The following is a 138747-nucleotide window of genomic DNA, read 5'->3' as shown; positions in this document are numbered from 1 at the left end:
AGTTTTGAATACTCGAAATTTTTGGTACTTAGATATCCTCTAAGTTTTCTATTTTTACAGCGTTACGAATTATGTGATTCGGCCTCGCTTTAAGTGTTATTTAATGCACAATGTATGTACCTAATATAAGTAATAATACGTATTAGTTTTATATAATATACTCTTACAGAAGGCTCTAAGTATTTCGTATAGGTACCAAATTATACTAAAAATTAATGTTTTCACGTCTTTGGGACTATATATTAAATGTTATATTTTAACGTTGACTAGATGTACCTTCATAAGGCATGTTCATCTTTTTGTAAATTAGAATGTTCAATAAAATAATATCTGACTATATTTTGTTTTTTTTCTTAACTTCTCAATTTCAATACACTGTCTGTTATCTATTCAATCTTTTCAATTGTAATTCATTCTATAAAAATAAAATTAGGCGCTTAAGATATACAAGTATTAAGTAATCATATAACATTCTTATTATGTAACTATCATAGAATATAGAAAGAATCGAAAATCTCTGGTGTTTTTAAAGTTTTGATCAAAACTCGATTCATATTATAGTTTTTAACCGAAGTCGTACCACTCGCATCAGCGCGTCCCCTTCTAAATATGCAAGGATGGGATAAAAAAATGAAATGAAACATCAATGTATTTGAATAATTTCTATTCTTTATAATTAATATTGGACAACAGTTTTAACACCTCTTTTTAGGAGGCATATAAGGTGTAAAAGCTGTTTATTTTACTTACAATACTAAAGATCGAATTAATGTCAACGGATATTAAAGTAAAAAAAAAACAATACTTTTGAATTTTGGCACGTTATCATTCATTTTCAGTCAGAAATAAACTTTTTGGGTACATTCGTCGTGTGCGTTTTTAGCACCTTTAATCCAAATCCGATTTAAAGTCAGAATTTCAAACGATAAATATGTAAATAAATACCACCATCACGCTAATTCACTCTACTCACGAAGCATCTGGTATCACAGCACTCAACTTTCTTCCCCTTACAAGCTATCAGTATAACAAAACAATTTACTTAAAATCTTCACTTAAAACTAATTGAAACGTTATATAAAATTCTACTAAACAACTCTGAGTCACCTCGGATTTAAAAAAAGGTGATTGAAATTAGGATAAGTCAAGTAAATAATTGATAAAAAATCTTCAATTCAATACAATTAGGGCGGACTAATCTCTGAATTTAATTCATAAATAAGTACATTTTATAATATAAAGCAGGTGGACCTACTCTCTCATTCCATACATTTAAAAAGTAATATTAAAAAATAATACAGACATTAGAATGGGATACTCGTTGCCACACTTTAGAAAATAATAAAATATATTACCTGCAAATCGAGTAAAATTGATATCATTCCGAATTATAAAATAAATCTTCATTTTTAAAAATCTTTTCTGTTAAAAATATAAATAGCTTCTATGTACATACATTTGAACTATTAATGCAAGTGTTTTATTTATAATAGATTTCTATCACACTGCTGAGTTTCTAAAATAAGCCTTCGTATATTAACGAGGTAGCTAATGAAAGTGATCGTAGTTGTTTAAATAAATAAAATCAGTTTCGGATTAAGAGCCTTTGTATTCGACATCCGTCCTATAAACTATCTTCTATCTTAGATTATAAACACCCTGTTACTATTCATGCGCGCACTCTTGTGGCGAGACGTTGACGTATCAGAAAGGAATATTTTCATTTTTCATTACGATATATTATTAACGTTTAGTTTAATTTGTTATTAAATAACACATTTCATTTGAGAGCACATAAATCTTATTCACTAAACAAATAATTGTGATATGAGATGTTAATGTTTGCAAGATACTTGCAGGTAGGTACAGGTTACTTTCCAAAGAAAATTAAAGCAGAGTCAATGACAAACAAAATATTTACAATAAAATTACAGGTGTGTCAAAAACGTCGTAATTAAAACTAATTATGTATTTACAATTGATATTTTATTGTCACCATATTATCCTGGTGAATTAATACTAAGATTTATACGGCCCCTTTCATTCAGTGCTTTTTAACTTTCCACTTGAGCACACAACGAATTAAAAAATAATAACATTCTAAAGAAAACTTATCACTAATAGGAGACGAAGCGCTGTTTTTGACGAGTTTAAAGCTAAAAATTAACTCATTTCCTTCTCTATACACGCCTCTTAATATAAGACAACTAGATACAACTTCTGGAAAGTATATTTTTACAGTAACTAGATACTTAAAACAAATATAGCGCCGAATGAAAAAGGCCCTAATTAACAATAGTTATGAAAACAAATTCTTTGAATTGTTTTATGTTTACAGCCAATACCTCTTGAGATCGGGACATTAAGGTGAAATAAATAGTCATCCCAAATTCCCAACAACGTCTGTATACCAGATAAAAATAATAACACTAGGTACAAATCTAACAATAAAGTTCGTCGTTCGCTCCCCGTGAGCCTCGGAGAGTCGAATGACAAGCAATTGTACAAAAATAATACGAATAATCTGATCATACCTTATCAACAAATATACTAATTTGATTAGTGACTCTCGATATCGCGACTTCAAAACTTCACCTCACTGAAGGTACGACTTGTGCGCAAAATTCACAAAGTTCTCAGTCGCATATCGCAGTCCGAATTAGGCTTAACGACAATGTCTAACATACGCTTTCTATGAAACGTTGATAACGGGATCTCTGTTAGCCTCTATTTACATAGTCATTATACTCTTCTATACTCTAATAATGATTGGCATAGTTAAAACTCGAGGTGCGAGCCTCGACGAGTGCAGATGTTTCTCGAACTTTCCGAGTGCACAAATATTAACAAGTAATAGTCCGTCGAATTACGTCATGTCTATACAGTTTTGCTAAACTTGTAAGTCGTTGGCTAGATCTAGTCGCAGTGGCGGATTTACCCGTTTCCCAAGTGTAGGCTGTTCACATTTGCCGCCTTCCTACATTTGATGCAATCTAGAATAGCAAAATCATTAGGGTAGTTTCTACAAGGCGGTTGGTTTCCCGAGTTTTTCATGCCGCTCTAGGCCTTAGCTCTCAATAAATCCGCCACTGTGGTGTGGCGTTTAGGTGAAGGAGTGTAAGGTGACGGGCTCGAAGTCGTCGTGTGTGGGCGGCCGCAGCGGCAGGCGGTGCGGCGGCGGCGGGGGCGGGGGCAGGAGACTGGTGCCCTCCGGTACGTATACGTTTGTGACCCGTCCCTATAATATAATTGAGATGTTATTATATTTAATCTATCTATTGATCAATTCAGCGTTTTCAATAGAAAGTGACACTAACAAAATCTGTATTTTTTTTTTTGCGGTGTTTCTACATGGTTTCTACACAAATTAATCTTGAACACTGTCTTTATTTTAAACACGGCAATGACATTTGTTAATTACGACGAAGTCAATTCAATCAAATTACTCGCTTTCTATAAATCTTACCTGATTTTTGTCATATTTGAAGATGCCCTGCAACCGATAAGGTCTCCGGTCCTGTTCGTTGAGTCCAGCGGCACTTTGCTCGTAGTTAGGATTGTGGAATGATATATGGCAATTCGAATCTCGGTGGGTCTCTTTTAACTCACCGCCGCGATCCTTAAGAATTTTCACTGCAATATAAGGTTTATGTTTTTCGAAAACCATTCGCATTTTAAACTTAAATAATAAATTCAGTAATGCCATTATAACATTGAGGTCGGATGCAAAACTTTCTTTAGTTATGTTGGTCTAATGTTATGACTCAAATTATTCACATATTAAAGATTATTATTAGCGAACTTAGAATTTTGGCGAACAACTCTATGCATACGTATAATTTGTGCACTCCATATATGAAGAGAGCAATAGAAGAAGCTTGGAAGTGTTAGATCTGTATAGTCATCTCGCTCTACATTTTATAGAGCACTACAAATAAATGTTAGAACTATGTAATCATGTAGCTCTACATATAGAGCCCTAGAGCAGCGAATGTTATGAAAAACAGGCGAGAGGAAAAGTGTCAGCTCTGTCTGTAACACCACTCACCACAAACTATAGCGATGACTACAGCCGCTATAAGCACCACAGCGAGTACAGCAAGAGAGATTAGGAGCGCAGTGGAGTGCGTCGGCGGTGGAGGTGGAGGATCCGGCTCGTAGTCCATGTAGTCGTAGTTCGGCGGATAGTGGGATGGCATGCGCAGCTCTATGCGCTTGTTGGGAGCTATAATATATTTTCTTTATGTAAGTATTATTAGTTTTGCGTTTTTGTTATTTTCACATGGAAACTAAATTAATTGCCTATTAATTGCTTCTTTGTTCAATTTGATATTCCGTTAACATATGCAAGGAAATAGTTACGTAAAATGTAGCTTTTACTTCATTTACCTAATTATTTTCTTTGCTAAAATAAGAACTGTAAAACAGTTCAGACATTAAATCTTCTAAGAAAATAAATATGTAACAGTTATAAAAACATTATTTGATGTCTAAAATTAAAGTAAAATAGGTAAAACACTAACTTATAGAGCATGGTCTTTCATCAGGTGCATCAGGGCAGGCGCACACATAGTCATGCCCTCTAAAGAAGCAAAAGTGCGAGCAGCCACCGTTCTCCTCCATGCAGGGGTTCCAGCCGTGCTGGCGATGGTGTGACACAGCCTTTATCTCCATGGCCATCTCAAAGTTGGTACTAACTGCAGTAACGTTCTTTCCCGTTTCTTTGTCAGCTCGCATCACCGCTTTTTTGAACCAGTCTGTCCAGTAGATGAACTCGCAAAACTGAAATTAGTTGAAAGTTTTCATCGTGATGACATTGAACTGATTTCAATCTCTCCTTTTATGTTGACAATGAGTAATTTACTGTGTTTAAAACGGATTCTGATCAAAATACACCGTTTTCTGTCGGAATTTAAATTATATTAATTTTTAACAATTTCAGCTCAATACATATTATTCAATAATCATTATTAGTATAAAATTCATCATTAAATACCTGAGTCATTCCAAAAGGATTCTTAGCATCAGGTACCAGTTGCACTCGATGTTGGCCATTCAAGTCAGATGTATCGATTCTATCTTTAAGCGCATCTGTCCAATACAATCTCCTTTCTACATAGTCTATAGTCAGACCGTTTGGAAAGCCTAGATCGTGGTCGACGATGATCTTCCTTTGAGTTCCGTCTAATGCTGCCCTTTCTATGCTTGGGTTTTCTCCCCAGTCACTCCAGTACAAGTAGCTGTATTTGAAAAATATAATTGCAATTATTATGTTGTATGTGATTTTGAGAACCAAGTATATTTATTATATTGAAAAATAGTACATACATATAATAGTAGTAAATGATAAAACTTACCCTTTTGCTGGAAACAGTGCGACAGATCTTGGTTCGTTTAATCCAGATAGTAAGATTTTTCTACATGTTCCATCTAATTTCGCAACTTCCACAACCTATTAAAAAAATAATATTTACAGATATAGCTCCTCTAAAAATATATTATGTCGCATTTTGTATACACATACCTTATATTCATTATCAGTCCAATACAAATTGTCTGCAATCCAGTCTACTGCTAGGCCGTTAGGTGTCTCCAAACTTGTGTTTACAATCATTTTATTTTCCGTCATATTTTCCATATTCAGTGTCCTATTCGAACATTGTTACAAACATTAAATAACATGTTACAGACCAATAAACGATTACAGATATACGTATCGTTTTCAATAGGTTAACAAAATTATTCGCACATTAAATTGAAAATTTAAACATGTGTTTATAACATTCATCGATTTTACTTGATAATTTGTCACTTACCTAATTTGATTCAGCTTGACATCAGTATAGAAGATCAACTTCTTATCCCAGTGGAAATCAATCGCGATAGAACTCTCCATATGCTCAACAGGAATGTTGATATCTCTTAATTCAGGTGTGTCCAATGAAATAATCGTCATCGAAGTTTTAGTGGCAAATATGAGGAAGTTATCTGGATGCTTTTTGCATATTTTTGGCTCTGCGTCTGTGGTATTCTCGAATAACAAGCCGGTGGGACACGCGCAAGAAAATCCACGGGAATTTCGTAGGCATAAGTGGGAGCAGCCTCCGTTGTTTGCACCACATTCGTTGTCTAGTTTGTAGTCACCCTAAAATGTTATATTTAGTTTAGGGATTTTCGTAGAGTATTTTGTATATTAGTCACCATTTTTCTTTATTATTTTAGCTTAGTAATACATAATATAACGTCCAATCTACTTATTATTATTAGTTTAATTTTCACAAACAAAACCCAGATGGTGATATGATTATTTACTCCGTTTTTTTGTAAATTTAATCTTACCTGAATTGCTCTTATATCCATCAAGCCTTCAAGATTGTCTCTTATAACAAGTTGTTCCTTCACATTAGTTTTATCCGCTCTATGCAGCGCTTTGGTCTTCCAATCGGTCCAATAGATATGTTGTCCCACTATCACAATCCCATACGGATATGGGACATTACTGAGAATAGTCTTTTTATCCCACCCATTGAAATCGGAGCTTTCTATTGTTCTGGCTTTAGCGTCATTCCAGTATATTCGATTCTCTATCCGATCTACTGCAAGACCATTCGGCCATTCTACGTTTAGGCTAACAATGACGCGCCTGTAATTATTTAATTAGGGTTAGAATACAATGTACCGACTATTTTTTTAACTAAAATAAACTAAATTACAATTTAGCGTTGTTATAACATAACCTAGTAAATTAAATTTTAATTTGAGTTTCTAAGAATTTTTTTAGTAGACTATCATTTACCGATGAGTCCCATCCATATCTGCTCTCTCTATCTTGGCTTCAGTACCCCAGTCCGACCAGAACATGTAACCTCTTTCATAATGTAGTGCTATTCCTCTAGGAGAGTCTAGAAAATATTAATTTATTTTTTATTTATATCTTTGAAGCAGGCAATTTATATATAATGTTTCGATATTTTATATTTAGGTAACTAAGCGATTGAAAATCTACAATGTTGTGTTAGTGTTTTTCAATATATCACATTTTGTATGAAGTTTAGGTTTTCTTACCGAGTCCCGTCCACACGAGAACTTTTCGGTTAGACCCGTCCAATTCTGATACTTCGATACTGTTGCGGCCCCCGTCCGTCCAGTACAGCTGAAATAAACTGCTATTTAAGATCTATTCACCTTTACTTAACCTTTTTCAGTACAACACGATACACGATAACTTGCATCTTTATTTCCTTTTTTTCCATTTTTATTTATTTTAATTACTTACCCAGAAGTTGTTGATTTAACAAAAACAATTCAATAATGTGTTTTTCATTATTTATTACCTTTCTCCCAGCTGAATCGATAGCCAGCCCATCGGCAGTTTGCAATCCCCTGGTGATAATAGTTTTTCCCTGCTGCCCGTATTTGTCCGCTCGCCGAATTAAACGTTCCGCGGTATCCGACCAATATATGAGCCCTAAAGGTATAGTGTGTTTTACATTACAAAAAATACATGAAAACAAAATAAATTGTAAGTATGAAAATGTAACAGCCGTAATTAATAGCTAAATAATCTACTTGATCTTGCACTGTTATGTTAAGAGTTCAAAGCACCCAATCATTATATCCAACATACTACTTGAAAAATAACGAACAAAATATAACAGTATAAACTACAAAACTTTGACTTACCAGTATTTTGATCAACATCAACTCCTAGAGCATTCTTCAAAGATTGGAACGGATACACGACATCCACCAAGTAAGGAACGTCAAAGGAAACGAATCGGATGTCCACGCGATGTGCAAATATCAAAAAGTTTATGGGCCCGTCTGAACACGTTCTTCCGTCCTCCTATATTAAAATGTTTTATCATATTTTTTGATAAAATAGAGATTTATTCACAAAAAATAACAACTAATAAAATTAAACAAAATATGCAAATGATGATCCTTATTTCACCTGGGTTTAAATCATGTTTGTAGAGTTATAAACTTAATAGGTTTCACTTAAAATAATAGAAAGTTTTAATACTCACCGTCATTTTGATGCCAGTAGGACATGCGCAGGATCGACCTCTTGGTTTCAAAAGACACAGATGTGAACATCCACCATTATTTCTGCCACATCTAAAAGGAAATAATTATTTGTCTTAAGTTTGTAGAGCGAAGTGATATATGTATTTTAAAAGTTTATTGTTGGTTGTACTTTTTTGGATTAAATATCGAAAAGTTCTTTGAGATTTTTGTTAAATGTAAACTTACAAGTAAGTTGTTATACGATATGATTTACTTCTAGAAAATACCTAAGGTCGATTACATATTCTACGCTTTTGTTAAAATCATTATACATAATTAACATATCAATAAGAGTTCATTGTACTACTTACCGATTAACTCCCCCCTTCCGTTCCTTATGGAAGACTCTCACATCCATCAGACCTTCTACACCAGCGTCCAGTGTCCTTCGATTCTTGCCCGTAAACTTGTTTGCAGCTTGAATGGAATTCGTGTCCCAGTCCGTCCAGAATACCTCATCACCGTAGAGATCCAAGCCGAATGGATGGGTTAAGTGTTGACCTCCTGTTTGACCATAATGTGTTAGTATTGTATTATTAAAGGTCTTATGATCTGTAGATATTAATTATTTTATGCGCTAAAATTCATATATACCTATTAAGACAGTACGCCCTGTACCATCAAGGTTCGCAAACTCAATAGTACGATTGCCGCCATCAGTCCAATAGATGCGATTGTAAGTCAAGTCTAACGCCAGCCCATTGGGCCAAGTCATGTCTCCAAAGATTAGTCTCTTTCTGTTACCCCCGTCCATATCAGCCCGTTCTATACAAGGGTTTTTACCCCAGTCTGACCAGTACATTACACCACCTATGATAAAAAAGAAAATATAACTAACAGCCTTAGAATATTGACATTAATTTTTTTGTTACTATTTGTTTAAATTGAAGAAGAATGTAATAGAAATTAGATATAACAAAGAGGGTAAGAGTAATACAAATTTTGAGGTATTGTAACTACATACATAGATTCCAAACTTAGACTGAACTCACACTTTCCAGATTTGATTACAAAAAAAATATTACTAACCCTTAGGATCAACCACTATATCTCTTGGCTTGTCAATATTTTCCCACGCGAGCAGACTTCTCATAGTGCCATTTGAATTGGACACTTCGATTCTGTTGGTTCCAGCATCAGTCCAATAGAGTTTATCTGTCATCCAGTCGTATGCTAGACCAGCTGGTGATACTATAGTAAAACAAAATTACGTTAATAAACACTTTATTGTAGTATACCTACTACATTTTTTTAAACATTTAATAACATTACGTAACATTTTAAAGTACAAAAGCTCTTCAGAGCTTTTCATTTGAACACAACCATAAAAATATAAATGGAAAAGCTTTGAGTTATAAGTTGTACCTACAAAGATAAAGTCTTACTTAAATTAGTGCTGACAATAACGGTCTGATTAGATCCATTTAAAAAGGCTCTATTGATCGTGTCCTTTTCCACATCAGTCCAGAAAATTCTCTTTCTTGCATGATCCCAGTCCAAAGCAACAGCTGATTTTATACTATCCACTGGGATAACCTAAAAGTAATATAATAAATAAAAAATGTTCGTTTCTTACGTTTTCATAGCATTTCGCAAAAATGGCGTAAATATGAATAGATTTAAAATATTAGCAATATTCAAATTTCTTTAAAAACTATTTTATCTAAAATGAAATTTATTTATTTTATTTTGCAAATGATATTTTAAAACATTTTAAAATATAATTATATCAAAAAACTTACCATATCCAATCCGTCCATTTGCTTGCGTGGATTCAAAAGTTTTAACCGTATGTCTTTTCTTCGCGCGTAAAGTAATAGCTTTTCCGGTGTATCTTCACAAGTTCGGCTAAAATATTAATTTAGTTTTAATTGTTGTAAAATATAGCTCTTTGTATTTATAAGATCTTAAAACTATTAAAAAATCCCAGAGATAAAATTAATATCGCATCCAAATAACGTCTCTTTTGTAATGTATGTTCATATTTACCATCGCTTGTATCACACAATTAATTTTTTATTTGTAAATAAAGAGTAACCAGAAGGGCACCAAATATTATTTATTAATTAAATGCAAGAGTCTATAAAAAATAATTACCCATCAGATTTCAGGTTATAACCAATCGGACAGCGGCACGTATAGGCGTCACTATTCGGAAGGCAGAGGTGGGAGCAGCCGCCATTATTTTGTCCACAACGATTCTTGTATGTTGTTAATTGCCGTAAAGGGTGAAAACTGAAAAAAAACGTTGAATCTTTTTCTCAAAGGCAATACATTTATAGTTTATTCCCTTGTCTAAATTGGCAACGTATTTAAGGAACAGTTAATTGTAGAGCTTTTCAGTTAAAGGATATAAAAATAGCATATACTACTTCAACATTTCAATCTGATATTTAATAGACGATGGTATATTTACAAGAATTATAATGCTGAATTATGATAACTTACCTTTTTATATCCATAGGAACTTGCAAACTAGCGTGCACCACCTGTATGCCCATACCAGTCTTCTTATTAATAGTTGATATGCTTTTTGTGTGCCAATCTGTCCAGTAGATGGCATCCTCGAATACAGTTAGGGCAAATGGATGAGGCACGCCCTTATTTGTTATCTAAGTAGAAAAAAAATGTAGATATTGTTATGACAGAATATACTATAACTATTATAATAAAAAAATTGTATTTTGAAATTTATAAGAAAGTCCCAAGTTAAAAGTTGAAAGTCTTAGAATTTCTTGACTATTGTATTTGTATCGTTTAAGGTAAAAATAGGATTTTTTTTAAATAAATCAAAGTTATGCTTACTCGTTTTCTATCCCCTCCATCAAACGAAGCTTTCTCTATAACGTGGTGCTTCGCGTCCGCCCAGTATATCTTGGATTCCATATAATCAATAGTTAGACCATTCGGCCAAAAGATGTTGTCCATTATTACACTTTTCCGTCTATTTCCATCCATATTCGCACATTCAATTTTAGGCCGTGGACCTGCATAAGTGGAAATAACCTTTTTATTAACCATCTTAATCTTAATACTATTATAAAGGCGAAAGTTTGTAAGTATGGATGTATGGATGTATGGATGTATGGATGTTTGTTACTCTTTCACGTAAAAACTACTGAACCGATTACAATGAAATTTAGCACACATATAGAGGGTAACTTGGATTAACACATAGGATAGGTTTTATCCCGGAAATCCCACAGGAACGGGAACTGTTTTCCTTTGAAAACGCGGGCGAAGCCGCGGGCGGAAATCTAGTATAATATAATTGTAACAGTTTTGATTATTTCAATGAAATCAATATTGATGTTCGATATTCTGGAAATACTTTATTCTTACCCCAATCAGTCCAAAACACCAGAGCATCTCCTGGGTGTACAGCTACCGCCCTGGGTTTGTCTAAATCGCTGGCCGCTATTACAGCCCGTTGGAGACCATCCAAAGTCGCAACTTCTACCCTCCTTGTGCCCGAATCCGTCCAGAATAATAAATTATGTATCCAGTCCACTGCCACTCCACTGGGGGTTTCTAAACCCCATCGTATCACATCTAGAAAATCCATCATAATTATGTAATTATAGTATGCGTTACAAGAACATGCAATGTCCTATCGAAAATTCCGCTTTCTTACCAGTCATATTATTGCTATCCATAGGTGCATATCGAATAACTTTCATGTTATTTTCCGTCCAGAATATCAACTTCTTTTCATAATGATAATCTAAAGCCACAGCAGTGTGGAGGCCTTTCAATACCGTTTCGTAATTTTCACCAGTGAGCCACACCTAAAAGATTTTAAAATGTAAGTTGCATGAAAATACTAATTATATTAGCAATATAATATTATTAATATACGAACTTATACTTATACAATAGTATACGTACTTTGAGTTCGGTTTAAAATATAAATGTAAAATACCTTTCGTATTCCGATGCGATTAGAAAACAAAAGAGTTGGTGATTCTCCAGTTGCTTTGCAAGATCTTCCATCGGGCCTCAATACATAACCGGTCATACATCCACATAGAAAGCTTCCCTGAGTATTTGAACATGTCTGAGAGCAAACTGGATCTTGTTCATACATACATTCGTCGATGTCTCTACACCTATACGAAAAGAGATTTTGAAAAGAGATTTTTCTATTTCATACTTCAATAATCGCATTGTGAGAAGTTGTTACATTATTGCATTATGTTCTTTAACATAACCGCATTAAAGGAATGAATGTGAGAGAGAAGAGGATTAATTCCATTTACACATTGTGTTGCATCAGAAGCCGTTTTTATTCAAACACTAGCTTCCGCCCGCGACTCCGTCCGCGCGGAAAAATTAAGAAAAATTAAGGTTTATTTTTTTTCTACGTATTTTTCCGGGATAAAAAGTATCCTATTTTATGCCCAGGATAATAAGGTATAATTATACCAAGTTTCATCGAAATCGAACCGTGAGTTTTTACGTGATGCCTTCACATACAGACAGACAGACAGACAGACAGACAGACAGACAAAAAATTTTTTAATCACATATTTGGGTTTGGTATCGATCCAGTAACACCCCCTGCTATTTATTTTTTCAATATTTTCAATGTACAGAATTGACCCTTCTACAGATTTATTATAGATATGTATAGATAAGAGGATAACATTCAAGTATAAGGTCTTATGTGAATGCAGTCTCTAATTCGATTACAGATGTTTCATGCGTATTATGTTGAAGATTACATTACCTGTAGCCATCTTCAGCTAGTAAATATCCTAGTGGGCAGGAGCAAGCTGGTCTTTTGTCATATGTCAGTATACATAGCTTTTCACATTTATCTCTCGCAGTACATTGTCTGTTTCTTGGGCAGTTTTCTTCGTCGTCGCCTTGGGGACAGTCTTTCATTCCGTCACAAACATGTTTTCGTTTAACACAATTTCTGAAAGCACTGCTGTCTAATGACTTGCACATGTACTGATCTTCTTCGCAAAACACTTGGCAGTTTATTTCGTCTTCACCATTGGAACAGTCTCGTACTCCATCGCAAAGCCAGGTTTTCTATATAAATAATGAACGTCATTGTAATGTATGAAACACGACCATAAACTTTTTAACAGAACTACAACCACATTTCAAATGCCAATCTTACCGAAATACATCGCCTGTCTTCACACATATGTTCATCAACAGTACAATTCCTTATTCCAAGCGATTCACAGTTTAATTCATCGTCACCATCGATACAATCTTTCTCCATATTACACCGCCAGAGTTCAGGGATACATCTCCCATCGTTGCATCTATTTTAAAAGTAAGATGTTTTTCATTAGCTTATTAAAAAGTAAATTTTAATGTAATTTTATTAATTTAAGGCTTAGTCATTGTGACGAAATTAATATATTCGCAAGGAAGTTGGTAATACAATGTTGGTGTAACGTGTAAAATGTCATGATGATGAAGTTATTTAAGATCTTATTTTCTAGGCTCTAGTTATATTTTCTGCATATGTTTTGTAATTAGGTTAATTCTAACATATATGTACACTCACTTGTATTCAGCAGCATTACAGTTTCCAGGCATAAGCGGACATGAGTTTTCATCGGTCCAGTCTCCACAATCGTTGTCTCCATCACAAAGAAAGTCTTTCCTTATGCACTTATTGTTATCGCATTGTATTTCATTTTCACCACATCTCAGGAGATCAACAGCTGTGGAATTATCATGGTTTTAATAAAGATATAAACACTCTTAAAAGGCCTTAATTCCATACGTTGTTAGTATTAATGTGCAATTAGATGCAATATACATACATGTAGTTAGGTACATCTAAATAAATATGTGGTTATAGTTAAAAGTTAAAAAATATGATGTTGATGCCGCATAAACTATGTAGTTCAGTATATTTTTTGAAATATCTAATAGAGTTAAAGATCATATAAATGGAGAACTTACGACAATCAGTTTCGTCTGTATTATCGGGGCAATCAGCTTCTTTATCGCAGCGCCAATGTAGAGGTATGCAGTCACCTGACACACAAGTGAACTGGTTTTCTCTGCATCTAAATTATAGAAAAGTGAAATTTAACAGTAATATTTTTTATTTCAAAAATATTTATTTATAAAATGTTTGTTAGATTATGACGCAAAGTGGTTATAAGCTTATTATAAAATTCCTTCTTCTGTATCTTGTTTTTCTTTTTAACAATGTTGTTGCTAATAATTTGGTTCTTAAAATACTATTGGTTTTGTATTAGTTTGAAATAAATAATTTTTGTAAAGAGAACGTTTTTAAAACGTGAACCTCAGTCATATTGATATAGTTGTTGTATTTTAAAACAGTTTTTATTTAATTATTTATTAAGAAGAATACTCTTTCCAACTCTAACTCTCTCCGTTTATAACAGAATTCAGAAATATATTATTCCTCAGATTACCATATTAATCATTGTCATTTCTATCAGCTGTAGGCTGCAGCATCTATAAAAGTCAATACATGCAAACGTGAACCTACGTCTTTACTACATACTATCTAAAAAAGCAGAGATGTCAATCTGATTTCCAAGAAATCGCGTTCGAATGCGATGTCAATCTAAAATCGCCCATTCAAAGGTCGCTAAGAAGTTACGTAATTAAAAACAGTATGTTTCAATACATTGCTCGCCCACGAAAGTGGATATATCGGGTCGGGTGACGGCGCAAGGCTTGTGTGGGCGCGTTGCCATGGCTACGACACCCCCGCTCGCTTCTGCGCGCAACGCTCGCCGCCCAACGCTATCGATCTGGCCAGTGCAAGCTAGCCTCGATCCAATAAGTAGCAAATTGCTTGAGCATCGTCTTATTACGATGTAATCGATTAATGACGACTATTTAGAGATGTAATGCTTTAGCTTTGAGGAACGAATCTATTATTAAATAACCTTTCGACAAAGAATTTTTTTTTAATTTATTGATTAAAAATAATCTTATAAAATTGTTTTGTGTTTCATTAGCTAATAATACATCGCGATAATCACAAATATTATTAAAAAATTTGGATCATGTATCAAATATTGTATTAATTTCGTTATATTAAAAAAAAAAAACGTTATCAAATCTAAATATATAAATATACTTCTATAATGTTTAATCGTAATCCGTGTTCGCAAACCACGAAACATACAACCGTCGATGAGGTCACGTAATGTATGTAAAATAAATCTTTGACGTAACTCTACTACGTCAACGAGCGAAATGCCCATCAATGGGATTATTTCCATTCCAACCATTGTGCCTCTCCTAGCGATTTATAGGGACTGGTAATATATGTTATAGCATAATTTATAACTTATTATGGTTATAATATTTGCTTTATATTTGAATATCTATAATATTTATATACATATTTTATCAAGGAAGTAAAAAATCTGCAGTTAAGCCTAATTTATTAGTCCTTTATTTAGTTTATTCCATAGATGTATCGTGAAGATCCATCTATTACCTGTTTTGGGAATGAAGTACTTATTTCTATTATTATATTTATTATCTATTAAACACATTTTTTCATAAAAGATGTTATAATTAGATATATCGGGAAGTTCCTAAAGCAATTTACTCTTTACGCAATACATAATATAGTCTGGAAGAGATGACTAACAGCCGACAAGACCATTTTTAAATGTATTACTTTTACTATATGCTCTTTCTGTATTTCTTTATCTTCTGTGTGTTCAGTAAAGTATTAGAAAAACTTAAAAAAAAACCTTTTTAAATTGCTACTTGCTAGTAATCTAAGTCTGTTGTCTAAAGCATGACATAACGTGTAACCCTGTGTAACCGTAAACCAAGAGCAAAGAAAGGGATTATGCAAGGATTTTGCGTTTAAAATTATTATATGGAAAATTATCTAAAATCTATGTATGGTTAGAATTTTCTTATGTATCTTAAACTATTAATCTATTTTTGTCTTCATAGCATATTCAATCAATTACATGTTCTTGCAAATTAAACAGTCACTTACTTTCCCTTAGGGCAGGTCATCTCGTCAGAATTGTCTCTGCAGTCATTATCTCCGTCACACAACCAGTATTTGTGAATGCAAAGTCCATTTGTGCATTGGAACTGATCGTCTGTACAATTCACTTCCAAACCTGATAGAAAAGAAATATTATAAAACATTGAATATTTAAGTCTCGTCCCTGTCTACGTGTTTTAGTTTACTAAACTCTTAGCACTGTTTGTATTGTCTTTAATAATTCATTTCAAATGAAGATACAATCTATCCTATGCCTGAAGTTGGACACAATTATACACAATACAATATAACAACAATTTGCTTATAAAAAGTTTTGTACTCACAATGTGTCTCGTCCGAGAAGTCACCACAGTCGTTGTCTCCATCACAGAGCCAGTCAAACGCGATGCAGACGTTGGTCCCGTGGCACAGCGTCCGATTGTCCTGTTCATCGCAGGACTTCCTGCAACCAGCTTCGTCCTCGTTGTCGATGCAATCTTGGATGCCATCGCAACGCTTCTCCAAAGCTATGCATTTGCATGTCGTCTGTGGAATGTATTACTTAGTAACATGCACTTTTCATTGTAATTATTTACTTCATTAATGCTATAAATAGAACATAATCCATTAATACGATAACATTTAACAGAGTATTTATATTATACTTAATTATAGGGATATGATACCTGAACATTCCATTATTACTATTCAAAGAAGCAAAAGGCAAAAATAGTTCGTGCTACGAAAGTTGTCAGGTGCTACGAATATTCGTAGCATAATATTTATTGCAAGAGTTTACTTATTACTTATTCATATGTGTGCTTTAAATTGTGCTTCTTGGTATTGATACAAACTGTGCTACGAAAGTTGTCATGTTCTACTGTTCGTAGCACGAAAGACATTACAAGAGTTTCTTTGTATTACTTATTTATAGATGTGTTTATAAACTGTTAGTAACCTAATATTGATACAAAACATTTTTATACATATGTATATTATTATACTTATTCGTATTATTATTATATTACATGTTCTACATCTTCTTTTATTAATAGTTACTAACCTGGCAAAAAAAGAATTCTTTGGAACATGGTATATTGCAGCCAACATGATGATCTTCTTCAAGGTCTTCTTCTAATAATTCTTTCGGACTCATATAAATGCGTCCATTTGCTGTAAATAATACTTGTGCTTACTCTATTATGCAAAAATAACTTTATTACCCACTGTTATGTTCATACGAGGTTATCTAATTTTAGCTTTTTTATATTGTATGGTGTATTTTGTGGGTTTATAAATGGTAAACAATATCATTTCAAATAAAAATGTGTTGCGAGTTCTTATCATCTTCAGATAATTTTTCACTGCAGAATAACAGACTCTACTCCACAACCCTCTTATTACGGCTTAACTCTAAGCCCCCCTACTTTATAAGGAATAGCTTATAATTCAACATCCACGCAAGTGCAGGTAAAACTTGCATTCAGATAGAAATATTGTTTCTTACGTGCTCTACTATTATAATGAGCAATTTTTTTTAACATATTCCTTACATAATATAATTTACATTAATGATGCAATCATAAACTTTTTCAAGCTTTTCTGTGCACCATAAGCCCACAAACCGCTACATATGTTTTCATACTTATTGTTAGTTTGTACTTACGGTGCCAAGCATCAACCCTGGTATAGGGGCTGTGTGGTCTGAACCCAGGAACTTGCATGGGCCCTGGCAGGCCGATGGCGGGCGGCTGGTAGGGTGGCACGCGGCCCACCGACCGCGTGTCCGGTGGCTCTACCGACCCGTTCGCGTAGCGGGTCACTGATAACGTTACGGCGTCATCGCAGTGTCCTGTTAGATTATAGAGGGTTAGTATGATAGATTGTTAACTGTTATATTTGTAATGTGGTGTAGGTTACAAAGAAGTAGAGTAGTAGAGTCTTGCCATCTGAAGGCTTATCATCTGAACATAATATATGTAAGATCGACAACGAAAATCGATGTATCCACGTCATTTCATTTAGTTTACTGTAAATAAATACTATGAGTGTTTTCTTAGATATGTAGAAGGAATGTGGTAACACTGTAAGATTTCTCCTTGCCACAATATAAATAGACTGCCATAGCTTTCGTAATTTTGCAAGAAAATCTCCAATATAGAAGTTATAGGAATCAATATTAAGTAAGTTTAATTAACAAAATCCCACTTACCGTAACGGAAGAAAACCGCAATAAAATTGAAATATAAGACAAGTTGCTTGAGCATGGTGGCGGTTAGGCAGCGTGGTAGACGTCACCGTCTAGGTGACCTGAGCGTGGACGCCGCGCGATCTGGCCCTTGGGGGGTGGAACATGGCTTTGCGCCGGCTCCTCACCTACTGACAAGATTAAACTGTTAACCAAGTAACAAATTCATCCTTTTAAAATACAAAAGTTTGAACGTCTTATTATGTGTGTTCGTTAAACCATGAAAGTTCGTATGTAATTATGTATAAGCGTTTGTTGCAGGCTCAAAGGGGATATTTGTGATAAATCTAACTTGGTTTAGATAACACGTCACTTGGTGGAATCATTTAACTTATAAGAAAAATAAAAATATTATTCATCTGCATAAAAAGCTTTGAACGTATAAGTACAAATATATCTATAGGGCTTTTAACTTCTTTACCCAGATACTAAAAGGAGTCTATTCCATAAAGACACGTTGATAATATGATTAAAAAAAATAATGTCTTTCCTTCACACTAACCACTATCATCCGTTGAATTAAAGTGCAGCGATGAAACATACGTTTCACAAAACTACAATGTACTCATAATAAGACAGACACGATTTAAATATCATCATCGAGATACATGGAGACACTTTGAACATTCAGCCCACAACCCACTCACTGCTTATGAAAATATAAAATGAGATTTTCTATTTCTTGACAAATTAATTTAGAATACCCATTTATAAACTTATTGATATCTTGAAAATAGTGGGCTATTAACTGTTCACAAATAAATTTGTATTTTGATTGACTTTCACTAGATTACCTTACTCTGTAAAATTTCTTTAAAGATATGTTTTCATAGGAGTAAAACGAAGAAGACACTGTAAACCAAGGACCACGTAAATCTAATCAAAAAAAGTACTTAATAATACTTCCTAATATTTTAATAAAAAAATATTGGAATCGTCAACTGAAAAGTTTAAAATACAAATATTTAATGTATATATTTCATTCCTGAATATATAAACACGGGTAATAACTATATGTTAGAATGGCATGTTGAAACTACTGTTAAAACTATTATGTAAACTTTTCTTGTTTCCATGTAAATACTTTCACTCACATACTCAACAAATAACTTCGCAACTCGTTGAAACTAGGATAATGCGATTATCGAGCTAATCTTATACACTAGGAACGCAGTAATCCACAGCGTAAATAACTAAAATACCTACAGAAAAACGATACAGTTGGTTCTATAGCCATTCAATTCAGAAGATAATCTCATTATACAAATTGACTCGATATAAATTCTGTTCACCCACACAATGACGTCAGTTATAGCTATAGAAGGAGTATTTTCCCTCTAACATTCATGAATTCAGATTTCAAATACACAGTAGCTATGCTTAATATACTCGTGCGATATAAATAGAATGTTATGTAAAATGATTCATGTTGAGTTGTGGTTTAAAATATTCATTGATAACGCACGTGACAATCTTCGGCTTTATATGTATCATTCGAAACACATCTTTGTATGCTTGAAATATAGGTACTTACCTACATAAAATTATGGTATGGGTATGGTAAAGAATAGATACTCAGAATGAATCGAATATGAGACTGTGTCGTTAAGGATAGCGTATATTAAGTATAAGGATCCCTTCGTAACTAGGAAGAAATAAATTTTATTTATAGATACATTATATACTAATTATTCACTTGATATACCCAGTCTATATTCAGATGTATGATTAATTATTAACCAAAGACGATTCAAAGCAAAACTTACATAAATTTATATAAGTTATGTATGTTTAATGTTTAGTCTTATTCGGTAGTTGACTATGGATTAAGTTACTAGTTACTAGTTCGGATTATGTCCTATTATTAGATAATAATTCGAAATCAATATAATATCTATTTTATGTAAACAAAAATAATAAAAATACCTGGTTTAGAAAGAACTAAGCTTATTAATATATGTATTGTTTAGATAGTCGGTATATTGTGGTTGCTAAAAGAATATAATGTATGTAATTACGTTACAAAAGTTACATGCATCTAAATTCAAGTTATTTTAATCTACATTATCATATATTTGGCGGTCCTAGCATTTAAGAAAAAAATCATATAAATAAATTAGTATCTATTTTAGTCCTATAGTTTTCTCCAGTCATAAAAATTTAAATTGATCTTTATATAGAAGCAGCCATATTGAAAATTGTCAATTTTATTGGATTACGAAAGCGCAGGCGCGGGTTAGCGCCACGAACAACTTGTTGATCCAGTTTCCATTCACTACGCACCCTGCCGCGCATTCTACGCCGTAACTCAGAACCTCCATAAAGATTTTGTACCTTCCCTTCTTTTATCATACCAATAATATATGTTATCAATGCCTGATTCCTCCCAATCACTGTTATAAGGTACGAAACCATATTTTGCTATATAACATCATTAATTCGTAAAAAGAAACACGTAAAGAATTTCTTATTAAAATATTGTATCTTGAAATACATAACAAAGAGGTCTATTTTTTAACGTTGAAAAAATATTGAAAGCAAATTATGAAAGAAACTCTATATTTCGTTAACTATTATTTTATGTACTGAAATTTTAGGAAATGTGAGAGTAAGTAAGCGTACATACTCGGTTCTTGTTGTTAAACTGGTTTTCTTTTATATTTTATAACATTCAGTTATTATAAAAAAATCAGAGAGTAAAGTATGGCTGTAACCGATAAATGAGGAATTTAATTTTACATGCCAGTTCTTACTACAAAAAACTTTAAAATCTCCATAGCATGTAACACATGGTTAGTAATTAAGTACAGATTAAACATTTTATTTAAAAATGAAATTATAATTAAAACAAATTAGCGCCGAAGTAATTCCGTGTGCCTTGTGAGAGTACTTGAGCAGCAAAAAGATTAAGGTTAAGAAAATATTAACGAAGTAGGAGATGATCGAATTCTATTTATAGCAATGTTTTAATTCACCTTTATGCGAGATACACCTACATATATTTCAAGTACGAACTGTGGAAAATTTAAACAGTATTTCAAGGAGGGTAGATTTCTAAAACCTTATGAGTAGGTCATGGTAACCTAAGTTATTCATGTCCCTATTCTCTATCGTTTACAACAAAATTTATTTTATTTTGAGATTTTTTGTGTATTTTTTTTCTAATTTATATTTTGTATTAAGTACATAAATTATTTATAAATATTACAATTCAATATTTTTTATAACTAAGTCTTACCTCGTTTACTATATCCTTAACATATTTCCGTGAAACTGAATGCTATTCTAGATACTTTTTTTAAAATAAGTTTTGATATAGTATTTACAATTAAGCAATGAAAATTGGTCGATCAATACGGCTCGGAGGCTGCGCGTGTGAGCGTCCCTCCCTCTCCCCTCTCCCCTTGAGCCTAGCAGCCCGAATCCCGCCACCCACGGACACGACCGTGAAAATTTTCTGCGACGTCAATTTTTAGACTAATTAAATTTTAACATAATCGCTATCAACCTATTTAAATTAAGAAGAGAATATAATAAGCAAATTTTGTATGAAATATCTTCGCCCAAAAATGGATAGCAGTTGATAGATAGAGAAAAAAACGTAATGTAAAAATCTCAAACAATCCCAAAAAATCAACCATTTTTTATTTTTTTTATCAAACTGAATTCCTATAAATATGATATTTTGCTCTGCCCTATAATTCAGCCAACGTCTAAAAATATATTTTACCATACACACCTTTTATGAATCAAAAACGCACGCACATATTTCCAAGACAAAGAGCACAGCACAAAAATCCGTTCACATGAGCACTTTCAATTTATAATCACTCACAAAAGCAATAATGCTAGCTGGAAGCAACAACAATACATACAGGCTTATGACGCGGTACTCGCGCCGTAACGAGGGAGGTACTGAGTGATCCGGAGCCTTTGCTGCCCTCCCTTGCGCCCCGCGACCTGCGCTACTCGATGAATGGACCGCCCGCCCCTATCTGCCTGCTATTTTATAACATTTGTATTATATCGGCTACTGAGAATAACACTCGATGGAAGTAGACGAACTGCTTATATATAGTAGAAATGTTCGCGTGGAATCTTTTTATTTGTCTAATATTTTAAGTTTGATTAATGATATCTTGTATGTAATGCGAATGAGGATGACCGTAAGCGTTGATTTTAATGTTGAATTTTTATTTAGATACGACATCTATATATATAAAACTCAAAGGTGACTGATATAGTGATCTATCAACGCACAGCCCAAACCACTGGACGTATCGGGCTGAAATTTGGCATTCAGGTAGATGTTAGGACGTAGGCTTTCCCGAAATTCTTGCGGGAACGGGGAAAAACGGGGATGCACGTACAAAGTCGTGGGCGGAAGCTAGTTTATAGATATTACTCTAATTTATTTTTACATAGAATACCTATTTATGTAGTTTTAATGCTTTGTTAAAAGTAGTATCTATAATATGTATTTAAAAAAAACGTATAATTTAAAAAGTTGATGAATATAAAATATACTTACAGACGAACATAGAAACTCTATCTTTTGGTTTTTGGAAGTCGGATAAAAATAGCCAAATTGAATAAACAGTACCAAGACTTAAATATTTTCTTACATAAAAATATTACTTGCCAAGTGTCTAACAATTATTAGAAAAATAAATATTATGATATTGAATCTTTGTACCGAAATGTATAAACAGCGACATCTGAAGGAAAATCTTTGAAGTTCAGTGGCTGTATTTCTTGCTACGGGAAAATGTAGAGCTCCCGTTGGATTGTGCCTCCCTTAGTTGCCAGGCTTCTAGTCCGCAGTTATTTTGATATTTTCTAGATGGCATTATTGAATAGTATGTATTAAAGGAAAAGCCTTTCGTTCAAAGGTTCATGTAAAGATGTCGTTTTCTTAAATATACCCAATGGTCATATTATGTGCCTTCGTAATTGCATGTAATGCAATTGTTGTTTATTATTAACTTACATTTAATACATATATTTTTTTATAATTATCGCTGGTATCGTTCAATCACATTACAATAATTACTATTACTCATTATTTCTCATCAAAATTGTAATCTGAGATCTTAACCAAAATATATTTAATCATATAGATTGTAGATGATGTTGATGTGGTGAAGTGTGTGGATGTGGATGAAGAAGATATAAGTAGTTAATAGTTATCATTATAATATTCTTTACTATTAGACACATAGACTATCTCTCATAACTTTTCATACTTATTAATATTCATGTGTCATTGGTAAATTAAATAAAAAATCCATTATTATATAATTATTATGTTTATTTCATGGATATATCATTTATAATTTGCAACTACATAGAAACATCAAATTGGACTATTTTGCTGTTGAACAGAATCTCATTTTAGCATCAATTTACTACATTATAATTTTTTATTTTACTTATTTATTACAGAATAAAGTTGCGACCATTGATCAAGATACATTTTATTTAAAAATCTTGATGAAAATTCATAAAATGGAATAATACAGGAAGGTTTTCGATAAGTTTTTATCGTTAACCTTCCTACAAAAGTATAAGATAAGTTTTTATCCTAACATTGCTACAAAAAAGCATAAAAAATGTAATAAAACTGGACCATTAATTATTTTATTGAAAATAAATTAAAATAATACATGCCGTTGATAAAAACAAAGACAGCAAACATTCACATTTTCCAGTTTCTTCAACTAATAGCCGCAACTTTATCTCGTTGCTTTGTTTTACTTATTCTTAACAATTTTCTACAATATTTTTTCTTTTTAGATATAACAATACATTATAATCTTTAATAATTTTTATTTTTTACATATTATAATGGCTAGACTTTTTAATAAATAAAATTACAACTATTAAAATATAACGTGACATATACGTATAATTATAACCTAGTATAATTAACTTAAAATATAATATGCTTAAGTAGTATTATATGTATAATATAAATTACATTTGATATTTATGTTTGGCAGTAGTTATGTTAATTCTACTAAAGTAATAGTTTGCAGTATGCACAATGTTCGAACATCGCAGGGTTCTATACAATTAAATCAATTTATTCTTAATAAGACATAAAATAGTCCTTATGAATTACTTGTCTTTTTTAACGAAAAAATAACAAGGTTATGTTTTACAGAAACTAACAATAATTAAGATTTCTACAGTTTTAATTTATTGTTTAAAATAATCAATGCATTTAATTATTTCCATACAGTTAAACGAATAAATGTGAACAATTATTTTTAACAAAATTAAACTTACAGTATGTTAACTGCGTAAATCATGTATGGTCCCGTGACAACATAGTAATAAAAGTGGTAGAAATAAAAGTCTAAATAAATAAAAGAAGACTCTCGTTTTCACATTTTTCTTACATTATTTGACAATTATTAATTAATAGCGCACAATATATTTTAATATTGGTTCACATTAACTACGTAGCATTATATTTACATCTTGAATCCAAAAACCGTTAAGTTAACCATCATATAACGCTAAAGGATTTATTCTTAACATATCCAAAGTTCTGAACTTAGTATCTACATAATAGTTACTGGGAGCCAAAAGTGTCATTGGTTAGTCTAATCGATTACATAGAAGACCCAGTATATAGCGTTAAAGATAAGAAAACTTATGGGGAATATGACGCGTGAATACGTATCTATAACGTTGACGTCGCGGATTTTTGGCATCGAAGCTTTAATAACTGTAGCGCCTTTCCGAAGTGCGTGCATCACACGGGGTTTGGTTGCGCTGTCTGAAAATGTAGTATATTTTAGTATTTAAATTTGTCGATACACCTATTGATTATATTGACCTATTAATTGATTATCTGTGGGTAAAAATTTAATGTTATTAAGTATAGGAAAATGTTAGAACTAATTTTGAACCAAAAGGTTTTGAAGATGCTATAAAAATATAAAACTTTGTAATTATTGAACACTTTTTAATGGATTTAGTCATTATATTTTAGTAGACCAAGATGCTATATGTAGATTCGAACCGTTACATTAGGTACTTAAATTAAGTAATTGCTATTTAAATAAGTTTAAAAGTTAAATCGCTCTCAATAAATTTATATAATATATTATTCTCACTTCTAGAAGTCCTGGAGTGCGGTCGGGTCCTATAACGAAGGTTTGTATGGTCCCTCTGTAAACGTAAGGAGGGCGGAGCGCCAGTCGCCGGCGGCAGTGGCTTAGACCGCAGCCCTAATAGGGGCGAAACCCTGCCCGACGTTGGCGTACACTCGCGGAGGGCAATAATTTCTTCAGGTGATCGTGACCCTTGTCAAATAATGCGTAAAATTATTTTAGTAAGGCATCACTTTTACACGGAGGTATGATTAGATATTTTTTATCTAATTTTCACATCATTTTGAAGACGTTGAGATGAATTGCAATAATTTAAAAAAATCTTACATAATACATAATTGATTAAAAGACATATTTTTATTAAAATACTAAAAATCTCCACGAATAATATAATTTATCGAAATATGTCTCCTAAAGCTTAAAGCTCTAAGGGAGATATTTTAGATTTCGTTTTGAGCCAATGAAAATACTGTAACAACCATATTATAAATCAACAGTAAGGACAGTACAAGAATCAATTATAATAAGTATTAATCTGATCCATTTATAATCATAAAAGTAAGTAAACCAAAACAACATCTATCCAAATAGTAAACACAATACCTGTATAGTGTATACCCACCTCCAGAGCTTTTCAAATCCTTTTCCACACTAGTACTAGCAGATAAGTCTCTGTTTTTTAACTTGGCCCGTTTCCTTGCCCTAGCGCCCCAGTACGTATAATTAACAGCCGCATACTCCAGCAATGCGGCGAACACAAACACAAAACACATGACGAGGTAGATGTCGATGGCTTTCACGTATGAAATGCGCGGCAGGCTGCTTCGTACGCCCGTACTTATTGTTGTCATTGTGAGCACCGTTGTTATACCTGCCAGGATTTGTTGTGTGTAGTTATGTGATTATAGTCCGGGAATGGTGTAAATAAATTCTTATATCTAGTTTTAACTTTTTAGATGTCATTATTAGGACTATTGTTAGGTACCTATACGGGGCTATACCTGTTAGGATTTCTGTTCATCGGTAGTTATGTAGTTGGTTGTGAATTGAATTAATAAATGATAATACCTAGTTTGTAGAGTTTTTACTTCGTAGAGCTATTTATTTATGTGATGAAAATATTAGTTCTTAATTAATTATTGCAATATTATGTTACAAAAAAAGAATTGCAAATAACTGAGTAAACTGAAGTAACTTGTTGTTGAATGCAATTAAGGAGATCCATCAAAACGTATTATACATAAACATAAATAAATTTCATTATAAACAACAAATTGGTGTAAAAATTTAAAATTGCAGGACTTTCCCCGCAGCGGGTCTAAATGACAAACTTTTGATGAATTTTAATGGAAACCCCAAATTTCCTTAACCGCTACAACGTCCCCATACTAATTGCATAAAATTTATTATAAAAACCAGAAAAGTAAAATTTCTTTTTGATAAAGTACAATAGATACTTATTTCTTCCGAATACCTTTTTGGTAGGTATTTATCTCTATATACCATTAATAAATTAAGCCATATTAATTTTTGTATATTAAAGACATTATTATGTTAGTAAACTTGATTCACTCAACGAAAATGTTATTTTAATAAAAAAAATCATGTAAGTACATAGAAAATACTTCATTTAAGAACGTTTTATTTACCTAAAGCAACTCTCGCAGACGTTGCTTCGTGATTAATCCAGAACGACACCCAGGACAGCATCACAATTAAGATGCTCGGCAGATAAGTTTGGAACACGAAGTAACCAATGTTCCTTCGCAACTTGAAGCTCAGTGACAAACGCTGATAGATGCCTGTCGCCAACTTCTCCTAGAATGTTAATAGCTTCTAATAGACACGTGCCGTGGTTGCTTGTAATTGAATCATTTGTAAGAGACGGAGTTTAGGATGTGCGGTGATTATATTTGTAGGTAAATAGTATGTAGAATTGAGTAGATGTTTATGTGTGGAATTTTCAGTATTAACGCTCATATAATGAAAATTATTGTTAGTTAGTTAGTTTTAGTTTACAGTAAAAATACATCGTAGATGAAACATCTGGATATTTAAAGGAAGTATCCATAAAAAAATTTAGGGACGGTAAAGGGCATGTTGATTTCCTTAGAAAATTTCCTAATCAATATGCATTATTTTTATTAAAAGCCAGATATAATTATAGTTACCAATAACAAAGAGAGTTAAAATTAACACTATTATGTTAATCATAGTGTTAATTTTTCGGTAACTAAGTCATATTCGATGTTATAACTTTCATACCTTCCTATCATTAGTTTCATATCCAAGTATCGTGAACTGTGGCAGCTCTGCATCTTCCACACCTCGTACTGGAGTATCCTTCCAGTACATCACCACGTCAGACACGGTGTAACCATCTACAGATTATAAATATCATCTGTTAGAATAGTCAGCTTTTAAGTTATTTGAAATATATTTACAAAGAGTAATACGTTTCAGATCTCGTTTTCAAAACAGTGGGATTGTTATTTCGCATTAGCCATGTTATTTAATTAAGAATTAACAAATGTTTCGATTTCGAGTTTTTTATAGATTATTCAAAAAATTTTTTTCATGTTCAAAATACTTTAATGCAAGCGTAATTGCAATATGTGCATTATGTGCGAATGTGCAATTGTGCTCAATCAAAATCATAAGAATACAAAAGGTGCCGGATTCATAGAACATGGCAGCGTGTTAGCAAAGCAGAAGCTTAGCTGATTATATCAAAGTTATGGAGTCACACAGCTTTCAATCTCGACGGTGCAGTTCTGACTGTCCAAGGGGTAGTAGTGCAGGTCCATCATGCAGGCCAGCGTGGCCGTGAAGCGCATCCCGTAGGTTATGCTCCCGTCGCCTCCTAAACGAACCAGCTTGTTCCTCTCTGTGACGTCGTGGAGGAAACTGCAATAAAACGAGCTTTTAATTTAATCCCTATGTTTAAGTTCGTAACAAAGGCAATATAAACATAAACGAAACATAGCAGAAATGTCCTATCGATTTATCGTTGTATAACAAATCATCTTAAAAATATTAAGCGAAATGAGGCAGATCAGTTATTAAAGTCCATTCGGCTGTCACCATAAAAAGCCCGAGAGATTGATTTCCACGGGTTACAAGAGTAATTTGTAAATACATATAGTAAATATGTATGTCTTTAAATATTGTCCTGTATGTCGTGCATGACTTTAAAATTTGTAAAAAGTGTATAAGAAAAAATAAAAACACGTAACAATTTATTAGTCAACAGATCGAAAACTATATCTATTTGGAATTGCACTGACCTATTCTTATCATTCGCGAAGAAAGTATCAGGAACCCAAATCTTATCAGCGAAGTCCCCAGAGAGGGTTAAGACCTCGTCCATTAAACCGAAAGCCAACCTTTCATCCTTCCAGTACTGGTTCAGATAAAGGGTTATTGTGTAATCCTGAAAAAGTTCACGCTTTAATACAACGCACGTTGTATTTTGTAGAATGTAAAATAGTTCTCTATGAAACACTTTTCCAAGGTCAAGGAGTGTTAACCAAATGATTATAATTTTGCCGAAATCATATCCACAGTTACCCACAAACTATGACAACTCCTAATTGTCTTTAAATAGATACAATGTAGAAAATTGTACTAAAACTTTCACACATTACATCTGTAAGCATGAATGAGTGGGGTGTCACCAGACGCGGCACCATCGATTGGCTGACGCAGCACTCCGCCCCCGGTGACCGGCGATGTATGTCAAGAGCTGGCCTTGCGCTCTTTCGCTATTAAAAGCTTAACGAACACGATGAGCGATCAAGAGCGACATCCTTGGACCAAAGGAAAACTTGTCCGAAGTTTCGGTGCGTCCACTTATCGGTTTACCCCACTTTGTGTATTTATAATTTCTTTCGCGACCAGATTAAGAACAACTTTTTGTTCACGTTACTTAGGTAGTAAATAGTTGGTATTTAAGTTTAAAACAACAATGAGAATGTACCTATAGAGTCTAAGAAAAAAATATAAGAAATTATTTTCAATATCAAACCCATACATGAACTTGTTGGATAAGTGCATGTGCATAATAATAATTAAGTATTAAAATCCCTATCCGAATACAAAAAATATTTGTTAACGGATAAAAGCTTACCATATTAACTTCCGATATAGCGTCAAAGCTCGCGATGGTCAGATCCATGCCAACATACAGCGGATCGCCTGAAAAGCAATAACATTTTATGCAAGAAGGTATCACATGCGACCGGCGAACCGCTGACAGGCCATATGTTTGCTGAACGAACTCAATATCTTTTGTATCACATGCTCCAGAGCATCAATATGCCTTTAACATAAAGGCTGTTTTCGAAGCATATCGTGGTATTCTCCAAAAGCGGTAATATCATGTGAATCGATGTACGAAGGGCTTTGGAAATTATTAAACATTTTCAATACATCCTTTTTATGATATTTATCGTGTATCTAGCCTATACATAACTTTATTGCGTTCTGTCATTTGTATTTCATGCGCAATTTTCTATAATCGCTATATTGAACTTCGATTACTGCTACATAATATGCAATAATTCACGATACTCTCTTCTAAATCTTGAATTGGTAATTATTTATCTATCATTTTGGAATTCTAAAATAAGTAATCAGAAAATTCCATGATTCGATGTTCTTAACTCAAAGCACTCTTTTGTTTTTGCTGATACTGTTAAAATTAGCATGTATGCTAATTTTGTATACAATAATGTTGTATACAACATTATATTTAAAGCACTTGCAGTTCGCTTATCGTTTTATTTTAATTTTATTAGCATTATTACTATGTTCTTATAATTTTATAATTTATAGTAGGATCACTATTATATCCGTACTCGTTGCCAACTTAATTTTACGGAACAAGAGTAGCAAGACAGACTAGAAATGTTATTATTTCTTAATCCGACCGCTCTCAGCAGCTGCAACCTACCGCTCTATGGATTTATTTGCAAGGTATTATACAAGAACTAAAATAAAAAGATTATTTGTACCAGGTACAAGAACCCGGCTTTTCTTTATAATTATTTCTTGCAGGAAAATGAGATTGAATAACTAAGTAAAAATTACTAATTGAAATACTTCTTTAAACTTTAAGCAATTATATTTTTAATTATTTACATGATAAATAAATTACTTAAAAATAAGCAGTTTATTTCAACATCAATTAAAAAACAATAGTTGACTCTTAGTGAAAATTAGGAAAACAGCACAAGATAAATAGACAGAGTCTAAAATTGTATTCCAAAGTTTCTCCAGAACATAGAAGGAACAACGTAAAATTACGCATGAATATGACCGCCTTAGAATTCTCATGATAATTAGAGCAGTCATTTAGCAATACTTAAGTGTACTTGTATTTTACATCTATTTTTATCAATAAACCACTGCAAATTTCGTCGTAGACTAGCTATTCAAAATATCGTACCACCGAAATTGGGTCGTAGTCGTATATCGTATCCGTCCAGTATCCGAGTCACGGTGTGTGTCACGTTCTCCAGCCGATCCACCGCCGCAGTACGCTCTAACCTAAAATCAAACAGCATTCATGTAATGCCAGTCGTAATTTAATATTAATGTCAATGTAAGTTGTCGTAGGCTATTATATGTAATTCTGTAAAATATGTAATTCTGTAAACCAATTTTTTTATTGAACCAAAAAAAAAATTGCATCCTTATTTTCTTTCACATTATTTCTAACAAACTGATTTCGTGCTTTACAAGCCTTGATTGAAAATTCGTTCATTTCTGCTACACTACTGATTTTGATTAACAAAATGCACCAATATTTTCTTTAACTTTAACATTATACATTGAAAATACTGAAAAATACACCTAGGTTATACAAATAGAAGAGAACATACAAGATATTTTTGTGTAATTTTTATGATGGGAAAATATTGTTCACAAGATCAAACAATACAAATAAATGTAATTAAAAGAGCCAACTACAAGAGATAAAAAAATTAACTTACAAAAATTTTCACTAGGTATCCTTTTATATCGAATTAACTGGAATTATGTGAAAAAGACCTTACTTTTTCACTACTATTAACACTCTTTTAGTGTAAAAGCGTTGACTCTAACTCAATAAAAAAGCGAAACAGCAGCTTTTTCCAACGTTTTAGACATTGATTACGGTCTTATCAAATTACACCTTCTGTGGACGTGGACACATAAATGAGATTCCCGTACAAAATTACCATTTAGCGTGAGGATTCAGCAAACAGAATGTGGAATTGAGTTACGGTGACGCTCGGGACAGCAATTAGTTCAATGGATTTACGTGTAATGCCTTTCAACGTGTTGGGATGCTGCGACATCACGATTAAAGATCCGCTTAATATACATATAATTACAGTTTCAAATGACTCATTAACCTGAGATACTGTACGAAACGAGCCTTAAATTATTGCAACCACATGGTTGATGGAAACTAGATTGTGTGCGATATATCGTCTATTGTCTTGTTAATAGCATTCATTTAAGGGAAAAATAAATAGATCCATGCCGGTTTTTATGTGACTTGACTTGTCGGACGGTTGATTTAGAATAGACTCTTCGTTAGTAAGGATGGTAAAAATCAAATTATTGTGTGTATAGGTAATTAATTTCCTCAATTTTTATTTGCTGCTCTATGTTCTAAAATAGGTTAAATGAAGTGACAAAAATTTACAATTACTAAACATTAAGATTAGTTTAACCACAGACTAATAATTATAATATACTACGTATACAAGTTTTACTCTACGAATGCAAAATTAATACGCTAATAATTTATAGTTTCTAAACGTTAAGATTACTTTATGAAGATGCTTAAACTTACTAAACAATGTTATGGCAAGTTTTAACTGGAATTATGTGAAATCCCGACCCTTAATACCTTTGACCACAGATATTTAGTAGTTTTTGTGAACTTACCCGTCGGCCGTCGCTACGGTATGCTTTGGCTCTACATAACATTTTATGAAGCTCATAAATATTAATGAATACCACATCAAATACACACTAAATATAGGGATGATGTTTTTTTTCTCAGAGGAATACGAGGAATGTTATTTGATATTAAAGATAAATAAGTATATAGATTTTCCGGAGTACAATAATTATTATTAATGCAAAAAAATGCTCTTTATCGTTATCTGTTTTTTTGTTTCAATTTAAGTAAGTATTGAAATTGAATAAAATAAATGTAAGAATTTCGTTTTAAATAAAAACATTTTTTAATTTATTTAACTAAATGTAAAGAAATCTAGAAATAAATATCAGTATCTATTTTTAAGTAGTAATTACGATTATTTTTTTATAGTCAATTGAAAAATAAACCTTTATAATTTAACTTTATAATAACTAAAAAAATTCCTATTACCTTCCTTTTAATTGCACAAATTACATACTTACTTAACTGGTACAAACGTAAAGAAGCACAGCGCCAAAATCATAAGGGTCGCGCACCGTCGCGCGTGCACAGTCCAGCGCGCTGGCGTGCGCCGCGCGATCATCGCACGCTGTCGCGCGGCAAACGCCGCATCGCGGTCACCACGCACACTCCCTAATCACTTTTTGAAGTGAAACTTCTTTCGATGAGAGTCAAAATTTAAGGTCGCGTCATGGCAATACCGTCACGTCATGGAGTAAGGCGACAATTTTGGTATCTTTGAATCTTGCCTAAGAAGTTTTCTGACACGTGTGCTCGGCACACACGCTCTTTTTTGTGCAGGGTCGCTGTTAGCCCAGGAGGGCTACTACAGCTTAACCGGACTTAACCCTAATCACTCGATGCATTACGTTACAAACGCGTAAAGTTCGCTAGTGCGTTGCGATGCAGGCAGGCGACCGCGGCGGCCGTGGCGCGCGGAGTGCCGTCGCGCCTGCGCCACCCCGTGACTATGGCTAAGTTTCGCGAACTTTGGATTTCCCTCCTTTTAATGTTTGGAAATACGGGATAAAGAGATTGAACACAGAATATATTAAAAATTAAATAGATATGTATTAAACATTCTATAAGTTTTGCGAATCGTGATAGTCTATTCATAAAAAAATGTAGGTTTATTACTAATATCGCACATACATAATTTACACGAAATTCACTAAATATTATAATCAAGCGACATTCATATCACTCCTACAACTCTACAACGCAACATTTATTCGCACTAGCGCAAAATGTCGCTGCTTAGATTAAAGTCAGCTGTCAGCTTGCAATGCACTCGATAGTGTGTGTACTTTGCAATGTGATATCATCTTAATTAAGCCACTACAGTTTGCTTTTCGGATAATTTTCGCGGCTTATAGATGGCACGGTTTAGGAATGCTTTTACATAATAAATTAAAAAATAAAACGACTGCCCAAAATTAAATTTTTGTATTAAAACCGAGGAAGGAAATCTTCCATCAATAGGAAATCCACCTGACAACCGCTCAATTTATAATATTAAAAATGATTAAACTAGTTTTGCTTTTATTGGCTTTCAAGAAGACGAAAAAACATAATAAGTACTTATTTCATGATAAAATGAATCCGTATATCTATTATGTATATAAGGTCATTAATGCATGGTAGATTATGTTTTTCGATAATAGAAACATATCACGTTGTTTTATTAAATTTTAAATATAGTATTTCCATGAAAATAATAACAGTACTTTCAAAAGATTCAGTCAGAGATGCTTCATTTGCGTGTCTAGCAACTGGAGATGTAAACCACAAAGTATCGAAGACGTAGCTGTGCTTTTCAATTTTATTCGAAAAATATTGAAATACCGAACGAATTTCAACTAGATCACTATACACAAAGGAGGATTTATATTATATGAATGTCTCGAGTATTCGTCACATTTCATCGGAGATACTTTCACTTCGTTTGATCTCATCTTTTCCAGCCAAGACGTTAGGATTTAATACGGTGTTATTATCCTATTTCAAATCTCCACACAGAAGCTTATATTATTTCGACAATATTTATTTAATACCTATATTTTGGTCGATATATTGGTGTATAAATCTGCATAAAAATAATTACTCAGATGTAGTGGTTTTTTCTTCATTCCACTCATTCCAGTAAAACACGGGCCAAGCATAGAATTAGTATGTTTTATAAGAGAGGATTCGTTCTCATTATACTCACAAATTTCACAGACCAGTATGTAAATTTCATGTTCTAATTGAAATGAAACTTAAATTTATAATACTCCATTATTCAATTTATTTCAGACATAATATATTATGGATGGTGTAGGTATATAGTTTTAAGTAGCGTATAATTACTAACGATAACTAATTATTTTTCCATATATAAAACTACTAGCTGCTGCGCGCGGTTTCACCCCCGTGACTCCATTCCTGTTGGTCGTAGCACTCGTAGCTTGATGATACATAGCCTATAACCTTCCTCGATAAATGGGCTATCTAACAGCGAAAGAATTTTTCAAATCGGACAAGTAGTTCCCGAGATTAGCGCGTTCAAACAAACAAACAAACTCTTCAGCTAGTAATATGTAATATCGGGACTATTATTAACTGAATATTCTTTAATATAATAATTAATAATCTTTTCTATAAATACCTACTACTTATATGAAATCATAAAACATATAATGAAGTAACGTCTCCAGGGATCTCATTAATTTTAATGTGTAGACATTTCATCAGCGTTTTTATCATGAGCTCATACATTTACCTAAGTCTGGACCGACAGGAAATTGGTCCTGAAACGTTCACTAAAGTTAAGTATAAGATCTATCAAGAATTTTGAAGTAACCATAAGACATTTATTATTGCTATTGACGTTGGAATTAAAAAAAATATATGAAAATTAAATATAGTTACAAAGTTCTAGACACATAGTATAGCTAGTAGATATCGAGTATCTCCGTTTTCAATAATAGAAAACGTAATGCGTAACGTAACGCTTTATTGTTAAATTATGTAAAGTTTCCCAGTTATTTTTGGTTTTTGAAATTACGTTTTCTATTATTGAAAACGGAGATACTCGAAAACCAAAAATAACTGTTATAGATTAAGGAAACTGTACATAATTTAACAATAAAGCGTTAACTCTAAATAACGGCAAAGTACCGGATATATACAAGATTATCTACACAGAGTTAACAGCGGGACGCCAACTCAAGATAATGTGGTCATTTAAACTGCCTTCATTGTTTCTCCTCAAAGCTAAACAGGCTCGCAAAATGTTTGACTCGTGAACTATTTAGCTCTATCTAATATCTTACTTCCAGTATATACGGATATGTCTTCATTTAAAATGAAATTCCACTATTCGAAGTCTAGAAGCGAGCAGGCCAAAACGTTTTGCTTCTTTCTATTATAGTTTACTTTGCGCATTTTAAATCAATCAAGCAACATTACACCGTAGCAAAATTGTTATAACAATTACAATAATTGTCAAAAGCGAATCATTTAAATCTCCAAAGTAAATTTCAGCATTATTTCTCTAAAGAGAAAAGTACGTTTGAACGACACGATAATTGAAATTCCGCTTGAGCTAAGCATGATGAAATTTGCATTTTAATCAATCCTCAAATCTGCTGTAAACTCAATTTATTAAGGACGACACGGACGATTTTAAAAGTGAATGATGCTCGCACTTGGTATGACGTCACACCATTGTAGCACATTTTTATGACGTCAATAAATCTTACAAGTTCAATTAAAATATTAATATTAATACATAAATATAGAGATTATGCTAACTTTGTATTTAAAAGCTCACATGTAAATATTACACAGAAACAAAAATAAATACATATAGTTATTGTTTAAAAAAAACAAACTTGTGTCAAATTATATTATTTTGCATTACAATTACCTATAACATATTATTTAAATTAATAATGTTAAGCTAATAATATGCATCATTATTTAATATGTTCATTTCATTTTATTTCAGCATCTATAAATATATTATAAATCCTTATTTCAAAAGAAAGTAGCAAGCCTTTGAATGTTAAGTTGAGAAACATCTATTAAGACGTAAAATTAGAGATGCACTATGATCTCAGTGGCAATCAGCTAAGCTCTCGGGACTCCGTCATTTGTCAGCCATTGTTTCATTCAAGACAGAGCCATGATTTTGTCTCTGTTCGCTTCGTTGAAATCAATACTTACTTGTAAAATACAACAAATACATGCAAAATTTATCCATCATATATAGTGAACCAATATTAGAAATGTGGTCTTTGAAAACACTTGGTACGTTATTTTTATACCTACCTACTTACTACTTCTACTACTGCTTAGAGCTTTCATATTATAATGATTGTATATGAATTCATAAAAATACGTCAATTTCTGTTACTAATGCAGATATTAAGGTCATAAGTCAACTGTTTTCCATTGAAATTTTTCTTTACTTCTAGTTTTATTTTACTTAAAACTGTTGTAAATTCTGCAGCTCATGATTATTTAAGGCTTATTTAAAAAAATACATGAGTGTCATAGATATTATAATACCAGCATGTGGACTGCATGAATCGCATGAATAGGTTTTATAAAAACTTATAAATGGTACTAATATACCTAAAACTTTTTATAAAATAAGTCCGCAAAACTAGTTAAAAAAAAAGTTGCGAATATTAAATCCGAAAATAATACGCTGCTAAACATTCCGCATAACGAGTCATCTTCTTTAGTTCATAGTATGTCAAATACTACCTACTTTAAGATGACGAGAATATTCATACATAGGTAAGTTATGAAATTTCTCTCTGTTTCAATAGACGGAGTTCATCAAAATTCACGGCCAAGAATTTGAAAATGACGTATAATTTTAAGGCGGTCTTTAAATTTTTTGCATTGCTGGAAATCTTTTTCAACACGTAATAAAAATCTAACGTTAACTCTACCAATAAAATGTTAAAATATAATTTATAATTAATAAAGCTGAAAGTGTAAAAGACCAGTAAAATTACGTTAATTTTTTGTAAAGTTATGACAATTTATTTCTTTTTCACATTTAACATTGCTGTAAATTGTTTTTCAAAGTTTACGATAACGATGGTGATTTTCATAGAAAGATTGTTAGCGCATGCGTATTATTGTAAATCTCTTACACTCGAGGCAGGCTCCGAGGGCGCGAACATCAACAAGACGTCCGATATCTCGTAGTTTCAAAGCTCCATACACGCGCAAATTGAAATAAATAACTACCACGCGTTTGTTTCGTGTGAAAGTTAATTTTCGAAAAACCGTCATGACGATCCGGCCTTTACTACTAGCAGTTATTATCTTTGTAAGGTAAGTTTTTCACAGTTTAAATACCTATCTGTAACTTTTTAATTGCCAGCGGCAGCGTTAATTGCAACCGTCATTTAATATAGGCTAAATATTGTTGTTATGAAAATAGTCAAGGTTCGTCTTTTAATTTGCGTACTTTTAATAAATAGCTCTACGTATTCGGTACAAAGGTAACCCTCGTCAGACGTTCCTGTTTGACATCTTCGCATTTCTTCGTTTGTTGTATTTAAAATGTAGATATCGTATTACTTTTTCGTATCAAGTTTTCTTATACGAGAAAATAATGGAATCGTGACATTGAGTTGGTTTTGTAATGTATATTGGAATAAAAAGTATTTTATTATTCTTTATTGTGTTTGTGATGCTAGGAATGGCTTTTGTGTATTAGAAGATATATTTTGTTTTAATTTAAACAAAACGGTTTATGTGTTGCAGTTAAAATATTCGAATAGGCACATAATGTAAAAAATAATAATAATTAAAAAACTCTCTTTGTTTTATAATTGCATTTCTCTTGTAATACTTATAACAATAATGGAATTTGAAGGATTTGCTCTAAGAAGCATAGTTCACAATCTTCGTAACACAAAGCACAAAAGACCGCTATAGCATGTAACGTAGAGACTCGGTAAATATGATAAATATTCTGAAACTAGATTTTATAGGTACATCATTTGTTTATAGATTAAATATTTGGAATAATCAACGAAATTAAATTGATTGTTTTGAAAAAAAAAATAACTTTGAGGATTCAATATAAGAGCTGAATTATTTTTAAAGAAATCCACGTCTAGTCAGTATAAATGTAGATATCGGAAAATATTATATAAAACATTAAATATACCGTATTCATAAGTCGTAACGAATTCCCTGAGTTCAGTTAAAACCACTTTCTTTACAAGACATCAAAGCAACTCCCTATCTATCTATCAAAGCCCTCCAACACGGCGGATCTTGCGGGCGCGCTGGACTGCGGTTCCGTTTTGCAATTTAACCACATTTTATTACTTTCCCCAATTTCCTCTTAATAAATTGCATTACTGAATACAGGGACAAAGTTTTTCTTGCCAAAAAAATATGGTATATTCGTTGGAAGAGAAAATGAATAATTACCTACGATGATTTACGTATTGCAGCATGAAACATGAAGACATTAAATAACAAACAAAATTAAGTACATATTGTAAAAAAAATTGTAGATTCAAAATCATTATTATTTTAGTTCTGAATCATTTTTATCGCGTTCTATTCATTCTTTAACAATGTGTGATGTAGAGACTTTGATCAACAACTTTACATTTTAAATATTTGTTCAAAAACCGGGGAAATCTTAACATATTCAATATTCATGCTTCAAAATCATACCCATGTGACCAGATTTACACCGTGGCAACAAAATGTTCTGCCGTATAATATTAAATTCCAATATTAATAAGAATAGTGTGGTGACTGATAGAGTGTGATGGGCTCTGCAAATCCAATAAGTAATATCGGAATTCAATGCTCGAGGAATTTGTTCTTACGCATGTTTCATGCCTATATAATATTTTGTGTCATGCAAGAAAGGAATTCATTTATGCCTCGTTGCTTTTGTCATGTATTTTAACTTGTGATAGGTATAGGATTGATATGCGACGGTTAAATATGATATTCGAATTATTTTTCCTGATACTGAATAGTTATAGCAAAAAATAACGATAAATGTAATGTAGCAACCACATACTTTAATAAATTACACGTTGATCGATAACAGTAAATTAAAGACTGTAAAATTATTGAAAAGCGCAACCATTTACGCGCTATAAAATCAATAACGCACATGATGAATTGTACAACTAAGCCAACTTTTATTACCCATTTACCATGAGTGCAACTTGGAGTACGAAATGGTGTCCGATCGTTCATTGTAGTCTGTAGTCTGTGGAACGGAACTAAGCTCGCATACACTGATAGATTAGGATGGAGCGTTATTGAAATACTAAGCGGATGTTCTCCGACCATGATGTCCGCCAACCAGGATATTCTACCATGAAAGTGTGCCAAATTCAATTTAAATGGGTATCAAGAATTAAAAATTAGAGATTTATTTATGCTCTGTTGAATTTGAATACAAATATGCTTGAAAACTTATATATGTATGTGCATTGTGCAGTAAATGAGATACTTAATTAAGAATCTCACTTATCACAACAATGTCGATGCATAAAGTTGTATTGTTAGTAAACTTATAGTACTTATATAACTTTATATGTTCTTTACAACTGCCTTGTACAACATTCTCATGAGTTTATATCTTACACAAGTACGGGATGAGGAGTGTTGCATAGGAATTCAATAAAATGTTCGCTATCTTTTGCCCGCGAGCAAATCACATCCCTTGCGCTTATCGCACTCTCGATGTCTATTGAAGAACCTTTCAAGGGCTCCAACCCTATACATTTAAAGAGTATTGAAATTTATGAGCTTCCTTTGAACGCTTGTGACATCAACGTGACGAATTTTCTGAAAGTATCTTTCTTCAAAAGCGATCTTATTTAATTATGCCTACAGGATACACAAAAAATTATAAATATTTTCAATAACCGACCCAGGCATTCGTTATAAAGCTTTTTATGATGAATTCATATAAATGAAATTAAGCGTTTTGGGTCACGTATTGTATTAGAAAATGCTGTATTACCATATAGCTAAAGAAGAAGTTTTTATGACGAAATGTTCCGTAACAGCTCTTGGAAACTTAGATTTATGGAACAATTTTATGACATTCTTTAGAAATGTGATATTTAAAGAAATGTATGTGTTTTATTTATTCATAAATTCCTGAACAAAAAATTTGAAGTTTATAATTATTGTAATATTACAAGTATGTAAGTGTCTTAATGTTTATGTCTAATGCTTACCTAAACAATTCAAATTGTAGGGCGGAGCTTGATTGTAGGTAGTAGAAAAAGAAACTATGTGCCTACTTATAACCTAGATACTATGCGAGTAAAGTCACAGGCTGCTATATATTTCCGAAGTCGAAATACATTTTATTTCGTCATAGACACAAAAAGTTTCTTCAATTTAATTTTAACTGTCCCAAGTCGTCGCTGTAATTGAATTCATATTTTTTAAAGCTCGAGTTCTCAATTAGCTAAAACAATTTAAACCACTCCATAAGAACATAATATAACAAATGTATGATCCAGCATTTAATTGCATATAGAAACCAGTAGTCATTAAAACTTATAATAAAATCAATAAGAAACCTTAATTCATATTTGATACATACATAAAAATATAAAACCAAGACGCCGCGATTTGGAAAACATGCTCTTACAAAGTTTTTATAATCTCCCGTATGCACTATTCCTCGATCTAGTTTCACAAAACGAAGAGGCTTAACAAACTCATTTAAAATACAAATCGAAAACAACAACTTTCGTCTCAAAAGCGAACAATACCGAAAAACTTACTTGGCGTATTACTTACCTGCAATGCAATCTACTTAAAGAAATTGAAATAGGTACATATTATGAATTAAATAGCTTTTAACCGCATATCTTCATGTTTTATTGTAGTAAAATGTTGATTTTGTTTTATTATTAGGTAGTTAGTTTTGTGGGTTTTAGGAGGATTTTTTTACTTTTTTATACAGAATACAAGCTATAGTCATAATTAATTAAGCAGAATTGGTTATTTCTTTAATATTATTAATAACCTTTGCTTATTATTATGCTTGCTTTGCTCTTCCTGTTAGGAAATTTTGCTTGAAAGAGCAACAGATATCTGCAAATCTATAGGTTTTAATTTATCAAAAAAACCATTATAGTAGCGTTATTGTATATTGCATCTGAATTTATTAGTTTTTCCTGTTCTATAAATACAATTTCAATTGGCAAATAAATATACGTTATAATTTAAAATCGAAGAAGTATACACGATTATGCTAGCACGCTCTTGGGCAACCGACACATTATCTGATAAGCAAAGCATCATCACAAGGCGCAAGGGTAGTAACTTGACACACTGCCAATTATCGAGCGAAGATGACAGTCAATTACCATTTTCCAATTCATTATTGAACTCTGCTTGTGATTAATGTTGCGCACAAAATACGAAAAAAAGAAGTTTATGTCCTTAGTTTATGTCCACACATCCATTTATATTTTATACAGTTTCTTTGATAGTGTTATGTCCTCACCGATAAAGAATCATCTTTTTTATAATTTTTAATCCCCTTTAATTAAAATATACACAAATGTATCATGCTGGAGTTTGCACATAAATTATCTATTGGCTATGGCTCTACGTAACTTAGGCAAAAAAGCAAAAAAAAGGAAAGAGCAAAGGAACGCTATATTCCATTCCTCTCATTGATCTATAGCATATAAGATGATAGGACCCTATAGGACCAGTGTAAAATCAATTTAATCTAAAACCGCCTGTTTAGGTACGACGGAGAATTGCGAAATATCGCATTGTACAAAGCTAAGGTACAAAGTCATAGTGTACAAGTACAAGCTTATAATCTTAATCTACTTGATAAAAACGAATAAAATAGCAAACATTTAAAATTTTTGACTTTTTTATGTTAAATTTAATTATTTTAATTTAAAACTTTATATAGAGCGCCCGCCATAAGCGCAACAAATAGAGGACACGGTCCGACTTGTAAATTATCTTTCCATGAGTGATGGTTTCTCCACCAGATGCTATTTTTCTACTTGACACAAAATATGACAACCTCTATCAATCTTATAAACAACAAGTTCTATAAATACTTATTAAAACAGCCTCGTAACTGAGAACACTAACGAGATATCTATTAAAAAAATTGCCTTTGACCATCTTTACAGCGTCAGTCTTCTGTATTTGCAAACATTCCAAAATTTAGATTATTATGTTGTAATTGTTCTTTTATCATCAAGCCTGTAAGACTTCAATAAGATTAAGATGTAAATAAGACTAATATTCTACTATTTAGGCAATATCGACACTCTAGTCACTACTCACACAACTATAGTTAAATAATATTTACAATCCTAAGTTGAAAGAGGTAACTCTACATTTGAGGCCTAAAAGTGATTACCTTCCCCAGGTGGTCTCCCGCATTCCATCCGTGTAAGAGTCCAATTTAGAATAATATTTCTGTACCGATGAAGACGGGCTATGAAAGAGATGGAATACAAAACATTTTATATTTTTTCTCCTAGTTTCGTCAAGATTGCAACACAAAGGTTTATGCACAACACGTATAACTACGGAGACGCTGTGAATACTTTCAGGGTCCCAAGCTGAATACAACAAGATGCTTATAATTGTAACCTTTGTTTTCATTCTTTTTGAAATTGGACTTATTTATTTTTATCACTCGGGTTTACCACAATGCTTAAAATTATCAAAGCAAGTGATTATTGGTTTTATTTCCCTTGGGAAAATTACTCTATTCCGTCCTAACCGTTTAAGTTTTATGCCATTCGGACGCAAATTGTAGCAGCGTTATTTGATATTGTATGAGGTGAAGAGCAATTAACCAACCCAACTTTTATTTTCTATCAAAATCACATGTATCATTTATGTTATTGTTATTCATAGATAATAAGCATTTTAGTTATATTTAGTAACTGGTATTACCAAATGCCATTATGTCAAGATATAGATGTCAATATTTTATTTGTACGGTAGGTCACTGTATAAATTATAGTACTTAAACAATACATAATAAAACAACATGTATATTTAATTAAAAAACATGAAATGAATTAAAACACGACATAAACTTGTTTCCAACGCAAATTTAACCATTGTGAAATGCCACTGCCACGAAATCATCGTTGTGTTTGAAATCAAAAATAATGCATGTTGTGTTAAGACAAATTTTAATTACCAATAACAAACTGTGCAGACTATGATATCAATAACTTCTTTAACTTCGATGTAAGAAGGATTACATAAATGGAATATCTACCCATTTACGTTTTTGTCACAAGCAAATTCTCAAAAGGATGTCGCCTCAAATTGATATGTCACCAAAACCGATGTATGACTATAAATAATGTACAGGTTTCGTGATTCAATACCGGCGATGGAATAAACACATCACATGACTCAGACAAATGTTCGATTTGGATTTGATTTTGGAGTCATTCCTACCGTATTTTGGACATGCTTTGATGGCATTTGGATATATCCTAGAACAGTTTCAAAGTGTGGCCCCACCAGTTCCTAGTGCTGTAGTCCTTATAGGACATCTCTGCGTTTTATCTGATCCACGGACATTATCAGACGAAAATCGAAGCGTTCAAACAATTAATATTGTTTTCCTTATAAGTAATATTTTAGTCTTTATATATGACTTTATAGTAGCTCTTCACGTTGATGTTCCGCGAATTAATGAGATCGATCAATATATGGGATAAAACACTGAATTTGGGATTTATAAAAGGTCCTTTAAGAACAGCCGACGGCAACAGAAATCCCGGAAATTCTGTGACGGTTTTCTTAAATTGTTCATAAATATTCAATTAAGCCGAAAATGTATCAAATTGTTAATAAATAATTTACTTTATATTTTCTGTTTTTGTTTATAAAGTAGCAAGATAAAAAACAGTTTTAATTAGTTACGTGAAAATAATATTAGCACAAGAAAATTAGACTAGTATTCGATTAATGCGCAGGCTCCCTTCAATAATGGGTCTTTCGTTTGGTTAAGAAATTCCATTAAATAAAAGTAACAATAACCCATCGCTAAGGGATGCTCCGTTGTGTCTAAATATCTGATGGTAAAATTGACCTTTAAAATGAGAAACTTGTATTTGCACGATAGCTGAGTTTCCCATTACCTACTAATTAACTCTGTTTCTATGTTTTGAGAATATACTTCCAAACAAATTATGGTCAATTTTATTTTTCTGAAACTTATATGTTTGGAGGAATTAACTCACAATACGGTATTACACATAACTGGGCTTGTTTAAAAAATAATTTTATTCTATTGAGTTATTTATCTAGTATCTATGTAATTAAATTCAATCTCTAGACAAAAACAAGGCTAATACATACAAAAATTGTAATAGGTACGTAATCAACGTAATGTCTATACATTTATAATGGATACCTACTCTCCTTACCGGTTAAGCATAAAGTTGCATAGATTATGGGTACTTCTTTTAGTTTCAGTTTTAATCGCTAAGTTGAGAGGCTAGTTTTTTTTATAACAAAAATCAGTCAAGGTCATCAAAACAATTAAATATATAGAGACCGCAATGTCAAGCCTTTATCAGAAACCAAGTTGACAAATTGCGTACTCCGATGAGTAACGAGTGAAAAGTAAAGAGTTCTTACGGTTGAGAGAGGTTCTTGCAATAGAGGCACAAAATAACGGCTTTGTCACTTCTCTCAACTGAAAATAATGTATTGGAACCATTCGATAATAATGCACGTAAAATATTCTATACAAAAATAGGGAAGGGAACGGAGAATTCGTGATGATATTTTAATTTATAATTTATATACAAAGCCGGCATATACCAACGCAGGGATATTATAAACTCTATTACCTTATTTATTTTTTTTATATTATATACAAAGGCTCAAACCGCATGTACATTGTACAGGTTTGCAAATAGGTAGTTTTATGTACCTATATATATCATTTATCTAAACAACATTGATCTTATTGTAATAAATAACGCTTTTAAGTTATTACTATCACAATGTATAAAGTGTTATTTTCTATTAAACACTAAGTTAAAGATATAAATATAAATCAATATTCAATATTCAAATCTTATAACATGTGCATAACATAACCACATATATGGTTGACCATCGGTGATAAAATCTGTACATGCATTTAAGATTCGATACAAAAAGTTTCCGTTCATACAACTTTCCCCCTAAAAATAGATTAAGTTGTTAAGTTGCCACAGATTTAGTAGAAGCCGGTGGTATTTATCACGGCTCTTTAGGACTCCAACGAACTTACAAAAAGTTTTCTCGTGTTCTTTTAGTGAAATTATAAGACATGAGCTTTGCTCCTTTTAACTCCGAATCAAGATCGGATCTCTATTAAGTATTAACGAATATTGAGTTTTATAATATACGATAACTACGTCATTGTCCATATTAAATATGCATTTTTTGTGGATCATTCTTCCTCTTTCAAAATAAAAGAAACTTTTTTCAAATCTAAAAGTGTATTAATATGTACTGTGAATATGTAGATAAATGAATATTTTAGACTATTTTTCAAGTTATAAAAATACGAAAAAATACAACAACATTCCATTCCTGAAAAGCAAATTCTATTTTAAATTTTAATCTCCTTAAAATTCAATAAAATTCAAAATACAAATGTTTTGTTTGAAACTCTCGGTGCAGCATAGAGCGGTCTAGTATAATTGATTACTGAATCAGAAATGATGATGAATAAACTCACTTCGGTTGGACTTGATATGATTTTACAATAGAAACGAGAGCCGAGATTATTCGAACTCATTTAACTTATCCATCACACGTATTAGAGCATTTGATCGAAAATGCGACCATCATTTTTGTTGCAAATTCTTAATGGCTTTGTGTTGAAAGCATTGTGTTTGTTGTAAAGAAAATATTTTAAAATTAAGATTCGATGAATGAATATTTAATTAAGTAAGGTCTGTGTAGTTTGCATGCACATTTCACGAATACGTTTTTTAATAGTTACTTATGAGTTATGACTACATAATATATAGTTTTGCAAGATAACTATGTAGGAACACTTTAGTTACCTATAGGTCTTCAACACGATTACGACGTGATACACTTTATGTACACTTTTTCGATAAAAAAGAATTCGGTATTTTCAGCAAAACTCGCTTAAGAGAGCACTTAAAACCGTAAGTAGATGCTCAGCCTTCGAGGACATTGCGAAAAAATACATCTTTACATTTTTCATTGATGTTAAAAACCACTTAGGGCCGGTCCAAAACAATAAACATTGTTAAAATGTTAATTACAGCTCAATGTGTCTGACCGATGCGATAGAAGCAACATAATTCACGTACGATAAAAATGGTGCGAAGTTTATGAGATTGGTTAATGGTTATAGAATATAGGTTTATCGAAATGTATTATGATTTAGAGCTATATCTTTATTATTGTAGCTCATAGGTATTTGTTCTCTTTTTTCTAGAAGCATGACGATACCCTTATGATCTGAAAAGTATTCCATCGCAGGTAAATACGTAGTAAGTTTTCATTTCGAGCGTGATTGTAAAAAATTTCAAGCAAACAGCACTTACTAAAAAACTCTTCAATTCGATTAATGGTCTGTCATCAACGAATCGATTGCTGAGGATACTTCCGAAAATAAGATGATATAATTTGAATAGCAAGTGTACTTGTAAGATATGAAATATAGAGCAAGCAATCACGTCGATTCATAGTAGGTATGAGGAGCAATCGTAGCGTGTCAGGGTCCAATCAGAATTATGAGAATTGGAACATCGATGAACGTCTTCAGCTACACGACCTACTCAGTATTACATCTTGATGGTATTAAGTGGAAATATTTTAAGACCTTTACAGTTTACAGCTCTTCATGTTAACATAAATTAAACATTTGTGTTGGTATCTACTACCAAATTTAATTTATTATCCTTTACGTTTAATTCGTCTGTTGGAATAAATAAGAAAAAAACACTAGGTAATTTTACACAGATATTTCTGCGTTTCTCGATTCAATTGAAATGAAACTACAGTAGGTATCACTGCAAATTTTTCAAGAAAGCATTCGTACAAATGTAAAGGGTTGATTTTTCCCATGAATAAATACAACGCAGCGACCCTCGGAATTGTGGCAATATCAAGAACTTTTTAACATAATCCGAAATAAAACAGACCAGTATGGACCGTTGCCAAGGTGTGCAAGGGATTTTTTAGTAATGGATAGTTAAAGGCATGTTTTCGTTTTGATTTTTAATTTATATACCTACATCATATTTTTGATTTGGGAAAGGTATGCCGCTTTAAAAACCCGTTGTATAAATATTATACGAACGCGACGGCCGCGTGACTAAAGCAAACCTTCACACAGGAATCATACATTATTTGATCGCATCACAATATAATCAGTAAGAACTCGTAGGTCGTTACTATTGACGTTTTCATATTGCTATCGTAAATCCGTGACTGTTTTCGAAGCTTAAATGAGATTGGAACGTTACTTTTATTGTTACCAAGGGCCAAATCAAGGGAACATGACAGACGAAATCTACGCAGGAGAGCTCTAGATTTGATTGATGATCTTACAAATCTTTGCAGATAAATTAACTTTACAATCTCAAAGACAAAGATATGCATTTTTGTGGAAGTTTGTCTGTTCGAACAGTTTAAAACTTAGCTACGTTATATCACGGAATATGCCGAATTCATAAATCGTTATAATTTATTTTTAATGTGCCACATGAATTCATAGATAATACATTTTATACGAATAATAAAACACAAAATCCAACATTGTCCATGAGAACTAATATTAAATTTTACGTTCCCTCATAACAGTACGAAAGTTGATGCGAAAGGAGCCGTCTACTTGACAACTAAAAATGGAACATTTCCAATATCGCTGACATCCTTGGAATCCCACGACAGCACTACAGAGCAAGCCACTCCAACAATATTCTCTGTAACTGCTAAAAATCTTAGCGATAACACAAGCACGCTATGGCATGATGTACCTGATGATATCCTTATAAACTACTTTAATACAAGCTATGATGAATTCAACACAAGCGACGCATGGAAAGTAAACCATAAGCGAAGCATCAATGATGCCGTCTCGAAAAATATTACGGTGGTTTTGGAAAATCTGCTGAAGAACTATGAAAAATCTCAGCTGCCAACACATGGGAAAGGTAACTTGTATCTTTAAAAATTAACGAATAGGTACTCACAGTGATATCAGTAAGAAACTATTTCATCGTTTGTATTTAAACAAAACATAGATATGAAAACTTTCTATTGTAGTTTAACTCTTAATTTGGCACTGTATGTAAAGTATTGAGAAAATAGTATTTTTCTTTTATTTATTTTATAAATAAAATGTATTATAATATTATGAGTATTCTTTTTTTATATTTTAGGATATCCAACAGTGGTTCAAACCAATATTTTAATACGTAGCATGGGGCCAGTTTCTGAACTTGATATGGTTAGTACAAGTTGTCATTTTAGTCTCGTTTATAAAAAAAAACGTTTACTTTAATAATGCTCTACATTAATGATAATGATATTATCTACGTAGATACTAATAATGTTCGATGCCAATAAATATATATAACTATACAATGTTTACGTATAGGATTATTCAATGGATTGTTACTTTCGTCAATACTGGAGGGACACGCGCTTGTCATTTTTCGGTCCAATACGATCACTGTCCTTGTCCATCAAAATGCTGGAGAGAATCTGGCGACCGGACACCTATTTCTATAACGGGAAACATTCCTATGTCCACACAATAACTGTTCCAAATAAGTTGTTGCGAATCAGTCAACATGGGGACATTCTCTATTCGATGAGGTAAGTTATTAAAACAGAATTCATTATAACTTTCGCATTCTCTTGCAAAGAAATTACGATGGGAAAAGTTAGGAATTAAAAATTTTGAATAATTGTCTCATGCTAGACGGTTCATTAATTTTATCGTCGCTTACAACAAAGTCCGTGATTTTAATTGGCAGCGTGAAGAATGCTCCTTCTAAGATTTCACAGCTGATTGCTTTACGAGCGAATATAATTAATTACTAATAAAACTTTATTATTTCTACTCTATTACGATCAATTATTTTACACTTCCGTTTGATGTTTTATTAGATAAATGGGCAAATGAGTACTGTTATTTAGCTATTTTATTTCAATTGTTAAAAGTAGTAAATTTCTATTTCGAGCACTTCACAACTATTTCGTCCTAATTATTCATACTTTTACAAAATGTATCCAACTATCTAGTTCTCTGTTAAGATTTTGTTCCAACAGATTGACGATTAAGGCCAAGTGTCCAATGGAGCTGCGTAATTTCCCGATGGACCGTCAGTCATGTCCGCTTATCCTTGGAAGCTGTGAGTATTCAAACCCTATCGATTTTTATAATCGCCGATCCACGGAAAGAGTTATCGGAGCGGACGGAATCCGTTTTCACAACAACAGAATACCTATGCGGTACGATATCGGTTTACATCGAAATAATAAGGATATATTTTTGCATGGATTTATTCAAATAATTTTCTCTTATTTTTTTATATAAACTGGTAAACGATAACCAATACTTTTACTTTATAAAGACGTATCTCAACTTCCTAAGAGCAATCGCTTTTTTTGTAAACACATACCTACATCCCTTATTGTAAACTAAATCTTAAATTATATCATTAAGCATTTTTTACATTATTGTATATTATTCTTCGTATAAAAAATTCTAAATGAAATAATTGAATTCTTCAGATGCGTATTCAAATCAGCAATTAGTGTACCAGTGGCAGAACTCACAGAGCGTCAACTTTGTCCCGGGAATGACTCTTTCTCAATTCGACCTCATAAGTTTTCCTTATAGAAACTTTACATTCACAAGACGAGAAGGTAAGAAAACTAGATTTTGTATAAGTTTTAATCCACTTTATCTCTATTGTTAGTTTTACTCCGACTTGTAGCGTAAATAATGAGCTTGTTACATTTATTATCCGTGACTTAATTTCATATTAACAGCTAGGTATAGAGAAAATATTGAGTGTTAATGTACAGGGCAGAAAAATATCGTAAGTCCAAATGATGTCGATTATTACAACACATAAACACGTACCTAAATAAATAAGGAAGGTCCATATATTTGCCATCATTAATCTCAGAGAGGTTCCGGTTCGAGTGTCAAATATAACAGACGTTTCGAAGTTCGCTCCGTTAATTTAAATTCTAAACTGTGTAAAATCTTCATTAAACTGTAACCTGTGCAAGTGATTCCATAAGACTAAGATTGAAGTGTGAAAACAGTGATATAAAACGCGTCAATTCATTACAGAAGACGAATTAAGTGCAAAACATATTTATTAACCTACAACTATAAAATTTGCTTTGACAAGTGACAATTGACAGTTGACACTCTAGTCTACAGTTAGCAGTGCTACCAACATAAGAATTTCATAAGACGTTCTGTACTACGTGACTTCATCTTCGAGTGTTGCCATTTCTAAAATTTATATTTATATTTATATAAATAAAAATAAAATTGAATAATTTAATAAGCAAAAAATAATAGTAATATTTTACAAAATAGATAAGACAAAAACAGCAACTTTTAATATGGACGACCAAATGCAAATGCTTTTCTCGAAAATAAAACTTGAAATGGAGAAACAAACCGCAACATTAACAGAATCAATAACAAGGGGGATATTAGAGGAAATGAATAATAAACTCAAACCTATTTTAGAAGAAAATCAACACCTAAAACAGGAAATAGAAAACTTAAATGAAAAACTAAAGCATCTGGAATCTGGGAAAAAGGCAAATAACTTGATATTCTATGGCTTCGAAGAGTCGAAAGATAACACCAATATAATAGAAACTATAGTAAATACTTTAAAACAGTCTGGCATGGAAATTAATAAGCGAGATATAAATAAAGCGTATAGACTTGGCAAAGAAAAAGGAAAAGCTAGACCAATCTTAGTGAATATGCTAAATGTCTGGAAAAGAAACGAAGTATTGCGAAATAGGAAAAGCCTGCCCAAAACAGTTTTTGTTAAAGAAGATTTTAGTAAAGAAGTGTTAGAAAAGAGGAGAGAACTCATACCTCAACTAAAAGAAGAACGGAAGAAGGGTCGAATAGCATTTATTCAGCACGACAAACTAATTGTCAAAGATGATGTAGGGACTTCACGGGATAAAAGGAAGAGAGAGCAATCCAACTCGCCAAAGACACCTACTGACGTCAATGATGTTAGACCAAAAATTAATAAAATAAATGCATTTGAACGAATGTATAGGAACAGATCGCAGTCAACGTCAGATTTAAATAAACAATAGCAACTAACACACGTCGGAAACCGGAAGAACACAACGAACAAGACAAAACAATTTAACGACATTAACAAAATAAACTCCATATCGCCCCCAAGCCGGTTGGTCTCCGTGGGGGATAATGACCAATACCTTCCAGCTCCAATAACAGATAATAATAATAAAATAAAAACAAAAGGATACAACAAATTTTATATTTCCACCCTAAACTGTCTAACATTAAGAACACAAGAAAGACTAATAGAACTAGAAGAAGCGCTTACAAAAATAAAATGGGACATAATAGGACTAAGCGAAATGAGAAGATTAGGAGAATGTATTGAAGAACATAAAGATTATTTATTATTTTATAAGGGAGAAACAAAAGGAAGTTATGGTGTAGGCTTCATGGTTAAAAAATATTTAAAAAGAAATATCATTGAATTTAAGGGAATCTCGGAGAGAATAGCTATTCTTAATATGCATTTAAAAGGCTATAAAAATATGTGGTCTATTGTACAAATATATGCTCCTACTGAACAGTATGAAGATCATACTAAAGACCTCTTCTATGAACAACTATCATTAGTTCTGAAAGATGCACATAAAAACATTATAGTTATGGGAGATTTCAATATTAGAATAGGAGTACAACAACTAGGGGAAGAAAAAATACTAGGCAAATACGGTTTTGGCAGAAGAAGTAAAAATGGAAATAGGATGATTAATATGGCACTTGAAAATAATCTTGCATTTATGAACAGCTTCTTCAAAAAAAATCCCAACAAAAAATGGACATGGCTGTCTCCGGATGGATCATACAAAAATGAAATAGACTACATAACTTCAAACAATAGAAAAGCATTTCAAGATGTAAACATTTTGAACCAGTTTAATTTTAATACTAATCACAGAATGGTGAGAGCAACTCTAAATAAAACCGAACCAAGAAAAAGTAGAAACAAATTCAATGTAACAGCACATATAAAAGCAAATCAACATTTCACAAATAAAGCAATAAATTTAACTGAAGTAAAATATATTAAAGAAATAACTGAAATATTTGGACCTCTATTCAATAAAATTAATTCCAAACCAAAGTCAAGCCGTATGGATGATGAAACTAAAAACCTAATTGACAAAAGAAGACACCTTTTAAAACATAGAAAAGACCAACAAAACCTTAAAGCAATCTCAGAAATAAGTAAAAGAATAAGTAATAATATTAAAAAAGACAGAAAGAAACGTAGAACAAAAATTTTAAACTATCACATAGAAAGGACAGGTGGAATCAAAAAAGCTTTAAAAGAACTGAATGAAACAAAGAAATGGATACCAAATGTTAAGAATATATTAGGAAAATCAACCACAAAAAGAAAAGATATCATAAAAATTGCAACTGACTTTTATAGAGAACTTTACGCGGCAGAAAATATATCAGAAAATAACATAAATATCGAAAGTGACGACATAGAAGATATACCAGATTTCCTACAATCAGAAGTAGAAAACGCTATATTAAGTCAAAAAAATGATAAAGCCCCCGGACCAGACTATATAACAAATGAGATGATAAAAGTATCAATCACCAAACAAGAAAACCTAAAAAAACTCACGGAATTATACAACACCGTCTTAAGAACAGAGGATATACCATCTTCATGGACTAAGAGTATAATTATTCTGCTGCATAAGAAAGGAGATAGGACAGTTATTGAGAACTATAGGCCTATAAGTCTCATGTCAAATATCTACAAGGTATTTTCTAAGTTGGTATTGAAAAGAATAACGGCACTCTTAGACGAACAACAACCTATGGAACAAGCTGGCTTTAGAGCGGGCTTCTCAACGGTCGATCATATGCATGTCATAAAACAGCTCGTAGAAAAATGTCAGGAATACTGCAAACCTTTATACATCGCTTTTGTTGACTACACTAAAGCATTCGACTCAATAAAACATAACTCACTCTGGAAGTCACTAATGCATCAGGGCGTGCCAAAGAAATACATCCGCATAATTAGAAACGTATACACGAATAGTAACGCACAAGTTAAACTAGAAACAACTGGTGAAGAGTTTCCGGTAGCTAGAGGAGTAAGACAGGGAGATCCTTTATCCCCAAAACTTTTTTCGGCCGTATTGGAAAACATATTCAGGCAATTAGACTGGGACAATATGGGTATAAATATCGATGGGAAAAAACTTAATCATCTAAGATTTGCGGATGACTTGGTATTAATATCCGACAATGGTAATGCGCTTCAACATATGTTAAAACAGCTGGAAGATAAGAGTAGGGAAGTTGGACTTACAATGAATAAAACTAAAACAAAAGTTATGACTAATAGGGAAGAAATACCGATTGAAATTCAAGGTGAAACAATTGAATACGCGAAAAGCTATACATATTTGGGGCAATTAATATCATTTAGGGACCAGACAGAGATAGAAATAGAGAGAAGGGTGTCTTACGCGTGGAACAAATATTGGTCATTAAAAGAAATATTTAAAAGTAAATATTTTCCAATAATATCGAAAAGAAAAGTGTTCAACTCATGTATCTTGCCATGCCTTACTTACGGGTGCCAAACATGGGCACTAACTCAAAGACATCTTTTAAAACTAAGATCATGTCAAAGGGCAATGGAGAGAAGTATGATAGGCGTAACACTTAAAGATCGTAAAACAGCGGAAGAAATAAGTTCAATAACCAAGGTGGAAAATATAATAAAGAAAATAAGGCAACTAAAATGGCGATGGACGGGACACATGACTAGGGACAGTAAAACGAAATGGACACAAATATTAACAGAATGGCAACCACGTGATGGAAAAAGAAGGAAAGGTAGACAAGTGAAGAGATGGATAGATGATATTAAAAAGATTGGTGGAATAGTATGGACCCGACATGCGAACAATAGGAATGAGTGGAAGCGGCTGGAAGAGGCCTATGTGTCACAAGACACGCTGATCACCAAACCGGAAAATACCATGTGTTAATTAATAATGTTTAAGATAGATTTAGTTTTATATGTATGTTTGTATCAGCAATAAAGGCTTAAATAAATAAAATCTCAGAGAATTGCTTATTAATTAGTAAGTTTTCCCTGAGGTCCTACATTAATCGATAATAACTAGGCAAGAAGTTGTAGGCACAATTGAAACCATACAACTAGAACGGCAAGTGCTACTTTTAAAATTTTATTTACGTGGTCTCCATTATAGTAATATGGACCCTGGCAATCATTTGCTATTTAAACAGGGGCTTTTTAAAAACATTGATACAATATTTTTTTTTAATATTTTATTGAAATCCACTTTTAAGACTTTTATTTAAGTTTTCCATACCTATAAACATAGATATAAGTAGGTATCTTGTTATTTCTATCACTATACTAATTCAAATTTCGTTCATAAATCACACCATATTTTAAATCTCATGAAACATTTAACCAACGAAACGAAGAGAATGATCCAAAAATACTCCAAGTATGAAAATCATTTTCATAGAGCTTTAAATTCCGATATCGGTTTCCTCTTCTCATAATAGCTTACGCTCTCACTAATCACGAGGCTTGGTTGGCGAACGTTTTCCGCTTACGGTATAATGTGATTCCGCACACTTGCCTTCAAATATGCTAAATTTTAACTGAATAAAACAATATTTTCACAGTTTCAAAGTATTTTATCGTATCAAAATCTATTTAACAGGTATTCAATGTGCTTTATTTTACTATGTGGTTTCGTAGAGTGTTTGAATATTTGTTTAATGTTAAACCTAATATAATAATAATATTTGGTGTATCTTGTAAGCTTGAAGTGCTCCTTTTCACGTCAATTAACAAGAAGGATCACGGTTTATTTAAACAGTAGCTATTGTAGTGTATAAGACGTGATAAGACGTTCATTTTAGTAAATATTTAAATATTGACTTACTAGAGGTCCGCCCCGGCTTCGCCCGTGATACATATTTCGCAATAAAAGGTAGCCTATGTCCTTTCTCGGGGGTATCAAAATATCTCCATACCAAATTTCATGCAAATTGCTTCAGTAGTTTAGGCGTGATTGAGTAACAGACAGACAGACAGAGTTACTTTCGCATTTATAATATTAGTCTGGATTGTGTATAAGTAGATACCTATAAATTATCCTTTAGATATTTTTTTTTTTTGGAAAAAACATGAACTTTCTCATAACGTTAATCATGTTCATGATTCTATAACTTAGTAGGTAGTGATTTAAAATGGACGATTTTACTAAATCTGGTTTTCTATATATCCGTCACTGTTAGTACGCTTTCAAGGGTAAATTTTATTTAATAAGTTCCCCAACGAAATACAAATATGAAGAAAATGTATTTGAGGCGTTCATCGTCGCCGATGACACGAATCGGCTTTTACGCTTCGTAAAGATACAGATTTGCCAAAAGTGCTTACAATTACCTTCTGAGTGCGTCGAAATATTATTTACTTTGCTTATGCTTGATGTAAAAATACTTTCGTGTACTTAGAATCCGCCTCCGTATTTTCATGACTATAAAATAACCAAATTCCAGGAACAGAATTTTGGTCATTTACCTTATTCTAATAAGTATGGACTTAAAATTAATCTAAAGCTCCATAGCCCATCTACCATGACAGGACATGATAACAAAATGGCCACATAAATCTGAGCAATGTTAATGTCGCAATAACATCTGAATATTACGTGCAGGTGACTTCTCGGTGCTCCAGGTGTCGTTTAATCTTCAGCGGCACACGGGATATTTTCTCATTCAAGTGTACGTGCCGTGCATACTGATCGTTGTGCTCTCATGGGTGTCGTTTTGGATACATCGAGAGGTGAGAATCAACACGGATTCTGGTAGCTTATGAACGTAATGGCTTATGATTTTTAATCCTAGATGCAAAAACGCGGGGTTTATAAGTTCGACGTGTCTGTGCTAGTGTGTTTGGTATCTCATGAACAACTGAACCAATTTTCATTTTGTTTTTTATTTGTTTGTAAAGTAAATAGTAGGTACCTAATACAGTTTTTTTCATCTTGGTTGGCGAAAATTAGTTTTCAGCGATATACAGGGTGTAATCGTTAAGTGTGCACAGGCGATTATTCCGTAACTATAACAGATATCAAAAAACTTTAAACTGATATTGAAAGTACTTAACCTAATGAGTAAAATGGCCATAATAAATTTTTAAAAATAAAACGAGAAATATCTAAAAAATTCACTTGAAACCCTCCCATACATTTAGTATGAGATATGACTATTCCATGTACATGAGTTGATCCAAAAGAATGATAATCAATATTAAACCAGGTCATTACAGTTACAATATTTCGCTAGATAGTCTTCTAGATAATATAATATAATATAATCTAACTAGATTTTTTTTTTCCAAAACTTAGAAAAAAAAACTTTGACTTCATCCGTAAAACCCCTCAACGCGGCCATCTCTTCGCTATCGTCTTAAAATTTTTTGCTAAGACGGTGTTTCTTGAGCCGAGGAAAGAGATAGAAATAATTAGGAGCTAGATCTAACAAACAGGGTGGGTGTTCAAGCATTTGGAATGCCGATTTTTGAATGGCAGCCATTGCAACTGACGTTTTGTGATCTGGTGCGTGGTCTTGGTGAAACAACATTCAAGCCCGCAGTTTGCCATGTCTCTTTTCCTTACTAACCTACCACAATGTTTTAATATGGTCTGTGTAGCAAGAGCCCAACATAGTGGCTACCTTCTTAAAATATTCCACCAGAATTATTCCTTCGGCGCCCCAAAAAACTGCCGCTTTAATCTATCCCACTAATTTTCACTTTGAATTTCTTCATCGTCACTTTGGAAGCTCGCATCCAGGCCATTAATTGTTTCTTGGTTTCACCATAAACATGGTGAACCCGGGTAACGTCCATGGTCACAAATCGTGCCAAAAAGTTATCCTGATCTCATTAAAAATTTAGTAATTCACCCTCTAAATATCGAATTGTTGTTTCTTCTTTTTGTCGGCAAAAATTCTGGCACGCACGGTTCACATTCAAATTAATGTAAATACTTGGAAACGTGGCCTATTGATATGATTTTTTTGTAATAACTTAGTGAGTACATGAGCAAGCAAAAAACAGTTATTTTATATTTTTATGTGCACAGGAAATACCCAATTATCATTACTTTTGGATCAACCTAGTACATTTAATATGAAAGATTTTAGCGTTTTCTTTCTTTTTTTGGTTTTCTGCTTAAATTACTTCGCAAATTTGAAGGGAAGTTCATTTCGAAACTGCAAATAGAGCTCCTCATCGTATTGCACAATGAGGACGTCACTTCGATAATCTGCTATGAATACAAAACGTATGGGAAATAAAATGTATGGGAGCGTTTAATGTAACATTTTTTTATATTTCTCGTTTTATTTTCAAAAATTTATTATGGCCATTTTACTCATTAGGTTAAGTACTTTCGATATCAGTTTAAAGTTTTTTGATATCTGCAATAGTTACGGAATAATCGCCTGTGCACACTTAACGATTACACCCTGTATACGGTGTAATTTAGGAAAATGTGTTGACGTTTTTTTTTTTTTTAATTAACATTTGTTCCAGGCAACTTCTGATCGAGTCGGTCTGGGAATAACCACTGTGTTGACTCTGTCCACAATAAGTCTAGATTCAAGGACCGATCTCCCGAAAGTGCGTTACGCAACTGCCCTAGATTGGTTCTTATTGATGAGCTTCTTCTATTGTATCGCTACGTTGCTGGAATTCGCTGGAGTACATTATTTCACTAAGGTACCTACTCATTTTTGTTTATTGTCTATTTTAGCGTGTAAATTTTTGTCGATATTTTCTTACGATGGCTTGTGATTTGCTTGTGATATAATAGTAACAAGTAGGACATGTAATATTTAACTTTTTTATACTTCATCATATTTGGTGAATAATTTATTTTTTAAGATTTTTGTCTGCACAGAGACGTAGGTACATATTTTGACCAAACTTGTTAAACATCGTTGTTTTTTCCAATAAATAGGTATGTTTTCTGGCTTTCTTCCATTTTATACGCAAATGTAATTTCAACCAAACTATGATCGAAACGTCCTAGTCATAGCAATCACATCTAGGTGGGCTCCGGTGAAATAGTAATCGACGATTCGGAATGGGAGGAATTAATCGAAGAAGTGGGCGGAGACGCTTACGCGGCCCGGCAGCTCGCAGCGAGGCGGCGGAGCTCCGGCCGCTCTGCTAATAACTTCGTAAGTTATTCAAAGCTTTGCTCACTATTATAGTATAGTATTTTATTATCTGTGCCTCACTTCCATAATACTGGGCGCTCGGGTACCATCATAAGGAAGGTACCCGGTCCTTTGGAAGGCATACGTGGGGACACGGATCCAACACGCAGTGTACTATTATTAAACTAATCAGTTTGAAGATAAACTACTGCTTTTCTTTGCCGTTTTTTTTTTAATAACAGCGTGAACATTATTATGTTTTGCAAAGAGCGTGAATCAATATTTCATATTTCAAAAAGGTCGAATGATTGAGTTATATCGTTTAAAAGCTTTTATCCCGTTTATGAAAAAAGGATTGGGGAACACATAATTATATTACTATTGAACGGTTTTTTTGCTTCCTGTAAATATGCCAGGGGCATATCAAACGTGGGCCATGGAAGTTTGTTTTTTCAGCTAGCTACTTATATCTACTTGCTTTAAAGTACCTACATTTCCGTTCCTATTCATTATTTTTTTAAAGAAGACGATCCACATTTTCATTTAGGGAATAAACCTTGACATCATTTATACTACATATTCATTTAAAACAACTTACGTAGCTCCATTTTCAGAAGTAGGTACCTACTCAGAATAAGACTTTATCCATGTAGGTATTATACCCACAATCCACATGTCTCTAGGTATATATTTTTAAACTAAACTATCCCTTCAACCCATTTATATTCCAGAGTCTATCATTCCAAGCACAAAGCAACAGTTCGGAGAGTGACCTACCACAACCTCAAGAGGAGCAACCATCAGTGCGTCTGACGATGGAGCGGATGACGCAGACAGAAAACCGGGTTCCCAAGTGGCGACAGGTTTTGTACTGCTTGGCGGGTGATGATAATTATAGAAGGCAGAGGCAAAGGGAAGCAGGTAAAGTTATTTCACCTTATTTCTGCAAAATACTATCGATATGTACAAGTTAGATAAGAAGATAATAGGGATGTTTTTCAAGGTAAATAGGTGAGAATATAAGCCGGCGCACCGCGCAATGAAATTCTTTATTTCAGCATAACAAAATTTTGCTTATCTCTGATCTGATCTGAATATGGTTTGGAAACTTGATACCGTGGATTAATACGTATTTATTGCATGTTTTTATATTTTATTTATAAGCGAAACAAAAGCTAATCACGATAAATATTAAATAGTATCATAATGATTTTATTCCCAGGTAATCGCGGTCACATAAACAGCGTGTCCCACATCGACAAGGCGGCCCGCGTCTTATTTCCCGCCTCGTTCGCTTTGCTCAATCTTTTCTATTGGATGATCTATGCTTTCACTGACGACGACTTCGCTTGGAGCGACAATCCCATCAATCGAGTTTGAGCTTTTTAGGGAATACTCCTACCCTAGGTGCAGAAAGATGATCGATTTCTAACGATGGAAATAAAAATAAAAAAATAGACGAGCAAAATTTTGAAAAAGAAAATAGCAAAATAAGCATAGTTCGGTAGAAGAAAAGATGTTATAGATGCGGTATAGGTATTATTAGGTATGGTGTTGATGTCGAAGCTTTGTGTCAGTAAATTATCTACTGCTGAGTGCTTTTAAATTTTCAATTATTTAATGTTTAAATTCCTTTTCTTTATGTAAGAACTATATCTACATGTTTGATCATTGATGTAAGGTACCATTAGGGTAACACATTGACAAGTGCCGTAAAATATTTTAAGATTTTTTCATGTATTGTGTGTTATAGCAATAATAAAGCTTTTAAAGTAGGTATGTGTCGTTTATTTCGACTGCGAAATCTTTTCTTTAAACAATACTTTCTTTGTCCAGCGAATACATGAAGAAAACCAAATCTATGCAAGTATTTAGCTAACAACTAACGTAGGTACAATGCAGAAAGCTCACCAAAACTACCACTTAGAGTAATGCCCATAGTAATTGCTTTAGAAATCCCTACAATGTTTCTGCGATGGGCACAATAGAAAATAGCGCACGAGTAAAATACAATGGAGTCGACAAATAGATATAAATATATTGAAGTTTGCATTTATGAGCATTTGAATAAGACTTGCAATACTAGTGTTACATAATGAACTATTGCTGTACCTATAGATGTAGCTAGTATATGTCTACAACTAAATACATTGTCCTATCATATATAATTTGTGAAAACAAATATATTCGTTATTGTATAAAAGGTTCTTGTTTTTTTAGAAAGTAACATATAAAACTGATATGACACCCTGAAAGTTAGTTCTACAAGTTTCAGGCTAAGTTTGTTATTTACTTCTCTTACCATCATAGGATTTAGATTATGTATATGGAACCTAATAAGTAAGTAATATGTTAGAGATCGAACGATAAAGAGGGATCATTAATAAATCATAACAACACTTATTCACACATAATATATTCGCTTTAGAGTTTGGAAAAATATAAAGTAGGTATAATGAGAAATAAACATATCAAGAGAGTCATTTTAGCTTGTATGTATAGAAATAGCAATAGGGTCCGACTATTTACAAATATTTATATAATTCACTTGTTTAACATCAAACGACATTATTTGATTGTTGAACACTTTTATCTTGACCAAATTATTGGGGAATAACAAATCAGTGGAAATATAATTTTAGTAAAATTCATATAAAATTGTTTAAATAACCTTCTAATATAAAGGCTTTGATATGACATCAAATATACTGAGAAATACCCATAATCCTAATTTATACAATCAAATGATGTCGTTTGATTAAATTCATGAGAGCTTACAAGTTTGGTCCAACATTCTTTGAATACAACAGTATCAATATTCGAGCTCTAAACACTTCTTCATTGACGATCTTTTTCATCGTTTACATTACAAGAGTAAATAGACATTTTGAAGGCATTTATAAATACAAGTGGAATGTATAGTAAGGCTTTCGTCATAAGTTAGAAGATCATATACCTACATCAATATAGAGGCAGAAATTGTCAGTGAAAATATTTAGGTATGCTAACTACAAATTTTTAAAAGTTTTCATAAGGTTTTCATGTATATATTAGAGCGATCAATAATAAATTTCTAACACCTCAGAAATCGTATTTAACAGTACAGACTACAGAGATTAATAACATGTTGGTATAGAAACATACTTCGCCTTTAAATAAATTATTATGTATTTTCAATATTAAATAATTACATCTCACAAAACATAAAATAGTGTTTAAATAAATATTAAAATGTCTGAAAAGTATGAAAAATAAGCACGTAAAATCGATTAATATACATTATGGCAAGAATGTAACTGTGAAAGTACTATTATAAAAAATATAATTAAACATAACTTAGTAAATGTGAAAATTTGATAGCAGGCACAAGCATTCTTAAAATCTATATGAATTACACATTAATGACCATATACGGCAAAAGGTATCACATTTTTTACACACGTATAACATTTAAATGCTACTTTTCGGATTTTTTAACAAATTCTTTAAAATTACAAACAATATGATTTAAAAATCTTTTCCATCAAATTTGCCCACAGTATGATACAAATAAGAATATTTCTTGTATTTTATATAATAAAATAAATACACAAGTAAGACATAGTTACTTAATACGTTGTAAATATAAATACATAGTATAAAAAATTTGGTAACCTAACTAACCAGTAACCAGCTTCGTCAAAAACGCTATATGATGCAAAAAATCGTTGTATTTAGTTATATGTAAGTATAATGAACATGTTAGATATAGAAAAAAATATCGATGTCACTGACTAATATCACTTTTACGAGAACTATTAACTTTGCCCTTGAAAATAAATATCAAAAATTTTAAATGTCTGCTTCAAAAATTGAGCTACTGTATTTTTCCTTTCAATATTTTAGAATGATTTAAAATGGTACGAGTAAAACAGTTTCACTTTTAACGTTTTTTTAGTGCCACAGTAAAGACTAAATTCATCACATCAACAGATGTTTTATATCTCCTGACTAATGAAATGATCTTTTTAATTAGTGATATGAATATGAATAAAAAGAAATACAAATTATTCAAAAAAAAACAAAGAAATTAATTTAAACACCTTTATAAAATATAATTATTTGTGCCTTTAGTGGTGACTTGTATCCCCACCAATATTGTGCCTATTGTTTATTATTTCCCAAAAATAAAATTATAACCCTAGATCAGTGTATATTTATGGCCATGATACAATAATTATATTGTAATAAGTGTGTAAAATTCCTACATAACATTCTCATAAAGACTGTACAATTACATTCAAAAAGATTTAAAAACATTTTAGTTTCTTCGAATGTAATTAAAAAGTTATTAAAATAAAACTGAGAGCAGTTTCTCGAGACATAAAGTGGGATGTGAACCAAAACTATAAACATATAATTATTAATAATGATGATCGGAAAAATAAGTAAAGGGTTTAATTATAGCTATTATGTTCCTTTAAAATACATACATGTACAAAGTTCAAGGTATAAAATTAGCCCAAATGAAATATAATTTTACAATGTATCGTCTACAAATTCATTTAAAGTGAAGCACTTAATCCATTTTCATACATATAATGGTAAACATTACATTGAAGCCCTACAAAATTGTTACAGACCAAGAAAAGATCCCCATTCTCAATATATTAGTCATCTATTCGCTACAAAGGTAAATATTTTCTTTTAAATATTCGTTCTATTTGTTACCCAATTCCAATATTTTTTTAATATACTAGCTTTCCGCCCGCGGCTTCGCCCGCGCAGCCATAGAAAAACCCGCATAGTTCCCGTTCCCGTGGGATTTCCGTGATAAAACCTATCCTATGTCCCGGGGTAAAAAGTAGCCTATGTCCTTTCTCGGGTATCAAAATAGCTCTATACCAAATTTCATGCAAATTGGTTCAGTAGTTAAGGCGTGATTGAGTAAAAGACAGACAGACAGAGTTACTTTCGCATTTATAATATAAGTATGGATTAATATCATAATTTTATAATTATACAAAACTTGTATAAATTTCTCCTAACAGGGTATATTATTTCTTATATACATATAGCACAGATGACTGAACACAAATTATACAATTCAGATATATACATAGACCTAGAAAGGTTTAAAATTACAATTTGAAATGTTTTAGTTCATTTAGTTACAAATAAATACGAACATGAATATACTCCAAAACTGTATAGGATAGCCGACTAGAACACTGGTCACACAAGCACTTAACATTATTATAATACACAAAACAATAATGAGTTTCAAGCATATTCATTATGCCAACGTTAATACATAAGTATATGATTATTAGTTATGTAATAATTGTCACGTAAACTCTGATCGAACAATAAATATAAATAGCTGATTAAGTTCGCAGAGTATTTCTCCCATACCATTCCGTTAACGCACGCAATAAATAAATAAAGCAAAACATCCTATATAATACACCAATTATTAATTTATTATTATATTTAATTTAAATATAAATAGTTAAATCACAGATGCTACATTTCTTTAGAAATAGTTCCCTTACCTACGTATCCTTCTTACCAATAACGAGATAGACATTCATATTGTCTTTGCCTTTAACGTACACGCTACCGCGCGGCTCAAAGTCGTATCTAGTCGATAAAACAGGAATACAAGCCTCTCCTACCTGTATTCTCTTCACTACGCCCGTAGAATCCATCCGAGAAGCCATATTCACAGCGTCTCCCCAAATATCGTAATACAATTTTGTCGTTCCGATCACACCCGCCGTGACGTCGCCAAAATTATATCCTATACGAAGAATGAAATCGAATTCGAGTAAATCTTGATTAAAATTTTCAACAACTTTTTGCATCTCTAAAGCAAAATCCATCAATTGATACAGATGCTCGTGACACGACTGTGAAGATTGCCTCAAGTTTGGATTCAAACCGCTAGCTGCCATAAACGTGCTACCGATCGTTTTAATTTTCTCAACGTGTTGAAATTGTGGTCTCTCCAACAGTTCATCGAAATCGGCTATGAGTTCATTGAGAACGCGGAGGTATTCTTTCCCTTTCAAATATGACTCGTCATACATTTCATTAAAGTTAACTATACTGGCGAATATAATAGCAACATCTTTATGATTTTCAGAATATTTAGCCGTATTTTTCAATTGTTCAGCGACGTGTCGGGGAATGATATTGTGCAACAACCAATCCGCTTGATTTCTCATATTTTGCACCCGCTGTTTATCGCGATTCGCAACCACATTACTATAGAAACTGAGCCGATAGCTGATTTCGAATTCTCTGTTCAAAAACCACACTAAAATTAATAATAACGCAATATCTAAATACAATTCTTGCAAATGCATCTTATGTTGAACGGCGTTAAACACATTTGTACTGTTACCTTCAAACAATTCCTCTAATAGCATAGTAGCATTTAAAATTGTACTATTTTGAGCAACTAGGTTTAAAGGTGAATTAATATCAGAATTCAAAAATTGAGTATTTACTTCGCGGCATCCTAATAAGGAAAGAAACAGAAACAGACCCGCATATAAAGTTACGAGAGCGTTTTTTACGAGCCAGCTCATTTGTGTGAAGTTACAAAAATGTACAATACTCACATTTAATAGGTACACATAAAAGGACTGTTTGCCTTTTAAAATAGTAAGTGTCGTGTTTTGGCAAGAAAAATTCACTAGAACCGCTAATACGGGTAGGCTTATTAATAAACTCCCAGATAAATGCCAAGGGCACCAATTTGATAGTTTCCTGAAAACTTTTACAGATCTTCTCAGTGTTGTCGTTATATCTTCAGGGTCGCTTTTCGCCCTCCATTTTAAATAGTGCCTGTATACGCATAACGATATGGCCATTATCTCCAATGTCATAAATAGAATAAACCAGCCTAATGAATATCGCCACTCTTTGTAAACTATTACAATAGAAGCAGCAACGATTAGGAATATAATTAATGATACCAGAATGTCTAATGCGGTATTGTATCGCGAGGTTGTGAGGGTGGGTGGGAAGTCTTCACAGTCGTCACTTCTGTGAGCCTTATCGCGATAAAGTCTCTCCATTTCTGGTTGTTTGAAGCATAGCGTTAGACCATTAAGGGGAGGTTGGACAAAATAGTTAATTCCGGACCTTGCGTTGTCTTGAACGCATCGTATTAGTTGCAGATCGGATTGTTTTCTTAGTTTCTGTAGGGATTGGACTTGTTGTTCGTTAAGGGGCGCTGGGAGCCTCGTTCGAGAAGGCACGTCGTTGAGAGACGATTGGCTCGACGTATAGTAGCCGGAGACGCGGTGCTGCATTATATCCACTTGGGACGTTGCCAACGAAACATGATTTAGCGCGAAAATCTGAAATTTTCACAAATTCTCATTTGATAAACACGGACACGACTTGTGTTCATTATGATTAGATATCTAAATATAAATCTCAACAAGTTCACGGGTAGTGTAAATATTTATACTACGAAATGTTTCTTTTGATACAAAAATAAATATGCAATGTGAATTGTGCAAGATTTCATACATTTTGTAGGGGTATGATTTATTATTTTCGTTTTGCTTGTTAATACATACTTCTCAAGGAAGATACCTATTTGTTCTAGTGCCGTTAACAAATAAGATAATGGTTCAAATGAGACCAACACACTGAAGGTTCTATTATTAGAAGTCTATTATTGTTTATCAAATATTTAGTTTATTATTTTCAACAAAGGTTATATTTTATATATGTATATATAGCCTGCCAATGAAGTTAACACGGTTCTAACAAAAGAAAACAGTTTAAATCGAAATCTTCTTGACACCTTTTTTAAAATACTCCATTTTAACTGAGCATAATTTTGTTCATTTTAACGGCACAATGTTCAGGTAAAAGTCCGAAATTAATTAGAATGACTACGTACAAAGTTCTTTATTGCCTTTCTGCACTTTCCAAATAAGCAGGACACATAATATCAGGTACTAATTTTATGTACGCTCAAAATAAGTGATATTTATAAATGACTTTTAAAATTTCAGAACATATGTTTTTGATTTTACGATATCAAAAATGAACAAAATATCTATAAGCATCCAGTAGGTTCGAAATAATAAATTGAATTGACATAACCACAGGACATAACAGTGATAATAACCCAAGAGCCCACGACGCGACGGCCGGACTTTCCTTATTTTAGGAAAGTTGAAAGTTTCTCTGTATATGTCTCCTATACAGATAAGAACGACCAGCGACTATCAAGTTTGGGTTGTGGTTACTTTGGCAGGAAACAGGTAGTAAAGGTGTATAAAATAGTACCTAACTTTCATTATAGTTTAAAAGCTAAATTTTATATATGTTACTTGGGGAACTATAAAAAGATGGTACCTAAGGATCCGGACAGTTTTCATGGTTAAGAACCATCTTGCCAGACACATTCAAAAATTAACAGACACATTTAACATAATATTATTATTGTTCATTTCCGGTGACCGTGAAACTATCATCAAAATCATTGCAGTAGTAAAAGAAAAAATATGCAACTGTCTTTATCATGTTTTTATGAATAAAGTCAATATCATGATAGCCCAATAAATTGCCTATCCAACAGATGAAGAATTGTTCATTTCGAACCAAGCAGCCACGAGATAAGCACGTACGATCGATTTACTTTTAGTTATAAAATAACTACCTATATTTTTTTAAAGGTTTAATATTACTTGGAAATACTACACTTTAAAATTACTTAAACCTATGTAATTTACCTACATATTGAAAGGAATGCCCCCAGAATTTTACTGTCAATCACAGACTGTAACTGCACAGCTAAAATATAACGAATTGATAACCTCCTCGTTTTTGTGAAGTCGGTTAAAAATACAAACACAAAATCTTACCTGTTGTTGTATACTAGATCGTCTGCTCGTACTCCGTATCCCACTATCCTTGCGGCTATTGACCGAAGGGCACAGGCTGACTATGTCTTCTGGTGGTCGAACCTGGTTCGGTGGAATCGGAAGATTCAACTTGCGTTCCTTTGGCCTGATTAGTTCTCCTTGCGTAGCTAGTGTGGAACTACGAGCACGACTTACCGGTACCTGCTGTGATTAAAAATAAAAAGTTAAAAAATTGGCAAAGGCAAAATTGGACCATGTGCTTAATATTGGACCTGCTGAGATTTATTTTATTTTATTTATTCATCTTCATCTTCATATGTAAACATTAAGCAAAATATCTCTTAACTATATTCTTAACAGTTATTAGCACATGTGTGTGCAGGGATTCAAAAGAAATACATAGAGATATGAAGCTCTTAATTGGCTAAGTAACATAAACAGTTATTAAGCCTATAGTCATCTCATAAATTACTAGTTCGAGCATTACTCGCGTTTTAACTTGGTAACCAGTATGTCGTAATGTATGTAATAATTTACTATAATATGTTAATACCTATTATATTATCTGTGGTGTGGTAGTTACCTATACATACTAAAATATAATATCTTTACAAAACTTGATACGTATCCCAACAACTGTTTCGGTGTGAACTAAACTTTTGTTTATGATATTAGTAGGAAGTAGAAAGTAGGAAGTCATTACACATTATGTACGCATCCTGTTTATATAATATGATTTCTCATAAACTTTTTTAGTAAATTTATGTCAAGTAATTGTATGCAAAATTAAAAAAAAACACACATACATTTTTTTAGTATAATAGTCTTATTTTCTTGTACCTACCTATTACTGTTTAAAATTCACATAGTACGCAAAGTATAACGTAGGTAGGCGGTATATCCATACAATAAAATCTATCGAATTTATGGAGATTAATTTATGCCTTAAGTGCCGACTGCCGTAAAGATTTCAATGAATATTTATGGGCATCATCTATGAAAATTGAAAACATTTTATGGCATACTTAAGCTTAATAATTATTACATTTATATAAGTGAGTTATTAGAACCAAATATCAATAAAGAGAAGAATTTAAAAATCGACGTAAAGATAGCCTACTTCTGTGGTTTATAAATGTCCTGAACCCTATACATATTGTATATTATTGATAACTTTTTCAGCTTGTATACCAAAGCCTTAGCTCTCCTCATTAAATTCAACCTTCACACAAATAATTGAGTGCTAGTAGGCGAGTGCTACGCTTACATTTATTCTGGAAACTCAGCTAACTATTGTATGGTACCATCACGTAAATTAATTGGTATAAACAAACACCTAGCAAACTTACCTCTATATTAGGCCTTCCATATTGAGATCTGTAGCTGCTACTTCTCGCGAAAGGTGACATATTACTTCTAGATTGACTCAAATATGAGCGAATATCAATTATTTCCTTTTCAAATAATGCCATTTCTTGATTCCGAATGTTGTTTATCTTACTGCTACTCTGTAATGGCCTGACGCATTTCGCGTCATGAGATTCTATCACGATGGGCACTTTATGATAACCATTATTAGATTGTATTGCCCCGTCACCGGATTCCACGAAATGTATGGTTTTATCGCTAAAGTTTTGTTTTTTCATTTCATGCAGTGGCGTGTCGGAGTGTTTCCTTAAGAACTTGGGCACTTTCCACTGCTTAATTTTGTTTGTGTATTTACCGCAGCTCCCTGAAATAAAAATAACTGTGTCAAGTTCCAGTTTAACTCGCGAGAGTTCCGTTTTATCGAGTTCTCAAATCCCACGTCAATATTCCCGCTTAATGAAAGCAATTACTCTTATTCCCCTGATATAACGGTTTATTTATAGTTAATGATACTCATAAGAATTTGTTAACGATTTGCAAATGTAATTTGTTTTTTAAATCGAAAGTATGTCCGACTGTTACGCTTTCATGGCTAAACTATAGTACTGATTTGATGAAATTTGGAATAAGCTGGGTCATACAGACTTCTTTTCTTATTAAAACTCTTTGAATAGCGCGAAAATAATATTATTATTATTACACGTATAAAATAATATTATATAATGTAACCATGACATGAAATACTAAAATTTATTAATAAAATGCACATAAACCCCATCATTTTACTATCTCTAATATTGGCTGTTTACCAAACAATAAAACGTAAAATAATTTTACGATGATAAAACGATGCACACGAGTAAGTCGACCATATTTAGATACATCGCTGTTCTAACGTGGCATTTATGGTTATCGATTAATAAATTGCAAAGTTCATCATTATCCCAATTGGCAACTAATAGCCAATAATTAGGTATATTTTTTAACATAGTAGGTAATCATTTTTACGTTTATTTGATACCTAATTTAAACCTGTTACCTGAATCTATGGGTAGATTAAGGTACAATCTAACCTTCCTAATATCGATCCAAGATATTATGTTTGTTATATGTATGTATTTTATAAAATAAAATTTTTTATCTTCAAACAAAATCAAAAAGTCACTTTACAAAACAGTAAAAAGACATTATCAAAAACCAGATCACTTATCGATAGTTTAGACAAGTTGGTAACACGCTACTGATCGAACAATCACTTAACATGTAAATATCAACTACGTAATACAAATAGGAAAGTACTGTACTTTACACTGTCAGCAAATAAGTGCAATTTACCAACAAAACGCTGACCGTACCTATCGATAGCGCCTTATTAATTATTTTGAAGTGTCGTCATTGCACTGAACGTTCATTTGTTACAGGAAATAATAAAACTCCAAGCTTTGATTATTATCAATAAAATTAAATTGTTTCCAAGAATTTTTCATCGAGTCACGGCTGCTGTTTTACTAGTACGTGTTATTTAATTAATAAAACTCCTTCGCTCCAGGGTAACAACAAATGACTCGATTTATGGGAACGAGAAAATGTAATTATTGTCCTTCATCTTTATATACGAAGGCCCTAGCGGCATGGCCTGGTTTCTTGCGGAATTGTTGTACCATGATGTATATTGTATAGGTATATCTATCGTAATAAATAACCATCGAGAGTCTCTTTCAAGTGTTTTGATACAGATTTATTAGGATAGCGAATATTGTTTGCTTTTGCTCTATACCTTCGAAATTATTGTTAAGTTAACATATGCATCACTCGAAACGAAAGAGCACTTTACACGAAGAACTGTTTAACATGTATGAAACCAATATAAGCAAACTATGGAGCATGGAGGGCTCGACCCTGTATATAATATTATGCAGAGTGAACGTTCATTTTATAATAGTACCGACAGTAATGTGATACGGTACCAATTAGAGGATAGAATCTTTAGTGTTATTTTAATGAGAGATATATCAAGTAACATAAGGTTTCAATGTATCCTCATTTAATTTTATAAAAAAATATGTAAATGTACTTGTTCTATCATAAAGATTTAAGGATAAGAGCCCTCATCTAACTATGTATATTATGAAAAATATACTTGTAAACTGAGCTTGTAAAACTGTAAACTGATGCTATAAATAACATTGAAAAAACCCATAAGCATCAAATAGCTTAATTATAAGAACGTAAGGAGATATTAAACATGCGGTCAGTGACAGGTTGTAATATAAGTAGTAAGTACCTAGCTATTTGTGTGGCTAAACAATAAACGTTCATATAACGTGATATAACTCATAAATACGAGCACTCGATGACAGTGCATTTGCATATAATTTACTATTGTTCGCATGTAAAAAAAGCATGTAATGGATTTTCTCATAATAAAAACATTAACAGTCATGAGTAAAGAGCATCACCTTCTAGCAATTAAAGACGCGCTATATCTTATCTGTGAACATGACTTGTGCTACTGATAACTAAGACTTCATAAATAAAACTCTGCTCTTGATTCCGATAGTAGGTAACATTATTGTTGAAATAAAAGAGATTTTACGATTGGTCATGCCCCTGATTAAAAGTCAATGGTACACTTAAATTCTACTTGATTATTTAGCCGAATTCTGCACGCGTTCCTGTGTCTAAAACGAACATTAAGTAGGAATGCTTGAATAGAAATAGATGCAATGCGTCTATTTTGATCGAATCTACTTATATTTAGTGTTGATCGCAGATTAGTGTACAATCAATCACGAAGAGTTTATCAGATTTCCGATTCGATTCGTTATAAATATAGTACGCGCGTGTAAACAGCGATCATGTATCATTCATTTCCTTTTCCACCAGAAATCACAATTCCCAACTAGAAACATCTTATTGAACAAAGTAGTCACGTTTATTCGTTTGAGCAAATTTCCGCTATAAATCTCAACACTTATGTATTTCTAAAATGAAACCTAGAAAAGTTATATCTTAGTATATGTCAAACCATCATTTATTTATTTGTTTGATTTAAAACTTTGAAGCCAATGCTTTTTATGAAAGAAATCCAAGCATATTTAATGTAAGTAAGTACATTAATTATGAGCTTACGTGTAATATATTTTTTAGATTTATTTATGCAGTTCAAATCTATTAAGAAATATGTATCAAAACACAGGTAAAATAAAATTGAATATTGTTATTATTTCAGGTTTAATAGCCGAATCCGATTTCGTTATTCATTCAACGGTCGGAAGTATGGTACCTTTCAAACTGCGTTTTATTTCAAATATCAAAGAAAGAGCTTTAAAACCTACATTAGTAAAACAATTCGCATTCTATCAAATAATAATAACTAATACATATATATTGTAACATTTATCAGTAATACCTATATAATTATTTCTACTCACCTATGGACGTCGGACTTTTCGATGAGTTATCGTTTCCGTTAGTAAATCTTTTATCCCGCTTATCGTCTAATTCTGTATCCGAATCCAATATACTGGGTAATGAACTGGCTTTATTGCGAAAATTAAAGGGGCTCGGAGAGAGGAAATTGCTTGAGTATTTGGCATCGGGTTTGTTCGACTTATCGTCGCTCGATGCATCACTAGTCTTGGCGGAAAGTGGCAGCGGTGAATGACTGATAGAGAGGACTGATTGTGGAGAGGCTGCGGGGGAAATAATGAGACGGAGGTTCACGGGATTAGAAGGACTGAGACAGTTCTCGTGGTCGTAAGGAGAGCTAAACTGACGGCCCTCTATGAAATACGTTTTATGACCTGCAATTTTAGTGAAAAGTTAGAATTCTTGCATTTTTTGATCATATTTCTGTGCATGTTAGAAAAAAACGCTCACCGAACACTTCTTCGCCTTCTTCTAAAACATAGGAGCCTCCGAGAAATCGACTCGTTTCTTCTGATATGTGAACGCGGCCTGGTTTCCCAGTAGATTCCATTTTATTGGCTAATGTAACATCGTTGCTCCATACATCGAATTTAAACCTTCGCGTCCCGACTATCCCGCAAAGGACGGTTCCCGTGTGAACCCCCACTCTCATGTTAACACCTTCGCCACGCTCCCGGTCAAAATCCTGTATTGCTTCAATCATACCTGCAATATGAAACTCTATAAATTTATGATATAAAAAACTATGAATTATCGACTTAAAAAATAGTTATGACGCCAAAGTTTACAATACCATAACTGTTTGCTTTGCTGTAAATATATAAACCGATCAGGGGATTATAGCATATGGATGTAACAAAGATCGAGGTCAACTGAGCCATTTTATCGGTCGATGTTACGATCGATATATCAACGAACTTTTCCATGCAAAGAAAAATAAACATGTACATTGTTTGTAAAATAATTCTACTGTAATGTTTCATTGCTTTTGTTACTCACCGAGACCCATTTCGACACAGCAGGTTGCGTGATCCGGTCTGGGCTCGGGGCACCCGGACACACAATAATAACAGTCTCCTAATGTTGAAATCTTTTCACACCCATGTACTAAGCACAACTCATCAAACTTTTCAAATAGGTCATTCAATATATTCACTAATTCTTCTGCCCCTTTGTTACTAGACATTTTCGTAAAGCCAACAATATCAGCAAATAAAATGCTAACATTGTCCATAGAGCTCATGTTGAATGGTCTAAATAAGGATTTAATATCAGATGCTCCTGGATTGGATGTTCTGGGTTGAAGTGGGTCATGACTTTTAGATAAAGTTTCTGTATCCTGCACTTGTTCTTCCATTAACCAACTGGCTAGCTTTGGTGGCATGACTGAATGAATCATTTTCTCCTTTAACTGTTTCTCCATTTCTAGTTGTCTTCTCACCAATAAACTTTGCCCTACTTTCATAAATGTGCCACGCATTCTTACAAATGTCATAAGATAGATGTGTACACCAATAATATGAACACAAAGATGAAGTAAAATTCTTACTAACATCCCAGGATATTGCCATTCTTGTTCAGATAAGTGCAAAAACACATTTAATGTCTCAAATGCTATAGAAAAGAGAAGTCCTATGGATACACAAGCAAATAGGGGCAGTGGGGTCAATGTATATATTATCAAAAGGATTTCAATGCACATAGTAAAATGACCTGATTGGCTGATATCGGCAACCTGAGATGAAGTTTCTATTTGGGTGGTGAGGGCAATCAGGGATAGGCTCAGTGTACACAGAGCGAGTGCCATTACCAAAGACAATCTAAATGTATAGACCTTATATATTTGTGTGAAGGTAATGAAGAGCATGACAGAAGTTATCAAAAGGACTCCAGCAAATATTGAACATAAAAATGGCCACTTCACAGTCACATCATTCAAGCCAAGAACCACAAAGTAGATAAACCATGTTATGGAAAATATCAAAATGTATAAAAGTGCAAATCTGAAAAGAATAATAAAACATATAATGTAAACAAAAAATATGTTCTATAAAACAGGCAATATGTAACACACAAAGTGTATCTATACACTTACCGGAATCGTAATCTTATCTGCCTAAAGGAGCTGCTTCTGTATTGCCCTTCAAGTATTTCCGAGTCAAATCTAGGGTTCCACCATGTTCCTGGTGCAGCCCTTTCAAAAGCAATCGGTATACCGAAGCCACAGCAATTGGTTGTTGAGTTATTATGTGCCAAATACGCTTGTACATGTGGCGCCAATCTGATTTGAGTGTCCTCTCCTTCAGAGCACTCAACATCATGCTTAGATTCAAAATGTTCAGAAGCTTCATTGCAACCCATGCATCCACTGTGTGCACTCATTGTCTATCAGTTTGCATCACCAAATATCCATTCTTTTCAATACATTTCGAAAATTTTCACAAGTTATTACTTAATTCAAAATTAGCAGTGATGTCGCGGCGCCTAGCTCTGTAATCATACTGATTGATATCTAGGTCATTAGAGTCATCACTAATGGCCAACAAATGTAAACAAAGATATACAAATTCTCATATTAGCTATTTGTTAAAACAAAAAAGTTTTCTTGCTTTAGCTTTAGCTTAGGTATTGCTATATTTAGTGATTTATTACACTAACAGTATAATAATATTTTCAAATAAATGGCTATTAGTCTTCAAGTTTAAGGATAGACCACTTCATCTAAATATATGTAGCTATTCCATTAATAAACAGCCAACACAGTTGAGAATATTTCATGCCATTAATATTAACATAATGTATTTATAACAATTTTTTGTTCTCATATAAGTAAATTGATTTTTAAAAATGCAATTTTATATTTTAATTTTAAAACAATACATTAAATTTATCAGAAACATGCCAGACTTTTATTAGAAGTATTAAAAAGCATTCAATGTTTTTTATAAAATATAAATTAAGTAATTTGAAATAAAAAATAATTGCTATGTTGCTAAACTCACCATTTTAAGACCAAGGTTATAAGTTTTTGTGAAAGAAATCACCTTATTGAACTATATTAATAAAGATAACACTTATCAAAACAAGAAAAATATTTTTTTAAACTATAACAATAAAATATCATACTCTTAGCACTGTCCAAGCTTAGATTCATTGAATTGAATAATCCAGTATTCGCGAAATTTTTGTGCCTCTGCAAACTACAACATCTACAACAAGTACTTCAATACTGACGTTAAATGTCTAAAGTTGTACTTGTCAAAGTCATAAAAAAATTCTTCGTGTGTCACAGAGTAAGTGAAAATACGTGGAAATTGGAAAATACCTATTACCCATGCCTATTACCTAGTTGGAAAAATGTGCATGTAAAATGCAGTGTCTCAATCATCTCAATTATCACTCACTAGTCACTCGCCTGTTAACATTAGTACAAAGTAGGAATTTTATCTTGAAATTGGTAATTCAAATTTGTTAGAGATTTCTTTAAGAGATTTCATCTCATTTCATACTAAAATTTATTAACCCTCGAATATATTATAATACACAATCGATACAATAAAAGTGCGGGGTTATATTAATAGACTTTAATGGGAATTTTTCCCTGGTGTGAAATCATTTTTTTTTAATCCTGTATTGCAATTTCATTCTTTTCAAAGAAATGTATCTTTTTCTATTTAAAGGATTAGCATTAAATTCCAACCAGTACCTATATCTAAATTCACACATATCTTTACTATTATAATAGAGGTGGTTTCAACTTTGTATGAAGTAATCTTTGGAAAGGATCTTTGATTTGATACTTTGGTATTCATTGTTTTAAGACAATAAAACAATAGTTAAATTGAGTAAATAATATATTTTTAAAATTACTTGTAAAACATACAAAACCAACTAACCATCTTGACACTATGTTAGTTTTGAGTATATTATCACATGTTATTTCTTATAATGGAAGACAATTTAATATAAATTTGCATTATAATGTAAAATATAAAAAAAATTATATTCACAACAAGCAAAATATTGTTCATATCACTAAGGCACTTTAATTAAGTAGCACCACATTATTGCTATAGAAGGTTATTTTTAATATAATTTATCAAAATATGAATATTCCATTTAGGTTTTTAAAATAAATGCAAAATTTAATATCAAATATACCCTCATACTTCACTTATGAGTAAATCTTCATTTAACCCATTGACCACCGAGCGCCCCGATCAGGGCGCGACACAATAGATTATCTATTGTGTCTGTGATTCCGGGGACTGATGGATTAAGCAGACTTTTCTTACCACATTTCTTTGGATATAATAACAAGTCAAGCGGACAGAGATATGCTTGAAATAACTTAATTAACTTATTAAAGTTTATTTTTTTTAATTTCCTCATTCATTATACATTCCATCCAAAAGAAAATCCATTCTTTTATAATGTCGATTTTTCCAAGCCTCTTGGCCTCTTTTCAAAGCCATATAACCAATAACTGCAAACATTGGTACAACTAAAATTGTAATCACAATTGGCATTATAAGATCTGGACGACTGTTTTCACTCATTTTCTTTATTTTCATATTTGGTTCAATTTCAATATTTGGACTACTTTTGTCCAGAAGTTCAGAGGATAACACTAATGGTTTGTGAATTTTAGTAGTAGTGGGAAGTTTCTCAATACTAGATGCATTGCCAACATTACTTGGTGGTTTACTTGTAATTTTGGAGAGGGTGGATTCAATGAGAACTGTTTTATTATCTACATTCTGTATACTGTTGTCATGTTCAATACTACTATCATCTTTAGGCACATACTTTACTCCTTTTCTGGCAACAACTGACTTTTCTTTATTCTTAACTTGGTCCTTGTCTAGACTCAGTAATAGTGGCTGATTATCCTTTGACAATGTCTCAGGGAGACTGGAGAGAAGTGTACCCCCTTCACTTGGAATTATTATTTTCGTTTTATTATGTTGTTCATGAAGTTGAATTGACAATTCGGTTTTATTTGAAACCGTTTTAATTGGAGGAGGAGTAATACTGCTAGAAGATGCAAATGAAATGAAAAATATGTTACAAATAGTTAGGTAAATAATCATTTTATCGTTTTACCGTCGAAGATTTAGACGATAATCACAGTTACAACTAAGTAATAACTTATTGTTCTCAACACAACACATGAAACTAAAGTGAAAGTCACCAAATAATACAAAATAAAATAAATAAATAAAAAATAAAGAAGATCAAAATATGATGATACGTGAACTGAAATATTGTCAATTGTCATTAATAAATTGTCAAAATTGACATTTTTTTATGTCAAATGTTTTTCAATTGTGTGTGGTAAAGCTGCATATACACGATATTTTTATAATCAGTTTTTTAAACACTGTGGTTTTACACATAACAATATTTATGAAAGAATCCAAGTTAAATTTAAAAACTACTCTCAAACACAAGCTGGATACTTGAATAAAGACTAATATACATTTACTAATAACTAATTTATAAAATTAAATTTGAGCGGTCAATCTTTGATAAGTATTGGGAATGTAGCAATTTTTTTTCTGTATGATTTTATTGACTTTCAAATGACATATCAATGACATACTAATCATAATCTCACATCAAAATATTGTAAAATAATTGAAAAGGATCATTTTTGTGGTAGGTAATTCATTTAATTTCGACGACTGGATACTCTAATCAATAACCACATATAATTTGTCGTGTATGGTCTTGAAGTTCGATCATGTGTCTCTTTATAAAATGTAAAATCTAACAGTAGCTAAAAATAAAAATAAGACGTCGAAGCTGTACAAAAAGATGAGGACCCGGAGTAATTCGGGCGTCCGCCTGGATTACTACCAACGGATTGTCCATAAGCTCATTCTTGATCATCAACAACCCGTTACTGGGTTATTCCCTGCTAGCCCACAAAACGATCATGCTTGGATTAGAGATAATTTATACTGTATTTTGGCGGTATGGGGGCTCTCAATGGCATTCAAGAAAATTGCCGATCAAGATGAAGATCGCGCTAAAACATATGAATTGGAGCAAAGTTGTGTTAAACTTATGCGAGGTGAGATTTTTCATTCTACTTATATTTTGAACTAGCTTTCCGCCGACGGCTTCGCCCGTTTTGTCTGCAACTGAACAAATACAGTACTAAATATACTACTACAATTAATTACACTATCTATCTAAACATACATAGCAATAGGTACACCAACAGACAACAGGAAGCAACTTTTTTTATGTACTTATTCATTTTTCAACCACTTTCTTATACAGTTTTTAAAAATACAATATCATTTTAGGTCTCCTGATGGCCATGATGCAGCAAAAGGAAAAAGTTGAGAAATTTAAAAGCACTCAAAATCCTCATGATTCCCTGCATGCAAAGTATTCATCCATAACAGGCCGCACTGTTGTCACCGATACTGAATGGGGACATTTACAAATTGATGCCATTTCTTTGTACCTACTAGTTCTTGCACAAATGACAGCTTCTGGTTTACAGATAGTTTTCTCTTTGGATGAAGTAGCCTTTATCCAAAACTTAGTATTCTACATTGAATCAGCTTATTGTACTCCTGATTATGGTATTTGGGAGAGAGGTGACAAAACTAATCATGGATTACCTGAACTGAATGCAAGTTCAATTGGCATGGCTAAAGCAGCATTAGAAGCCATGAATGAATTAGATCTGTTTGGCGCTCGGGGAGGTCCTTCAAGTGTTATTCATGTTTTAGCTGATGAAGCACAAAAATGTCAAGCTGTGCTACAATCCATGTTACCGAGGGAGTCAAATAGCAAAGAGTTAGATTCTGGCCTGCTATCCATTATAAGCTACCCAGCATTTGCAGTTGATGATCCCAACTTGATAATTAAGACTAGAGAAACAATAGTAAATAAATTGCAAGGAAAGTTTGGTTGCAAAAGATTCTTGAGAGATGGGCACAAAACACCAAGAGAAGACCCAAACAGGCTTTACTATGAACCATGGGAATTGAGAATGTTTGAAAACATTGAATGTGAATGGCCTTTATTTTTTTGCTATCTTATACTGGACTACTGTTTTCAAGGAGACAAGAATAATGTATCAGAATACATGCAGAAGTTGGAAATGATAATGATTAGGAAGGATGATGGTATGAAGTTGGTGCCTGAATTGTATTCTGTGCCTGCAGATAAAGCACACTTAGAACAAAGTGAGCCTGGCAGTCAAGAGAGGATCCCATTGGGTAGATGCCCATTTATTTGGGCTCAATCTCTTTATATCCTGGGAAAACTGCTACAAGAAGTAAGTATTATGTGTTATGTTTTTTTAAATCAATCCTGCTATTATTTCTTATTTTTAGTTCATAATATTTAATTATATTAAAGGACATTGTGTGATAATTTTTATTTCAATCGCTTTTGTTTGTATGTAATTTCAAATCATTTTGATTTATATACACTAATATAATATGTATGTATATTTCCACACATGAAAATTACTTAAAATTGATATGGAAGGTATACATTAAGATAACTATGAAATCTTGAAAATAGAAATAAGTGCAGACTACAGAAATTTGTTTTCAAAAACAGTTTACAGTTGTAATCAAAAAAATATCATAAACATGCATTGAGATAATATTACTACGTATGGAGGAGACACCACGAACAAAATCTGTGCGCCATTTTTTTGCTCTAACTAAGTTTTAAAAATGATTATCTAGTTAGGTACTTAACGATGAAAGTTATTCCTTTGCACTTTTCCGTATTATTTGTATTATTTGTGCAATATCGTAACACACACGAAGGCATATTTGATGCGTTTCACTTTAAAACCATTAAAAAAAACCGCTCAACATACGTCACATGACGTATGTTGAGTGGAACATAAGTGATGTAGGCGGTGTCGACTCCATATTAATTATTATCTCAATGTAAACATGTAGATTATATACAATATTTAAATTATTTCAGGGATTTTTGGCAGTTGGAGAATTAGATCCGCTAAACAGAAGATTGTGTTCAGAGAAGAAACCTGATGTTGTAGTACAAATTGTAATTTTAGCAGAGGATAATGAGATTAGGGATAAACTTTTGGAATATGACCTACATGTGCAAACAATTAATGAAGTTGCACCTATTGAAGTGCAGCCAGCCAGGGTTCTGAGCCATCTTTATACTTATTTAGGTAAATCATACATCATATCTTACGAAGAAACATAAAATCCATAAGATCAATAATAAAAATAATTTAGAAAAAAAAATAAACAATTTTTTTTTTAATTGCAGGTAGAAATAAAAAATTAGGTCTCTCAGGCAGAAAATCGCGTGACGTCGGTATTCTAAGCACAAGCAAGCTTTATTCATTGAATGATAGAATTTTTGCTTTTACACCACAGGTAAGATGGATTGGGTTTTATTGAATGCATTTTTTTAAATTACATTATTTTTTTGTTATAATTTATTTAAAAATTATTACACGTTCCTTTATAGCGCATTTATTGTAGAAATAAATTTTTTATTACACTTTTTATAGTTTATGTACTGCTTTAAAGGTTATTTATTTTTTGTCTATTTTATTAGTTTTCTGATATGAAGCGTTTCTACATTGCTTCTGATTACGAGTTGATGGTAGACATGCTCAAATCCGAGATTTATTTCTTGAAGTCCTCTTGGCAAAACCTTCTGGGAAAACCACTTATTGTTTTAGCTTTGAATGAAATGAATTTAGGTATTTTATTTTTATATTTTGCTATATTCGCTTGCGGAGTATCCCTTGTCCTCTGTGCTAAAAAAGATTATCCCGTGCATTTATATAAAACGCAATTAATATAATATAATGAGCTATTCAACATTTTATTCAATGTTGCATATCCAGAATGGTTTTCAGTCATCATCAAACATTGTTTTATTTTAACAAAAAGGATTTTGGATTTTTAGTTGAAGGTTGTAATTAAAATTAATATTATATAATGGTTTTTGTATTTCGCCATAACAATTGTGCATGAATGTGCCTTAGAATTTTGACTACGAGGAGTACTACATGACTCGTGACCCGGATTTGCTCGCCAGCACGTTTACGGCGAACGTCGCTTTCCTTGGCATGAGTTGGAAACAAATGTTAGGAAGGCCGACAATCACGTTATTAGCTACACAATATTTATTAGGTACATATCCCCTTTTACACCATATTTTGGATGACTTTATGCATCTTCTATCATCTGCAGTTATGGGAATATATTTGCATGGGTTAAAGTCAATTTTTTATATCAATATGCACATTTAATGGAGAAATAATTATATGGAGAACAAACTATTATGCATGTAACAATCCTTAAATCTTATATATAAAAATGAATCGCAAAATGTGTTGGTAAGCGCATAACTCGAGAACGGCTGAACCGATTTCGATAATTCTTTTTTTATTATATTCCTTGAAGTACGAGGATGGTTTTTATGTAGAGAAAACGTAAATATGTACCACGGGCGAAGCCGGGGCGGACCGCTAGTAATAAATAAAATCATCATCACATATTTTTGTTACTAAATTTGTATGTATATTAATAATGCTTTATACTTATATGTATATTTAGTTGCTTAAACACCACTGTTGTCAATATGTTTTTTTTGCTTTTGCTTGAATATTTTGTGTGTCAATATTCAACTACTGTACGCAAATGCAATTTTTAGATCATGGAAAAATACCAATGGCCATGATTACAACAATGAAAAAGTTGAAGTCTGGTTATATAAACGGAACAAGAGTGACATTGGGTAATCTCGGTGATTTCTTGAGTACTTCGGCTATAACAAATCTGAGTTTCCTTGGGAGCCAAGAAGATGGATATCCTGATAGTAAGTGTAACAAAAAATATCAAATATTACATTTTAATGATGGGTTTATAGTACATTTGTTTTCATATAATATTTTGTGTGTGCGTGTTCCACCTGTTAAGCAGATTTTTACATTTGTTCATCCTGCTAGAAATCTGTCACTTTGACATTACACGCATATAAGTGACTATGCGTGTACTAAATACACAGTCTTATAAATAATGCAATATTTAAAAACTTATCGAATTAAACGTGCACTTTTCAGAATTAAACCCCCAAGTGCAGAGCTACCTAGAAGAACATCTTCTGAAGTCTTTCAGTACTAAGTTCAATCTGCTATCGCGGCCTGCGGCTCGCGGACGTTCGTTGCGTCGCCGCATGTCCGTGCGCGGAGCTATAAAGAAAACGCGATCGATTAATGTCGATTGTGAGTTAATCTGTTATGTTATTTTTTATTTATATGTTATGTTATTTTAAATTAATTCATGTTGATGTCTATCCAAGTTTCAGACTAATCTAGTTTACTAATTTAGCTGTTTGTCTGTCTGTGACGATTTTATTTTTTTGTGTTTTAATTATAAATATATTTTCTTGTGTTGCTGTTAAAAAAATATAAATAATATGTTTTTTTAATGATGTATTTCCTATTTATATAATTTTCAATTAAAAACTATATTCCATTTGAAATGTTTTAATCACTTAATAGTAAAGTACATAAAATAATAAATGTTTTATATGTTTTTTGAATATACACCGTCAATAATTGTGATGCGCGTGACTATGCTCGTCATAAAATGGTTGGAGTTTACTCATTAAAAAGGCTAGAGTTTTAAAATCAATTAGATTGATTTTAAACTTGCAATAATAATTGATTATTTATAGCGGAAACATTAGGAATGGAAGGGGAGAACGGACCGCACGGCGTATTGGAGAGGAAACCGTCGTGGTTAGAAGTGGACCCAGTGTATGGGCGTAGTCCTTCACCTGAGGATGCTAAGAGGAAATCATTTACTAAGTAAGTGTATTTAAACTCGTAATTGGTTTTTAATTAGTAAATGAGAAATTAGACCTTTAACTGATACGTTTTAGCATATTTAATTAGCACATGCAAGAGAATAGAACATTAGATAAAATTATACTTTTATCATATTTGCTCATATTAATTCAATTACAATTAATTTACTCAATTCTTGAATGTTATTGTTTAAGGGGGACGTCTACTACAAACTTAGGAGTAACACCTACAATCGAAATTACCAAGGAAAAATCACCATCGCCTCCAAAAGAAGAAGGTATTCAATATGTTTTATATTTAGGTATAAAATTGTATATTTTTTTTATTGAAGTTTCAACCGACTTCAAAAAAGAGCTCCTAAATTCTACTGTATTCTTGTTTGTTTGTTACCTAAGAACTTTCGTCTGGGTACCTAAGGATTTTGGTGATTTTTTCATTATTTAATTATTATCTTCCCACAGTTATGAACAAGAGTGTAATTGTGCGCAATCGTACGATATCTGAAAGTCAGAGCTTAGTGTACGCAGAACAAGAAACGGATGAACTGATCGGTATGCTGCGTGAAACTGAGAGTTTAGATGAACAGGGAGATATATTGCAGTATCTGGTCGATACACATGGACTGGAGTTTAATACGGGTATTTATTTTTATTATTATATAATTTTCAATTGTTCAATTGAATAAATAAAAGAAAAATTGATAAAGATTAAACACCATAATTAATTATCATATTTTGGATGACTTTATGTACAAAGTGAAGCTACAGTGTAGGAAAATTTTTCGCCTTTTGAGTTTTTGGTACTGGACAATGACTAGGTCCTAATTGTCATACATATCTCAGTCAAAGTAATCAGAATAATAATTAATAATAATCTTTATTTTATTTTACCCTTCAGGAATGTTGGAAAATGGCAAGCCAGTAATAGTAAAAGATCTGCTCAAAGTGCTGTATGAAAAGGCATGTTCCCAAAAGCTTTGGGGACTCGTTCGTCATTCTGCTGGTATGTTGGGCAAGAGGGTAGAAGACTTGGCTAAGGCCGTAACAGACTTGCTAGTGAGACAGAAACAGATCACAGTGGGAATGCCGCCTAACAATGAGTACACTATAACCGCGCCTTTACCGGAGAACGAGTTGAGGCAGCTGATTCATTGTGTGAGTGCTTCTTGTAATTGTTATTATTCAATGTCTTGATGGTCATCTTATAGTGTTTAAATTTTAAACTTTTTCAATATGTTACATGCAGTCATTTCGTCAGAATGGAAGTAAAAAGGTATAGTTATACAGTTAATAACTTGTTTTTTTAATTTAATTTTTTCAAAAAGTGTAAACTAAGTAATGTATGAAACTGTAACACCCCTGACAGACGTACGAGTAAGTACGCGAACTTGTGGCTCGACGACCTTTTTCGCTCGTGTGTCACCCCAAGTACGCGTACTTAAAAACCGTCGAGTAAGTTCGTTGACGATCCAACATGTTTGAAATTTTACTCGAAGCCCGCCATCGCTCGCACGTCTGTCACTGCCGTAAGAAACCTGCCAGACCAGGGGGATAACCGTGACTTTTTAAAGCGTTACTAATTCCAGTGTGGGTAAATACAGAGCTATAAATGTCTTCTAGTGCCATCACTTTCACACACTGGAATTAGTACTGCCTCAAAACATAACGTCGACCAGAAGGTTACGTGTGCACCTGCCCGGATACGCATTGCCGCATCTACTCAAACCGAGACTTTCTACCGGAGCGGCAACGTCGCACACGCGTCTATTGTCATGTTGAACTGTTCTAAGTCATATGTGATATTGTATTGAAATTTGAGAGAAAGAAAATACATTTATTTGTACCGTTAACATATTATAAATAAAAATTATTATAATAATTAAATATAACTATACAGTACATTAATGGATACATCCACTCAGTGCTTGGAGAATCTAGGGACATTAACGAAACTTAGATTTTATTGTTCAAATATTTGTACGCATCGCGATCGTCAGCGTTGGTATGTTTAGATAAGTACAGTTAATATATTTATTATATTTTAAGGCGTATGGTGATGATGAAAGTACGGCTATGTTAACGCAAGAGCTACTCGTATACTTGGCAATGTTTATACGCACGGAACCACAACTTTTCTTGGAAATGTTGCGTCTTCGTGTCGGACTTATTATTCAGGTAAATAAACGAAAATATGAGAATAAATCATTCTTTTTTTTCAATGTTTTTCTTTTTATTATTTAATCGTTGTTTTAGTACAAAAATCGAATTCCAGATTGCACTAACAGATTCCACTACATAATATATGATTTTTTTTTCCTTTTCAATATTTTCACATTTTTATAAAATGATAGGTAATGGCAACAGAACTTTCTCGAACGCTTTCTTGCGATGGTGAGGAGGCGTCCGAACATCTGCTCAACTTGTCACCGTTTGAAATGAAGAATCTTTTATACCACATTCTCAGTGGAAAAGAGTTTGCTATCAATAGTGGTGAGTTTTAACCTATCCTGTTATCAATCAATTGGAAATTTGCAGATCATGTAATTTTCAAACTTATTTTAAATTTCTTCAACAGACTTCTTCAATAGATTTAAATGAGAAAAGTTGAAAAGTTAACTTTTCATTTTTCTCATTTAAATCTATTTTAGTCATTTCTAGTAGAATTTCCTTCGTAGAACATTAAGTTTTAAAATTACTGCGGTAAACATAAAGCCGATTAGGGCTATATGTAAACTTGTAACAAAAGTTTTTCAGTAGTCAGTAAATATAGCATTTCTATCACCATTTGTAACTCAAAGTTTCCTTTGCAGCAAATTCTCTGTTTGGTATAAAGGAAAAAATCAAACGGGAAGGCGAGTTAAATTGTCGTAACCTTATGATTGTCCCAATTATATTTTTTTAAATAATTTTAATATGTACTTGTGCTTAAAATTGTTATGTATTATGCTAACTTAAAATTGTTATGTATTATGAAATTGTTTGGTCCCTCCATATATTATAACCTCTGTACTAACTAACGCAATTATATAAATGCAAAGTTGCTTATGTTTCGTTTAAAATGAGGACAATGTTTTAACACGACACTTGTGGTGTGTTTTGTAACGAAAAACCTCATTCCAGTGCTTATATTTTATCGTGAATTATCATTCAAAAGCGTGGTAATTAATTGTTATATTATATTATATTGCCATACCGAAAAACAATTTTTTTTTTTTCAAGAATTATAATGAGATTCACGTTCTTAATATGAATTGCCTTATGCTGCATATGCCTAACTGTCCCGATTCAATTTTAATGTGTGCAATTTTATTTGAAACCTTTTGTTATTCTTATACGACTCGCAATCATTATGAGCTTCAATTCACGTAATATATTTATTTATTTTATTTATACTCTTTATTGTGCTGCCAAAATACATAAAATACAAACAAAACTTATTCTAAGAGAAAAACAGCACAGAAGGCGGCCTTATCACTTAAGAGTGATCTCTTCCAGGCAACCAACTGATAGAAAGGATAAATAATAAACTAGAAATAGGAGGTAGGTAGGTAGAAAGTATACGCAAAGATAAATAAATAATAATGTTATACAAAGATAACAAAATACTATTAAATAAAGATTATAAATAAACTAAACACTATAAAATAAACACATACGTAAACAAAAATAAACATAACATAAGTAAAAAAATATATACCTATATATATATATATACATTTACATACATATGAATACATATCCATATAAAATAATAAAAGACAAAGGACAAGGAGTCATTAAAGAAATAATATACATATTATACCTACAGATGCCTATAATACCTATAATACCTACAGATACCTATAATATACCTACAGATGAAAAAAATACGTCTTTCTCTGAAACATTGAAAATGTGTTTAACATCAATTATATTATACAATGTTCCAATAATTTATAATCAATACTTTTTTAGCAGGACGCGGCAACTTTTCCATAGTGAGCAATAAGTCGAATCGTTATGGAAAGAAGTCACAAATAGTGCTCGAAGGACAGAACATTCAGGGTGGTATTGAAGAAAGTAAGTCGTTCATATTATATTATCTTGTAATTAAAATCTTAGTTTATGTTAGTTAGGACTTTCATAGTTTTGAAATGTCTTTAAAATTTGAGCTCTTTTTTCGAATGATACACATATGAAGTTTTATTCTCAATGTCTTCGATATCTTTAAATAAAAAAACATGCATAAAATCTAAAATTGATTCTCTATATATTTTCAATTCCAAAATTTTGATAATAACGATAAAAGCCCGATAAAAACACGATTCTTGAATTTCTACTATCATCCCTGTTTCTGTTACCAATCTGAATATCAAAAATATTGAAACAACTTATTTATAACTTCGTAATATACATTTAATTTGCAGCCCCAACAGTGGAGCCAGATCGTCAAGGCCAATGGTTGAGACGTCGCCGTTTGGACGGAGCTCTCAATCGCGTGCCAAGGGACTTCTATCCAAGGGTTTGGGGAGTTTTGGAAAAGGTTGGTTTAGATTTATGTGTAAAAAAATATTGATGTGTACATAGCTTATTAAATTAAAATTTATTGATGAACCTCCTCCTTTTTTTGAAGTCGGTTAAAAATTCACATGTATTAAAGATACGTTTCAATGTATTGAAAGTAATTCGACTGAAAACTGAGCTTCACTGAGCCAAAATGTGACATTTTTAACTTCTATGTGCGAAATCGCTTCATACTTAGGGTGTCTTCCGATATGCACTGCAACCACTGCACAGTGCTATCACTGTAGAAAAATTCGTTCCGTTATGGACTGCCAGTATACTGCCGCAGTACCCTAGGGAAATTTATGACGTCATTAAGCGCCGCCATATTCTACTGTGAGCACTGGCGTTTTCGAGGTAAGGTACTCGCAGTACTTTGATCACGTGATCAGTCCACAGAGCAAGTAATATGATCAGTCAAAACCACTCGAATGCCTAACGTCTTATAAACAAAGCTACAGTATAATCAGAAAATTTTAAAGTTCTGTAATTAGTTTGGATTAATAAATAAAACAATGGAAGAATTGCAATAATTAACTTTATTAGACTGTGTTGAAAATGTTCAATACGAGCTGAAAGTTCTTTTTTATTCTTTTTTATGAAAAAGTACTTACTTTTATTATATTATAAATTCAATTTACAATTAATATTAATTAAAACATTTTTAATTGGACAGTACTCCAAAACAGTTTATTTTTATGTTCTAGAAAACTTTAATACACTCATTTGAATGCTGCGTCAAAAAATGCGGCTGACAGTATACTGGATTGCGTTCCGTTTTAAATCGTAACCAGTATAACTGGCTATAAAGGAACCGCTTCACAGTATACTGAATTGACGTCACACCTTACAGTGGTCGCAGTACATATCGGAAGACACCCTTAGTAAAAAAAAATCTTTCAAATCTTCAATTTCATCATAGTCATCGAGAATTTTGTGTTCAGTATAATATCTATTTCAATAAGCATTATAATTGTTACAGTGTCAAGGCCTAGTAATCCAGGGCAAAATTCTGCAACCGAATCTGACCCAAGAGATGACGTCCGGAGAGTTGAAATTCGCACTGGCAGTTGAAACAGTTCTGAATTCTATCCCACAACCCGAGTATAGGCAATTGGTTGTTGAAGCTCTTATGGTTCTTACTCTATTGGTAGAGTATAAGACAATAAATAACCTTGGTGGAATGATCACGGTAGAACATTTGGTGCACAAGGCCAATCAGATATTTTTGGAAGATCAGGTTTGTATACTGTGATATATTTATGAATAAAATTAGGAGTACATGCCATCATGTATTGCATTCCGTATTATTATAATGTAATCGAATTATTTTCAGTATTCAATAATTTTAGCCACCTCAATACTAGGTACTATTTAATGGTTTAAATGCTCTTTTTCTTTTAAATTATAGCGGGTGGAAAGCTCTTCTAGCTTTTCGCCTGATACCAATATACAGGGTAATGAAAATTAGCGCATTACCCCTCGCAGGCAGCTTCGCTACATCAATCCCAACATCACTTGTTAAACGATTTTTTACAATTTCAGAAAAATAACCCAGAAAAAATAAAACAAAAAAATATTTGCTATAGAGGGTTTCGGTTATTTATTGCTCTATATTTTGTGCATCACCGCCGCCGCGTCGCCCCGCAACACGTGCCGATATTTTGCCTACGCGCGCAAGATGCGTAGCGTAGAGTAATGCGAGTTCAGAGGCAATAAATAATTTTAGTATGGAAAAACATAAATTTTTTAACCGTCTTAGAAAAGGCGTTGAACAAATTTCGTGAAGCTAATTTTCATTGCTTACACATGTATATTATGTATTCAATGACAGCTCTATTTTCATGTAATATAATTATTATAATTTGAAACAAGTCAAAAATGTATGTTGTATTTGCCTGTAATTGGATCTACATCTTGCTATGTATGCTAATTATGTCACATCTATACATATAATAAAATCGTAGGAAAGTCAAAACTGTACATTGAATATTTTTTTAAAAGAATACATAATCCATGATCTATAATCGATATAGAAGCCAAAAACATAGTTTTTAGAATTTTTGTCTGTTTGTCTGTTTGTCGGTTTGTCTGTTTGTCTGTTTGTCTGTATGTTTGACCGGGCTAATCTCGAAGAGTACTGCATAGATTGACTTCAAATTTTGCATGAATATTACTAACAGGTCGGGTCAGGCTATAGGCTACATATTATCAAGCTATCACCTGCGGGGGAGGAGCTGTGAACCTTTATTCTTCTTACGTATTCTCTGTACTACGATAGCGTACAATCTAAAGACTCATGTTTAAATGTTGTTTTTGAGTAAGCCATGCTATTGTCTACCTTTACACTATAAAAACTACGTCATTTAAGTAATTTTGGCAGAGAAACAGTATAATGAATCTTAGTAGTATAAAGACAAATTTAAAACAGCGCCATCTATGAGATTTCATTAAAATCAAATCAATTTACATAATAATTAACGCTTCTTGGAAATTCATAATTTAAATATTATGATGTTGGTGAGGTTGTTTTTTTTAAAGTTAAATAAATAATTCATATCTTCCCAGAGTCCATTTCAGGTGCGCTTATATTTCATGTGAATATATGTACTAATTTTTTATAAGTGAGGGTAGATGTTTATTATTTGATGTCAAACAATAGTAGATAACAGTGATTGTGTTCATTCGTTACATTGTTATAAATCTTCGGCTTTTTTTTAAATTTTCGCCTTCTTGCGATCCCACAAAAGGTAAGTTGTAGCTTTTGTATTTATTCTTTATAATTATAATTATAGTAAAGTTAGAGTCATGTTTTTAATTAGTTAAAGTTAAGTATGACAAAATAAGAAAATGATGAAATTTTATTTTTATGTAGGTATAACTTTTACAAGACTATATTAAACGCCCAAAGAAGGTCACTTTAGTTCTTGATAAAACTTTATTTGTTAGTAGCTTTTTAATAAAATAAGGTACAGTTATCTTTTGATTTTTTTTTATTAACAGATTCAATGTTAATAAAAATTGACGATTTGCGTGAGGATGTAGTGGAAATTAGTAACCTTGCGCGTGGTCAATCATCAATCATCAATCATCAATACATATAATAAAATTCTAGAAAAGTGATGTCTGTACAATGAAAATATGTAAAAAAAATTAGCAGGGGTTAAATTATTAAATCGATCCCAAACCCAAAACTGTAGTTAAAAATTTAACTTAAGCTGAGGTAGTAGGGGGAGGGGTCAAATTAGAATTATGCTTACTTCTAGGTAAATTTTCTACATAAAATGTCCTTTAATTATGTCGTATTATATTTTTAACCCCCGACGCAAAAAGATGGGTGATAAGTGTTTGACCGCTATGTGTGTGTGTGTTTGTGTGTGTAATCCGAATTAGATGCGGTTTTGATGTTAGGCAGCATATTTTCCGACGCTGGTTCTTAGATAAAGTGTATCAAAATTGGTTCATCCATTTATTATACCTTTATAGGGGTAAAAGTGGGAATGTGGGAAAAAATATTAGTTATATTTTTATCCAATTCGGTTTATCCATTACAGCTTCTATTAGATTACAGCGGTAAAAGTGGGAATGAACAATAATGGAATGTTGTCAAATAATATACTCAAGCGGTAGATATATCAAAATATGAAAGAGCAACGTGTGAATTACAATTAATAATGTTTTATCGAAATCGGTTCATCCGTTTATTACATATAGGGCACTTTAAGGGTGACAGTGGTTAGATAAATAAACCAAATGGAGCATCAAACGACAGGCAATGACGTGTACATATAGGTACAATTAGATAATATGGTTTACATCAAAATCGGTTATCCCATTTACTAGGGGTGGAAAGGGAATGGGTTGAAAGTCTATTAAAGAAGAGGGGGATATGGGAGCGAGAGGATAGCCACACACTGGAAATTTTGAACTCTACTCAAAGCCACATAGGCCTGGCCCTTGGCAATTTTTTTTCCTAAAGATACCACTTCTTTTGTCACTGTGGTCCATTACATGTCAAGGAGCAACAAACTTATAGATATCAATATGATGTAGGAATGTAAAATGGAGGTAGGTCTCGCTAACTTGAAAATAAGAAACCGAAGTTAAAAATTTAAAAATTAAAAAAAAAAAACCAACGCAACGAATGTAAAGGAATAAATAATAATTTTACAAACTTCCCGACGATCTTTAAAATTAAGTACCATTATAAAAAAAATATAATATATTATGATATGATAATGATGGTATGGCAGCTCCGACGACTTTGTTTTTTTATTTTTATAAATATTTAAAATGGTATTTATTAATTTTTATTGCACGGTCTAAACGGTTTAGTTACTACATTCGTGAGACAGGAAAGATCTGCAGGCCGAGACGGCAGAGATTAGAATAAACGCTAAGGAATAGAAACTGCTATCGCTAATTATTATTGACATAAGCTCATCACATTTAGTAATGGTTCGGTCACACTACCAAAATTACGACGACGACAACGACCAAAATTCTCATCCAGACCAAATTCGTTCAAAATAAAATATTAAAATTTCCCGTCATACTGGCGTATTTCCAAACTATACAAGGCCAGTACGCAACGGTGTGAAACTAATCACATATAGTTTGGAAATAACTTTTTTACAAAGTTCTTCCAATCTATACAACAGCAGTACGCAAATACTCGCGTATACTTTGTAGTGAAATAAGTAAGAATAGCGTTCCAAAACATACAGCGCCAGTGCGCATACGGACTAATCGTGTATGTTTCGGAGTAAGCGCGGCGTTTTTCCATTGCTCGCGTTTATATTATTGTATTGCTGTTTTTAAATCTATTATTACAATGCATACACGAATGTTGCGTACTGATCGTGTATAGTTTGTATCGTGGATGCTTGCGTCTTTGTTCCCGACTATACTACAGGACTTACTTACAATTGACAATAGTGCTAAAAGAAAAAATCTAATAAGTCCAGAAGAAGACGATTGCGAGGCGACGGAGCCCCGCTGGGCTTCTATTTTTGTGTAGTTAAAAAAAAACACGAACCTAACCTAACCCACATTATCTGTATTCTGTTACCCCTTATCTGTTACCGATTTATTTGCCTAAGCTTACATAATAATATTTTTATTCCATATTTTACAGTATCAATAATAATCAAGGAGAATAAAAGTAGATAGATAGCTGTACAAATCTATGATTACCTGTATATTTATTATTTCGTTCAAGTGTAAGTGGTGTAGTATATTTGCATACTGATCGTGTATAGTTTGGAACGAAGACGCAAGCATCCGCGTTACAAAGTATACTTACGCGATTAGTACGCAAAATGCGTGTATATATTGTAATCATAGACTTAAAAACAGCATTACAATATATACACGAGCAGTTTCCTATGGTTGCGTTCTGGCTATGTATAGTTTGGAAAGACGCGTCATACTGGTACTCGGAAGAAAAAAATTTTGAGGTCAATTAATAAAAAATAGATTTTTTTCGATTTTCTAGGAGCTACCGTTTCTACGAAAAATCTATTTTTTCATTCATTGATCTCAAAAAAAAAATTCCAAGCACCAGAACGACAGGAAATTTTAATATTTTATTCTAATTGTGTTTAGCACTATTTTGTTAAATTGCGACTGGATGAAAATTTTGTTCGTGGTCGTCGTCGTCGTTGGTAGGGTGAACAAATCCTTAGCAAAACATCATACGCTTATGTCAATTAGTATCGATAGCGGATTCTATTCCTTTGCGTTTTGACGTTTGTCTCGGCGCTCAGTTGCTTCACGATTTATTATCAAAAACATCCATATAAGGAAGGAAGAAAAATAAATTTGCTCCCTTCCCCTCTGGTACCTAAAAATAAATTTTACGTAGAAAATTAATTAGGTATTTATTTTTTATTTTTTAGCTCAGTTTAGTAATAAATTTTACTAACAGTTCTTTGTATTATTTATGGTAGTACGTGTTTTTCCTTTCAATTCAATAAAAAAGACGGGTTGCACTCCGGGAGTGCCGGCAGAAGTGAATACTTGATTATTAACGTTGAGCATGTTTGATATTTTGGAATGGTATTCGTCTTACGCTTTTTCGATCAGGTCACGTGTCCTGACGCGAGTTTAAGATTTTATACCCATTACAGAAAAAGTGCTCAACGCCGCTAAAGAAGTTTTCACTTCAAAAATTAAGTAGTAACTACTATACAGTCACTATTCCACGCGGACGAAGTCGCGGGCACAGCTAGTAATATATATTATTACATATATGATGTACATCTGTTGGCAAATCAAATAATATTATTTTCAACACCGACAAATGTTACAAACAAATCCTTCATTAAAAAAAAGACGTGTGGCACTCGGGGACTGCCGCGGTAAAGCTATTGCATGCTAAGCCTTCAAGCCACACCTCCGCGCCCGTCGGAGTGAGGAGCGTGAGGTTTTTCGTTACTAAATTTCTGGATTCGGTCCCCGCGCTCAAGGCCCGCGATAGAAGCTATGCAATAGCTAAAAAAAATAATATGTGCATCCGTACAGATGCGTTGCAACGGCGACGCGACGCTGTGCTGCGCGAAGGCTGCGTTCGGCGGCGCGCAGGTGTGCGGCGGCGCGGCCGGCGTGTGCCAGCTGCTGTACGACAGCGCGCCCAGCGGCAGCTACGGCACCATGACGTACCTCGCGCGGGCCGTCGCCGCGCTGCTGGCCGACCGCATGCCGCCCGACACGCCGCTCGAGTGCACCATCACGTAATGATGTCAGCTAGCTAACAAGTAATGCAGTCCACGCGCGCTGTTGCCGCACTGATCGTAAATCGCGCACACCACTAGGTAACTGGCAGAATTGAGCATACTATAGTCTGTCCACTATAAGAATTGCTTTTTGACAGCTCGACGGGTGATACCAGAAGTGATGTCCAAAAAATTATCGATTGTGATACCATTTCAATTATAAATTCAAAATATTACCATAAATCGAATTAGGTACGTAAATAATAATTACAACGTAAACGTACTTATAAGATATATGATAATAAGACCACATATCTATGTATTTTATGTTAAAACTAAACTAAACTAAAATTTTATTATTTATTGGTTTCTATCATACAATTTGGTTGTCTTTATGTTTAAATTATATAACATAATAGAAGAGTTTTTCTGTATCGGATACATTATACAGAGTATTTCTATCGATTATTATAATCTATCGACCCATCATTGAATAATTCTGTGTAGAAATCACTAAGTGGGCGGGGCCTGCCCATGAAGTACAATAATTATTTGTATGACATTTTAACAATAGCTGACAAGTAATGCTGTCCACGCGCGCTGTTGCCGCACTGATCGTAAATCGCGCACACCACTAGGTAACTGGCAGAATCGAGCATACTAGTTGTGTACAGAGGCGGCTCGTGACAAAATTTTATGGGTGTTCACTTGAAATAAAACACTGAAAATACATGGTGTAAATCAGTACAATTTATTAAAAAAAAATATATATATAGATTCCGGGATTCAGGGATTCCGAAGACTCATCATGCCCCCATAAAGCAATTTGAAATGCACCACAAAATACGACACAATCTATTAACCTTCGTAAAATATGTCTGTTTTCATCGACACGGTCATTGAACTCGCGTATTGACTTTCGGTACCTACGCGGAATCTAGTGCTTTACGAATGTCTTGTCGTCCGATAGACGCCAATTGCAGTTCATTCAACAAATGGTACCGAGATTGTGAATGTTTTTTCATCTTGATTGAAAGATGAGCTAAGTCGTCAACGCCCGTTTCAGTCCAAGCACTCTCACCTCCGCCGGCCGCGCCCGCTTTAAATAAAAGACACGGAAAACAAAATAGTTTGTTGCTTTCATCACAACCACACAACCACGGTGTTTTCACATATTGTTCAGATTTAAACACACGCGTATATGTTTTCGTTTTTGTCGTACATTTTTGCGTAAGTAGCTTCTTATTAGCTTTACATTCAAGCCGAATTTGTAACGTTTTAACACACTTTTTAATGAACGCCACATTATAATTATTGTTCATTTTAACACTCACAAGTAATACTGATAACTACAGGCTATTTCAACACGTATTTTATAATTTTAATTAGAAAATTGCATGAATCGCGCGCGAGCATTGAAGTTGACTCGAGTGTTTGTTTATATTAATAGAAGTGGTATAGTACGACATAAAAGAGATGAAATTAATTATTTTGGAACTAATTCGTTTTTCATTACCTGGCAACTCTGAATTGCCAATGTAGCTGTCAAGTTGAATAAAAATTTGTTGTTTTTTTCATGAAGTGGAGAATTATTGAGATAAAATTGTTATTTAGAACAAGAAATTTAAATAAAAAAGGAGACAGCATGAAAAAGGTTAAACGTAGCGGTGTCCGTGATGTCGTGTATAAAGTTTTTATTCGGTGTTTGTCCGAATTTCAAGCTGGAAAGTTATTGACTGATTTGGAAAACGTTTACAAACGTACAGCAGAATATACCGGTGAGATTCCATTTATTTTTGCTCAGTACTACGTAAAATAGAATATGCCATTAGTGACGAGTGTTTAATGTATGTATGTATGGCGAATATTACGTTTTCGCAATTTAATTTGAGGTTATTTGTATGTAAACAAAAACGAGTTTTTATAGTGCGACCAGCACAATTTGAGTCAAGAAGTTATATCCAATCCAACCAGCCTCAAATAAAGTACCTAGTTTAGATTTTACTACATAGTATAGTGATAACTTTTTTCATACAGCTATCTATTAATCAATCAAACCATAAGAAAAAAAATCATATTTTAGATTTAGTTTACTAACTACTTACTAGAGTAGCGCATGGACGCTGGCCTCCTACATTAAAAAAAAAATAATAAAATAAAGGAAGTTTTAGTTTTAAGCTACTATAAAAATATATGTTAAATGTACTATTTGATTTTATTCATCTTAATTCGTTTGTTATAGGGGTTTCTGAAAGCACAGTACGCAGGATAGTAGAGGAAGGGAGTAGAAATGAAGGCAAATTTTCAACGCCAGCCAAACATAGGAGAGGTAGACCATCAAAAACTTTAGATGACTTTGACGTCTGTGCAATACGCCAAAAAATTCATTTTTATTACACCGTTAAAAAGGAAGTGCCAACAATTGGCAAATTATTGGCTCAGCTACGGCAAATTATTACAATAGGGGCAAAACCCTGTACGAAGACGTAGAGAAATTTATTATTCACGTTGGTGATGAGAGCAGTGAAGATGACTCAGATAGCTATTATAGTGCTGAAGAACCAAATGATGATACTGAAGATGCCCCGTACCCTCTTGCCAGTACTTCGAAACAGAGTGATGATCAGTCCTTTGAAGGAGTAGAATATTTAGATTTTGATGAATTATATTAATGTACAAAATTTATCTACAAAAAAAAAATATGTAGTTTTCAAATCGCCTTGTTTTTTTTCTACCCGACAGACCCAGATAGAGGGTAATGTGTTTGAGCTGCATGTATGCTTGTTTGTTTGTATGTTTGATTCTATGTGCGCCTCTGCAGTCTAAACACTTGACCGATTTTTATAAAATAACTAATTCCAAATACATTTAAGTAAAATTTGACCTAGGTAGGTCAATTAAAATACTAATGTATTTTTGTCTTAAATTTACACTATTGCTACAATGAAACAATTATAACGGTTTAAATCGCGGTATTTATTTTAGATTATATTATATAGATTTTTATTCTATAGTATCAAGATCGCTTGCGTCGCAGTATCAGTGTTGCTATATGAGCGACGGTGGCGCCCTCATTTATTTTCATCTCTTTTGTGTCGCACTGTAACTGGCAACGTCGCGCCGCGCCGCGCGCGCTATCGCTGTCCTGCCGGGCGGTAAAAACGAACCGGCAACGTTTGCGGGTGCGCCGCTCCGAATTTTGCTACTTTTCCATAGAAAATCTTTTGTTTCACGCGCAGGGCTTTGGCAAAACCCTCTCTTTCACTCCTATTGGATTTCGTATTAGGAAATGTACTAAATCTTTTTTCATTGGAGCGCAATCGTGAGCGCACCGCTTCGCGCGTTACATTAATACAGTAGGTATTATACAGGTGTATGGGATGATGGAATGATGGATATATTCATTGGTATTAACAGTAGTTTTAAAGATTACGATTGATTTTAAATAGTAATAATTAATGTTAATAATTAAATTAAGGAGTATGATTTTATTATAATTATTTATGGGAGTTCACTGCACCAGCGCTCCTTAGGGCGAGCCGCCTCTGGTTGTGTAGTCCTGATGACGTACGATGCACGCGCGGCTGCCGCGCTGCTGGTGGTCCGCATGCCGCCGGATACGCTGCTGGACTGCACCATTACGTCCCTGGCTAATTGTAAAGTTCTCATACAAACCGCGCGCGCTGTTGCCGCACTGCTGGCGGACTGCATGCCGCGGGACAAATCATTTGCGCGTGCTTGTTGTCATGGTAACGACAAAATTTATGTGACGCACGGGACGGTTGCCGCGCAGTGTATTCTAATCAGCGTTCCGCAATTAAAGAGTCTACCTTTCATTCATACGACGAATAATTTCTCACATTGTTTCTATCACAACAAACAACTTTATACTTATAAAATTTTTCAAAACATTGGGATGTGTTAGTTGTTATATGATATTGGGTATTACTAGGAATAATAATATCAGAATTAGTAGATTTGTTTTAGTATAATTCTTCGTTCAGTGTCTTCTACTTAAATTTTCTATAAATAAGAATTCCTAAGAACATTTCTCTAGCCCAGTATCTACATAGTAGATTGTCAATGTACTATGTCTAATTGATTGCAATTCAAAAAGTTCCTAAATAAAAACTATAGTATGGTCCTTCATTATGAATCAACCTCTTATGTATTAATCTTTTATGTGTAACGGAATGTTGAAGGATACTAGTGACGACTTTTTTCTACTATTATGTATAGTTTTTTTGTAGAATAGTAACTTACCTACATATATGACGGGTGTAAACGATTATTCTGTACTGATACTTATCAAAAAAATTAAACTGATATTGAAAGTAAAGAAAGTAGCTAATGAGTAAAATGACAATTAAAATTTAAAAAATAAAACGAAAAATATCCAAAAATGTTACATGAAACGCTCCCATATCCCACGGTATAGTACTTTCAATATCAGTTTTAATTTTTAAATATCTGCAATAGTTACGGAATAATCGCCTGCTCACACTTAACGATTACACCCTGTATAATCTGTTGTTTCGATTTGTATTCGATTCAGTTTCTTAGATCTGTAGATTGATTATATTTTAAGCTTTTGTTTAGATACCTCCTTCTAGTAAGTTGTATACAAATTTGATTTGTTTACTCATTTTTATATTAAAATAAGATTCAATTTTATTGTATTATCATATTTTAAATGACAATAATAATATACCGTTTTTTATGCTGGAAATTGAATACAATAAATGAGAATGCCATTATCGCATAACAATAGCAGTAACGAAATGATTAAAATTATGTATGTTTTATAAATAATTTTCATATCAAAACCATACAAAAAAAGAGAAGAGCATATTGTTATTTTTATAAAATTTTGTATCAATTAAATTATAATTTCATTTTTATTATTTTGTTGCAGTATTCAAAGATTTAATGATATTTATTATGTAGTAACATATTTCCAATTACTGTAGAATTCCTGAAAAAAAAATTAAAGATTTTTATGGTTACAATCGGTTTTTATTTATTTAAATCTTCCTGTCCTTTTCCTGAATATCACATCTTTTTTCTTGTCTACGTGTCTATGATTCATATATGTATATGAGCTAATAAATTTATAATATTTTGATCTCAATACTCTATAGATGCATGCTTATAAATCTTCTACAATATAAAACATCTGATCTATATAACATTTGGTATGGAGATAGATATAGGGAGAGATCAATCCAATAAGCACATTATTTTTACCTGGGTAAGACCAATCAAGCTAGTATAACTTAATTAAAGCAAACATGTGTTCAGAGGTATGAACATGTAATGAGATAATCCAATTTTTCGATTATATTTACTTATTATGGACTAGTCTTGTCCCATGAGAATGATGGTGGTAAAAACAAAAAGAAAGTTAGTTTTGGCAGTATAATATCTATTTATTTTCAATATTACAGTTTTCTACAACGCAACAATTTAATAGTTTTATTTCTACATATTCACTAAAACAATTCACTAAGCTTCATCTTTCTTTCCAAACGGATTCATTTTCGACAACCATGAAGTAGTGGACCTGAAAAGTTTATGAAATTAATTATTAAAAATTGTTTAATAATTAAACATTCTTTTGATACATTTGTATATGCAAGGAAATTGGATTGTCAATAATATAAATAAAAAAAAAGAGAGAAATGTAATACAACTCTCTGATATGAAATTAAAAATTGTCTTACGATATTTCATCAGCGGAAGGTTTTGCTTCAATGCCTGCTGCTTTCAGTTTTTCAACTAAATTCTTTCTATACACACTTTTCAAAGGAACAGGTTTATTTGCTTCCTTCATTTTTGCTACTTTACTGAGGGCTTCATACCAAGTCAAACCATACCACTCTACTTCTTCGGGGGTGTACTGAAAAACAAAAAATATTTAATATAATTCAGAATACATATTTATAAAGTTAGTAACATCTTTCATTCAGTCTTAAAATATGATTCAATAAATAATTTGAAAATTTCTTACAGAGGATAAATATGTTTTATATTCCTCATAAATTTCCTTTTGCTTAGCTGGATCATGTGCATGTCGTGGACATCCATTCATTAATTCAATTAGGATTTGTTTTTTCAGTTTCAGGGCTAACATTGAAACAAGGTCGCAAGCTGGTGTTTTGAGCAAGTAGTGGTCAAAGCCATAGTGGTCATTGATAAGCTTAATTGTCCGATCAGTGACGGTCACTGAAAGATGGGTATTTAACACTTCTGATTTGACTACAGTTCTTTTAAGAACGGGCACCCAGTAATGGGGTACTCTGCGTTTCTTTAAATCGCGCTTCTGGAAACCTGAAAGAGAATGCAATCAATCATTTCTTTTTATTATCAAATACCTATACCTCATTATATATAAAGTATTTAAGTTATTTAATAAAATGAAACACTAAATATAGGGTAAGCTGCCATTGTAGAAATAATAGTAATAATTGAGTGTTCATTCTGATTAGAATATTTAAAGTTTTGAGTGAAGGACTTACGGTACTGCAAAGATTTACCTTTGATTATAGCCTCTCCTCCCCATATCCCTTCGTGTATTTCTGGAGGATATTTCAAGGGGATAGGTACATTTTGTACAGGTAACGTTTCACCAGTCAATTCGTCTCTCTTCCACTTGCTATCTTGAGGAATAAAGTGCACAGCTGCAGGTTTAAGCACTTTCCATTCATGCCAAAATTTCTTGTAAGCAGCAGGTAGCTCAGACGCAATGCCTATATCAAATCTACTCCTTCTTTTATATGTCTTGGACAACTGACGCGCTGTCGCCTGTAAAAGTTGCGTAGTAAAAGAAAATATATTGTTGCAATGATAAGGTCACACGTTCACAATGTCAACAATATTGATAGATGATGCAATATTTTTGTTTATCTAATGAAAACACTATTTATTATTACCTGAATACGGGAAGTGGCCATTTATTTATGTGGAAAAAGTGTCATGTAACAATAATAATTTGCAAATAACCCAACTTGCAAACCCCAAATTTTTAGCTATAAAAAATCCTGACAGCTTGTCAAATGTCAAAAATTTGATTATTCCTACACAGATTACATAGATAATTACCAAACGAAGAAGTAGATGAACAATGGTGTGAACAATACAACGTGTGTCATATAATAAAAAATTAGTTTTCAGCTGTTTTCAGAAATAATCTTTATGGTCATAATTAAAACTGTGACAGTATTGTGATTATTTGTGATATTTTTTTCAAGTATTATATAGATAACTCATGTCTAATTTTCAACAAAATCACAAAACATCAGTTCAACAAAATCACTATTATATGTAAACCTACTTTGTATGAAAAAGTACAAAATTGTAGCTCAAAATATCCTTGGATTTGGATAGGAATGATGTGCGAATAATGCAATCAATTATTTTACATTATTTTATACAATTTCTTTGTTTTTAACATTTTTGTTTATCTGCATTTAACAGCTGTTCTATATCTGTGCTGACGTGGATCAAAAAATGGCAAGTGATTGAGTGCTAAGTGGTGGCTAAATATTTTGATTTAGTATTTTTAACATTCTCTACATTGTCTTTAATTTAACAGTCGTATTCCTGATCAGTTGTGATTGTGCTCAGTGTATCTCTTCGTTGTTGTATTCATGTTGTCATCACATAAACAACGATGTCCGAAAATAAAAACATCAATAGTCCTCTTGAAAAGGATCAAGTCGAAGTCGATTCCAATTTAGCAGTATCTAAAGGTGATGTTGCTAGTGTGACGGGTAGAAGTAGCACAGCAACCACTAAGGTAAAACATTGCTTATATCATAATACAATTATTGAATATAGTACGACACAGTGAAAAATTAACAATTCTAATGACATATGTCTCCAATTTATGCCGTTTATTAGCATGGATTGCATTGCATACCTCTTGAGTTTAGTATGTGAAATGTAAGATACATACATAAATCCGTTTTATCGCTTTTTATAGCTTTCAACAACAGCAGAGAGGCAAATTAAATTTGAAAGAGCTCAGAAGTGCTTGGAAAATGCTGCACTTGTATCTAAAAAGATTAAAGAGCATCGTAAAGCTACAGCAGAATTATTGGGTCGGCCATTTGGTAAGTTTCTGTTTAAATAAGACTTGTAATACAAGTATATCAATTGTTTTTAATTATTTTTATTACAATTATTTTCAGAGGATGATACTACAGACACACAATCAGAGATGGCAACCGCCATGAGTGAGAAAACAGGTTATTCAGTAGCTACTGACACATCCACAACCTTATCAGTCCAAGATGCATTGAACAGTAAGTAATATTAATTTTTTATAATCAGGATAATCCATTGAAGTTTCCGAATATGCTTAAATTGTTTTGTTCTGTTGTTCTGATAAAAAACTGGGTTATATAAATAATAAAATGAGTGAACAGCTTAAGGTCATTGTAACATGACCTCAGATATATTGGTTATGTATAATATACTGTTCTAACATTGATCTGTACATGTACTCTGCATCATAATCCAATAACTTAAATTTAATCCTTGTTCAATTTGGGAATTAACAATTGAATCTTTTCTATAAAAACCCTCAGTACTAGTCTTATAATATCAACTATATTATGCTAAATGCATTAAGTTGCCATTTGATGATAAGTACTAAAGTGACCTTAAAAACTTCTTGGCTATTTTTCCTTGAAAGTGGAAGATGTATATGTTGCTCAATGCTATATCCATAATGCGAATATTCATGTTTTAAAGCATTCTGCTATTTAATTTTATACTCAGCATGTACTAGTTATGTCAACAAAAAGCAATTTAAGTACTGACTGTATAAATATCACTAGCTCTAACTAGCCCCACATTGCACGGGTGTAATTATTAATGCTATATACACTATCTTTTTAACAACCTGCAACATGCAATCCATTACATAGATTTAAAGATATAAATAGAGACAACAGCTTGAGGTAACTACTACTACTATACTATGCAGTGTTTTATTTAGTGAAAAAATTGAAACTGATATTCATATCAACATCAATACTCAGTTCCAGGTATTAGTGAAAGTTTAGCAAACACATTGAAGCAAAAGGAAATTTTAATGGAAAGAATAAAACAATATAAGGAAATAAGTAAAAGACCAAGGAATCCAATTGTTGTGAAGAAGAAGGAACTGGCACTGGAAAGTACAGAATTAAGCAAGGTAATTAACTTAATCCTCTTATAGCTCATATTTGTAGTAATGATTAATTTTTGTAGTAAACAGGTCAAATTATAGTTTCGTTTTTTTTCCAGAGTTCTGATCCCAGTGAGGTGTCCAATTTAATGACTATTGTGAAAGATAAAGAAAATGCATTAAGTGTCATGCAAGTAAAGTTAAGGGCAATGGAGACCACCATTTTGGACTTACAAGAAAAAATTAATGAAAAAGACCAAATAATAGAAGCAAAAAATAAAGCCACAACTCTTATATCTGACAGTTTAACTAAAAAAGGTAAAAAAAAACTTATTTCTTAAATATTATATTTCCACAAAAATGGATAGTACTTATAGTGAAATTGTTTTATTTTTAATTTCCATTATTAATCTAACTTCTTTATTTTCATGTATTAGAAAAGGATACTTTACATTTACTGGAAGACACCAAAGAGCAAATGTCTAAAATGCAACAAAATTTTGTAACTATGGAGTCTGAATGGAAAGAAGAAAAACTTAAGCTACTATCAGAAATTGAAGAGAAAAATGAAAAAATTAAAAGTCTCAGTGAGGCAAATACTATACTTGAAAATTCTCGTTTTGAAATAAGTATAGCACATTCAAAGCTTATTGAAGAACTTGAATTAAAAAATCAAGAAATTAAAGAACTACAAGAACAGATATCCAAACTAGCAAAAACACAAGAATCCATACTTGAAACTGAGCCACAGCAGATAGAAGAGAAAGGTTCCAAGGAAATTGCAGATATGGAAGAATTAACTAAAAAAATTGAGCTATTAGAGCAAATTAATTATCAAATACGACAAACTAATAAGGAACTTGAAAATCAGCTCACTTCAGTAAATCTTGAACCCAAACCAAGTACCACAGCCAGCTCACCTAGCAAGAAGGGCAGCCCCCTGCCAACACGCAAAGGTGGTAGAAATACATCTGCTAAATTGAAATCTCCTTGGAGCAAGCTTTCGGCAGAATCCCTTAATCAAGAACCCGAGAAGAAGACAGGAAAAGCAGATGCTGGAAAGGCAGAAATCATTTTACAAGCTCTTAATAAAGACATTTTAGAAAAGGAATATGCTATATCACAAAAAGAAGCTGTTATAATAAATTTACAAGCTGATAACAAACAGAAGGATGATATTATAACTGAACTTAAATCACAAATTATTTCCAAGACTGGTGAAAAAGTAGATGTAGAAATAAGTACGGAGAAAATTAAAGAAGATGAGACTTACCCAACATCTGAAACTTCTAGTGGGCAACAAGATGTTAAAGACCTGGAAGAAAAATTAAAATTAGCTCAAGAGCAAATTGCATCATTAAATGAAGAAATTGATACTGCAAACAAAAATATGATAAAGGTGAAATCAAACTCGAAATTAAAATTAAAACAAATGCAGAAAACTATTGAGAACTTTAGTAAGGTATCTGACACAAATGCTGAAATCCTGCGCCTCAATGAAGAAATACATCAATTATCGCAAAAAGTAGCAGAACTAGAAGAAGAGAAAGGTAATCTACAATTACATCTTGTAGATTATGACAGTGGAAGATGTAAGTAATATTTGAAGTAATCCATATTTAATATTTATAATGTGATTGTTTATGTTTTTGGAAATGGTGTATTATAAATTGTGTAATTTCTTCTTTACAGTAACAGATACTGAGGTGTATAAGAAAATGGTTGAAATGGAGAACCTAGCAGAAACTAGATTGAAATCCATAAGTTTGCTAGAAACACAAAAATTCGACTTGGTTCAAGGTACTGGCTTGCAGATATTGAATTGTATTTATAATTATTTTTATAAGATGAGGTGGCCATTTAGTTTTAAGCTTTAATATCCTTGCAATGGTTTTTTGGTGAATATAGTATAAAAATCTGAAAACATCTTAAGATATTCTAATAATTATGATTTTTTAATGTTCATCTTGTGATTGTATCTTCATTCTTGCAAATACAATTTGTGTACATTTTTTTTATGTTCACAATTCAAACTTATTCTTATTTTTCAGAATTGCATTTATTGCAACAAAAGAACGCAGAAATGGAAGATAAATTAGCAGATATATCACAACTTCAAAATGAGCAAGTTTGTTCAGAAATTAAATCAGTACAACTAGAAGAACAAATCGATGAACTTACTGCCAATAAAAAAGAGCTAGAATTGGTAATAGAAAATATAAAACTGGATAAAGAACAGCTAGAAGGAAATATCAAATTGCTACAAAGTGAAAAAGAAGAATTATTGCAAAAATTAGAAAATTACATACAGGAGAACATGGAATTAACTGATAAACTAGAAAAACTTAGTGCTGAAAAAGTAAGTTCGGCAGAATCGATAGAAATAGTTGATTCTCTTACAACTCAAGAGAAGTTAGAAATAGAAGAATATAATAAGGGAATTGATAGAGACAAATTGGATGATAATAATTCTGAGAGCCAAGATGACTTGAGTTCTAGACAAAATATAACTATTGATAGTGTTCTTCAAGAAAGTGCCGAATTAAAAAATAAAATTGAATTATTTACTCAAGAGAGACAGGAAGTCATGGAAAAAATGAATACAATTTGTACAGAAAATAGCTCATTACACAAACAAATAGAGGACTTCGAATTTGAATGTCAAGAATTAAAACAAACCATTTCAATTTTAAACAATGAAAAATCTGAAATTCAAACGCTAAATGAGGAATTGAATTCCCAAATTGAAGAATTAAAGCGCGAAAGAATTGAAATAATTAAAGAAACGGCCGAAACTACAAAACCTTTGACAACTGAAGATTCCGTTGATAGCCCTCTGGCTGAAATTCATCACGATGACAAGGCAGCTAGTGACAAAGGAGGTAAAGGCACAAAATCTGTGAAACAGTTAACTAAAGAAATATTAAAATTGAAAAACGTAATTAAAGAAAGAGAAGATGAAATAGCAGATTGTCAAATGAAAATTCTCTCCCTTGAGGAACAACACCAAAAGCATTCAGATTTATTAAAAACTAATATGGATTATGAAAACAAAATTAAGCAATTGACCGAAGAAAACAAAAACCTTAAGTTAGAACTGGATACTGTGACAAATGATGCATCTGAACAACAACAATTGCAACTTAAAGATACTATTGAGTCCTTGCATCAAGAAATACAAAAAATTCAAAGAGAATATAGCGCTGCCATTACAAGTCGCGATGCTAATATTCAAAATCTGGAACAAATGTTAAGAGAATATGAAAAGCAGGTATTTAATTATGGTAATTCCTTGCAGCAAAAAGACAAAGAAATCAATGAATATATAAATCAAATCACCAAATTAAATGACTTATCCCAGAAATTAAAATCTAGAATAGAAAGCTTAGAAGACGAAAAAGCTAAAGACCAAAACAGTGAATTGATAAAATCTTTAAATAAACAAATAGCTCTTTATCAAAATGCACTTGCTGATTGCGAAGAAAAACTTAGAATGTTTGAAGAGGAAAAAGCCCAGTTATCATCCTTAAAATCTAAATTAGAAAATAAGAACAATATACTGGAAACTGACCTGACAAACTTAAAACAGACCTTAAATGAAAAACAAAAATTACTAGAAGAGTTACAATTGCAACAACAAAAACAAAAAGCAGAATATTTAGAAATTATGACACAATCTAAAGAACGTGATGAAGAAATACACGAAATTAAATTACAATTAAGAAAAGAATCAATTGAAAATGAAAAATTAAGAACCGCAATACAACAAAAAGACCTCGCCATAGAAGAAACTTCAAAGCAATATGAACAAGTCAAACAAAAGCTTGATTCGATAAATCTAGACCAAAGTTCTCAAAGTGATCAGTTTACAGCATTAGAAAGTAAAAACAAAGAATTGATGGAGAAATTGAAAAAGTTTGCTCTGAGTATTAAGAAAAAATCCTCAATGTACACTGAGTTAGAACATCAATTTAGTGAATTACAGAAGCAGTATGAAATAAAAATGGAACAATATGAACAAGCAATGATACAAGTTGAAACCATACCTGCATTACAGGAAAAAATTAAATATGCTAACGAGGAACTTATTAGCCGTCAAGCAGAGAAAAATCTACTTGAAAAGAAAAATCAGGAGATTCAAAGTGAAATTACATCCTTACAATATAGATATGAAGAAGCTCAAAATGAAATAATAAAGTTAAATGAGAGAATAGATTTCTTAAATAAAGACTTGTATACAGCTCATGAAGAAAATGCTAATGTTAAATCTAATTTAGAAAGCTTAAATAATAAATTGGTTGAATACGAATTGGAACAAAAGAATAATACCAATCTTTTGACAAAGATTTCTTGTTTAGAAGCAGATATAAACCAAAAACAATCACAAATTTCTGATTTGATGAATCAATTACAAAATGGGGAACAAAGTTTAAATCAGATGCAATTTGGACACGAAGCTAAAATTCAAGAACGAGACATGTATATTGAAAACTTACAGATTGAAATGGAAAAGTACAAAAATCGTATTTGTAGACTTGAAGAAAGTATTTCTGAAATGGAAAATAGACGTCAATCACTAGAAAGAAAAGCTGATCAGCTTGATACACAATTACAAGAAAAGCGAAAATCATATTCTGAATATACAACTCAGGAGGATGAGCTAATAGCCCGTTTAGCTGTGTTGATGGATCATGATAGGGTTCTAGAGAAACAAGTTCATGAAATAGAAAACGATAACAAAGAGTTACAGTATAAAGTTCAATATCTCAATGAAGAGCTACAGAACATACAAAAATCATATTCAGACTTACAAGTTCATTGCAAAGCCATTGAAAGCAAAGCGGCAAAAACTGAACTTTTGGAAACTGAAAATATGACTTATCATACAAAAATTGAGAGCCTTGAAAATAACCTTAAAAAAATAACTAATGAACATAATAGTCTTCTAGCACAGAGAAAAGTTGAAATTGATGAAATTGAAACTGAATTTAATACTCAAATTGAAGAGGCTATTAAAGAAAAGAAATTGCTTAGTGAGAAACTTGAAAAGTTGAATGAGCATCTATCCAGATTAGAATATGAAAACCAAGGCTATAAAACAACAATAACAAACCTTCATATCAACTTGGAAGAATTAACTTCTCAAAATATCAAGCTTGCTGAAACATCCAAAACAGAGAATCCTGCTATGCCAGATTATACAGAGCAATATGTAGCAGAAATCAACAAGTTAAATGCTGCTTTAAATAACAAAAATGTACAACTAACCGAATACCAAAATAAATTACAGAATTTACAAGCACAACATAATACCCTAAAATGTTCATTAGAACAAAAAATTACGGAGTTATCATCAAAACTTGCACAATCGTCATACCCTCTTGATGAATTAACGACAGAAAATGCAAAATTAAAACGTGATAATCAGGAACTCGCTAACTTATTATACCAGAAGGAAGATCAGATTAAACAATTAATGGAAAAGAAAAAAGTTGTATTTGAGATGAACATACCAAAAACAGAAGGAATGACTATTTCTTCTACTATAGAAGAAATGGGCGATGAACAAAAATCGGCTACAGATATATCCTCCTTACAATCGCAAATACTTTCAGATGCTGATATATCCAATAAACAAGCAGAAATAATTGTTAAAAAAGAATTAAAACATAGCGAAAAGCCATCAAATATTACACAATTTTCGGAAGGATCCATAGAACCTCTTATTGTACCTAAAAAAACGTATGTGTGTTTCCAAAAAGATGATGAAATTAAAGATGAAGATCCATTCAATTCAGAAGAAGGTTGGGGGTTGGAAGAAAATGCCGATTCCTACGATGTCACACCTGGAACTTCAAAACTAAATCAGGAAATACAAAGCTTAAAAGAGACAAACGAACGATTAAAGAAAGAATTAGATGCATCAAATGCGAAATTATTAAAAGCTATTAAAAAATTAAAAGAACTCAAGGCTGCTAACGATATGCTAGCCAACGAATTAAAATTGTCTAAGCAAATATCAAATTCGTCATTATTAGATATGGCTATCGAAAGTGAATTAGCTAATAACATGAATATTCTAGAGAAAAAAGTTCAAGAGCTCAACGACGCTCTATGTAAGGAGAAAAAAGAAAAAGAAGTTCTAACCAAACAAAATGAAGTTTTTAAAAATGCAAATGAAAGGTTAATAGAAATGAAAGAAAAAATGGACAACGAAGTAGAACTGTGGAAATACAATTTTAAACAAGCAAATGATAAATTATCCTCTCAACAACAATGTGTCGAAAGCCAGGATAATATTGTGACTCCACCATCAACAGTGTTAACTAAAAATGAAACTCAGTTTGAAGAAGAAATTACAAAACTTGAAAAAGAAAATGAAGAATTGCAGTCTATAGTTGATAATATATCGCAAACAAACAAAGAACTCACAGAAGAAATCTTAACATTAAAGAGTGAAGTAGCAAATCTAAATGAAAAATGTACGTCCTTAGCAGTCAATGAAGTAAATAAGGCTGAAATAGAAGATTTGAAATTAAAAAATAAAGAATTAAGCACCAATTGTTCAGAACTGCAAACAGGACTATCGGCCTTAGAATTACAAAATAATGAATTAACAGAAAAAAGTAGACAAGAAAATATAAAATACAAATCACTAGAAAATAAGAGCAAAGAGTTATTTGAGGAAAATTCAGCTTTATTAGACAAAATGCAATTACTTCGAGTTGAAAGAGATGATGCTATTAATCAAATTCAAATACTTAAATCTGATCTTGAAAATTTCAACATGCAATTACAACAAAGCCAACTTGCCGCGGCTCAGATTGAAGATACAAAATCATTAACAGAAAGTTATGAAAAAGTTCAATCAGAATGTGAGATTTTAAAACAAAAGGTTGATAACGCTAGTAAAATAATTCAAGATTTAGAACTTGAAAACAGAACGCTTCTGCAGAATGCAGAAAAAGCACAGGAGAAAATTAATGAGCTTGAATCAAAATTACAACAATTAAATTCAGAAAATGATGAATTGTTGTCAACAGTAACTGAGTTAAGATCGTCAATATCAAGCGCCATGGACCAGCGTGGCTTTGAAATCGCTGAATTATGGAAACAACATTTAACGCAAAGAGAAAATGATTTCCAACAAATTGAACAAGATCTAAGATCACAGTTAAATGCTTCAGAGAGTAAATATCAACAACTTCTTGATAATATGCAATCATCTACCCAAGAGGAAACTAATAAAATTGTAATTATTGAGCAAGTGTCATCTTTACAAAATAAATTACAGGAGAAGGAAGATCAACTCAATTCACTGCATGATAAATATACAGATGTCATGCATCAACTTGAAATGTTACGGTCAGAGATGGAGGATGAAAAATTAATGAATGAGAATAAAATTCTTGTTCAACAGGAAGAATATGAAAAAACCATAAAGGAATTAAGAGGTGAAATTCAAAAGCGATCCGAGCAGCAGGAATCTACTGATGCATTAAATCTTGAACTAGTCGCCACGAAAACTGTTAATGACAGCTTGAACCAACGCATTGATGAAATTAATAGAGAATATGAGTCAAAAATATCTGATTTAAATAAACAAATTAAACAAAAAGAAAGTGAAATATTCCAGAAAACGCATGACTATACAATTACGCTCTCAGATAGGAACACGGAATTTGAAAATGTTAGGAAACAATTAATTGAATATGAAAAGAAAGTTGAAGATTTAACTTATGAAAAAGAGTCCGAATTAGCAGTACTAAGGTTGAAAATGCATGAAACTGATGAACACTATGAAAAGATGCGTCAAGGATTAGAAGAAGAAAAAGGAATGATAGCGGAAGCATTGAATGCGAAAATCGTGGAATGCACCAATCTTAACAAGCAAATAAATGATTTGAATAAAATTTTAGAAGAATATGCAAATAAAGCAGCTGAAACACAATTAGTTTTAGAAAGCCAAGAAATAGAGATAGTAACTTTAAAAGATGAAATTGAGAGTATGAAGAACGCTTTGAGATCAGCCAGTAACAAAATTGAGAAGCACGTTACATTCGCTTCTGGTACTAAAGAACATACCGGTAACGTGTCAGAAAGTACACTTAATAAAGAATTGCTCGACGCCGTCCCTAGAGCTGAATTAGATTTAGCGTTATACATGCTTCATCAAAGGGACGTTCGCTGCGAGGAACTTACCATGGAATTGACACAATTGTTAGAAGAGAGGGATACTCTACAACTCCGACTGTCGGATAGTTTACGTTCTTATGAAGAGTTGAAGGCGCGATACGGGTCTGTTGGGCTCGACGTATCTACTAGCTCAAGTCAAGACACAGTATCCGAGCTTCCAAGCTTCAGTATAGAAAAGGAATCCCACTTTGTGGATACTCACCGTGCACATTCGTCGAGAAGTAGCAGCATAAGCGAAATGGATGGAGAAAAACCTAAACTACAAGCTAAGTGAGTTAATTTCTTTTCATTTTTTTATAAATGCAAATCGTTTAAATTGACTTCATCTTTAAATAAATTATATTTATCTATGAAACTTCGTACAAGGTAAATTTTATTCATAATCTAAACTAAAGAAATCTTTTTTTCCTTTATTCTTTTAACTTTATTCTTAATGTATGGTATACTATTAATTTACATCAATTCATTTTTAACGTATGTATTTCTAATCTCCTACAAGTATGTACTACCATTACTCGACAGAGAGCCCGTTGTCCATCCAAAAGTAGCTAGACAAAAGTGGGTTTCCATACTTAATTTATATCCGTGCCAATTTCCCTCCGATCCAATGAGACTTTACCGACTTCATAAAAGGAGGAGGGTCTCAATTGGTTAGAATCTTTGTTTATAAAATAAAATAAATATTTCTGGACAATTTTCACACACGGCACGATCTGATCCCATACTAAGCTATCGCTTGTGTTATGGAAACCAGATGGCTCATAAACATACATATATAATTTTAAATAAATACTTATATAAATAATCAACACCCAGACACAGAGCAAACGTCTATGTTCATCACACAAATATTTGCCCCGGGTGGGAATCGAACCCACGACCTCTGGCTACCTCTGGTACCAACTAAGCCGGTCAGTCAACGGTTATACAGCGGCCGTTCTCGGGCGGCTCGAGCAGTTAACGGCTGAGCGACGTACACGGACTGCTCGAACGGTCGGTCGTTGACTGCTCAAGCTGTCGCTATAAACCGCACAGTTGACGGCTCGAAGCGGTCGTGACTGCTCGAGCAGTCCGTGTACGGCAGTGAATGAATGTCCATAGTTCACCGCGCGGTCGCGGCTTCAAGCCGTCGGTCTCAACTGCTTGAAGCGGTCCGTGTACGGCCGTCCATAATATTACTGTACTAAACTTGACTGACCGGTTGGCTTGGTTGGTAGTGGCCCTGCCTTCCAAGCCAGAGGTCGTGGGTTCGATTCCCACCCGTAGCAAATATTTGTGTGATGAACATAGATGTTTGCTCTGTGTCTGGGTGTTAATTATCTATACATATAAGTATTTATTTAAAAATTATATATGTATGTTTATCAGCCATCTGGTTTCCATAACACAAGCGAAAGCTTAGTATGGGATCAGATCGTGCCGTGTGTGAAAATTGTCCTGAAATATTTATTTATTTATTTAAACGTCGTCCCACGGTACCAGGCTATCAGAGCTGCGCAGCGTGAGGCACAGCCGCGACGTGCGGCTGCGGCACGAGAGCGAGCAGCGGCAGCTCGGCATGCGCCTGCTGAGCCGGGACGTGGCCAACCTGCCGCCAGAGGCCGTGGACCAGCTCAACCAGGCGCACCATACGCTATGTGAGTCGAGGATTTTTATAATTCTATCGATTACAATTGCATACGCTTTGTAATTTGTTTGGGATTTTCGTAGTCCTATGGGTTACGAGACACATAGTGAACATCTTTTTTTACGCTTCTCATAGTAAAAAAACATAACCACATTACCAGAATGTGGCAGTATTTATGTGTACGGTACACATAAATACTGAGTAATAAGTTTTTCACAATTGAAATAAATTTTTTTTCAAAGAATTTTCTGTGTCAATTTATATCGATGTTCGAGGCATCTACCCTCACTTTGTGAATAGTCTTTGTGACTGGATGCAATTTGTTTATAATTGATTGCATCAATTAGGTAGTTGTATAGAATTGCAGTACATTGTTATTACATACAAACATTTAACAGCCAGCACCTTTAAATTTTTAACATTATTATAATTGTGATGTTTTCTTTTTTAGCCCGGGATTCACAAAGCACTCCTACCGTTCTACTTAATTGGCTTCGAGGGAAGAGCACCCCGAAAGTTGTCCATATGTAATTTGTATATTGTATGTAAAAGTTATATAGTCTTTAGTTATTAATATTGTACACCAAATGGTTCATTGTTGAATAAAATTTTTATTAAATTATGTCTGGGATTATCGTTGATAATGTTACAACCTTTACATGGGTAAGCCGAATTTTAAAGCTATTATTTTGTTTCGATAGCAATTCTTAAGATATTTTTTTTTATATTCCAATGTCAATGTTATATTTCTTTCGTTATGTGCTAGTAAAGTAATCCTGCATTTACGCCACCACTGCACTAAGCACAATTCGATAATGTTTGTGGCAACAAATAACTGTTAATTGTGCACATGCGCTTGTCAGCGAAAAACGAAACTTAATATGTGTAATAATAAATAGTGTTGTTTTAGATGTAGTTTCCGTATAATCAATTAGCAAGATCTTCACAAATAATATTAAATACAATACTATATTTCAGTTTTCATTTATAACTTACACACATACTTTCACATTTGTTCTTATTTTAGTTCTATCTATCTATTTAACTTGATCAACTAATGTTGATATTATTTTGAATCCCTCTCTTTTCATTTTTAATCTTATTTGTATATTGTATTCTTGTAATTTGTCTATCAATATAATGTAAACACATTTTACGAAACGAAACGCAATCGCTTATTAAAACGAACGATCGAACTGTAAAAAAAATATTCCAAGAAAATCTTAGAATAAAATATATACCACCGTGATTGTAAACCATGATATAATCCTACCATAATATTGTATGTTACTGTAATTCGACCAAAATGATTAGTGCAAAAAATAATGGTGCCTTTAATTTCTATTGTATTGGAGTTAGATGCTATTAACCTGTATTATTTGTTAAATATAAATTTAATGCTTCCATGTATATAATATTATTATGTATAATAATTTAATTCAAGGTGATTTGCAGCATTTGTATATGAAATTGTATAGTTTATCATTAAATGCTAATTGATTGAAATTAGTTTTTTATTTCTGTCTAAATGGACGTGCCCACTTAATGGTTATATTTGTTGTTATTGTTAAGTGCCAAAATACCTACCGGATTACCTTATGATTTTTGCATGTATATCTAATGCCAAGCATTGTTGCATGCATGCCAAGCAAGGTTTATATAGTATAATCAAAATTGTATCTGGTAGGTAATCCTTTCAAGATATCTGTTAAGAAAAATATTTGCTTAGACTACTCTTGAAAAAACATAGGAAATTAAAAATTTCCATGAACACTTCCACAAGATTTTGTAATCTAAGAAAGGAACGTAGACTTCAGTACATCCATACTTAATATTATAAATGCGAAAGTAACTCTGTCTGTATGTCTGTTACTCAATCACGCCTGCACTACTGAACCAATTTGCATGAAATTTGGTATGGAGATATTTTGATACCCGAGAAAGGACATAGGCTACCTTTTATTGCGAAATATGTACCACGGGCGAAGCCGGGGCGGACCTCTAGTATTCTATATAAATTTCAGCTTGATAAAACGCGTTCCTGAAAAAAAAAGAGTGTTGACAGACAGAACACTTTAAAATTATTAAAGATTTTTTTTTATAAGATGTAATTAAAAAACATAATTTTTGCAATTATTCCTGTATCTATGTTATGATGTTGCTTCGTAGCGAATTTCAAGATTCTGAGTTAAAGGGAAGTGCCCTGTAGGTTTTGAGTTTTGATTCCCTTGCGAATGTCGAAATTTGCGAAAATTTTCAGCATTAAGTGACATATCACACTAGCGGATTGCGAGCGGTTTCAAAGCGGAGCGGGTGCGCAACGAATACGTTGCGGTTGCGCAGCGAATTCGTTGCGGACGCGTGGCAGATGCGCAACGTTTACGTCGCAGTCATGTACACTCATTAACAAAATGGAATCCGTGCTGGTTGTTACTTATAACTTGTGATAGTATAATAATTATGAGATCATTATTTTTTACGAGTTTCATAACATGTTAATGTTTAGGGTATTGTTTTATCTATTAAATCTTGGTCGAAATGCAATCAGATAACTTAATTGCTCATTAAGAAAGTTCATTAGTGAAATAAATGTTAAAGCTCCTTAACTAAAACAGGGCTATCTTATTATTAGATAAATAGCAGTGAATAGAAAATTTTATCAAGCAACCAGCAACTCACTATCACTTTGCTCATAATTAGGTTCACAAAATCTCTTTATAACATACGTTGCTATGGGAGAGATTATACTGGTCAGTCGTTACATACTTTTGGAATGTATGGTACATTCTAAAAGTCCTAGTAATTCAATTTTATAGCACCTTTTTTTAACAACTCCAGTTGTTATTACATCTTTAGTTAACTGTTAAGTAAGTGCATTTCCACAGTACGGTTAAAAAATTGAGTGCTACAGAAACGATGGAAATATTGAATGGAAGTTAGGCAAGGCGGAAGGGCTGGCTTTTGTGCGAGAGTATACAAAATGACGCGTCCGCAACGAATTCGCTGCGCAACCGCGGCGTGTTCGTTGCGCGCCCGCAACGTATTCGTTGCGCACCCGCTCCGCTTTGAAACCGCTCGCAATCCGCTAGTGTGATATGTCACTTACGGCTGTATCTTCTGATTGCGTTGACATAGAAGTTTAATTTTATTACAGCTTGTATACGTAGTTTATTATTATTAGTCTGTGTCACAGCTTAAAGGTATTATAGACCTGAGTTTTTTGTGTGAGTGGTGAATATAAATGAATGTTAATCTTCCTAAGGATTAATATTCAGTATTCACTAATATTACTTTAAAAAAATGTGTTTCGTGTTACTGCGGATTATTTTTCTATGTACTTTATTAGTATACAAGGGACCGGGTATTAGGAGGAATGTAAACAACATAATAATTTTGAACATTTTTTATTGCAGATTTTCAAATATCTACGTCATAAAGTCAACGATCATTCATTACAATGTACCTAACTTAAAAGTAATAATCACATATAAAAATCAAATAACGCTAAGTCACATAAAATCGCGTAAAGATTATAATCTTTAGAATTTAGATGTTTATTAAAAAAACTTACACCAAATGTGCCATAGAAATATTAAGATCACGTCTGTGAGGAGGCCTTATTTTCCTACGTTTTATATATACAATTTCAAAAATATCTTAGCATTCAGCAAACTTACAAAATATTCTATTTCATAACAATCTTATTCTAATCTATGTCAAAAGCCAGTCCAAAGCCAAAAGCATTAAATAAACTATTATGTAACGCGTATTCTTTCCCACATAGTTTTACATACAATAACATAATATAAAAGATAGTTTTCTGATACACGCTATAATTATGTAAATACCACAACCGACATATTTACACATTAACTCTTTCGCCCGTTCACGAATCCACCAAACAATTGCGGATTCATTAGAATGGAATATACCTACATGTCATTAATATTGATTAACCGAAATAGCTTTATAGTCATTTACTTATGGCACCAATGCTTATAGCATAACATACTTTATATGTACATTTAAATAATGTTATTTACACATGGATATTCCTTAATGAAAAATATATAATTAGCATATAGGATAAAGATAATATAACAAATATATTTCGTGTTCCGATAAGGCACTTAGGGGACCACATCTGAAGCTTATATTTTATATGGAAGACGTTGGACTAATAATAATATGTTATATTCTTAAATGCACTGAACGTTTTATATAATAACTTATAAGAAATAAATCTAGTAGATCTATAGATAAACTAACTTTAGCCTTGTCTAACTACGCCACCCGTACTTACAGTATAAACATAAAAATAACTAAAATAATATCTGTGGAAACTATATCACATTTTTAAAGTAAAGTTTTACTTATATTTTCTATAACATTACGTAGAAACTTTAAGTACGAAATTGTAATTCTAGACTATTGCAAATTACTTATATCCAAAGGTCAAATCGTTTTTAGGAACAATTATATGGAAATTAATTTCTAACTTCTAAATATAATATAAAATCAATCACATGTTTCTTCTTTCCAGATTTTGCTTATAACAATCTTACGAAATAACATAGTACTCCTAATTTAACATATTATGACTGGAAGTGACTATGAAATCAAGTTTAATCAGCTACATTAAACTATCACATTAAATGTTAGGCACTTATATACTAATTGTTGGTACAAAGTCAAAAGGAACGAGAATTCTTTCATCTTTTTATCATTTATTTTTTAAGTTACGTAACTTTTAGACATTCGCTTCTATTTGCCTACTGTGATATAAATGTATACAAAAATATAAGCAAGTTGCTGGTAATGCCATTTTTCTGTTGCTGATATAGACTATGGTAGATTAATATTTTACAAATTAAAAGCGTAATTTATTGCCTTCCCCCGATATACCTTGAATCTGATGAATATAATATTCAGTAAATAAAAAACCGGCATTACCGAAAGGTACTATATGTAAAGTAGATAATATGAATTTTTATTTTAAAATCTATAATATAATCTGAATATAAGCGAAAAGTTTGGATACATCAACATCACCAGATAATGTCCATGATTAATAGTCGCGATATCTATAATTCGATTTTCTGACAAGTAAATCCTATAAATAATGGCTGTAATATTTATTTTACGGAGAAAAAAATATATAACTTTGGTCCCGAATACAACATATAGCTTAGTCTAAATATGTTACAGCTATTTTTTTATAGTATCGAACTTGTGTCTGGCGATAATGAAAATTCTTTCTTATAAATAAAGAGGTAGATCGTAATTTCAAGACATTATCAACTAGAAATGAAAGGTGTTATCGCATTTCCTAAGATAATAGTTGGTTCAGTGCAATGCCTCCGTCGTGTTGTAAGAAATATTTTAAGACTAGAGGCTTAATATACAAGTAGCGAATAGCTCACCGTTATAACATCTATCAACATTAACTTCCTAGACTATTCATGCAATAAGAAGGTACCTACGTTAGACACAATATGCAATTGTCAGTCTTGGTATCAGTCCTTGATCACGGATGCACCGTAAAAATGTTCTAGTTTATAGTATTTTCGTACTAATGCACCGAAATTAAAGCAACGGCCCTCGGGCTCCCTTAACCGGATTCTTTCTTCTGAGGGTTAAAAGTGTACGTCTCTGACATCGGTGGGGGTGGCGGCGTTGTTGTGGGCTTTGTCATTGTTGGGGGGAGGCGTCCACCCTGCCGCCTCCCGGGCTTGTCCGTTTGGGACTGCGATCACATCGATCAGCCCTTGCACCATCTCCTCGATCTGCTCCAAGCACGTTTGGAGGCAGTCCTGTTGATAAAAGATACGGTTAGTTGAGTGGCTTTAAAAAATAAAAATATAAACATTAAATTAATAAAAAGATACTTACCAAATCGATGCCAGTTAAATCGTGTAAGCGCGGAAGATGTCCATCTACGCCGAGACCCCGCAGAGCGGCTGCAATGCTGCTCGAAGCGAGTGTGCTCGCGGAGTACAAAGTGAACTCGTAATCTGTAACAAGGAATATTGTTTTCAATTATCGCTCTCGACTCAACATAGTCAACAATGTACCTACTTCCTATTAAATTTGCCCTCAATAATGCTATACCTATAATTCCCGCAAGTTATTGCCTATGATTTAAATAACAAACGAACGTTTTGCCGAGCGATATCAGTTCGAAACCGGGTCAGTATGCTTACACGGTAAGTGCATAGGTACGTATAAAAGCGGATGTGAAACAAAGTTATTATGTTTAACGAGCGTCAACCGAGTGTCATGAAAATATTTCGCTTATGCTGTAGAAAAGTACGTGGAAAGTTTAGACAATGTCAACACATTAGCGGTGTGCCGCGAGGAGTAAAGGAGTATCGGGTAATGAAATGTGCCTTTCTCCTTCCCGCAGGTTGTTGGTCCCTGTCTGGAGAGTGCAGCCTCAAAGGAGCCGGCATCCGCCCTCACGGCCGCATTCCTTCGCTGCGCCTGCGCGCCCGATTCACCGGAATATTTCTCACGAGCTCGCTCTGGCATAACATTATTATACCTATAAGATAGCCTAAAAAGGAACCTACTATCGACCAATTCAGGCCTGGACAAGTCTGATTGAATTGATCAAGCTGTATTCGTAAAATGCTGTAATTGGTTTCAAATTAAACATAAGAAAACGTTATTTCTTGGTTCTTAAATAGGTAGTTTTACCTTAATCTAATCTACAAAAAAAAAAAATTACACGTAGGACACCGTGACACGTGTAATTTTTTGGGCAAACAAGGAAAAATGTATTCGATGAATACCTGTGCCTCCGTTTTGCGGAAGGTTATTTAAAAATGTCATGTAACTACTTATATAAAGTGGTTAGGTACCTACCTAATCCTACCTATCAGGGTCCCAGACATAATTTATAATGTTGATGCTACGCTAATTAATGATCCTTATTCCGTTTCGAATAAATTATCGTTTCCCGGTCGACATTATAATTTGATAATACACGAGGAAAATTCATTTGACCTTTACAATTAATGAAATACTCGTACACAAGTGTTGAATGTGCACCAGGATTAATAAATATATCGATAAAAAACTAAAACAACTGTTGGCATTGAAGAAGCTCGCAATCTCAAATACTGAAAAGTATGGGAACGTTGACGATGTGAACAGAGCATCCAAGAGCTCTCCATTCATTATTAAGTATATTCCATTATATTGAACAGCGTATGGATACCGAACACTCTTTCAGCTTTATTTAAAGGTTTTTTTTAATTTGCATGGCGGCATACCCGAGATAAAGGGTCTGGGCTGAGGGAAGGAACAAAAACGAAGATATGAAACAACGAGAGCGGCCGCTCACTCGTTTGCATAATCTGATGTTAATCAAACATTGAAGCCCTACCGCCTCGACCGACGGCGACCGGTCCCACGACCAGCGGAAAGCGATGCGTAGCAGAGGAATTTCGGCCTCTCAACCTTACTAATATACATTTTGTTTGACATCATTGACTTTTCATCGTCATACAAGAAGTAAATATGTACCTAATTGTGAGGTGTGTAATTTCGGCATTGTCACAGACTTACATTTATAGCCAATGAGTCGCCAATGACATAATCGTCTCATTATTATCGTTGTACATGTATGGAGGTACCACAGACATCATCGTAGCGAGCGACTAACGTTCAACGTCTATTTGCGAGGTGAACGATCTCGCGAGGCCGCGGTAGTAGGTAACTAGTAACTACTAACTAAACGAATAAGTAACGAAAAATTTACCAGTGCCTCTTTCATAAAGAAGTTTTTATTCCGAAATCTATGCGGTATCTTATCTACACAATCAAAGACCAAACCGAAATTGATCGCGTAAAAATGTTCGCTATGCTCAATTATTGCATTAAAGAGTCTATCGTTGTAACATCAGCTGCGGTATAAACTTTAATAAAAATGTATATATGTATAATTTATCTTCAACAAAGCTCCGCTGAACATGTCAGTACTAAAATAACCCATTACAAATTTAATACCCCGGCAAGTTATGACTCCTCTGAGTAAATTGTGCCATTCGAATAATGATACATAATGCGGGTTCGCTCGATACCGCGAAGTGTAACTACCACTTCATGCAGGGCAGTTGCCGACACTTAGGCAGCTTTATATGCGAACACAGTATACAGTGTAAACTCTGAAAACTACTTGGTACTACCATATTGTAATGTTAATTTCATAAATTCACTTTCAAGACAAGCAAATAATGTACTGATCCCCTTCCCTAATTTGAGATAATAACTACTAATCTATATTTCTCATACCTATTAGTTATCTATAGTAGTATGTACATGGAATTTATGCACCGCTTTATGCACTTAAACTTGCTTAATCCCGATTCGCAAATAAAGTAGGTAAGCGATTATACTATCTGCTGTCTGACAAGTGAGAGATGATACCTGAGGAGCAAGTGAAATAAAAGAGCTGGAGCGTGAACTCCACCAAAAAAACGACACGACTGCGGCGGCGAACAACAAAAACCGTTGCATAAAAACATATGATCCCATGAGGGATCGGCGGGGCGGCGGGGCGCGGGGGGTGCCCGAGGCGTGCTGGAATGCGCTCGAGCGAGCGGCGTGGGAGGCGCCGCCGCCACACACACTCGCCCTCTCTAACCCTCACTGTAAACAAACCTATTCACATCCCAGCATCCACCCAATCCTCACTAAAGAAGCTAACAAAAATTTGCACGCAACCTACGATAGCTTATTTCAGCTCAACATCTAGAAATTAATTGCCTTTATTACGAATAAACGTTGACGTACTCCAATTGAGACAATTGAAAACAAAATGAAGGGAATGAAATTAGGTAAATTGTTGATTTTTGAGCTTATGTTTATCGTGACTGCACGTTATTCAGCAGACAATTAGTTTCCGGTAATTCTGATAGCTTAGCGTAGATACTGTAGTGAACTGCAACTTTGTGGCCCAACCGTGAGAGCCTCCGGTCGTTGAATGGGTAAATCATTTGGAATGCACGGTTTATGACGTAAAAGGAACATGAATATGCATCCGAAAACTATTCCGGTTTCATAGTGCTTGTTGTCTATTCATTGGTCGTGTTATGGTCGTGTTAAGTTCAGTGACACGTGACATGCAATGATGGACGAGCTAGGTGGATCGAATGCGACATTGAGCCATGACGTGTTATCGCGAATCGAGATGCTAATTAAAATCTGACGCCGCAAACAAAGCGTATTGATTGGCTTAACCCTTCGATGGGACGTGAGAAACGAAGGCCTTATGACTTCATCAATGATATTGATAGCGTCAAGTAAAATATAATTTTATAATGTAGGTAATTAACATAATTCTTGCGTGAACGCTGTTATTGAATACATTATATAGAATAATATTAATTAGTACTATTAATATGAAACAAGGCTATAGGATATACTCCTATTGAGTTACTACACGCATCATAAATATGGATTATGATCTATGGGAGCTCATAAAAATATTATTAATAACTATGCAGTTCTATCTAGTTGCAGAAAGGTTCGTTTGTCTAGAGATTATGGGAACAAAAAGATCTTACCTCTCGCTGCTAGCGATATGAAGGTTTGTGCGTGCCTGTGAACCATTTCGGTATTCACACGGCCACGTAACGGCAGCCGGGACAAGAGAAGTGGAAGAAAGTCATGGGCCGTCACTCCAGCTACGTCCCATTTTAGCTTGGACAGCACTAGCAGTTCCCAGCTCTGTGGACAAAACGTTTTATTATAATTCATTTCATATTAGGTATAACGACACAATAAATAATCCTTCAAGTCTAGGGCAACGAACTAAGTACATGACTTCAAGAAGTCTTGTTTTTCAAGGAACTATATTATGATCGGTTATAATTACAGTTTATTAACAATCTTAAAAAGTTAATTTATTCCTTTCGTGTAATATGTTATTCTATCATATTATAAATGTAACATTAATTTATGCAATATAGTTAAGTTAAGCTTAGTGTTCAGTATCTCTGCCTATCGATGTATACTAATGCAGGAAACTTATGACAAGCATAAAAAGTATTAGCAAAGCTAAATAGCTCGAAAGCGGATCGAACACAAAGAAGTGCTTATTAGCTAGTACAATAATGCTGCATTCCAGTCGCCACATCCGCTAACTATAATCGTAAACACGCCGAGTTTCGCTTGACTTCCCGGAACGGAGCGTAGGTAGTCCCCGGTACATTGTTATACTATCAACTTTATATTTTAATCATATTCGGTTTTTAGACTGCCTCACTTAAAACTTTTCCATTGATAACACAATATAGAGAGTATAACATTATTATAGTCAATTGTTATTAACAATGACTTTATATTTTATGTAAACACAATATACATAAAGTTTCTTTCTCCGTTCGAATTTTATCTAATAATTTTGGCTGACCTACATTAATTACTCATAAGCGTTCAGATAATGACGACCTTTATATGTAAAGTTTGCGATATGAATGGTTTTATGAATAACTTGATTATTTTGTGCTCACTCACACATCCACATGTCAGCGATGCATGGCCGTTGACAGATAATACTCGATGTTTACTTAACTCAAACGATGGGGTCGTCCGAAGCGGCAACGTTTACTTTACTATCCCAAACGAATGTGTTTCGAATATCGATAAGGATAGAGTTCAGATTTGAGTGTTAAGATGTAAAGTTAAGTCAAAATGGTTTTCAACATGCAGCACTTGTGAATGAACGAAGGTTCATCACTGGAAGTCGCACGATATAAGATCGTGTGTCAGTGTGCGTCAACTAACCGTGAGGTCTAAATAATCCGGTTAATGTGTAGGAGATAATAATAGCTTATAGGATGCTTCGAAACTAAAAAGAACAGGTGAGCGAAAGCGGTTAACGATATGGTGGTATGCGGGTCGACCGCGAACTGAGAGGATTCCGTCTCTTCGCGAGTCGCTATCATTGAAAAGCTTCGGACACAATACGATCATAAAGCATTCACCGCAGACACCGCCACCTATATACCAGCCGGATGTTCTGTCTCTATGCTAGATTGAGACGATGAATTGAGATCGATTTGCTTGAAATTTTAGTACTATTTAGAATTATAATACGGGCGTGTGAATGTACAAATAGAACTTGATACGTGTGGAATGCAGCTCATAAATTTCCAAGTCGGTGTTCATTAGAAGCTGACCGGCGCGGGCGCGGCGGTGGCAGTTATAGAGCCACGTTACAGCCAATAAAGCGCGCTATGCAAACAGCCCTCGCCGCGAGTCGCGACACACTCGCTGAATTCCATTCTCGGTTCCCATGCTTTATCCAATTTCATCGAACTGTGCTGCTGCGCTATTGCCGACAAACAATGAGCTTTACGCGCAACCATAATGTTTATCAAACTTATTTTTCCCGTTTAAAATAATTCGTGAGATATTAATACATAATTATTTTTTATTGCAGGAAATATGAAATAAATCCGAGACGTTTTAGGTCTTCAGACATTATAGACAGTTCATTGCCAACGTTACGGTCGGAAGCCTAACAAGTACGCTTGAATACGTAAGTTACCTCGAGTGTGCAAAACGTGATACGCATACTTGTAGAGCTTACGTAAGACTCATCACAGCAAATTCCTGTAAAGTGTATGTTTGGTGATTGCAGAATACATTCTTGAGTAATGTCAATTTTGAAATCACGAAGCATTTAATGTTTAGTACGATTTATTGTAGTTGCTGCAACGTTTCTTTTAACTTTACTGTAAATTCATAGATTTGTGTCTGTATTATGTTAAATGCAAATTATAATGAGCAACAGTCAACAGTGCGTAAAATTCTATCGTAACCACATAATCCATACTTTTTCTTCTCATTGCTTGCGCCCGCATAGATGGTGTTTTATTTAACTGGTACGACTTGACATTTTATTGCCGTTAAAAGACTTTAAGTGGTGAACTCTTCAATGATGACGAAAAGTAAAAATAAAACAAAGTTGAATTTATTGATTTTATAAAAGTATTTATAGTTATATTCAATCTCATCAGAATAATTTAATTTCTATGCAAGAATTTCAAACTGTATTAATGTATATTTCATAAATTAATAGGATATTCTTTGAAAGAAGGTAATAGGATATTCTTTGGTGGGTCACCAACTTAATGTAAGCATGAGTGCATGAGCTATTATTAGGTAAGATATAAAACTAAAAAAGTATAAACAATATATTAATAGATCTCAACGTTAATGTTACTGTTGGTAATACACGTTTGAAGTAAGTTGTTAAAATATTTCTTTAGCCACCGACTATTCATAAGTTACAATAATAATTTCTGAGAGCATTCTCTTAATCGTATAAAAACCATCGATTTGAAGAACACGTAGATGGTATATTTATGGCTGTGCTAAGTATGGTGATAATATGAGTTGTTCTGGCTACAATCGACGGAGTTTCTTTGGCAAACAGCAAGGACCCGACCGCCTCGCGTGGAATGCGACTCGTCCAACCCCGCTCCCCCCACACTCGCCTGAACATTAACGACTACTCTCGTGGGAAACAATAGCAAGAAAGTACGACTCGAATTCAATAAGATCTAGTTATTGCGAAGCACCCATTATGTTTTCTTAGCAGTTCTATAATTGACGATGATTCGAACGATCTAAGACACGCACGAGGTGTCATAATTTTGTTGTATTAGCAAAAACAAATAGAAATAGACTTTGCTAATCAGCACGGGAAGTTTCATTAACGGCAGAAACGAACGTTACAGAGTCGTGAGATCTGCAAACATGTGAAGTGTTGTTTTACTCTTTCTCTGTGTGTACTGTGTTAGGTTTAGTCGAGATTGCTAATGATTTTTAGCTTTTGTGATGTTACACTGTTTTATTTTTTCATTTTATGTAAAGAAAACATTGTTTAATTCTCCAATGTATTAAAATTTTAGTAATTATTGTTCGGGTAAATGAAAATACTATATTCCAAAGTTTCTCTGACGCTTTGCATCATCTTTCACATTTGTAATCTTTAGGTGTTTCATAATAAGTATGTATATAAACAAAAAGATAGCGTCGCAAAACATAATGTAGAGATACTGTTAATTAATTAAGAAAATATTACTTTTTCTATCACAAATAGTAGAAAGGTTAATATAATTAAATTAAATAGTCAAAATAGATACGGACTTATTGGATTTACACTTTCTTAATCTTAACATAATACATTTTTAAATGTAGGTACTGTTTGGATGTGAGAATGCGATTTTATGATCAAACCGAGGTTGCGCGTGAACCCTGTATTAAAGCTGTCTCCGGCGGAACCTTTTTGTTTGCATCTCAAAGCCCTTGACGGACTTAATACCCACAATACCAATCACCGCCCTTTACAGAAAGTATTCTATATATTAGGTAGCTTTTTTTAAATTTGAATGTTTCTTTTCATTCATTATTCAAATAATTAATTTCGTATTAATTACTAACACATCCGCAGCACCGGCCGGCTGCCATTCGTCTCACTTGGTTAATCCATTATAGACGAGCGTAACTTTACATGCAGCCAGTGTGACGGCGTTATGCGATCGTAAGAGTAAAAATACACATTTAATTATCGTCTAAAACACGACGTGCCTTTAGTTTTTTTGAAATCACATTTAAAAAAATACTAAAAATTGCTTTTTTCAATACTTTCAGGGGCCGAGTTTAAACTCCTGAATATGTCTACGACATTTCGTAGCTGCTCTACGCTGCTGCTACGAGTCATGTCTTATTAGAAATAAGATAGTTACAAATAAAATAATAATTATTTTACTTTACTTGACTCAAAACAACATTTTTATGAAATGATTTAACGCTTTTATAGTATTCGCGACATTGTACTGACTTATTAAATCAAATGTTTAACTTTCTTCACCGCTTGAGTTTATTACAGGTAAAATTTTAATTAATTCGGAACCTAATTATAAAGTATAGTCCTACTTTGCCTTAAATTCAATTTCAAATAGAAATTAATCAAATTCTGCATTTTAAATGCATGAGACGTTAAAAAAACGTGGCTATACGATCGTGACTTATAGGAAATGCGCAGTCTATAAAAGCTTACTGAAGTGTGAAAAATTATAAATAGTCAAATTGAATGTATAATTTTCATTTGGCGCTGGGCGTCGAGTTCACGCCAGCGCTGCGGCGGCGAGCAAGCGAGCAAGGTTAGTCGCGGTCGCGCGGCCGTGAGAAAAAATAAGCGGCATGCTTCGTCTGTAATTGGTCTGATTGAAACGCGGCTCTCGTTCGGCGGTGCTTCCGAGAAGCCTGTCGGCTCGTTAGGGGACACTGTCCGCAGGGTAGCCCTCCTCCCGGACCCGCTCCCTGCCGCATTCCTTATCGAACGAACCGATTTTGGACCTAAACTTTTTTCCGACCGAAACAATGATGCAATTCAACTTACTCGATTCGAAAATTATCGTAATTTGCGATAAATTGATTTGCGGAATAGTCTCACGTGAAAAGATATGATTTACCCGATAGCGAGCGGTTACCGCAGTCAGGTAACGGCTAACGAAACGAGTGAATATGGAATGCGTTTAAAAACAGGCCAAGTAAAACGTATGACGTTAAAGATGCGGCGTGCACTTATTATCTACGGGAGGACAGGCGGGGCCCCGTCGGGTGGCCGCGTCGCAACGCTCCAAATGCACCGCACGGCGCACATCCACACACGATACATTCAACGCAAATGTAAATAACGTACCTATTATACTTTGTTATTTTGGGGATCGTCAATATTATGCGCACCTTCCGACACAATTGATGATATTATAGCACAACCGAATAATATAGGTATTAAGGATTAAGGAGAGCCACACGATTTATATTTATTTTTTACAATATTTAAAAATTAAAATCATTGAGATTAAAGTATATTTCAATAAAATATCAATCATGTTTTCCTATTTATATTTATAAAATGAAAAAAGACACTGTTGTATCTACTTGACTACTTCACACCTACAGGTGATGTATCGAAAAGATCGCAGACGTAGGTAAATAAATTACAGTTAATGTGAATGATATTTTAAGGTGAACGAGTTTTTCATAGAAACTGTATTTAACAATGACGTTCTTCGGTAACAATTTGAATACTTATAGTATTTAAAATATTTTAAGTACCTAGTACCAGTGCGTATTAATAACTGCTTTTAATTGAATATTTTATTATAGGGTAAATAGAGTATGAATTTTATAAAAACAATGTAGATACTACATTCGCACTCGTATAAGCATATATATGTATTGTTAAAGAAAAATATTGAACTGCATAATTTGATCAGCTGTTTCATCGCGTGGAAAGTTAATTAGGTACTAGATAGCGTCTTACTTTATTCCTATGTGAACTTATTAATCTACGGTGGAAATAGCTCGTAGCTCCGGTGGGCAATGACCGCATAATTTGATTTACAAGGCTTGTAGAGGATGCGTGATTACGAAAAATATTTAGAATTTTTTAAAACGTTAACATCTCCGACATAGCTACATAGTACATACTTAGTGGCATGTGTACGAGTGTATAAAACAAAATTGTAATTTATAATTGCCTGTCTACAGTCTAGACTGTATTATGCAATATGGCAATACGTAGAATTTATTCCATAACTTTTCTGTAACTTTCATCGTCTACTTACTACAAAAGTACTATAATCAATTTTGAAACATTCCGTCAACATAATTATTAATATAACGGATATCATATAGATATTAAACGTTTTATTACTTACGAATTGCATTATTCATTAGATAAACAGAGGTCACACTATATTGCACAATAATGTCATTATATTTTAAGTAGGTACGATACGTTTTATGAAAATTGTAAGTGAAACTTACGCATAGATCTGTAAGAGTGATGCTGTTAGCTGTGTAGAAGACCAGTAAATCTGCAGGTAGCCCTCGAGAGCTCGGTTCCCGTAACTTCGATGCCAGTAACAGGCACGCAGTTCCCAACAGTTGCAACTGACTTTTGCCAACGGTACATGTGCTCAAAAACCGATCCAAATAAGATATCGCCAAAGGGAATACCTCCTCCTGACAGCTCTGGTCTTCGCACACCTGTGAAAGAAGAATTAACTTTATAGCTGTTGTTATTCATCGAGAAATAGAGCCGGCGGCGCCGCACCCATCGACGATTTTATCACACGGAATTCCTGATAACCTATATATTCCATAAAATTGTAATTCACACTAAGTGCGATAAATACAAGGCATGTTACTTTCCTACTCGAGTTTCTTATCGAAATTGTTACAAGTACGTTTCTTCGCCAAGATATTCCAACGCGTAACAATTATTTACATAGATACTCAGCACATTATACATAAATATAAGCTCTGTGGCACCGTTGTTTTCGCAATAAGGAAGATTTAACTAGGCATTGTTTCGAAAAATCGTGCATCGTTGCAATTAGCGGTGTATGATCGTATAAAATGATTAGTTTCCAGTGTGTCTCTAAATGAAAAGGAGAAAGTGAAGCAGACTGCATTGAACTAGTTAGTAAATAGAGAATGTCACGAGAGACGCGAACTGTTCCCACATAGTTTCGCACGGTGTAATCTGAAGCAACGCGGATGCACCGTCTACAGTCTACACCGACCATTGTAGCTACGGTATATGTAGGTACATTGTACAGTACTCACTACTCAGTCGACTCTCACGCCCATGAGCTCACTGTCAGCTGATTAACTCATGTCTCCGCTAAACGGGCCTTTGTTCTGTTACCAGATACAAGAATGTAACAATGCATCAACGTCATTATCACGAAATGTTGTAATCAGTTGTAATCATTAAATATGCATTCAAAAAGTTTACTCGGCGAAATTATTTTTTAATTTCGGTAATAAGACCTGGATTTTATATAGGTATGTATAAACATTATGTATAAAGAACCCACACATATTATTATTTGACATTATGTTTCCACATAAAAAGTAATGAGTTTCAAAGTCACCTCATTAAGATAAGTCATTTTCGCGAAAATGCAAAAGGCGGAAATGGCAGACTAAATAATAATAATTATGTATTGTCGCCATTATGACGATGGATTCAGGATAAATATCGGTTTTCATAGAATTTATGAGTACCTACCTAGATAAAAGACATTAATTTGAATTAGTATATTATGTATGAATAATGAATATGTATTGTATACGTAATTTACCTATCAGAAATATCAATTTTAAATTTAGGCGAGCATATAGGTACTTCTATTATAATATTTGGACGACTAATCTACAGTTGAATGTTGCTAATCAACGAATTTAAATGAATTGCTTTTTAATGAACTAGGAACGTTGATGTGTCATCGACCTTTCAGGAACCGAAGCGATTTTCGGTGGTTGTCTCGTAATTTGGTATGCGACTGGTTTCACGTTTAAATGGTACCTAACCATAAAGTGGCAAGTGGTAGTCGCAACGAGGCAATGCGCCGCCATCGCAGCGGTGACGTCAGTGGACCGCGCCGCTCCCACGTGGCCGACTCGGCTTCACAGCTGACTGCTCTCATATGGCCTCAGATACATCCAATACCTCCTACTCGATAGATAATCCTTATCATTTAAAATTAACACTTTCCTCCCCGAATGCTTATCGTAGTAATATTATTTATCAACAGAGCTTCATATAATACAATCAACGGAATACGTGGTGACGTTAATTATGCGCTGGAAGTCGTATGTACATAATATCTACTTGTCTACTAGCAAAGATAAAGGCGCGTCCGGCGTCAGCTGTATGCGTGTCAAAAACAGCTGATTATTCAAATAGAACGAGCGAGTCGCATCGGTCGGCGACCGCCTGCGCGTTCCGGCCGGGGCCCCTCGCGCAGCTCCACTACGCCAACTACGCGAGTACATTCCGAATGATTACAACATAATGACTTTACATTTCTAAACAAATTTCATGTCAGTCTGAAGTCTGAACACATCTTTACTTTTTGAAAACACCTCTACAAATATCAGTGTTAAAAAGTAATATTACTTTTTACAGACATATTGTAGTTATTCATAAATACAACAAGTATTTATTACCTACTAATAGGTTTTGAACATTCCTTACAAGATTCCTATACGAAAGCAGTATAAACATAATCAGCTGATCGTGTAAACAATGAAACCGATACCCGTATAATATTGACAGTAACACATAAAAACCTGACCTAGTTGTTAAATGCACCGGATTATTATAAACACGTTTTTGAGACGGCACATCCGTACACATACATCAATAGAGATCAGAGATTAACATTCCAGGGCAGGTACTATAGTCTAGAATCGGCATGAATCATCCGTGGCGAGTGCATACGGTGCCAGAGATGATGGTACCTACACGTGGCCGAGTGCCGAGTGGCGAGTGGTACGAGCCGAGCGACAAGATGGCGAACGAGCGGGGTGTGGGTGCGGCATGAGCATGCGGCTCCGGTGCGCTCACCTCTAGCATCCACTCGGCGACCACTCGGCGCATGTGCGGAGTGACCTCGGTCTGCACGGTGCCGAAGTAGTTGGCGGTGACCGCGTAGCGCTCCTCCGTGCGCAACAAGTTGTCGAGCACGCGGCGGCGCATCAGCACCGGGTCGGAGGCGGCGGCCGGCGCCGGCGCAGGCCCGGGCCTGCTGCGCTCGCCGCTCCCGGGACTCACGCGCTCCGCGCACAGCAGCTCCATGGCACCGCACAGCGGCTTATCAAGGGCTCGACTCGGCGTAGTCGTGTCGGCGGACAGCTGATCGAGCGCGCGAGCGGTAGGCGGTTGTGCGAGAACGTTGTGTTGCGACGACGGCGAGAGCCCGAGTCACAGTGAGTGAGCGGCTGGTGCGAGCGACCGGCCGGCGAACATATGATCGGAGGGGCGCGGGGCGGGGCGCCGCCTGTGAGGCCCGCACGCAGGTTTCTCCCGATTCGACGTTCGAATAATAATACATAACACGTTTTCTTGCTCGCTCACATTCTATCCTGATTCTTGCTTCTCATTCTGTTATTTACAAAATGAGATGGATTCCATGGCTTGATTATTACAGTGCCCATACCCCACTACGAAACCTTTGTATATATGCCGATAACCGAATATGTCAGTCGTTAATTAAATTTTGTATGCTACTTTACCCGAATGGGGATAAGTTTTCCAAAATTCCAACGAAACATAATAGGTATGATATGATTATAACAATAATTATTAATACCTACTCATAAAATTTGGAAACAATAGGTACCAAAAAAGTCAGTTAAAAAAGTTTTAGTTGGTTCCTTCCTAATTTATAAGGTCCAGTAGGTATTAACTGTATTAACTTAACACACTACTAAGTACTCGGTAGGTAGGTAGGTATGTACCTAGGTACACTATGAGATTGTTGTAGGTACAATAATTAATACCCAAATTTACAAATCAAAGAGATCGATAGATACCTAGGTCTAGACCTAGGTATCTATCGATCTCTTTGATCTCTTTGATCTATCGATCTATCGACCTACCTAGGTAGGTAGGTACCTAGGTATAATGCAATACAAAAAAATATTGCAGAAGCGTGATTTCATAAGGAAAAATTATAAATAATATTAAACATTGTTATTCGGTAGGTAGGTATAATTCGGTGCAAATTGCATTGTCATTGTGGACACAAGGCAAACAAAAATAAACACTTGTAAACTAGGTAGGAAACTAGGAACCTACCTACCTTAATAAGTTTGAAAAAAAAATTCGCTGCCTAAGGTTCCCTTCATTTTGTTGCATATTATAATTTGATTTATTCATTTTAGGAGGTAATAAAAATAAACATCAAAACAATCATCTTCCAATATAAAATACTAAATAGCATGACATCATCATATATCTACATTTATGTTTAAAATTCAGCCATTTACTGCTTCGCATACCTATACAATACATATGTTTGTTGCGTTGTCTCATTTCACTCCAAGCAAGAATCGTTAGAATCCAAAAAAAAGTGTTAATTTCTGTTGCTAGTTGCTACGCCGTGGATGAGGCTGTCCAAAAATCGTGTCATGAACTTTTCACTATACGTTATGTCGGATCGTTGACGAGCGAAAGGTATATGGAAATAGGTATAATATAAAGACTGGTTTGTATTCATATTTTTAAATTCATTCGTAGATATGAGTGTCTAAGCTTTCATGTATGTATAGCTAGGTAAGAATACAATGAAAATCGATTTATTAATAACTAGGTATTCACTTAATTTTGCACGACTTGCAGAATGAAGCTACCATATTGTGCCAACTACCAATTGTTTTATTCGTTTCGAAGCATAAACGGTGAAATAAGACAATATATTTATGGTGATGATCGATTTGTAATAAAAACAAGTGCAAAATCAATAACGGTAATTAAACATGCTTTAAATAGGTAGACCTACACAGGTACCTACTCAATAAACTCATTTCCTTCTCTAGTGAAAAGCTTTTTAACGTGAGTTTGCAATTGTCTGGGAATTTAATAGCGGTACGTGGAACTATGAGCATGAGAAACTGACATAGAGTTATTATTAATTATTATTTTTGCCTGATATCTCATCGAAGGCGTATATAGGTATATGAGTATATAGAAGTACTAATAATTTCCTTGATCGAAACACCTACATTAAATAGTGTAATTGGGTAAATAATGTTACATAGGTACTACATATAACAATATTTAATATATGTATTCTTGGGTCAATCAATTTTTAAAGGTCCCGATCATAATTTTCTCGTATTTTTTTTTTTAACTTAATTTTCAGCATTTTACTATTTCATTTAGAAGATAATTCTTCGTAGATTAAGATTATATAGGCAGCAGTGATGTTGATTAAATACATTTGTGGATTTAACTTCACGAAACGATCTATTCACGGGAAATAATGTCCTTTGGACAACTTACACAATAGTACTTTTTTAAATGTTAAATTCCCTTCAGAATTAAAATAAATTCTTCTAATATTAAATAATAAATAATATTTTGATATTTGTTCTATTTACACCCAAAATACGAAATATTTTTATTAAAATTGAAACGAATGATGTCTTTTGAACAACCAAACAATGTTTCATATATAAAAAAGTTTCAGTAAAGCGGAAATAGTGATATTTTTTACAAAAAAACTATTAAGGCGAGGTTGTTACGTATCGTATTATTGATTTTACTTAATTAAAATGAACTGATTCTCGATATAACTGAATGAATGAAGTATAATGTGATTTTCATATGGGGACATCTTAGTCGTCTTGATTTTTGAAATGTTAAAATTACAATTAAACTAGACATAAAATCGCGTAATAAAAATGTGTTCCCGAAACAGCCGAGTAATAAACAAAACATGAACTATTTAACTGTTAAAGTATAAGTTTTATATAATTATTGTCCTAGGGACAACCAAATTGTCCATGGTACAACCACTTTAGTTGGCCAAGTGACTGGTTGTCCGCGGGACATTTTTAAAATTTTGACCCGCCAAGCAAATACTATTGTTATTTTATATATTAATCTCAGCTCACACTAAATTATAGACGAAAGCGCATCTCGTGTAGTATAATTGATAACAATGCATCAAGTATTACCAACTTGTACTACACGAGGCGAGGTGTACTTCTTTGCGAACATAAAGTATTTATGTTTTAATCACAGTTGTCTGACGGACTGACAATAAAGCCACCCCACACTCACCAACGTTGCTCGGACGACTGTTGCCGTGATTTTATACAAATCAAAATGGCGTTTGAGCCCGACAGTTAATTATTGTGTTTAGCTTGTTGTTTAGGAATCTACCGCGCCATCTGTGTTTTGTTTCCATAACTAAATTACGGTTGTCTGTGAGACCTGTGCCATGTAGATGATTTATGGGGACATAAGTAAAATGCCTGAAAATCGTATTATATCCAATAAAAAAAAAATATTTGTATGTTTTTATGTCAATAATCATTAACTGAAACAAGAAGTGTATTTGGTATTTATGGTCGTGATAGTATGTGTTCGTGATGCGAAGTTTTTTAATGCATTGTAGCTTGGGGACAAATGTGACAGTACTGGAAAATTGCATTTAGTCCCTGGACAACCATGAAACTACGCACAAATTAATAAAACAAGTAAAATATTGTTTACAATAATGTTAGAAAATATTAAAAAGAATATAATTAAAACCAATTTAACTCTTTATGATTTCATGTTTATTAATTATCGTTCAGGGACATGATGCGTGTACCGTCGGACCATTAAAAGTTGATCGACCCTCTTACTCCTTAGTTCCTTACTAGCGGTCCGCCTCGGCTTCGCCCGTGGTATACCTACATGTTTACGTTTTCTCTACGTTCGAGTTCATGTGATCTCGAGTTATACGCTTACCAACACATTTTGTGATTCATTTTTATTAGGTATCTATATGTATGAGATTTAACTTAAATTAACACTACCTATGGGATTTGGGGTTATATAAAGAGACACACCTTTGACCTTTAATATAATACCATAGGTACCTAATACTTTAATTCAACACTTTAGTACTTTATTTTCTCTAATCTATTCGTGTTTAGTATACGAAACTTATCGTATAGGAGTTAGGACTATAGGTACCTAAATAATAAATAATAATAATTATTAATTATTAATCTTACTCGCACGTGAAATTTTGTTTTACATAATTTTTAAGGTATTCAGGTTAAATAAACAATAAGTACCTACCTAGTTATAAGTTCCAAAACGTAGATATTTGAAAATTAATTATGTAGCAATTCTCGACAACAAACATTGCATAATTTTCCACTGAAATACAATAATTGTAGTGTCCACAACGGCGAATAATTTTATTTTAATACTAGCGGTCCGCCCCGGCTTCGCCCGTGGTACATATTTACGTTTTCTCTACATAAAAACCATCCTCGTACTTCAAGGAATATAATAAAAAAATAATTATCGAAATCGGTTCAGCCGTTCTCGAGTTATGCGCTTACCAACACATTTTGCGATTCATTTTTATATATTTTAATATTATAAATTGCACGCCTCATAAGCGAAGCGTTGAGGTGGGTACTACTGTCACTTCGCGCAAAACATCTGATTTTTCAAACTTAAAATGTCTTTATGTATCATACATTGCACTTGTAAGATAATACATACACACACATATTAAGAAAAAACACTATTTTTAACGTTCATGATATTTTTGATGTCATTTTTTTGTTATTTAAACTGGTTAAAAAACAGTTTAAAAAAGTTCTGTCTTGGACGTCCGTGTGTCTGTATGTGCGGATCCTTTTTCTTGTTAACACGATAGCGACCGAAATACTTTACTAATCGAGTCTTTTTTTTTCTCTTACGCTTGAGTATGCTCAGGAATAGAACCCTTTCATTTTTCAGGGTCTGATTCGATGTGGTTTAATTGTTATTAAATAAACAAAAATAATAATTAATAAATATTTATTAAAAAAAAATTATGAGGCGTGCACTTTTGGATTTTCCAAATTATTTATGTTTATTGTTTACTTATAAGTTAGTTTTGTAAATGTTTGTTTTACAAACATAAATATAATTACAATTGTATTCAAAAATACCTTCCATATGTAATTAATAATTATGTTTGAAACGCTGAAAATAGCGTTTGAATGAGTAGTTTAGTTCTAAATATAAGTGAATACAAATATAAAAATAATGACTCTTTAATCTATTTCGGTGTTCGACTTTCGAGATAATGAAGTAGTATTAATTTATAACTGGCCTAGGATAAAGGCTTAGTATGTTCTTGATTACCCACAGTCCCGCTTGCTGGCCTTCTATTAAAACAGGCTTTGATAGAACTAATTATATTTACTTAATTTAGATATGTTAGTCAGTTATTGTAAACACCTATTTCCACAACTCTAGTGCGAACATATTTTCTATTCTGCGTTAAATATCAACTAAATAAAAAATACCTACCTCACTAGGTATAACATTCATACAGCGTTATTGAAATGCTCAAAAATAATAAGTCTCACACATTAAATAATAGATATCGAATCAATTAAAAATTTTCAAGAGCAATCATATGAACAAAGCATTATAATTATCAATCAGCTGTCTTTGTCAGCTGATACGTTTGTATCAACAGAAGGTAAGCATTAGCCATATATCTGATTACTACGAAATTATTTATTAATCGCACATTCTTTCTTGTTGTGCATTAGGTAAGGTAAATATCACAAGTAGGTATATCTAGAATTACGGCTGATGTCAAAGCTATACAATTGCAGTTTTTATTAAGAAATTATGTAACTAAAACCTATTTACTAGAATGTGGTTGGGTTTTATTTATCATCTATTCAACACAGATACAATGAATACCTACATTAATCTGATGATTTCAACATGTCTTTATTAATATAAGTATAAATCAAAGAAAAGATAAAGCGAAAATTTGTAATTCTTAATTAACGTAAGAAAATCAACCTGTTTTAATGCATAAATAAGTTATGAATAATCGTTATAATGTAACTGTAATTTACTGTTTGTTAATTTTATATTTCCCATTTAAAATTACAGGATCTAATGTATGAGCCTTGGCAACAGCCTTTTACCGTTCGATGTTGGGCAGTAGAGAGTTCAAACCAGTCACTTCATGAATAACTTATCCACGATCTTACAAGAGTCCCAGATTAGATTCTTTGGTTTAGCCGTTAGCATAGACGTCGAAGTATTACATTATATTACAGAATATTAATCGTAGGCAACACTATCAGAATATAATAAAAACTTCTTCATTAATAGTATTAACTACGAAGAAACCCACTTTTGAATATAAAAATAAATGTTCTAAAAGAACAATAGCAACAAGCAGATACACTAGCTTCAATAGGACATATTTAAATATTCAATAGAATTAGATCACAGATAGTTTCAATGTGCAAATGTTAATGAACTGAATCAAATGCTTCGAAAGTTGTGTTACCTTCATTGCCAAATGTCAACGGTCATATGACAGCGTCGATGTGACAATGTGACTGGGAATTGATCAGTTCTTTTGTTTTTAAATAAATTAATCGATGAGT

General features: G+C 33.1%; 8 protein-coding genes across 13 annotated transcripts; 2 read left to right on the top strand and 6 right to left on the bottom strand.

The window, feature by feature from the left end:
- Window positions 1–649: 649 nt before the first annotated feature.
- Window positions 650–22163, bottom strand: Lrp4 (LDL receptor related protein 4). The gene is made up of 35 exons (XM_089704371.1): window positions 22030–22163; window positions 18255–18421; window positions 17709–17894; window positions 17106–17215; window positions 16387–16588; window positions 16049–16178; window positions 14005–14111; window positions 13601–13760; window positions 13202–13352; window positions 12800–13110; window positions 11993–12179; window positions 11705–11858; window positions 11413–11622; window positions 10876–11057; window positions 10519–10682; window positions 10168–10305; window positions 9813–9918; window positions 9456–9606; window positions 9100–9261; window positions 8665–8880; window positions 8382–8574; window positions 8031–8121; window positions 7684–7846; window positions 7335–7468; window positions 7066–7153; window positions 6797–6902; window positions 6340–6643; window positions 5817–6145; window positions 5525–5648; window positions 5358–5452; window positions 4997–5240; window positions 4524–4782; window positions 4049–4225; window positions 3467–3633; window positions 650–3238 (listed from the first exon to the last, which is right to left on the bottom strand). Exons 2-35 carry the CDS (start codon window positions 18307–18309, stop codon window positions 3104–3106), a joined length of 5691 nt encoding a protein of 1896 aa, XP_089560497.1. The 5' UTR covers window positions 18310–18421; window positions 22030–22163; the 3' UTR covers window positions 650–3103.
- A 2366-nt stretch (window positions 22164–24529) lies between these two features.
- Window positions 24530–32937, bottom strand: Lcch3 (Ligand-gated chloride channel homolog 3). Its single transcript, XM_089704207.1, has 10 exons — window positions 32837–32937; window positions 30864–30964; window positions 29544–29611; window positions 28702–28847; window positions 28164–28321; window positions 27680–27795; window positions 27064–27232; window positions 26037–26285; window positions 25418–25606; window positions 24530–25077 (listed from the first exon to the last, which is right to left on the bottom strand). The coding sequence occupies exons 1-10, from the start codon at window positions 32935–32937 to the stop codon at window positions 24902–24904; spliced, it is 1473 nt and encodes a 490-aa protein (XP_089560333.1). The 3' UTR covers window positions 24530–24901.
- A 28410-nt stretch (window positions 32938–61347) lies between these two features.
- Window positions 61348–75836, bottom strand: Ac13E (Adenylyl cyclase 13E). Of its 4 annotated transcripts, none has more exons than XM_089704249.1 (8): window positions 75620–75836; window positions 74713–75118; window positions 73617–74620; window positions 73068–73322; window positions 72620–72991; window positions 69167–69549; window positions 67818–68021; window positions 61348–66293 (listed from the first exon to the last, which is right to left on the bottom strand). In XM_089704249.1, the coding sequence occupies exons 2-8, from the start codon at window positions 74997–74999 to the stop codon at window positions 64476–64478; spliced, it is 4323 nt and encodes a 1440-aa protein (XP_089560375.1). In that variant the 5' UTR covers window positions 75000–75118; window positions 75620–75836; the 3' UTR covers window positions 61348–64475. The 4 variants fall into 4 exon arrangements, with proteins under 4 accessions (XP_089560375.1, XP_089560376.1, XP_089560377.1 ...); XM_089704250.1 differs by having other exon boundaries at window positions 74713–75107; XM_089704251.1 differs by having other exon boundaries at window positions 75744–75836.
- Window positions 75837–76453: 617 nt separating this feature from the next.
- LOC149482393 (uncharacterized) lies at window positions 76454–77887 on the bottom strand. The gene has a single exon (XM_089704214.1). It carries the CDS (start codon window positions 77708–77710, stop codon window positions 77006–77008), a length of 705 nt encoding a protein of 234 aa, XP_089560340.1. The 5' UTR covers window positions 77711–77887; the 3' UTR covers window positions 76454–77005.
- Window positions 77888–78195: 308 nt separating this feature from the next.
- LOC149482392 (putative phosphorylase b kinase regulatory subunit alpha) lies at window positions 78196–96169 on the top strand. 3 transcript variants are annotated; one of them, XM_089704212.1, is made up of 17 exons: window positions 78196–78696; window positions 78935–79920; window positions 80592–80805; window positions 80907–81016; window positions 81201–81348; window positions 82308–82472; window positions 82717–82878; window positions 83334–83466; window positions 83661–83743; window positions 83928–84104; window positions 84364–84620; window positions 85512–85640; window positions 85817–85955; window positions 87420–87524; window positions 87872–87987; window positions 88990–89247; window positions 94533–96169. In XM_089704212.1, the coding sequence occupies exons 1-17, from the start codon at window positions 78438–78440 to the stop codon at window positions 94743–94745; spliced, it is 3654 nt and encodes a 1217-aa protein (XP_089560338.1). In that variant the 5' UTR covers window positions 78196–78437; the 3' UTR covers window positions 94746–96169. The 3 variants fall into 3 exon arrangements, with proteins under 3 accessions (XP_089560338.1, XP_089560339.1, XP_089560337.1); XM_089704213.1 differs by lacking the exon at window positions 81201–81348 and adding an exon at window positions 81637–81784 and having other exon boundaries at window positions 78197–78696; window positions 87423–87524; XM_089704211.1 differs by lacking the exon at window positions 81201–81348 and adding an exon at window positions 81637–81784 and having other exon boundaries at window positions 78197–78696.
- A 3958-nt stretch (window positions 96170–100127) lies between these two features.
- Window positions 100128–101794, bottom strand: mRpL28 (mitochondrial ribosomal protein L28). The gene is made up of 5 exons (XM_089704227.1): window positions 101656–101794; window positions 101260–101527; window positions 100734–101053; window positions 100447–100622; window positions 100128–100286 (listed from the first exon to the last, which is right to left on the bottom strand). Exons 1-5 carry the CDS (start codon window positions 101674–101676, stop codon window positions 100229–100231), a joined length of 843 nt encoding a protein of 280 aa, XP_089560353.1. The 5' UTR covers window positions 101677–101794; the 3' UTR covers window positions 100128–100228.
- Window positions 101795–102209: 415 nt separating this feature from the next.
- On the top strand, window positions 102210–115227 carry LOC149482390 (uncharacterized). Its single transcript, XM_089704118.1, has 10 exons — window positions 102210–102521; window positions 102708–102837; window positions 102916–103029; window positions 103771–103925; window positions 104018–104216; window positions 104336–105490; window positions 105591–105698; window positions 105950–112364; window positions 113577–113731; window positions 114173–115227. Exons 1-10 carry the CDS (start codon window positions 102396–102398, stop codon window positions 114250–114252), a joined length of 8637 nt encoding a protein of 2878 aa, XP_089560244.1. The 5' UTR covers window positions 102210–102395; the 3' UTR covers window positions 114253–115227.
- Window positions 115228–117109: 1882 nt separating this feature from the next.
- On the bottom strand, window positions 117110–132540 carry CycD (cyclin D). Its single transcript, XM_089704107.1, has 5 exons — window positions 132173–132540; window positions 129580–129801; window positions 123294–123456; window positions 119614–119735; window positions 117110–119534 (listed from the first exon to the last, which is right to left on the bottom strand). Exons 1-5 carry the CDS (start codon window positions 132401–132403, stop codon window positions 119358–119360), a joined length of 915 nt encoding a protein of 304 aa, XP_089560233.1. The 5' UTR covers window positions 132404–132540; the 3' UTR covers window positions 117110–119357.
- Between the last annotated feature and the right edge of the window lie 6207 nt (window positions 132541–138747).

This window comes from Colias philodice, chromosome 15 (assembly GCF_061535455.1).
Source record: "Colias philodice isolate Cphi_HAF_F1 chromosome 15, ilColPhil1 Martin Lab GWU primary, whole genome shotgun sequence".
NCBI classification, from domain to species: Eukaryota; Metazoa; Arthropoda; class Insecta; order Lepidoptera; family Pieridae; genus Colias; species Colias philodice.
This window is presented reverse-complemented; position numbering and strand designations above follow the sequence as displayed.

Bases quoted from the DNA above. Each gene is read 5' to 3' on its own strand.
- Ac13E (XM_089704249.1), bottom strand. From the start codon at position 74,999: ATGAGTGCACACAGTGGATGCATGGGTTGCAATGAAGCTTCTGAACAT. The intron at 73,323-73,616 runs GTGAGTAACAAA...TTCATATTGCAG, and splicing joins CTGTGTCGAAATGGGTCTCG to GTATGATTGAAGCAATACAG. The intron at 66,294-67,817 runs GTAAGATTTTGT...TGAAAATTTCAG, and splicing joins GATCTAGTATACAACAACAG to ATTTTCGCGCTAAATCATGT.
- Lcch3 (XM_089704207.1), bottom strand. From the start codon at position 32,937: ATGATCGCGCGGCGCACGCCAGCGCGCTGGACTGTGCACGCGCGACGG. The intron at 27,796-28,163 runs GTGTGACTCCAT...TATAATCTGTAG, and splicing joins CACCGTCGAGATTGAAAGCT to ATGGTTACACCGTGTCTGAC. The intron at 25,078-25,417 runs GTGAGAATAATA...CTACATTTTCAG, and splicing joins GCACTCCAGGACTTCTAGAA to ACAGCGCAACCAAACCCCGT.
- LOC149482392 (XM_089704212.1), top strand. From the start codon at position 78,438: ATGAGGACCCGGAGTAATTCGGGCGTCCGCCTGGATTACTACCAACGG. The intron at 79,921-80,591 runs GTAAGTATTATG...AAATTATTTCAG, and splicing joins TGGGAAAACTGCTACAAGAA to GGATTTTTGGCAGTTGGAGA. The intron at 80,806-80,906 runs GTAAATCATACA...TTTTAATTGCAG, and splicing joins CCATCTTTATACTTATTTAG to GTAGAAATAAAAAATTAGGT.
- LOC149482390 (XM_089704118.1), top strand. From the start codon at position 102,396: ATGTCCGAAAATAAAAACATCAATAGTCCTCTTGAAAAGGATCAAGTC. The intron at 103,030-103,770 runs GTAAGTAATATT...ATCAATACTCAG, and splicing joins AGTCCAAGATGCATTGAACA to TTCCAGGTATTAGTGAAAGT. The intron at 112,365-113,576 runs GTGAGTTAATTT...CCACGGTACCAG, and splicing joins AAACCTAAACTACAAGCTAA to GCTATCAGAGCTGCGCAGCG.
- mRpL28 (XM_089704227.1), bottom strand. From the start codon at position 101,676: ATGGCCACTTCCCGTATTCAG. The intron at 101,528-101,655 runs GTAATAATAAAT...CAACTTTTACAG, and splicing joins TGGCCACTTCCCGTATTCAG to GCGACAGCGCGTCAGTTGTC. The intron at 100,623-100,733 runs GTAAGAAATTTT...TTTGTTTTTCAG, and splicing joins ATAAAACATATTTATCCTCT to TACACCCCCGAAGAAGTAGA.
- LOC149482393 (XM_089704214.1), bottom strand. From the start codon at position 77,710: ATGATTATTTACCTAACTATTTGTAACATATTTTTCATTTCATTTGCA.
- CycD (XM_089704107.1), bottom strand. From the start codon at position 132,403: ATGGAGCTGCTGTGCGCGGAGCGCGTGAGTCCCGGGAGCGGCGAGCGC. The intron at 119,736-123,293 runs GTAAGATCTTTT...TCCTTGTTACAG, and splicing joins CATATCGCTAGCAGCGAGAG to ATTACGAGTTCACTTTGTAC. The intron at 119,535-119,613 runs GTAAGTATCTTT...TTTTATCAACAG, and splicing joins ATTTAACTGGCATCGATTTG to GACTGCCTCCAAACGTGCTT.
- Lrp4 (XM_089704371.1), bottom strand. From the start codon at position 18,309: ATGCTCAAGCAACTTGTCTTATATTTCAATTTTATTGCGGTTTTCTTC. The intron at 13,353-13,600 runs GTGAGTGTACAT...CTTTTAAAATAG, and splicing joins TGTAATGCTGCTGAATACAA to ATGCAACGATGGGAGATGTA. The intron at 7,469-7,683 runs GTAAGTCAAAGT...CTATACCTTTAG, and splicing joins TGATGTTGATCAAAATACTG to GGCTCATATATTGGTCGGAT.